The following is a 144,179-nucleotide window of genomic DNA, read 5'->3' on the forward strand; positions in this document are numbered from 1 at the left end:
ATACGACTCTTGTATTCTATTTAACCTCTAAAATATCAAGAAAATATTTCTTGATGATTCGGCCTTTTCCAAGGTATTCTAGTAATTTGACAAATCAAGATCGTGCCATCACAATTTCCTTCCTAGAACATTAACAATGTTCATTCCGAAATTCATATCTGTGAATTCTGGACCATTACAAGCGGTGCTTAATCGCAAGAAGAAGAAACGAAAGGACAAAACTCCGAAATAGAAATTGGGGTATAAATTGCAGCAAATAAAAGAGAGCATTAACTGTGAATGATAATGATTATAGTAGACAGAAGCAGAGACTTTGAAATATAAGGGAACATATAAATCCCAACGACAAACCAGAAATTATAAACCATATATATCGATGCATATAGCAATATAAAGACACGGGAGAACTAGAAACACTATAAACCCAAGAGTATAGTAGAAGTAAATAGATTCTTCCGGCGGTAGATGAAAAAGAAGAATGACCGATATGAAAGTTAGAAGTATATCGAGAATCAGAACTGGATGGAGCATATTAATGAATACTTTAAAATATGAGTTGATGGGGAAAGAATAGAAGGTGATGAAACATGACTAGGAACTTAGAAATCAACAGATTTAACTCACACAATGGCGGAATAAGTGAATCAACCCTCTAGTGAATAGGTTAAGTTTTTTTGATTAATTTAGTCAAACCACAACTAAATCAAGTGTGATTAGATCAACACCTAGAGCTATTATTCACCACCTGGGTGATTTGGACTGAGAGAGAATCGGAGGAGCTCACTAGATCTGAGTGTGTGTAACAAATGAGAGGCTTAACCTAAAATGAAGAACATAAGACTTTATATACCCCTGCTGTTGACTCACCCATACGATTCATTCATCACACGTACGAGTTGGCTTCATCAGCCGTACGGGTGATCACTCACTCGTGTCTTCTCATTTAGGTTGTAATTGTGACTTAGCTCAGCATCAACCGTGCGTATGAGCCTGTCAGCCGTACTAGTGAGGCTTCACTCGTACGTCTGACTAAGTCTAACATAGTCAAACATCTAAATCTCGTTCCTGCAGTTCCTGTAACCACATACAAACACGGATAGGATAATAACGAGCAATCATGGTGGCCTGTAAATTGTTGTACCTGCAATGGACGTGGGTAGATGTCTAGGGACTTGCATAAAATGCATCAACAGAAGGTGTGAGTTGTAAGGAAATGAAGGAGGTGAATTTATAAGAAAATCTCCGACAGAACAATTAAAATGGACGATCGCATTTAAAGCAGATCCTAATTCCCTTGATTACCAGAGAGTCAAATCTTATTAAGAAGATTTTCTTCAAATCCCTTGAAATCTGGGAATCAATCATATCTACGTCAAATGATAAGATAAATCTACACTTACTCATTTCACTCTTCTATGTTAGCTTCATTCGTACTCTTCATATAAATGGATTGTTTATCCAAATTATTCGCTGATGATAAAACTCTAATTTTCAGCCCATATGCATCATGAAAACATATTTATTATCATTCACGACCTTTCCACTCAAATTTCGGGATGAAATTTCTTTAACGGGTAGGTACTGTGACAACCCGGAAATTTCCAACCAAATTTAAACTTTAATCTTTATATGTTTTCGACACGATAAGCAATATTTGTTAAGTTAAATTTCAAGAATTTTAAACTATGTTCATACATTCATTCAACCTCGACCAAGTTCTAACGATTCACGAACCATTAAACGAATATGATTATATATGTATATGTGTATATATATTATAACTTGAAACGTAAACAAAATATTATATTAAATACTTTATATGATTATATCTGTTTCAAAATGTTTATCAATGGAATTAGAAGATAAGATCAAATGATTGAATTATCATATATATTGAATTATGATTACAAGTCTCTGTTGAAAGGCCCACGTTGATTTGAGAAATCTTTCCATTTTAATAATATTCAGAAAATGGTAAAGTGATTTATAAATAAGAACAAATTGTCAATCATTGAGAACTAGACAAAGGATAGTGGAAGATTGAATCTCATAAAGACTCGATTGATCTATTTAGTTTCAAACGTACAAAAACGTTTTCAGTTTAAAAAGAACTTTATTATTAAAACGTATATAACTTTTATAAATATCTAGAACCACTTTTGACAACTCATTACTTAACTAGTATGATAAAGATAACGGTATTTATATTTTATTTTATTAAATATATATAACGATTTAAATTAATATTATATATATTTATACGCGTATTATACGTACATAGTTTTATACTTTTACTATACTTAAACTTTACCTTTACTTTATTTTTACTTTATTTTAACTTTAATAATTCACTTTAATAATTCATACTTTAATAATTCACTTTAATAATTCATACTTTAATAATTCACTTTAATAATTCATACTTTAATAATTCACTTTAATAATTCAAAAATCTATTATAAATAGAATTCAATAGGTTTCATTATTTCATAGAAACTTGAAAATATTTTTCTCTAAACTCTCTCAATCGATTTACATATATATATTTACTCCGTATTATTTCAAGATATTATTAGTATACATAAAATATTACGACGGAGTGCTGTCTGAGTGGTTTCGAAATTGTTTTTCGAGTAGGATAGGATTAAGGAAATTATGGGTTATAGCTATGGAGGTGATTGAGTATGGTTCATGGGTATGCTCGTGAGGTCAATATAGTGTTTATCATTTCCGTTGCGTCTACGTACCTTTCCTACAATATTGAATCTCAATATTGATACGTGAGTACTCATAATTTAACTTTTACATACTAATAGTGTATCCCTGACTAATGCTCTAGTATTTAGGATTATGCATGCTTGTACTTTTGATATTGCCCTTAGACATGTTAGGTTGAATCTTGAATTAGTTACACTTGCAGTTGAGATAAGGTATAAGATATGCATGTCCTTGGAAAGCTAGCGAAAAATTAAGAACTTTTCCTTTAGATATAGAATGGTTTCGATGAACGGATTAGAAGTTATAATCAATTGAATTTTCGATATTTTTATTAAAAATGATTATTATTATTATTATTATTGTCGTTTTTATCGTCGTTCTAGTTTTATCTTATTATTATCATTATTATTATCTTTATCAATAAAAGGGATTTATCATTAAAAATTGTTATTTTTTTTTATTATTATTACTATCGTTATTATCGTTAAAGTTATAATTAGTATTATTATTATTATCCAATTATTATTATTATTATTATTATTATTATTATTATTAGTATTATCATCATCATTATTAATATATATATCATTATTTAAAAATGGTTATTGTTATTGTTATTATTATTATTACTATATTATCATTAAGATGATTATTAGTATTATCGTTAATAATATTATAGTAACTATCATTATTAATATTAGTGTAATTAAAACAAATATTTGTAACACCTAATTATTTTGATTACTATTATTATCATTATTATGAACACGATATAAAAGACAATTAAAAGCTATTAAACGAAACGATTAGGAAATAATGAGTAAGAGTATCATGATGAAATTAAAATATTATAAGATATTGATTTAGATAAAATTATCGTTCTTATTATTTTTATCATTACTATTATTATTAAAAGTATCGTTAGTATTAAAACTATCATTTTAACAAAAATTATCATTTTAATAGAAATGTCATTGTTACTATAAAATATCATTATTATTATTATTTTAAATAGAATTATTATTTTAAAGATAATATTAAAAATTATCGTAAATATTAAAGTTATCATAATTAGAATTATCGTTTTATCATAATGTCATCCTTGTAATTATAAATATTGATATTTTTATAATAATAATTATTATTACAAAATAATACAACTTTTACTTACTATCATTATAGATATTATTTTATCAGATAAATATGTGATACAAACATATTTTACTAAGTCTAATAACTTACTTTAATAATACCTATCATATTATCTTTATGATATTAAATGAACCCTATAAATTTTATTACTTAATATATATAAAAGTATATTTTATTATATAAATTTAATATAAAATTTTATTTATTAATAAATAAATTATATTATTTACTCTAATAAATCTTTTAAAAATATTTAAAAATATAAAACGACGATATTTAAACTATATATTAATCATGTATAGATTTTTAGAAATTATTTTGAGTCAAATTTACTTTTGTTGACTTTTGCATATTAGTCTCGAGCATTAGGATTGTGGTACACTATGACTTGACCTAATTTGTTAGATAAATATTGACCAACACATAAATATATATAATTAATTTAGGTTCGTGAATCCGAGGCCAACCTTGCACTTGTTCAATGACGTTATATATATTTTTACTACGAAATACAGTATGGTGAGTTTCATTTGCCTTTTTACCCTTTATATTTTTGGGACTGAGAATACATGCGCTTTTATAAATGTTTGACGAAATAGACACAAGTAATTGAAACTACATTCTATGGTTGAATTATCGAAATCGAATATGCCCCTTTTTTATTAAAGTGGTAATCTAAGAATTAGAGAACATACACCCTAATTGACACGAATCCTAAAGATAGATCTATTGGGCCTAACAAACCCCATCCAAAGTACCGGATGCTTTAGTACTTCGAAATTTATATCATGTCTGAAAGATGATCCCGGAATGATAGGGGATATTCTTATATGTATCTAGTTAATGTCAGTTACCAGGTGTTCACCATATGAATGATTATTTTTGTCTCTATGCATGGGACGTATATTTATGAGAACTGGAAATGAAATTCTTGTGGTCTATTAAAATGATGGAAATAAATGATTATGATAAACTAATGAACTCACCAACCTTTTGGTTGACACTTTAAAGCATGTTTATTCTCAGGTGTTAAAGAAATCTTCCGCTGTGCATTTGCTCATTTTAAAGATATTACTTGGAGTCTTTCATAGCATATTTCGAAGAACGTTGCATTCGAGTCATTGAGTTCATCAAAGATTATTATTAAATCAATTTATAGTTGGATAGTGGATATTATGAAATGGTATGCATGCCTGTCAATTTTCGATGTAAAGAAAGTTTGTCTTTTAAAAACGAATGCAATGTTTGTAAAATGTATCATATAGAGGTCAAATACCTCGCAATGTAATCAACTATTGTGATTCGTTTATAATGTATATGAACGGGTCCTTTCATGAGGCATCACAATATATCACAAAATCATCATTCCCTTCAGGTAATGACAATATAGGTGCCGTAGTTAACTTTTTCTTTAACAATTGAAACGCTTTCTCTTGTTCATCTTTCCATTCAAATTTCTTCCCTTTATGCGTTAATGCATTCAAGGGTTTTGCTATTCTGGAAAAGTCTTGGATGAACCTTCTGTAGTAACCAGCTAGTCCTAAAAATTGACGTATGTGTTTTAGAGTTTTTGAGGTTTCCCACTTTTCAACGGTTTCAATCTTTGCTGGATCCACCTGAATATCTTCTTTGTTCACTATATGACCGAGGAATTGAACTTCTTCCAACCAAAATGCACACTTTGAAAACTTAGTGTACAGGTTTTCTTTTCTCAGCAACTCTAGCACTTTTCTCAAATGTTCTTCGTGCTCTTGATCATTCTTCGAGTAAATAAGTATGTCATCGATAAAAACAATGACAAACTTGTCAAGATATGGCCCACACACTCGGTTCATGCGGTCCATGAACACAGCTGGTGTGTTAATCAATCCAAACGGCATAACCATAAACTCGTAATGACCGTAACGCGTCCTAAAAGCAGTCTTTGGAATATCATCCTCCTTCACCCGCATTTGATGATATCCAGAACGTAAATCAATCTTCGAATAAACAGACGAGCCTTGTAGTTGATCAAATAAGTTTTCGATTCTCGGTAGTGGGTAGCGGTTCTTGATGGTAAGTTTGTTCAACTCTCGGTAGTCGATACACAACCTAAATGTACCATCTTTCTTCTTGACAAACAAAACAGGAGCTCCCCATGGTGATGTGCTTGGTCGAATGAAACCACGCTCTAAAAGTTCCTGTAACTGACTTTGTAATTCTTTCATTTCGCTGGGTGCGAGTCTGTATGGAGCATGAGCTATTGGTGCAGCTCCTGGTACAAGGTCTATTTGAAATTCAACGGATCGATGTGGGGGTAATCCCAGTAATTCTTTCAGAAATACATCGGGAAATTCTTTTGCGACGAGAACATCACTGATGTTCTTTTCTTCAGGTTTAACTTCCTTGATGTGTGCTAGAATAACGTAACAACCTTTTCTTATTAGTTTTTGCACCTTCAAACTACTAATAAGATTTAATTTCGCGTTGTTCTTTTCTCCGTACACCATTAAAGGTTTTCCTTTTTCACGCATAATGCGAATCGCATTTTTGTAACAAACGACCTCTGCTCTCACATTTTTCAACCAGTCCATGCCAATTATTACATCAAAACTTCCTAACTCGACTGGTATTAAATCAATTTTAAACGTTTCATCCCCCAGTTTAATTTCTCTCTTCCGACATATATTATCTGCTGAAATTAATTTACCGTTTGCTAATTCGAGTAAAAATTTACTATCCAAAGGCGTCAATGGGCAACTTAATTTACCACAAAATTCTCTACTCATATAGCTTCTATCCGCACCCGAATCAAATAAAACATAAGCAGATTTATCATCAATAAGAAACGTACCCGTAACAAGCTCCGGGTCTTCCTGTGCTTCTGCCACATTAATATTGAAAACTCTTCCACGGCCCTGCCCATTAGTATTCCCATGATTCGGGCAATTTCTAATAAGGTGGCCCGGTTTTCCACATTTATAACAAACAGCGTTGGTATTACTTGCTCCGACACTATTCGTTTCGGCATTACTTGTTCCGACATTATTTATTCCTTTAGTTCTGTTAAACTTTGGTCCGTAGACCTCACACTTTGTCGCGCTATGACCATTTCTTTTACACCTGTTGCAAAATGTCGTGCAAAACCCCTGATGATTTTCTTCACACCTATGACATGGCAGTTTTTGGTTTTTGTTGCCGTTGTTGTTATTGAGGTTGTTGTTGGGATTGTTATTGTTGTTGAAACGGTTGTTGTAGTTGTTGTTGTTGGGATGTTTATTGTAGTTATTATTAGGATTGTGGTTATTGTTGTGATTGTTGTTGCGGTTGTTGGGATAGTTGCTGCGATTGTGGTTGTAATTGTTGTTGTTGTTGTTGTTGTTGTACTGGTGACTCTTGTCACCGTTTTCCCCCCACTTCCTCTTGAGTTGTTTCATGTTGGCTTCTTCGGCTGCCTGCTCTTTAATTCTTCCCTCAATCTGATTTATGAGTTTATGAGCCATTCGACTTGCCTTCTGTATAGAAGCGGGCTCGTGTGAACTCACATCTTCTTGAATCCTTACTGGTAACCCTTTTACAAACGCGTCAATCTTCTCTTCTTCATCTTCGAATGCTCCCGGACACAATAGGCACAACTCTGTGAATCGTCGTTCATATATGGTAACATCGAACCCTTGTGTTCGTAACTCTCTAAGTTCTGCCTTGAGTTTATTGACTTCGTTTCTAGGACGGTACTGCTCGTTCATCAATTACTTGAATGCCGACCACGGTAGTGCGTAAGCAGCATTTTGTCCTACCTGTTCAAGATAGGTGTTCCACCACGTTAACGCAGTACCTGTGAAGGTATGCGTAGCGTACTTAACTTTGTCTTCTTCAGTACACTTACTTATGGCAAACACCGATTCGACTTTCTCGGTCCACCATTTCAATCCAATTGGTCCTTCGGTTCCATCAAATTCCAAAGGTTTGCAGGCAGTAAATTCTTTGTAGGAGCATCCTACACGATTTCTTACACCGTTAGCTGCATTGCTAGATTCAGAGTTATTGTTAGTATGTAGCGCAACCTGTACTGCGGCTATGTTTGCAGCAAGAAAGGTACGAAATTCCTCTTCGCTCATATTCATGGTGTGTCGAGTAGTAGGTGCCATTTCCTTCAAAATAGCCAACTGAATCGAGTTAATCATACAGAATATTAAGAGTAGTCAATAGTATTTCGTAGCATAATATGAACTCATTTATAAAAGCTTTTTTTCATATTAGCGTTTTATAAGTTTAAATTCGGGTACTACCTACCCGTTAAGTTCATACTTAGTAGCTAATATACAATTCAACTACTACAATTCCATATGAAAAACTGATTATAATAATATATCACATACAAATATTCTTCAAACTTACAACTTCGCTATATTACATATAACATGAAATATAGTACACTATAATACAGGACAGTTTTGAAGATAAATCTAATTAATACGCAAGTTGTTCAGCAAAGAAAATAAAGACACGTAATTCATAAGTCCAGAAACAAGTCATGCATTCTGGTTTTACTAAGACGACTTCCCATCCTTGGTCTTGTGGAAAATAACCGTTATGACCATTGGCTAGGCAGCATATTGTAATGTCGTCAAAAGGACGAGGGTTTCGTAATGTCAAACAGCCCCGTAATAATCTAAAAACCTTGTTTCTCACCCCAACTACTGAATCCGTCACTTGTGAGAAGGTTTTATTTAAAAGTTGCAATCCGATGTTCTTTTTCTCACTTTGGTAAGAAGCGAACATCACTAACCCGTAAGCATAACATGCTTCTTTATGTTGCATGTTAGAAGCTCTTTCTAATTCACGAAATCCTATGTTGGGATATGTTGAGTCAAAATAGGTTCTTAACCCATAGCGTAAAATTGCATTTGGGTTCCCCGCATTTAATGCTTTAAAGAAAACATGGCGTAACTTACGGTCTCCCCAATGTGATATACCCCACCTATCAAAGGAAAGCCTTTTATAAACTAAGACATTTCTGGAAAGTCTTTCAAATGTTTGACAAGTTAATTTCGCCATAACTAAATGTGCTGATGAATTCTGACCGACTCTAGACAAGATTTCCTCAATCATATCCTCTGGTAGGTCTTCTAAAATATTCGGTTGTCTACCCTTAACGTCCATTTTGTTTTTTATACTGTAAAATAGACAAGGATTAGATTCGTAATAACAAACAATACAAGCAATTTTTACATAGAACATAAAAGTACAAGTACACTACAATACATATAATACACAACATGATTACAACCCTCTAATCTGAATCACTGGTTTCTTCTTCTTCGGACTTGGTTCGTTTTCCTAATTTTTTAGGAATATATGGTGTTCCTCTAATATGAGCCGTCGTTTTCCATAATGGTTTAGAAAAACCTGGTGGTTTAGAGGTTCCTGGATCATTATTACATTTTAGGAAATACGGATGTTGCCGATACATATAAAGTTCATCGGGGTTGGAATCGGGTTTCTCTATTTTTATACCTTTTCCCTTATTATTTTCTTTCGCTTTATTAAATTGGGTCGAGGTAATTTCTATAACATCATCGAAATCCTCATCGGGATCCGATTCATCGGAAAATTGGTAATCTTCCCAATATTTTGCTTCCTCGGCGGAAACACCATTGACCATTATTAACTTTGGTCCGTTGGTTGAGGATTTTCTTTTATTTAATCGATTTACTATAGGTATCGATATTTCTTCCTCCGGAACCTCTTCTTCTTCAGATTCCTCCTCTTACGATTCCTCCTCTTCTGGTTCCTCTTCTTCCGGTTCCTCCTCTTCCGGTTCCTCTTCGGGAATTTGTGAATCTTCCCAAAATATATTCGACTCTTCATTATTATTAGGTGAATCAATGGGATTTGTACTAGAGGTAGACATCTATCACACAATATCAAACACGTTAAGAGATTAATATATCACATAATATTTACATGTTAATAATATATAGTTTCCAACAAAAAAATGTTAAGCAATCGTTCTTGAAGAAAAACACGGTCGAAGTCCAGACTCACTAATGCATCCTAACAAACTCAGTAAGACACACTAATGCAATTTTCTGGTTATCTAAGACCAATGCTCTGATACCAACTGAAATGCCCCGTTCATATTGATTATAAATGTTCCATATTAATTGATTTCGTCGCGAGGTTTTGACCTCTATATGAGACGTTTTTCAAAGACTGCACTCATTTAAAACAACCATAACCTTTATTTTATCGATAAAGGTTTAAAAAGCATTACGTAGATTATCAAGTAATGATAATCTAAAATATACCGTTTACACACGACCATTACATAATGGTTTACAATAAGAATATATTACATCAAAAATAAGTTTCTTGAATACAGTTTTAACATAATATCATACAAGCATGGACTCCAAATCTTGTTCTTATTTTAGTATGCAACAGTGGAAACTCTTAATAATCACCTGAGAATAAACATGCTTAAAATGTCAACAAAAATGTTGGTGAGTTATAGGTTTAACCTATATATTATCAAATCATAATAATAGACCACAAGATTTCATATTTCAATATACATCCCATACATAGAGATAAAAAATCATTCATATGGTGAACACCTGATAACTGACATTAACAAGATGCATATAAGAATATCCCCTATCATTCCGGGAAATCCTTCGGACATGATAAAAACGAATTCGAAGTACTAAAGCATCCGGTACTTTGGATGGGGTTCGTTAGGCCCAATAGATCTATCTTTAGGATTCGCGTCAATTAGTAGATCGATATACTAATTCTTAGGTTACCCATATAATGTAGTTTCAATTACTTGTGTCTATTTCGTAAAACATTTATAAAACTGCATGTATTCTCATACCAAAATATTAGATTTTAAAAGTGGGACTATAACTCACTTTCACAGATTTTTTACTTCGTCGGGAAGTAAGACTTGGCCACTGGTCGATTCACGAACCTATAACAAATATGTACATATATATCAAAGTATGTTCAAAATATATTTACAACATTTTTAATACGTTTTACTGTTTTAAATATATTAAGTCAGATGTCCTCGTTAGTAACCTACAACTAGTTGTCCAGAGTTAGATGTACAGAAATAAATCGATATATATTATCTTGAATCAATTCACGACCCAGTGTATACACGTCTCAGGCTAGATCACAACTCAAAGTATATATATTTTTGGAATCAACCTCAACCCTGTATAGCTAACTCCAACATTACTGCATATAGAGTGTCTATGGTTGTTCCAAATAATATATATACATGGGTCGATATGATATGTCAAAACATTTGCATACGTGTCTATGGTATCCCAAGATTATATAATATATTAGAATACATGTATAATACAATATAAGTTAGCTAGGATATGATTTGTATAGAATTGTTACAATATTTCCCGTGGCTACAACAATCAAAAAATATCCAATCTTGTTTTACCCATAACTTCTTCGTTTTAAATCCGATTTGACTGAATCAAATTGCTATGGTTTTATATTGAAATATATTTTATGAATCTAAACATAAAAAGTATAGGTTTATAGTCAGAAATATAAGTTACAAGTTATTTTGTAAAGGTAGTCATTTCAGTCGAAAGAACGACGTCTAGATGACCATTTTGGAAAACATACTTCCACTTTGAGTTTAACCATGATTTTTGGATATAGTTTCATGTTCATAAGAAAAATCATTTTCCCAGAAGAACAACTTTTAAATCAATGTTTATCATAGTTTTTAATTAACTAACCCAAAACAGTCCGTGGTGTTACTACGACGGCGTATATCTGGTTTTACGGTGTTTTTCGTGTTTTCCGATTTTAAATCATTAAGTTAGCATATCATATAGATATAGAACATATATTTAGTTGATTTTAAAAGTCAAGTTAGAAGGATTAACTTTTGTTTGCGAACAAGTTTAGAATTAACTAAACTATGTTCTGGTGATTACATGTTCAAATCTTCGAATAAGATAGTTTTATATGTATGAATCGAATGATGTTATGAATATCATTACTACCTCAAGTTTAGTAGGTAAACCTACTGGAAGTTACAAGAAATGATCTAGCTTCAAAGGATCTTGGATGGCTTGAAAGTTCTTGAAGTAGAATCATGACATGAAAACAAGTTCAAGTAAGATTATCACTCGAATTAAGATAGTTATAGTTATAGGAATTGAATCAAAGTTTGTATATGAGTATTACCTTGATTTAGAATGATATCCTACTGTAAAAAACAAGGATTTCTTGAGGTTGGATTGTAACGACCCTGGTTTTTCCAACGTTATTTATTAATAATTATTATTATTAATACGTGTGATTAATCGAATGTATGTTATTACATTTACATGTTGCTTTAATTGCCCGTACTTGAACTTTAAATGCCCGAAACGTCTTTGTGACACCCGGAACTTGCACGAATAATATTTTAAGATATTATTTACATTCATGATTAATTTTATTAATCATTTTAATTAACTAATGTGATAGGTTAATTACTTGGGCTTTATTTGGTTTAACTTGGGATTTATTGAACTTGGGCTTTAATTAATGAAATGGACTCATGACTTGGGCTCCCAAGCCTACCCTACACTTATTAATGGGCATTTAGCCCAACCCTTGCAACTTGTAAGTATTAGTTTCATGTTAACTAGCTAGTTTTATTCATTAGGAATCTTGTTACTCACTATCCCCATGCACACCCATCTAAGATCCAACTTTAAGCCTCTTTACATACAATTATCCAACAAACCAAAACCTCCTCCTTGACCCACCTGCTGGCCGTCGGCCTAGTGTGCCCATATGGGGTGTTTTGGTTTCCATTTTTCATTCACAACTTACTTGCATTTCCCTCTCAAATACACACACACAAACTTGCTTCATTCTCTCTCAAATTCTCTCTTGTTCTTGTAAGTTAACTTGAAGTTTTTCTTCTTCTTTTTCCTTGTGAAAACCGTGGCCTTCATCATCAAAATCATCATCATCTTTTGTTGTTTGTTACTTAATCTTGTTGTAGTTTAATTACTTGTAGATTACTAAGTTGTTTACTTACTTACTTACTTGTCTTTCTTTACATGTTTCAAGAATCAACTCTTTAGTTTGATTCTTCACTTATATCTTGTATTTATCAAGAACATCCAAGAACATAATCTATCTAGTTATGTTCTACATATTTTGTTTCAAAAGATTTAAAGTTTATAATCTTTATAATTGTTACTTGTGTTCTTGTTTGTTGTATGTTACTAGAATACCACCTTCATGGTTGGTTTAGGCTTATCATTCATTTTCTTTATTTCTTATTGTTAGTTGCTTACTACACATTTGAACAAGGACATGAAACCAACAAGAGCTTACACTTTGGTGCAAGTATCATGGATCCAACACTTGGTTGTGATCTTTCTTAGTGTTCATGAACTTGTTCATAAACTTACATGTAACCTTGGTCATGATTACTAGTTAATCTTGATCTTATATTTCTTGGATCTAACTTGTTAGTTCAAGAACAACACTTTAAACTCTCTAACTTGTGTTGATTTGACTTAAGAACTATAGATCTAAACTTTTGAGTCTTGAATCTTCAAGATCTAATTAAGAACTATGTTCTACAAGCTAAAGATCTTGCTTACTTAAGTTCAATTCAAGTTTGTAACTTATTATTGTTTTAAAGTTCATGTGTGTGCTAGATCTAAGACTTTGATGAAACCTTGGTTCATCAAACATTATACAACTCTTAAGTGAGTTGATCTACATGTCTTAGACTCACACTTGTGTTGCTAGTGTCAAAACTTAGTTAGAATTACTTTCATTGTTCATGTGTGTGTAGATCTAGGACTTGATGTAACTTTGGTTCATCAAATTCATGTCTTAGACTTGCACTAAGGTTATGATGGACAAATCTTGGTTAAAATGATGTATACACATCCATGAGTTGTACACTTGAAGCTATACGCATCAAGAATGAGAACCGTGATGAACATCAAGCACCGAGACAACCGGAACTCTCCAAAACCCACTGTTCTGTCCAAAACCTACTGACCTGATGCTTCTGGAACAGGCCAGTAGACCTGGGCTGTTCTAACCTTGATTTTTAGATAGAACTTTTCGAGTAGATAACTTTTCATATAGGACTCGTCTTAATCCGAGTTACGGTTTAGGATTTATGGCCCTCCGATCGTTACCATGTCCTTTAACGTTGTGCAGAAATTTCTGACCTACTCGCACTTAGACCGTCGCCACGGTCAAACCAAGACGAGTTTGCTTCTGTAAATTTTACCACACTTAAGGGACTCATAGACGGAGCCATGACCACTGGTCTCACCTTAATTCAGTAAGGGTAGAGGCCGTGGTGACTGACCGAAGTCAGCCTTTGTTTTAAACGACTTTCATAAACGAGTCTTACTTGTTACCTTTTTGTTTAATGATGATTGATGATGACCCTTATGACCTTAATTACGTACTTGTAAACCTTTTGAGACGACTTATTGACTTAGTGCTATTTGACTTAGGTTGAGGACGTTTGGACCGTTACTTGCACACCACTTTCCGACTACTACCTTACCATTACTACTAATCATTGTGAGTTATAGCATTCCCTTTTTACTTTAACTTATTTTGGGAACTGAGAATACATGCGGATTTTATGTTTTACATACTAGGCACGAGTACTTAAACTTTATATATGTGTGGGTTATATAACGGCAGAAACATTCCCTTTAGCTCGGTAACGTTTAATCATTGGTTTTTGAACCGTGAACGCGAATCTTAGATATGGATCCATAGGGTTTGACATCCCCACTCGGGCTAGTAGCGCTAGCATTTAACGAGTGTTTAATACTTCGAGGTTATACGCACTTGCCAAGTGCACTTTAAGGGGGTACATTAAACGTTAAGTTAGTTACCGGGTGCCCACGGTTAAGCATATACTTTTACATACTTTTGAAACGCTCGTTGTAGCACTGAAATCTCGTGGCCTACTTACATTACTGTTATACTTAAACTATAGCTCACCAACCTTTGTGTTGACCTTTTTAAGCATGTATTTTCTCAGGTGCTTGAAGTCGCTTCCGCTATCTTACTAGTCGTGCTGTAGAACCCGCTGCCTAGAGTTGTTATCGCATGACTACTTATGTTGCATTCAAACTTTTTACTTATGAACTTATGTTATGTAACGACCATTATGGTCACGTACACTTATTTAATGCTTCTACTTAGCGAAGCATACTTTTGATTTGTAAAACAATTGACGTATGTTATGGCGTCACTTTTATTTATGAATGTAAACTCTGTTTTGAAAACGCATATAGTACTTAACCTTGTAATGATCCTGTTGTTGATGGTCCGTACATGATGATTTAGTACGGGGCGTCACATTTGGTATCAGAGCATTGGTTGTAGGGAATTAGGATGCATTAGTGAGTCTAAGACCGACCAGAGTAGGATTCACTAATAGGGCTAATCTACAACTTGTTAGTTTACTTGTTTCCGCTAAACTTACTGCATGCTGCTGCTTACTGTTACTGCTATATGCCGTATGCTACTACGTGATTTCACTACTGCATGCTATTACTTGCTTTCGATTGCATGCTAGTTTCGTACGATTACTGATATTGCCATGCTACTTATTGTTATACATGATTTAAACTGTTGGCCTATTATTTGCTTGCTTTATGACATACTGACATGGAAAATTTATTTTTCCTTGTTCAGATGTCGGACGTTCCACCTACTGACATCCCGAGCGGCTCAGGCCCCGTTGTTCCACCCACTGCTGCACCTGTTGCTGCTGCTGCTGCTGCCGACATTCCGGCCCCGACACCCACTGGCGACCCCGGCGCCTCTAGTTCTGGAGCTAGCTCTAGTGTGCCTATCCCGGCGTCTTCTTCCAGACCCCCGAGGCAACTGGCTCGCATTGGTGGCATGGAGATCCCCGCGGAGTTCGGGGAAGGTCCCTTCCGTAATCACTGGCGCACACCTTGCCGACGCACTGCCGACGGCCGCTTAGCCGTGATTACGCCAGGCCGACACCGACAGATGTTGGCCGCTTTCGGATACGTTGAGCCACCCGCGCCACCACCGCATGATTCAGACGACGGTTCTTCCACCGATGCTTCTTCAGACGACACCTCATCTGACGACTCCAGTGATGAGGAGGATCCCGCTGACCGACCGATTCAGGCACCTTCTACCCCGCCGAAGAAGCGGTATCGCTTCGCTGGCATAATTCCTGGTCGTACTGTCACTGACGCTTATGGTCGGCGTCGTAGGATCACTGCTCGTAAACGGCTGGTGCCGTACCCCGCCGACCCACAGATATTACCGTCTCCACCCAGAGCCGGACCATCCACTTCAGCACCACCGGCTCCACCTGCACCGCCAGCACCACCTGCCCCACCATCTTCCTCTAATGAGGAAATGAGGCGGGAGATTGAGATTCTCCAGACTCGAGTTACTGAGCTCGGGGAGCAGTTGGCTCATGTTTTGGACATTTTGTACCCACCATCGCCGTAGGACTTTGTACTAGATTCTGTATTGTAATCTCTTTTGTAATTTCATATTTCACTTATGTAATGTACGAACTTATTGTAACGTATGAACTTATTATCATTAATGAATGAAATTTGTGTTGCTTACTTCTTGCGCAAGTGTTCTATTTACGTTATCATCTCATGGTTTTGTGGTACTTATATCTGCTTGCGTTGTTTAATCAACACGTGTTGTGCTGTTTTCATGTTGGTTGTTATATAATGTACTATTATTATTTGCATAATAGGATTTTGACTTGAGTCAAAATGTTTGTATAGAACATCATGGCCAACGGGAGATCTATCCCCACCGCGGCACAAATTGAGGAAATGATTAACGAGCGAGTCGCTGCTGCACTAGCTGAAAGACAACCCCAAGCTCCACCACCACCGCCTGTCAATCCACCTGTCGTCCGAGATGGGTGTACTTACAAGGAATTTCAAAGCTGCAAGCCACACTACTTCAATGGCACTGAGGGACCCGTCGGTCTCACCAGATGGTTCGAAAAGTTGGAATCGGTATTCAGGGTTAGCAATTGTTCTGAGGCTAACAAAACGAAATTTGCATCTTGCACACTTTCTGATGGCGCGCTTACATGGTGGAATACCATGGCCCAAGCGCAAGGAATTGATGAGGCGTATGCTACGCCTTGGGAAGAATTTAAATGTGCTATGATCGAGGAATACTGTCCGAGAACCGAGATTCAAAAGATGGAAATCGAATTTATGCAATTGAAAACCGTAGGGAACGACCTTAACAGCTACAACCGTAGGTTTTTGGAATTGGCTCTTATGTGTCCAACCATGGTCACCCCCGAATTTAAGCGTTTGGAGAAATACTTCTCGGGACTTCCTAAGTCCATCAAGGGTAATGTTACCTCATCCAAGCCACCAAGCGTTCCCGAAGCAATGCGCATGGCGCATACTCTCTTGAATCAAATCATCCTGGACGAGCCGGAGAAGGCTAAGTTTGAAACTGGTAGTGGTGAAAAGAGGAAATGGGACAACAACCACAACAACAACAGGGGTAGGAACTATGATCAAAACCCGACAAAGCGACATGAAGGGTTTAGGCAAAACAACAACATGCACAACAACAACACCAACCCCAACAACAACAACCGCACCAATCCGAACTACAAAGGAACCTTACCACAATGCAATAGGTGCTACAAGCACCACACTGGGTATTGCAATGTTATCTGTGAGAAGTGCCAACGATCTGGACATGTTGGCAAGGATTGCAAGGTTACCACTTTGAATGTGAAGCCAAACCACAACAACAATGGGCCTAAGAAGTGTTATGAATGTGGAAAGACGGGCCATTTCAGAAACGAGTGTCCTAACAAGAGTAAGGATGGCGGACCACCACGTGCTAGAGCCTTCAATGTTAATGCAAGGGACGCTCGCGACAACCCCGACTTGGTGACAGGTATATTCAAGATCAACAATCTTTTAGCTTCTGTCCTATTTGATACTGGTGCCGATAGGAGCTATGTGTGTAGACATTTTTGTGATAAGTTAGATTGGTCGTTAGTTCCTTTGAAGGAAAGTATGCTTGTCGAGGTCGCCAATGGAAAACTTGAAAAGGTTGACCATATTAGTCGTGGAGCTATTATCAACATAGCTGGTGCAGATTTCGAAATTGACTTGATACCTATCAAACTGGGAAGTTTTGACGTGATCGTCGGTATGGATTGGTTGAGCAAGATAAAGGCCGATGTTATCTGTGGAGATAAAGCACTTCGCATACCACAAGGAGATGGCGAACCACTGGTTATCTATGGAGAGAGATGTACCTTGAAGTTGAACCTCATTAGTTGCGTGAAAGCGCAAAAGATTATGAAGAAGGGACGCTTTGATGTCCTAGCACATGTGAAAGCGGTAGAAACTGAGGTGAAGAACGTGAACGACGTTCGAATTGTGAATGAATTTTCTGATGTCTTCCCAGAGGAATTGCCTGGATTACCGCCGCAGAGAGCAGTAGAGTTTCAGATTGACTTAGTGCCAGGAGCTGCACCTGTAGCTCGCGCACCTTATAGACTCGCACCTTCCGAGATGCAAGAATTACAGAGTCAACTACAAGAGCTATTAGATCGAGGGTTTATCCAACCAAGCTTCTCGCCTTGGGGCGCACCTGTGTTGTTTGTAAAGAAGAAGGATGGATCCTTTCGTATGTGTATCGACTACCGTGAACTCAACAAATTGACTATCAAGAATCGATATCCTCTTCCACGAATTGATGATCTTTTTGATCAACTACAAGGATCGAGCGTTTATTCAAAGATCGATTTGCGATCCGGATATCACCAGCTGAGGGTGAAGGAAAGTGACGTGATGAAAACTGCATTCAGGACCCGTTATGGTCATTATGAGTTCCTCGTGATGCCATTCGGTTTGACAAATGCCCCTGCCGTGTTCATGGATCTCATGAATCATGTCTGCAAGCCTTACTTGGATAAGTTTGTTATCGTCTTCATAGATGATATCCTCATCTACTCTAAGAGCGAAGAAGAACATGAGCAACACCTTCGGCTAGTGCTTGAACTCTTAAGACAAGAGCAACTTTACGCCAAATTCTCCAAGTGCGAATTTTGGTTGAAGGAAGTACAGTTTTTGGGTCATGTTGTGAGCGACCAGGGTATCAAAGTTGATCCCGCCAAGATTGAAGCCATCAGCAAGTGGGAGACCCCCACTACTCCAACGCATATTCGCCAATTTCAAGGTCTCGCCAGTTATTATCGAAGGTTTATCGAAGGATTTTCTCTGATTGCGCGTCCTTTGACCGCACTGACTCACAAGGGCAAGAAGTTCATTTGGGAACCCACACACGAATCAGCATTCCAAACTTTGAAGAAGAAGTTAACCTCCGCACCTATCCTATCACTTCCTGAAGGCAGTGACGACTTTGTTGTTTATTGCGATGCATCGAAGAGTGGTTTTGGTTGTGTACTGATGCAACGATCAAAGGTTATTGCCTATGCCTCCCGCCAATTGAAGATTCACGAGCGGAACTACACTACACATGATCTTGAACTTGGAGCCGTTGTCTTTGCACTCAAATTGTGGAGACATTATTTGTATGGAACTAAGAGCACTATCTTCACCGATCACAAGAGTCTCCAGCACATCTTCGATCAGAAGCAATTGAATATGAGACAGCGTCGATGGATCGAGACGCTCAACGACTACGATTGTGAACTCCGTTATCACCCTGGAAAGGCCAATGTTGTAGCTGACGCTTTAAGCCGAAAGGAGAGGACGGCACCTCTCCGTGTTAGGGCTCTGAACATCACCATCCATTCGAACCTCAACAACCAGATCAGAGTAGCTCAAGTTGAGGCTCTCAAGGAGGAGAACATATCTCACGAGCATTTGAACATACTTGTCTCTCGATTCGAGGTTAGAGAGTCTGGACTCCGATGTTATGCCGGAAGAATTTGGGTACCTTACTATGGAGATCTACGAAGCCTGATACTTGATGAAGCACACAAATCGAGATATTCGATTCACCCCGGTGCAGGTAAGATGTACCACGACCTTAAAGAACAGTATTGGTGGCCGAATCTTAAGAAGGACGTTGCGACTTATGTTGGTAAGTGTTTGACTTACTCGAAGGTTAAAGCCGAACATCAGAGACCTTCTGGGTTACTTCAACAGCCGGAAATCCCACAATGGAAGTGGGAAAGGATCACAATGGATTTCATTACTAAGCTGCCGAAGACGGTGGGCGGATGCGATACTATTTGGGTTATTGTTGACCGCCTCACCAAATCTGCACACTTCCTAGCGATGAAGGAAACTGATACAATGGAAAGACTTGCTCAGCTGTACATCAAAGAGGTTGTATCTCGTCATGGTGTACCTTTATCAATCATCTCCGATCGCGATCCCCGTTTTGCTTCCAGATTTTGGCGTTCTTTGCAAGAAGCCATGGGAACTCGTCTTGACATGAGTACTGCTTATCATCCTCAGACTGACGGGCAAAGTGAACGAACGATTCAGACCTTGGAGGACATGTTGCGTGCATGTGTCATTGATTTTGGAAAGGCCTGGGAAAGGCATTTGCCACTCGCCGAATTCTCGTACAACAACAGTTATCACTCAAGCATTAATGCTGCACCTTTTGAAGCATTGTATGGTCGTAAGTGCCGATCTCCTATTTGTTGGGCCGAAGTAGGCGAAAAGCAAATCACCGGACCCGAGGTAGTTCACGAAACCACGGAGAAGATTGCTCAGATCCAAGCTAGACTTAAGACTGCCCGTGATCGCCAAAAGAGCTATGCCGATCTTAAACGGAAAGACTTTGAATTTAATGTTGGTGATCGTGTAATGTTGAAGGTTGCACCTTGGAAAGGTGTGATCCGTTTTGGAAAACGTGGAAAGTTGAACCCACGATACATTGGTCCATTCGAGATCTTGGAACGTGTTGGACCAGTTGCATACCGTTTGGATCTACCAGCACAATTGAGCTCAGTTCATCCTACCTTCCATGTGTCAAACTTGAAGAAGTGTCTTGCTGCACCCGAACTCATCATACCATTGGAAGAACTTACTATTGATGACAAACTCCACTTTGTGGAGGAACCTGTTGAGATTATGGATCGTGAGATCAAAACTTTGAAACGCAACAAGATTCCGATTGTACGAGTACGATGGAATGCCAAACGAGGACCTGAGTTTACTTGGGAATGAGAGGATCAAATGATGCGGAAATATCCTCATCTTTTCCCGACTCCTCCATCTACTTCAGCTTAAATTTCGGGACGAAATTTTCTTTAACAGGTGGGTAATGTAACGACCCTGGTTTTTCCAACGTTATTTATTAATAATTATTATTATTAATACGTGTGATTAATCGAATGTATGTTATTACATTTACATGTTGCTTTAATTGCCCGTACTTGAACTTTAAATGCCCGAAACGTCTTTGTGACACCCGGAACTTGCACGAATAATATTTTAAGATATTATTTACATTCATGATTAATTTTATTAATCATTTTAATTAACTAATGTGATAGGTTAATTACTTGGGCTTTATTTGGTTTAACTTGGGATTTATTGAACTTGGGCTTTAATTAATGAAATGGACTCATGACTTGGGCTCCCAAGCCCACCCTACACTTATTAATGGGCATTTAGCCCAACCCTTGCAACTTGTAAGTATTAGTTTCATGTTAACTAGCTAGTTTTATTCATTAGGAATCTTGTTACTCACTATCCCCATGCACACCCATCTAAGATCCAACTTTAAGCCTCTTTACATACAATTATCCAACAAACCAAAACCTCCCCCTTGACCCACCTGCTGGCCGTCGGACTAGTGTGCCCATATGGGGTGTTTTGGTTTCCATTTTTCATTCACAACTTACTTGCATTTCCCTCTCAAATACACACACACAAACTTGCTTCATTCTCTCTCAAATTCTCTCTTGTTCTTGTAAGTTAACTTGAAGTTTTTCTTCTTCTTTTTCCTTGTGAAAACCGTGGCCTTCATCATCAAAATCATCATCATCTTTTGTTGTTTGTTACTTAATCTTGTTGTAGTTTAATTACTTGTAGATTACTAAGTTGTTTACTTACTTACTTACTTGTCTTTCTTTACATGTTTCAAGAATCAACTCTTTAGTTTGATTCTTCACTTATATCTTGTATTTATCAAGAACATCCAAGAACATAATCTATCTAGTTATGTTCTACATATTTTGTTTCAAAAGATTTAAAGTTTATAATCTTTATAATTGTTACTTGTGTTCTTGTTTGTTGTATGTTACTAGAATACCACCTTCATGGTTGGTTTAGGCTTATCATTCATTTTCTTTATTTCTTATTGTTAGTTGCTTACTACACATTTGAACAAGGACATGAAACCAACAAGAGCTTACACTTTGGTGCAAGTATCATGGATCCAACACTTGGTTGTGATCTTTCTTAGTGTTCATGAACTTGTTCATAAACTTACATGTAACCTTGGTCATGATTACTAGTTAATCTTGATCTTATATTTCTTGGATCTAACTTGTTAGTTCAAGAACAACACTTTAAACTCTCTAACTTGTGTTGATTTGACTTAAGAACTATAGATCTAAACTTTTGAGTCTTGAATCTTCAAGATCTAATTAAGAACTATGTTCTACAAGCTAAAGATCTTGCTTACTTAAGTTCAATTCAAGTTTGTAACTTATTATTGTTTTAAAGTTCATGTGTGTGCTAGATCTAAGACTTTGATGAAACCTTGGTTCATCAAACATTATACAACTCTTAAGTGAGTTGATCTACATGTCTTAGACTCACACTTGTGTTGCTAGTGTCAAAACTTAGTTAGAATTACTTTCATTGTTCATGTGTGTGTAGATCTAGGACTTGATGTAACTTTGGTTCATCAAATTCATGTCTTAGACTTGCACTAAGGTTATGATGGACAAATCTTGGTTAAAATGATGTATACACATCCATGAGTTGTACACTTGAAGCTATACGCATCAAGAATGAGAACCGTGATGAACATCAAGCACCGAGACAACCGGAACTCTCCAAAACCCACTGTTCTGTCCAAAACCTACTGACCTGATGCTTCTGGAACAGTCCAGTAGACCTGGGCTGTTCTAACCTTAATTTTTAGATAGAACTTTTCGAGTAGATAACTTTTCATATAGGACTCGTCTTAATCCGAGTTACGGTTTAGGATTTATGGCCCTCCGATCGTTACCATGTCCTTTAACGTTGTGCAGAAATTTCTGACCTACTCGCACTTAGACCGTCGCCACGGTCAAACCAAGACGAGTTTGCTTCTGTAAATTTTACCACACTTAAGGGACTCATAGACGGAGCCATGACCACTGGTCTCACCTTAATTCAGTAAGGGTAGAGGCCGTGGTGACTGACCGAAGTCAGCCTTTGTTTTAAACGACTTTCATAAACGAGTCTTACTTGTTACCTTTTTGTTTAATGATGATTGATGATGACCCTTATGACCTTAATTACGTACTTGTAAACCTTTTGAGACGACTTATTGACTTAGTGCTATTTGACTTAGGTTGAGGACGTTTGGACCGTTACTTGCACACCACTTTCCGACTACTACCTTACCATTACTACTAATCATTGTGAGTTATAGCATTCCCTTTTTACTTTAACTTATTTTGTTAACTGAGAATACATGCGGATTTTATGTTTTACATACTAGGCACGAGTACTTAAACTTTATATATGTGTGGGTTATATAACGGCAGAAACATTCCCTTTAGCTCGGTAACGTTTAATCATTGGTTTTTGAACCGTGAACGCGAATCTTAGATATGGATCCATAGGGTTTGACATCCCCACTCGGGCTAGTAGCGCTAGCATTTAACGAGTGTTTAATACTTCGAGGTTATACGCACTTGCCAAGTGCACTTTAAGGGGGTACATTAAACGTTAAGTTAGTTACCGGGTGCCCACGGTTAAGCATATACTTTTACATACTTTTGAAACGCTCGTTGTAGCACTGAAATCTCGTGGCCTACTTACATTACTGTTATACTTAAACTATAGCTCACCAACCTTTGTGTTGACCTTTTTAAGCATGTATTTTCTCAGGTGCTTGAAGTCGCTTCCGCTATCTTACTAGTCGTGCTGTAGAACCCGCTGCCTAGAGTTGTTATCGCATGACTACTTATGTTGCATTCAAACTTTTTACTTATGAACTTATGTTATGTAACGACCATTATGGTCACGTACACTTATTTAATGCTTCTACTTAGCGAAGCATACTTTTGATTTGTAAAACAATTGACGTATGTTATGGCGTCACTTTTATTTATGAATGTAAACTCTGTTTTGAAAACGCATATAGTACTTAACCTTGTAATGATCCTGTTGTTGATGGTCCGTACATGATGATTTAGTACGGGGCGTCACATGGATGATCACTTTACAAGATTGAAAGTGAGCTAGTAAACTTGGAAGTATTCTTGATTTTATGAAACTAGAACTTGTAGAATTTATGAAGAAAACTTAGAACTTGAAGATGGAACTTGAGATAGATCAATTAGATGAAGAAAATTGAATAATGAAAGTGTTTGTAGGTATTTTTGGTCGTTGGTATATGGATTAGATATAAAGGATATGTAATTTTGTTTTCATGTAAATAAGTCATGAATGATTACTAATATTTTTGTAATTTTATGAGATATTTCATGCTAGTTGCCAAATGATGGTTCCTACATGTGTTAGGTGACTCACATGGGCTGCTAAGAGCTGATAATTGGAGTGTATATACCAATAGTACATACATTTAGAAGCTGTGTATTGTACGAGTACGAATACGGGTGCATACGAGTAGAATTGTTGATGAAACTGAAAGAGGATGTAATTGTAAGCATTTTTGTTAAGTAGAAGTATTTTGATAAGTGTCTTGAAGTCTTTCAAAAGTGTATGAATACATATTAAAACACTACATGTATATACATTTTAACTGAGTCCTTAAGTCATCGTTAGTCGTTACATGTATATGTTGTTTTGAAACCTTTAGGTTAACGATCTTGTTAAATGTTGTTAACCCATTGTTTATTATATCTAAAGAGATGTTAAATTATTACATTATCATGATATTATGATATATTAATATATCTTAGTATGATATATATACAGTTAAATGTTGTTACAACGATAATCATTACATATATGTCTCGTTTCGAAATTCTTAAGTTAGTAGTCTTGTTTTACATATGTAGTTCATTGTTAATATACATAATGACATGTTTACTTATCATTTATCATGATTAAACATTGTGTAACAATATCTTAATATGATTCATATGTAATTAGCAAGACGTTGTTATAACGATAATCGTTATATATATCGTTTCGAGTTTCTTAATTCAATAAACACAATTTTATGTATATAACTCATTGTTAAAATACCTAATGAGATACTTACTTATCATAATATCATGTTAATTATATATATAATCATATATATGTCATCATATAGTTTTTACAAGTTTTAATGTTCGTGAATCACCGGTCAACTTGGGTGGTCAATTGTCTATATGAAACCTATTTCAATTAATCAAGTCTTAACAAGTTTGATTGCTTAACATGTTGGAAACACTTAATCATGTAAATATCAATTTTATTTAATATATATAAACATGGAAAAGTTCGAGTCACTACATCTAGACTAAACAGCAGAAATCTCTAACTTAATTAAAAATATTTTAACTGCTGACTTGAAAAATGAAAGTGGAGTTAAAGGCACAATCTTTACTCCCAAGCTGACTGGTTTTAAAACTAGTGTTAAGAAGAGTAGCAACACATACTCTTCTAACCAGGCACTTCCACATTTTTCTAAAATGAACATCATGCAATATCCTCTGCTGACAGTACAACCAGCAGAGAACATAACTGACCCCCAAAGCAGTCTTGAGCTGGTTCCTCATCGTGTTGAATCAGCTCAGGCCACTGCACGGCCTATATGTTACTTGGATCATGCTAAGAGTCTCACTCCTACATCATTACCAGCCAGAACTCTTACATTATCTGGGTCAACATGTGTTGCCAATGAGTCAGCAGAGTCACAGCTGTACTTACAGACACCTAACTCTGTCTTAATCGAAGGGCTGATTAAATCACCAGTTTGTCCCCAGAGACCAACAACAGATGCAATTGTTGAGTCAAATTTATTTGGTTCTACAGTTGTTAACATAAAATGTTCTTTTGTTTCAGTTCTTAGCAGGGTAGATGAACAGGCATAGAGGGAGAAAGAAAAGGATGTTATTATTTCTACTGATGAGCTCTCCGTTTCTGCTACTGGTGTTGGTGCTACTGATTTGTCTACTGGTGGTACTGATACTCGTACTGTTGCTTCTACTACTGCTGGCTCTACTAGAGACAATGTGGCTGCTGGTTCCACTATTCTTACTGATAATGAGGAGTTAGCTACTGCTGATATTTCTGCTACTCCTCCTACTGTCTCTAGTATTGCTGCTTCAACCACTGATTCTGGAGTGGTTGAGAAGATGATAATGGAACCTCCTCCAGTACTTGAAAAGGTCATTGGTAATATTGTTAAGGAGGTTCTTGATGTTGATATTTCTAGTACTACCACTGTTACTTCTCCAACTGCTTCTATTGAGGAGATTATCACAGGTAGTGACCAAGATGACGTGGTGCTTACTGATGAGCTTATTGCAGCAAATGCTGCTTATTCTGCACATGTCACTGGTTCTACGGAACCTACTATGGATGCTGGTACCTCTGCTACTGCCACCACTGATTCTTCTCAGGCTACTACTTCTGTTGAGAAGAAACCATATGTGTGCCAGGTACCAGATCCTGATGAAGTTGTACCTAACTTCATCTATAGGGGAGCATCATCACTCCCAGGGTTGCCTTGCTGGTGGATCAGCTGACTATTGATCCCCAAAGTGCTATAGTCTCAGCCAACAAATTACCAGAAGAGGAGCTGACTGAGCTATTATCTCAGCTGGATCGACCAGTAAGAGAAGAGATATATGAGAGGTTGGCTACGCTACAACAAGTTAATGAGCAGCCATACTATCACTACTTTGGTATGGCTCCAGCTGCTTCTCCATGGCCTGGTACATGGAGGCCTCTCAAGTTCATCATAGATCCTGCTACTAGTAAATGTGTTATGCAAAATGTCCCTGATTTGCCAGTACCTTCTGATTCATCAGCTTCTTCCTCATCATCTTCTTCATCTGATGGTGATGCTGATAAAGGTACTGGTAAGGGCGGACCAGTCACTCATGATAATGTGACTGGTTCCAAAGACAAACCAGTGGAACTAACTGATGATGCTGATAATGATGCTGACAAGAATACCAGTGGTTCTAAACCTTCGGGTGAAGGTAAAAATGATGGTGATCATGGTGATGAGTCAAATTCTAACCTTCCACCTCCACCACCCCACGGAGGTACTTCTATGTTAGCTGCTAGTGATCGCCCCTTAACCAGCAGTTTTAATGCTGATGAGGTGGCTGCCATCTCCACTTTAGCTGTCTATAAGACGTTAGCCAAAGTTACACCAGATCTACAAAGCACCATTCGCTCAGCTATTGTTGATAGAATGACTGAAGACATACGTAGAGCTGGAGAGGTTACCACGTCTACCATTGAAAACCAGCTCAAACAAGTGTATGTTTTTGCTGATCTAGCGATGGAAGCTATTGTCAAACAATTTGAAGAAGAGGAGGATCTCAAAAGGCGAATCATCTCTCATAATGAATATGCTGATCATATTGCCCGTCTTCAAACTGATCTTGATGCTGCTAATCGAAGAAATCTTTTTCTTAATAAAGAGAATCGGGTATTGACAGAGAGGTTGGATTCGCAGGAACATTAAATGGCTAATATGGTTCCTGTCTCTGCTTATCTTCAATTGGTGGAGACTATGCAACAAATGGCTGCCCTACAAGAAGATGTTAGGGCCACTGTTAATCAAATGGCCATGGGTGATGCAAGAAATGAAGTTAGAGCTTCAAATCTGTGTCTTCGACAATATGGTGTAGATCCTGGTGCCCATCTTTTTCCTGCTGATGCTGACTGGAACAACTTTGCATTTTCAGTTCCTGAGTCAGATAGTGACCTTGATGCACAGGTTTCCCCTGATCACCCTTCTGCCCCTGCTGATGACAAAAAGGGGGAGAAGAAGTCTAAAAAGAAGTCCAAAAATAGAAAACAATCTGAGGGGGAGCATGAGCATAAAAAGGCTCCTAAACAGCAAAGGAGAGATGGTGATGATGATGGTACTGGTACTGGTCAAGGTGCTGGCACTAAGCCCAGCAACGCTCATACTGAAGCTGGTGTACAGGCAGCTGGTGAATCTCAACCCAGTGTGTCTGCCACATCAGTGGATGATATTGGTTCTGGCAGTAAGCCCAGTGATGTTTTTGAGCTGGCTGTTGCTGAATCTTTTGTTGTCTCTCAGATGATTGAAAGGAAAATCAAAAGAAAACTGGAGAGACATCAGAAGAGACATCAAGATTTAAACGATGCCTTTAATGCCAAATGGGAGGCTTATGTTGCTCGTAAACAGCACAGAATTGAACATAGAAGAAGCCTGGACCCAGAAAAGTTGGATATTAATGATGATCTACTCAGCATTAAAAAGTACAAAAGAGATGCTCGTAAAAGAAATGCTAAGTTCATGGTTAAGTATGACAATAAAAGGGCAAAGCTGTATGCTGAGCGAGCAGACAGGATCAAACGAATGACTCCTGAAGAAATGAAAGACTATCTGCAATCTACTGGGTCAGGAGGAGTAAGAGCTGACGTGTTCATGAAATGGCTAGATGCAATGTTAGAAACTAGCTCATCTTCTCGACCAGCATCTTCTGCTCAGCCAGCTACACAACAACAGCCAGCAGAAATAACAGACCTTGATGTTGATGATGTTAAGGGGGAGCACCTTGCTATTGTTTCCTACTTGCCTCCACAAGAACCAGTATTAACACAAGAACCATCAGCTGAACCCATGTTAATCGACAAACAAAGGGTGAAATCTGCTCCTAGGGACAACCAGCCCCTAAGGAAAGGACCCCTATTTGAGGCAGCTGATGAAGATACTGTGACGGTTGTGCCAGCTGATACTAATCAGTCAGCTGGTACTGAAGACACAGCAAGGAGTGCTGTGATAGAAGACCCAACCAGTAGTGTGCTGCTGGGTGAAACAAGTGTTGAAGACCCAACCAAGGGGGCTGAGCTGGGTGTTAAACAAGATACTGATACTGTTGATCCTGCCGATTTTACAGTCTGGGGCAGAGGAGATCATCTGTTTGTTCAATCACCTATCTCTCCCCGGACTCTTGCTTACTTTAACAGAACATATGATGAACGTATTAATCAGTTTTCAGTGAGTTCTTTAGGCATATCAGAATCAATCATGTATCCTCCATCTTCCCCAAAACTACATGATAAACACACAACTTGGGAAGATGATTTAGTTGCCCGTGGTGAGCCAGATCTAAGAAGGATGAATCCAGATAAAAGAGAGGCTTACAGGCTGGAGATCACTGTACCTGAATTGCTTGAGCAAAGACAAGCAGCTATTTCTGAAAGGATACGCCAAGTTAGATTGCTGGATCATCCTCTTGATCAGCTATTCTATATCACTGCTTTAACCTATGGCATTGAAATTGGCGTGTATCTAAATAACAGTGGTCAAAGGCTACATACTGATGAAGAGAAAGCTCAATTTCATGAGGCTCGACAACTGGGTATGGATCTAAGGTAGTATCGTGATGCCCTTAGAACTGATGAGGGAAGGAAAATGATTGAAATAGCAATGTCCCTGAATATTAGTGTCGATGATTATATTTTGGGCTTAGAAGTTGAAAGGCAAAGAAGGGAGGATGCTGATGCTGAATATGCTGAAAGGGTAAGGCTTCAGGAAGTAGAAGCTAAATTGGCTGCTGATAGAAAGCAAGAGGCTGAGTCCCTTAAGCTAGCCAAAGCTATTGTTAAGGAACAAGATAAAGCTCTTGATGAACTGGAAGCTGCTGAGAAAGCACCTGCTACTGCTCCTATAGAAACTGAACGAACAATTGAGCTATCTGATCACTATTATAGGAGCAAGTATGGTGATGTACTGACCAAGAGATTAAATCCCAGCAAGATCATCAAAGTGCACAGAGGCACAAAAAGAGCATTCAGTATCAGCAGAGAAGATAATATTCAAGAGAGGGTAGACTACACTGATTTGAGAACCTTTGGATTCAGTGAATGGATGGAGATATTGGAGTACTTCATTTGTAAGGCTGAAAATGGTATTAAAAAGACATTGAAGCCAGAACTCCAAGAACTCTTCAATAAAGCAACAAAATTTGGGAATGCACCAGTAGTAAACATAGAAGAAGTTCTTTCTCAAAAGCCTAAAAGAAAGAAATCTACCGGTGAAGGCCCGCACAGAAGAGATCCCATCATTCTACCTCCTCATATTCCAGTTTATGACCCTGCTGAGCTGCCTTATTTGTTTCCTGAAGCCTGGTATGCCTTGAAAGTGAAAGAAGAAGAGCTATCTGGTGATGAACTAGAAAAAGATAAAGATAAAGACAGATAGCCTTCTAGTGCTCAAATCGTATCTTTTGTTACTTCATTTTTCATTATGATGTTTTGTAATTACTATATATACTCTGTTGTAATGAAAATGAAATGAGTTTATCTTCAAAATCATATCAATTTATAAGATATAGATAACTCGACAAAAGATCCCAAAAACAAACATAAAGGGGACAAATTTACTGCCTATTTTTTATTAGGTCCCTCAGTACTGGCTTTAGTATTTTCTCTAAATGTCATAAGTTTTGTCATCATCAAATAGGGGGAGATTGTTGAGTCCCCAAAATAATTAAGGATTTAATTATGACAAAACTGTAATTTATTTGCACTAAAATGTTATGTGCAGCCAGCACAAGTTTGTTTATGTATAGACAGCAAATATTGCTATGTCAAGTGTTTTGGTATGCTGCCTAGTCTACCAGCACAAGGTAGAGTGTATTCTTCGAATCAGCACATGATGAGTACTCAGCAATTCAAGAATATCAAGTGACTTAGCACAAGAAGAACCAGTAAATCTCGTAAGCAGCATGCAACACAAGACATCCATGCTCCATTACAAGCATGGTGGTTTCCCGAATGGTCTACATCAAGTGTACTATTCAACAGAAGTCAAAGACAACGTTGAATAGGAAAGGACACGTGTCAGCAGCTGACAAGTGACCTTACAAGACCACGTGGGAATGCAGAAGTTTAACGCATGTGCAGACATGTGTTATACTTTGTCAACATCTAGGGAACACAACATTCTATTTGTTTAAACAAATAGTGGTGCCAAACCGAATTGGGGTGTTCCTGCAAATAGCTATCAAAGAGGAAAGAGGAGAGCACGCTCTCTGATGCAGTTGTCCCCACAAGTACAGACATCCTATGTACCAGTGGATAATAGAACCATTACACGATTAATAGGACTACTATAAATTGTTGTATCCACTATTGTAACAACTAGTGGTGTGGGTTTTGTTATTTAGAGTCCAAAACGTGTAATAGCTTTAAGTTTATCCTCATAGCTATACTTAGGTAAATCTGTATCAACCAACTATCATTCCGCCAAGGATAGTTGTAATTCTTTGTGATTTAATCAATAAATAATAACAGTTGAAAAATTACCTTTGACTCTATTTAAATTACATGCTTGAATATTAAACTGGGTTTAATTGGTTTGTTAATTAAAAGAAATTGTATTCACCCCCCCTACAATACTCCTGTTGTTTATCAAGGGACCAACACCTGCCCACATACTCCAAAATACTATGGAATATTCGACCAAATACATTAGTCAACCCGTTCAATAATTCGATGTTGGACTTTGGTTTGCAATCCATTAAACCTCCCCTCAAACCTAAGTTCAACTAGGCCTTACCTCCAATGATTGTCCATATCTAACCTATTTTAGTACCTGCCGCAACCTCGGAACACAACCTGACTGGGACCACATCAAGTCTACTTATGGTACAAGGCTCCAAGATCAACTCATCTACTGAGGATGCACAACCGCGTGTGCCAACCAAGGGGTTAAGCCAACCGTTGACATGCTGCAAATGTCACGTTGCGCTATCCACACATCCATACTACAACCCTTCGAGTATCCAACCTTCCACGATAACTCCCACTTTCGATTTGTCCCAGTGTTTGCTACCTTACCGCTAAAACTAGAGAGAAACCACCTTTTAAGCACACATTTGTTTCTACCTCATATCCGATGTATGACTTTTGTTTGCACCATAACAAACCTCCCCTCAAACCCAAATCCATATGGGCCTCCCTTCCAACGATAGTTCGGACTCAACCTTTACCGCCGCCAAACGGAACTCTCATGTTCTATGTGTGCAAACCAATGAGATTTCGATACAAGGCTTCAGGATCAACTCAACGTTACCAAGAGAACGCACGCGCGCTAAGAGGTGCGCACACGACGCCGTCCATCACATCCGGAATATATTTTGGCTCCCGTAACAAAGCTACATCTCAGAAAAAATCACAGCCTTTATCGCCCGAAGATTCGCAAAACAAATCGTCTCGCCACTCGCAACATCAAAACCGGAACTCTCTCATAAAACTGCCGCAACTTTAAAAAAAATCGTATCTCAAGATCCAATTGTCCGATCATCACCAAAATTTTACCACTATTAGATAATTACCTCTAAAACATACAGTCCAAGTCTCAAGTCGATCCAATGGTAGACGAACCCTCTATGAATTTTCTCTTACAGCAGCCCTAAACCCGAACGACTGCAACTTCGAAAAAACATAACTCAAGATCTAACGGTCCGATCACTATCAAATTTTGACCACGACTAGATCTACGAGTCTAAAATCTACAATAAACTTTTCAAGGCGATCCGACGGTTAACGAACCCGTAGCAATTTTTCTCCTCCAACAGCTCCGAAACAAAATAGGTTAAACCTGAACGGTAGCAGCTTCGAAAAACTATATCTCGAGATCTAACGATTCGCTCTTCCTAAAATTTTTACAGCTACTGGATCTATGACTCCAGCACCTTCGATAAGAATTTCAAGCCGATCCAACGGCTAACGAACCCGCAGTAATTTTTCTTCTCCAGCTGCACTGTAGAATCCGAATTTTGAAAAATTCATCATTCCCTCGAACGGGACCGCAAGGAATGATAACTTAGATCCGATACCCGGATCTTCCCGAAAATCTCTTCTTTGTCTTCAGCAACAAATTTTCAATATCTCGACACAAGTTGCAAGACACACAACCCTGTCGCTTAATCTAACCTTGATGAACACCCGAATCATCAAACATATCGAATATCTTACTTTCAAATCGCCATCGTGCCCGTCTTCGAACCTTGAAGCTCTGATACCACTTGTTAGGAATTCGGTAGGCACTAACAAGACATGTGATTCATGCTAATCACCAAACTCACAACGACAAACGATTTAGCTAAAGCAAGAACGATAAATAAAGTACAAATGCATAAACGACACAAGGTATTTAACGTGGTTATATCCCAACTCCAAAACGCAGAGAAGGGTTTACTCCACGGGCGCAAACTAGAGATTTTCTTATATTATTGTGTACACATTACAATGAGGCTAGGGGTTACAATTTATACGAAGAGTTAAACTTGTCAACCAAGTTAAACTTGTCCTTCAAGCAAAAGACATTCCATATATCTATTACTTGCTCCATACTCCATTTCTACTAGAAGATTTAATTAAGGCAACAAGATCTCTACGACTTGTTCACCAAGTCAAGCTCCCTACTACTTGTTCCTTTGATCAAATTCTTCACACCTTCAACAATCTGACTCGTCTACGCCAACGTTGTATTCCTATGGTTCCATTTTTTTTAGAGTTATGAGGTGAACATGATTGCGTTTTTATGTTTGAAAATGGTAAAAAGAGTGTTGCTTGTTGTAATGGTGATACTAACTGATCATAGGGCACTCTTTTTGAAAAGATAAAATATGGTCATAAAAATCTGAAAAAATGTCGAAAAAGTAGAAAATGTCAAAAAATATTATCCTGTAAATGTGATCTTATCTAGTAACTGCGCACCAAGCAACACGCACCGTGCGTGGTGTGTGTACGAGTTGCCTGGTTTTTTGGAGCGTAACCGGTAATACGAATCAAAGATCAAGACACTGCACTCACGCACAGTCAACACGCAACGTGCGTGATGTATGGTTAGAGAATATTTGAACAATTTGAAATTTTAAAGACATCGTTAAACACTTCAAAATTTGAGAACATTTCTATTTCTACTAATATCATTGTCAAGCATATAGTTTGCTTCATTAAGTACCAAAGCCCAATAAATACATAAAATTTATCCAAAATGGGCCGGCCCACAGTTATCGAAAACAAAAGCCTTCGAACCTCATATAATCCAACAGCAAACTATAAACCCTAGATTATTTCATATTCATCATCGCCTGAAAAAGATTAGGTTTTCGAGAACATCGATCACCGCCGAATTTCAAAAATGAGCAACAAGGTTTCGTTAAATATACTCATACATTTCAATTTTATTATTTATGAATTAAGTAAATCTCATTGTTTTGTATCTTTTTTTTTTTTTTTTTAATTTTTTGTGTTTGCAGTTTCATCAGTTTCAGGTCGTAGGAAGAGCTTTACCAACCGAAACAGATGAGCATCCTAAGATCTATCGTATGAAGCTTTGGGCTACAAATGAAGTCCGTGCTAAAAGCAAGTTCTGGTATGTATCATTGCTGACGTCAGTTTTGTGTATGATTTGATTATTTGATTTATAATGTTACAAATTATCAGGTATTTTTTGAGGAAGCTGAAGAAGGTTAAGAAGAGTAACGGTCAGATGCTTGCTATTAACGAGGTAGTATATATTTATGATCGTGCTTGCAGATTCATATTATTGTCACTGTTGTTGTAAATTGCAGATATTTATAAATGTTAATCGTTGCTTTTGAGAACAAATTACTAATAACTTATTAGAATTTGATATGAATGCTTTTTAGTAATCTGTGTATTTGGATTCCTGATAACTGTGACTAAAGAAATAAAATTCTCGGTGTGTGAGGAGTGTTTTAGCTAGGCCAATGGACTGAAAGTTTAATTTAAGTTTTATCTACACAATATTACAATATATTATATATTATATTATATTAAAACATTATATCAGCATAATTTAAAACTAACCTATTTTGTACATTTTGTCTTGGAATTTTCTTAAGTATTTTGAGAAAATTTGATAGGCAGATTGAGAAGCTGTTTTGATACCTTAATGACCTTGAGTTGTTTGGAATGAATACACATATGTTAATTGTTATCAAGGGCTGGTATTTGACAGTTTTTTACTATTCGATTCTGAAATGAATAAAATTTAATTGTTTATCATAAGATAAAGTTGTTGATAAGTTCTTTCTTGCTGATAAGTTGTCCTTTCAATTGTTATGTTAATGCTGCAACTATTTAGATTTGTATCTATAATAACTATTTTTTGAGAGTTTTTTTTTTTTTTTTTTTTTTTTTTTTTTTTTTTTTTTGGTCGTTTGTAGATTTTTGAGAAGAACCCGACAACAATTAAGAACTATGGCATTTGGTTGAGGTACCAATCTAGGACTGGGTATCACAACATGTACAAGGAGTACAGAGATACAACTTTGAACGGGTCAATCGAGCAGATGTACACTGAGATGGCTTCTCGACACAGGGTCCGTCACCACTGCATCCAGGTCATCAAGACTGCAACCATTCCAGCAAAGCTTTGCAAGAGAGAGTCTACAAAACAGTTCCATAACTCTAAGATCAAGTTCCCGTTGGTGTTCAAGAAAGTTAGACCCCCTACTAGAAAGCTCAAGACCACATACAAGGCTTCAAGGCCTAATCTGTTTGTTTGAGTTACGCTTTTTGGCGGTATTACTCTTTTATTTATCGAACTTGTTGCATGTTATTTACATATTTTGGATTTCTAGTTGTTTTTAATGGAGGCTGGTTTTGTTGCTTTGAGAACCTAACCGTAGTGTGGTCATCCTTTCGTCACAATATAAATATCGGGTCTGTATGTCATTGGCTTGATCCTTGATGTATGCTTATCCTTTTGGTAACAATCGTATATTAGCCTCAAAGCTGAATAACCGTTTTATAGCGTATTCCAATAATCCATCGGTTATTTTGCCAAGATGTGGTAAAACCATGACTATATTAACGAAGAAATTTTTGATGATATACAAAAATAACTAAATCGAGTAGTTTCAGTAGCTGTAGGTAAGTTGTATCAGGCGTCGAATGCAGAGAATGCCACCACAGAATTGTGTCCCCCATATCCGAATGAATTTGAAATTGCTGCACATATTTGAATCAGTGAAACAAAGAAAACTATTAAGAAGATGGATGTAGTAAAATCGCTAGTAACTCACCAACGTTGATTTCGTGTTGTTGCTTTTGGTTTGCAACTGTGTCGAATTCAACAGCTGGTTCTAGGTTCTAAAAGCACAAAAACATACAACATGCCACATTAGAAACCACATACAGGTTGAACAGATAGAAGTGTCAAACTAAAATGTTAGACCAAATATGACACAAAAGTTTATTATATCGTTAATCCAAGTCTTTTAATGATTAGACGAAAACTTTAAGAAACTATCAATCCATTTGACCCATTTTGACTCCGTGATAAAACATAACCCAACCCATACAATAGTAATATAAGTCAAATAGCCACCTGTATAAAGTGTACAAGTTTTTTTTTTTTTTACGAGGAACCCCACTATGGGCCAGAGCACATTGGCCCCCCCACCGCAGGTAAACCCCGGGTAAACGGCAAGCCAGCCCTCCACCGCTACCAGGTAAGGCATTCTCCAGTTTGGTCATTAAATGCGGGCACCCCTTAGGATTGAACCCGAGACCTCCCCTTCACTGAAAGTGCTGGTGGCCACCCAGGCTAGGCCTGGATGGTTAAAGTGTACAAGTTACATAAGGAGAATGTGACACATACAAATTGATTTATGGTAGGATGCAGCCATCCTGTTTGAATGGCTTTGATAATAGCGATCGCTTCCAGACCTCCACTAGCACCGAGGCAATGTCCGATCATAGACTGAAATTAAAAACTGTATTACTCATGCTGACAATATGGATATGTGAAGAATGTAATGCAAAAAAAAAAACACCTTAGTTGAGTTTATTTTGATCCCTGCAGTGCTTTTGAATACATTCTTTATAGCCTTTATCTCGACCAAATCATCAGCCATTCTTGAAGTTGCGTGTGCGTTTATGTAGTTTACCTAGTAAAAAGATATGGTCATATTTTTGTTCACATAATGTAACCTGAGGCGATTCCACTTGAATACCCGTGGGGGCATGGCCGCATGGGGTCCGGCGACACCACTGGTTTGAAAATTCTTTTCACAAAGTACAAAGATTGTGTAGTACATTATTAAATTTAACTATCGGAGCCAATATATTTTTGGATGTATAGTTTTTTTGAAGGTAAATAATCACTTAAGTACACTTAAAATTTATAGTAGCTTTGAAAAAAAAAATTCGGGACCCCGTGGAGTTTTTATCATGGATTCGCCACTGAATGTAACACATAACTATTATAATCAGATTTAGATTTCACATAATTAAATTTTATATACCTCCTCTACGGACACACCCGCATCCACAAGACTGCTTTCAATACAAGAAGAAACACCGAGCCCATCTGATCGCGTGTCCGTCATATGATAAGCATCACACGTTATAGCCCCTCCTAAATATTCGGCAATTATAGGTGCATCTCTTTTCATTGCATGTTCCAAGCTCTCCATCACCTTCATAAAAATACACATTTCCTCATGCTCGAAAGAAATCACAAAACAGAACGATAAAACAAATTCAAGAAAATGGTACCTACCAGTATTCCAGCACCTTCACCCATGACGAACCCATCTCTATCTTTGTCCCATGGCCTAGAAGCTGTTTGCGGATCATCGTTTCTTTGAGACAGGGCTCCACACGCCACAACCACCAAAACCGATAGGAACAATCGCAGCTTCAGTACCACCAACAATCATCATATCAGCTTCCCCTCTTCGAATATGATTTGCGACAGCATAAAAGCAATAATTGGAAGAAGCACATGCAGTTGCGATAGCGTAATTTGGTCCCAAAAATCCAAGATCAATCGCAAGCAAAGCTGAACTCATGTTATGTTGGACAGGGTCCAAATTGTTGACAAACATTTATGTTGTCAAATTGAATTTTTCATGTTGTTAGCAAAGTCAAATTTGCTAGTTACATTTACATGGAAATTTCAAAGAGAAGAAAAAGTTTGATTTTTTCATTGGAAAAATAAGGTGGCTATAACTTATTTATTTGTTTTCACATGGAGGTAGGAGTGGACAAAGTAAAATTGTCTTAGGACTTTGGTTGATATTTGTCCAAGTTCCATGCATGCATGAATATGCTCAAGTATATATATGTGATATTGCAAAGGATAGAAAGAACATCCACAAAAAAATAAGATCACAAAGAGAAAGAAAAACATAGTTGATAGGTTTATCAACGGAGTGTGTTTATTTGTGAGGTCGAGAGTTTATTCTTGTAAGGATTGTAAAAGAGTGTACGGGAAACTTAGATTTTATACTAAAATCTAAGGGGCTTGGGTTTGGGTTTAACTCATAGTGTACTTTTTCTTGTATCGGGTTCTTTTATATTATAAGAATAAAGGAAACTCTTGGGGTGGACGTAGGCAGGGTTTTGCCGAACCACGTTAAATCGTCGTGTTATCAGTTACTTTATTTGCTTTCTATTATTTCTCGCAAGTTTGTCACAAACAAATTATATCCTCACTTCCGCTAGTGTGGGTGCGCTAGGCAAATTGTCACAACAAGTGGTATCAGAGCGTATCCAGGTTTATCGGATAGTTTTTGGTTTGAGATGGCGGGAAATAGCGGTATGCAGTTTAAGGTGGAGCCATTTGATGGAACTGGGAATTTCACCTTGTGGCAAGCAAGGGTGAAGGATGTCCTGGTTCAGCAGGGCTTGGCAAAGCCGTTAAAGGGTAAAAAGGACGGCAAGCCAGAAAAGATGACGGATGACGATTGGAATGACATTGAGGAAAGATGTGTCAGTACCATTCGCCTTTCCATGAGTGATAAGATCATTAATAATGTCAGTGGCGAGACGACCGCGACAGGGTTGTGGGTGGCCCTCGAGAAGTTATATATAGGGAAGAATATGACCACAAAGCTAAACTTGAAGCGTGATCTTTATCGGTTGAAAATGGAGGATGGCGGGAATATCATTGAACACATGAACGTGTTTAATGGTCTGGTGGATCAACTTGCAAAAGTTGAGGTTAATATTGAGGAAGAAGATAAGGCTCTTATTCTTCTTACCTCTCTTCCCAATTCGTATAATACTTTGGTTACTACTGTTCTTTACGGAAAGGCTACTGTAAAGATGGAGGAGGTAGTACCGGCACTTTTATCTCAGGATAAGAGACAAAGATCTGATGGCCGTTATGAGCATGAGTTTGCTATGGTTGGTCATGGAAAGGGAAAGTTTTCCGAAAAGAGATCTGGTAATAAAAGTAGGTTCAGATCAAGAGACGGTGTGAAGGGTGTCCAGTGCTTCAAATGTCAAGAGTGGGGTCATTACAAGAAGGATTGTCCACTCTGGAAGAATGGTGAAGATAAATTTGGGGGTTCATCAGCTGCAATAGCAGTTAATGAGTCGGTTAATTTAGGAGATGTTCTCACAGTCTCCAAAGGTTCTACTTCTGCTCAAGATGAATGGATTTTAGACTCTGGTTGTACGATGCATGTGTGTTCCAAGAAAACTTATTTTGATAAGCTAATATTAAAGAAGGCGGGGGTGCTGACTTTAGGTGATGGTTCAACATGTGATGTTGAGGGTGTTGGCATGGTGAAAATAAAAATGTTCCGCGGAGCTGCTTACACTCTTGGTGGCGTGGCGTACGCACCAAGGATGTGCAAAAATCTAATTTCCTTAAGCCAGTTAGATTCTCAAGGATACGGCTATTTGGCCGTAGGTGGTGTAGTGACCCGAACTTTTCCATGTTTATATATATTAATTGAGATTGATATTTACATGATTAAATGTTTCCAACATGTTAAGCAATCAAAATTGTTAAGACTTGATTAAATGAAATATGTTTCATATAGACAATTGACCACCCAAGTTGACCGGTGATTCACGAACGTTAAAACTTGTAAAAACTATATGATGACATATATATGGATATATATATAGTTAAAATGATACTATGATAAGTAAACATATCATTAAGTATATTAACAATGAACTACATATGTAAAAACAAGACTACTAACTTAATGATTTTTAAACGAGACATATATGTAACGATTATCGTTGTAAAGACATTTAATGTATATATATCATATTAAGAGATATTCGTACATGATAATATCATGATAATATAATAATTTAAAATCTCATTTGATATTATAAACATTGGGTTAACAACATTTAACAAGATCGTTAACCTAAAGGTTTCAAAACAACACTTACATGTAACGACTAACGATGACTTAACGACTCAGTTAAAATGTATATACATGTAGTGTTTTAATATGTATTTATACACTTTTGAATGACTTCAATACACTTATCAAAATACTTCTACTTAACAAAAATGCTTACAATTACATCCTCGTTCAGTTTCATCAACAATTCTACTCGTATGCAACCGTATTCGTACTCGTACAATACACAGCTCTTAGATGTATGTACTATTGGTATATACACTCCAATGACCAGCTCTTAGCAGCCCATGTGAGTCACCTAACACATGTGGGAACCATCATTTGGCAACTAGCATGAAATATCTCATAAAATTACAAAAATATGAGTAATCATTCATGACTTATTTACATGAAAACAAAATTACATATCCTTTATATCTAATCCATACACCAACGACCAAAAACACCTACAAACACTTTCATTCTTAAATTTTCCTCATCTAATTGATCTCTCTCAAGTTCTATCTTCAAGTTCTAAGTGTTCTTCATAAATTCTACAAGTTCTAGTTACATAAAATCAAGAATACTTTCAAGTTTGCTAGCTCACTTCCAATCTTGTAAGGCGATCATCCAACCTCAAGAAATCTTTGTTTCTTACAGTAGGTTATTATTCTAATACAAGGTAATAATCATATTCAAACTTTGGTTCAATTTCTATAACTATAACAATCTTATTTCAAGTGATGATCTTACTTGAACTTGTTTTCGTGTCATGATTCTGCTTCAAGAACTTCGAGCCATCCAAGGATCCGTTGAAGCTAGATCCATTTTTCTATTTTCCAGTAGGTTTATCCAAGGAACTTAAGGTAGTAATGATGTTCATAACATCATTCGATTCATACATATAAAGCTATCTTATTCGAAGGTTTAAACTTGTAATCACTAGAACATAGTTTAGTTAATTCTAAACTTGTTCGCAAACAAAAGTTAATCCTTCTAACTTGACTTTTAAAATCAACTAAACACATGTTCTATATCTATATGATATGCTAACTTAATGATTTAAAACCTGGAAACACGAAAAACACCGTAAAACTGGATTTACGCCGTCGTAGTAACACCGCGGGCTGTTTTGGGTTAGTTAATTTAAAACTATGATAAACTTTGATTTAAAAGTTGTTATTCTGAGAAAATGATTTTTATTATGAACATGAAACTATATCGAAAATTTATGGTTAAACTCAAAGTGGAAGTATGTTTTCTAAAATGGTCATCTAGACGTCGTTCTTTCGACTGAAATGACTACCTTTACAAAAACGACTTGTAACTTATTTTTCCGACTATAAACCTATACTTTTTCTGTTTAGATTCATAAAATAGAGTTCAATATGAAACCATAGCAATTTGATTCACTCAAAAAGGATTTAAAATGAAGAAGTTATGGGTAAAACAAGATTGGATAATTTTTCTCATTTTAGCTACGTGAAAATTGGTAACAAATCTATTCCAACCATAACTTAATCAACTTGTATTGTATATTATGTAATCTTGAGATACCATAGACACGTATACAATGTTTCGACCTATCATGTCGACACATCTTTATATATTTCGGAACAACCATAGACACTCTATATGTGAATGTTGGAGTTAGCTATACAGGGTTGAGGTTGATTCCAAAAAATATATAGTTTGAGTTGTGATCAATACTGAGATACGTATACACTGGGTCGTGGATTGATTCAAGATAATATTTATCGATTTATTTCTGTACATCTAACTGTGGACAACTAGTTGTAGGTTACTAACGAGGACAGCTGACTTAATAAACTTAAAACATCAAAATATATTAAAAGTGTTGTAAATATATTTTGAACATACTTTGATATATATGTATATATTGTTATAGGTTCGTGAATCAACCAGTGGCCAAGTCTTACTTCCCGACGAAGTAAAAATCTGTGAAAGTGAGTTATAGTCCCACTTTTAAAATCTAATATTTTTGGGATGAGAATACATGCAGGTTTTATAAATGATTTACAAAATAGACACAAGTACGTGAAACTACATTCTATGGTTGAATTATCGAAATCGAATATGCCCCTTTTTATTAAGTCTGGTAATCTAAGAATTAGGGAACAGACACCCTAATTGACGCGAATCATAAAGATAGATCTATTGGGCCTAACAAACCCCATCCAAAGTACCGGATGCTTTAGTACTTCGAAATTTATATCATATCCGAAGGGTGTCCCGGAATGATGGGGATATTCTTATATATGCATCTTGTTAATGTCGATTACCAGGTGTTCACCATATGAATGACTTTTATCTCTATGTATGGAATGTGTATTGAAATATGAAATCTTGTGGTCTATTATTATGATTTGATATATATATAGGTTAAACCTATAACTCACCAACATTTTTGTTGACGTTTTAAGCATGTTTATTCTCAGGTGATTATTAAGAGCTTCCGCTGTCGCATACTTAAATAAGGACGAGATTTGGAGTCCATGCTTGTATGATATTGTGTAAAAACTGCATTCAAGAAACTTATTTTGTTGTAACATATTTGTATTGTAAACCATTATGTAATGGTCGTGTGTAAACAGGATATTTTAGATTATCATTATTTGATAATCTACGTAAAGCTTTTTAAACCTTTATTGATGAAATAAAGGTTATGGTTTGTTTTAAAATGAATGCAGTCTTTGAAAAACGTCTCATATAGAGGTCAAAACCTCGCAACGAAATCAATTAATATGGAACGTTTTTAATCAATAAGAACGGGACATTTCAGTTGGTATCCGAGCGTTGGTCTTAGAGAACCAGAATTTTGCATTAGTGTGTCTTATCGAGTTTGTTAGGATGCATTAGTGAGTCTGGACTTCGACCTTGTTTACTTGAAAAATGATTGCTTAACAAATTTTGTTGGAAACTATATATTTTTCACATGTGAATATTATGTGATATATTAATCTCTTAACGCGTTTGATATTATGTGATAGATGTCTACCTCTAGAACAAGTCCCATTGACTCACCTAATAATAATGAAGAGTCAAATGTAAATTGGAATGATTCGCGGACAGATTCACAAGTTCCCGAAGAGGAACCGGAAGAAGAGTCGGAACCGGAAGAAGAATCGGAACCGGAAGAAGAATTGGAACCGGATGAAGAAATAGAATCGGTGGGGGAAATAATAAAACGGTTAAGTAAAAGAAAATCCTCAACCAACCGACCAAGGTTAATTATGGTCAATGGTGTTTCCGCCAAGGAAGCAAAATATTGGGAGGATTACCAATTCTCCGATGAATCGGATTCCGACGAGAATTCCGATGATGTTATAGAAATTACCCCAACAGAATTTAAAAAGGCAAAAGAAAATAATAAGGGAAAGGGCATAAAAATAGAGAAATCTAATTCCAACCCCGATGAACTTTATATGTATCGTCAACCCCCGAAGTCCTTAAGTTGTAACAATGACCCGGGAACCTCTAAACCACCAGGTTTTTCTAAACCAATGTGGAAAATTACGGCTCGTATTAGGGGAACATCATATATCCCTAGAAACTTGGCAAAACGAACCAAAACCGAAGAAGAAGAAACAAGCGAGTCGGAATAAGATAGTTGTATTCGTGTGGTGTAATATATGTAATATAGTGTGCTTATGCTTTATGATATATGTAAAAATTGCTTGTATTAATAAGTATTTTTTTTTTATGAATCTAACTCTTGTCTATTTTACAGTATAAAAACACAAAATGGATAGACAACCTAATATTTTAAGAGACCTACCCGGAGACATGATTGATGAAATCTTGTCTAGAGTCGGTCAGCATTCTTCGGCACAACTATTTAAGGCGAGATCAGTTTGTAAGACATTCGAAGAACGTTCCAAGAATGCCTTGGTTTATAAAAGGCTTTCGTTCGAAAGATGGGGGATATCACATTGGGAAATCCATAAGTTACGATGTGTTTACTTTGACGCATATATTGCGGGGAACCCAAATGCTATTTTACGCAATGGGTTAAGAAATTATTTTGACTCAATATATCCGAATATTGGACTTCGTGATTTAGAAAAAGCGGCTAACATGCAACATAAAGAAGCATGTTATGCTTACGGATTAGTAATGTTCGCTTCTCACAAAAGTGAGAACAAGAACATCGGGCTACAACTATTAAACAAAACGTTCCCACAAGTGACGGAGTCGGTAATTGGGGTAAGAAATGAGGTTTTTAGATTGTTACGGGACTGTTGGACATTACGTAACCCTCGTCCCTTTGACGACGTTACAACACGCTGTCTTATCAACGGCCATAACGGTTATGTTCCACAAGACCAAGGATGGGAAGTAGTCCTAGTAAAACCAGAATGCATGACTTGTTTCTGAACGTATGAATTACGTGTCTTTATTGCCTTTGCTGAACGACTTGTGTACTAGCTAGAATTATCTTCACAACTATCTTGTATCAAAGTTATTGTGTGCTATATTTCATGCTTTATGTAAAATAAGCGGTATTGTAAGTTTGTAAAATATTGTATAAAAGTTTGAACGCGAAATATTATTATAATCAGTTTTTCATATAAGAATTGTAGTAGTTGAATTGTATATTAGCTACTAAGTATGAACTTAACGGGTAGGTACTACCCGAATTTAAACTTATAAAACGCTAATATGAAGAAAAAGCTTTTATAAATGAGTTCATATTATGCTACGAAATACTATTAACTACTCTTAATATTCTATATGATTAACTTGTTCCATTTGACTATTTTGAAGGAAATGGCACCGACTACTCGACACACCGTGAATATGAATGAAGAGGAATTCCGTACTTTTCTAGCTTCAAACATAGCCGCAGTACAAGCTGCGCTACATACCAACAATAACCTTGGATCTAGCAGTACAGGAAATCGTGTAGGATGCACCTACAAAGAATTCACTGCCTGCAAACCTTTGGAATTTGATGGAACCAAAGGACCGAACGGATTGAAACGGTGGACCGAGAAGGTCGAATCGGTGTTTGCCATAAGTAAGTGTACTGAAGAGGACAAAGTAAAGTACGCTACGCATACCTTCACAGGTTCTGCGTTAACATGGTGGAATACCTATCTAGAGCAAGTGGGACAAGACGATGCGTACGCACTACCGTGGTCAGCATTCAAGCACTTGATGAACGAGAAGTACCGTCCCAGAACCGAGGTCAATAAGCTCAAGACAGAACTTAGAGGGTTACGAACCCAAGGATTTGATATTACCACGTACGAAAGACGATTCACAGAATTGTGCCTATTGTGTCCGGGAGCATTCGAAGATGAGGAAGAGAAGATCGACGCGTTTGTGAAAGGATTACCGGAAAGAATCCAAGAAGATATAAGTTCACACAAGCCCGCCTCCATACAACAGGCATGTAGAATGGCTCACAAACTAGTGAACCGGATTGAAGAAAGAATTAAAGAATAGACTGCTGAAGAGGCCAATGTGAAGCAAGTCAAAAGAAAGTGGGAGGAAAACGGTGATAAGAATCACCAATACAACAACAGCAGCAATTACAACAATAATCTCAACAATTATCCCAGCAATCGCAACATCAATCGCAACTACAACAAACGGCCCAACAATAACAACAACAACAACAACAACAACAGCAACAGCAGCAACTACAACAATCATCCCAACAACAATAATAACCGCAACAACAACAACAATCAGAAGCAGCTATGCCAAAGGTGTGAAAAGTATCACTCGGGGTTCTGCACCAAATTTTGCAACAAGTGTAAAAGAAATGGTCATAGCGCGGCGAAGTGTGAGGTCTACGGACCAGGGGTTAATAGAACGAAAGGAACAAATGGTGTCGGAACGAGTAATGGCGGAGCAAGTAGTGTCGGAGCAAGTTATGCCAATGTAGTTTGTTATAAATGTGGAAAACCGGGCCACATTATTAGAAATTGCCCGAACCAGGAGAACACGAATGGACAAGGCCGCGGAAGAGTTTTCAATATTAATGCGGCAGAGGCACAGGAAGACCCAGAGCTTGTTACGAGTACGTTTCTTATTGACAATAAATCTGCTTACGTTTTATTTGATTCGGGTGCGGATAGAAGCTATATGAGTAGAGATTTTTGTGCTAAATTAAGTTGTCCATTGACGCCTTTGGATAGTAAATTTTTACTCGAATTAGCAAATGGTAAATTAATTTCAGCAGATAATATATGTCGGAATCGAGAAATTAAACTGGTTAGCGAAACATTTAAGATTGATTTGATACCAGTAGAGTTAGGGAGTTTTGATGTGATAATCGGTATGGACTGGTTGAAAGAAGTGAAAGCAGAGATCATTTGTTACAAAAATGCAATTCGCATTATACGAGAAAAAGGAAAACCCTTAATGGTGTACGGAGAAAAGGGCAACACGAAGCTACATATTGTTAGTAATTTGAAGGCACAAAAACTAATAAGAAAAGGTTGCTATGCTGTTCTAGCACACGTCGAGAAAGTACAAACTGAAGAAAAGAGCATCAATGATGTTCCCATTGCAAAAGAATTTCCCGATGTATTTCCGAAAGAATTACCGGGATTACCCCCACATCGATCCGTTGAATTTCAAATAGATCTTGTACCAGGAGCTGCACCAATAGATCGTGCTCCTTACAGACTCGCACCCAGCGAGATGAAAGAACTGCAAAGCCAATTACAAGAACTTTTAGAGCGTGGTTTCATTCGACCAAGCACATCACCGTGGGGAGCTCCTGTTTTGTTTGTCAAGAAGAAAGATTGTACATTCAGGTTGTGTATCGACTACCGAGAGTTGAACAAACTTACCATCAAGAACTGCTACCCACTACCGAGAATCGATGACTTATTTGATCAACTACAAGGCTCGTCTGTTTATTCAAAGATTGACTTACGTTTCGGGTATCATCAAATGCGGGTGAAAGAAGATGATATTCCAAAGACTGCTTTCAGAACACGTTACGGTCATTACGAGTTTATGGTCATGCCGTTTGGTTTAACTAATGCACCAGCTGTGTTCATGGACCTTATGAACGGAGTGTGTGGATCATACCTTGACAAGTTTGTCATTGTTTTCATTGATGACATACTTATTTACTCAAAGAATGACCAAGAACACGGTGAACATTTGAGAAAGGTGTTAGAAGTATTGAGGAAGGAAGAATTGTACGCTAAGTTTTCAAAGTGTGCATTTTGGTTGGAAGAAGTTCAATTCCTCGGTCACATAGTGAACAAAGAAGGTATTAAGGTGGATCCGGCAAAGATAGAAACTGTTGAAAAGTGAGAAACCCCAAAAACTCCGAAACACATACGCCAGTTTTTAGGACTAGCTGGTTACTATAGAAGGTTCATCCAAGACTTTTCCAGAATAGCAAAACCCTTGACTGCATTAACGCATAAAGGGAAGAAATTTGAATGGAATGATGAACAAGAGAAAGCGTTTCAGTTATTGAAGAAAAAGCTAACTACGGCACCTATATTGTCATTGCCTGAAGGGAATGATGATTTTGTGATTTATTGTGACGCATCAAAGCAAGGTCTCGGTTGTGTATTAATGCAACGAACGAAGGTGATTGCTTATGCGTCTAGACAATTGAAGATTCACGAACAAAATTATACGACGCATGATTTGGAATTAGGAGCGGTTGTTTTTGCATTAAAGACTTGGAGGCACTACTTATATGGGGTCAAAAGTATTATATATACCGACCACAAAAGTCTTCAACACATATTTAATCAGAAACAACTGAATATGAGGCAGCGTAGGTGGATTGAATTATTGAATGATTACGACTTTGAGATTCGTTACCACCCGGGGAAGGCAAATGTGGTAGCCGATGCCTTGAGCAGGAAGGACAGAGAACCCATTCGAGTAAAATCTATGAATATAATGATTCATAATAACCTTACTACTCAAATAAAGGAGGCGCAACAAGGAGTTTTAAAAGAGGGAAATTTAAAGAATGAAATACCCAAAGGATCGGAGAAGCATCTTAATATTCGGGAAGACGGAACCCGGTATAGGGCTGAAAGGATTTGGGTACCAAAATTTGGAGATATGAGAGAAATGGTACTTAGAGAAGCTCATAAAACCAGATACTCAATACATCCTGGAACGGGGAAGATGTACAAGGATCTCAAGAAACATTTTTGGTGGCCGGGTATGAAAGCCGATGTTGCTAAATACGTAGGAGAATGTTTGACGTGTTCTAAGGTCAAAGCTGAGCATCAGAAACCATCAGGTCTACTTCAACAACCCGAAATTCCAGAATGGAAATGGGAAAACATTACCATGGATTTCATCACTAAATTGCCAAGGACTGCAAGTGGTTTTGATACTATTTGGGTAATAGTTGATCGTCTCACCAAATCAACACACTTCCTACCAATAAGAGAAGATGACAAGATGGAGAAGTTAGCACGACTGTATTTGAAGGAAGTCGTCTCCAGACATGGAATACCAATCTCTATTATCTCTGATAGGGATGGCAGATTTATTTCAAGATTCTGGCAGACATTACAGCAAGCATTAGGAACTCGTCTAGACATGAGTACTACCTATCATCCACAAACTGATGGGCAGAGCGAAAGGACGATACAAACGCTTGAAGACATGCTACGAGCATGTGTTATTGATTTCGGAAACAGTTGGGATCGACATCTACCGTTAGCAGAATTTTCCTACAACAACAGCTACCATTCAAGCATTGAGATGGCACCGTTTGAAGCACTTTATGGTAGAAAGTGCAGGTCTCGAATTTGTTGGAGTGAAGTGGGGGATAGACAGATTACGGGTTCGGAGATTATACAAGAAACTACCGAGAAGATCATCCAAATTCAACAACGGTTGAAAACCGCCCAAAGTCGAAAAAAGAGCTACGCTGACATTAAAAGAAAAGATATAGAATTTGAAATTGAAGAGATGGTTATGCTTAAAGTTGCACCTTGGAAAGGCGTTGTTCGATTTGGTAAACGAGGGAAATTAAATCCAAGGTATATTGGACCATTCAAGATTATTGATCGTGTCGGACCAGTAGCTTACCGACTTGAGTTACCTCAACAACTCACGGCTGTACATAACACTTTCCACGTCTCGAATTTGAAGAAATGTTTTGCTAAAGAAGATCTCACTATTCCGTTAGATGAAATCCAAATCAACGAAAAACTTCAATTCATCGAAGAACCCGTCGAAATAATGGATCGTGAGGTTAAAAGACTTAAGCAAAATAAGATACCAATTGTTAAGGTTCGATGGAATGCTCGTAGAGGACCCGAGTTCACCTGGGAGCGTGAAGATCAGATGAAGAAGAAATACCCGCATCTATTTCCATAAGATTCGTCAACACCTTCAACAGCTTAAAATTTCGGGACGAAATTTATTTAACGGGTAGGTACTGTAGTGACCCGAACTTTTCCATGTTTATATATATATTAATTGAGATTGATATTTACATGATTAAATGTTTCCAACATGTTAAGCAATCAAAATTGTTAAGACTTGATTAATTGAAATATGTTTCATATAGACAATTGACCACCCAAGTTGACCGGTGATTCACGAACGTTAAAACTTGTAAAAACTATATGATGACATATATATGGATATATATATATATATATATATAGTTAACATGATACTATGATAATTAAACATATCATTAAGTATATTAACAATGAACTACATATGTAAAAACAAGACTACTAACTTAATGATTTTTAAACGAGACATATATGTAACGATTATCGTTGTAAAGACATTTAATGTATATATATATCATATTAAGAGATATTCGTACATGATAATATCATGATAATATAATAATTTAAAATCTCATTTGATATTATAACCATTGGGTTAACAACATTTAACAAGATCGTTAACCTAAAGGTTTCAAAACAACACTTACATGTAACGACTAACGATGACTTAACGACTCAGTTAAAATGTATATACATGTAGTGTTTTAATATGTATTTATACACTTTTGAAAGACTTCAATACACTTATCAAAATACTTCTACTTAACAAAAATGCTTACAATTACATCCTCGTTCAGTTTCATCAACAATTCTACTCGTATGCAACCGTATTCATACTCGTACAATACACAGCTCTTAGATGTATGTACTATTGGTATATACACTCTAATGATCAGCTCTTAGCAGCCCATGTGAGTCACCTAACACAAGTGGGAACCATCATTTGGCAACTAGCATGAAATATCTCATAAAATTACAAAAATATGAGTAATCATTCATGACTTATTTACATGAAAACAAAATTACATATCCTTTATATCTAATCCATACACCAACGACCAAAAACACCTACAAACACTTTCATTCTTCAATTTTCCTCATCTAATTTATCTCTCTCAAGTTCTATCTTCAAGTTCTAAGTGTTCTTCATAAATTCTACAAGTTCTAGTTACATAAAATCAAGAATACTTTCAAGTTTGCTAGCTCACTTCCAATCTTGTAAGGTGATCATCCAACCTCAAGAAATCTTTGTTTCTTACAGTAGGTTATCATTCTAATACAAGGTAATAATCATATTCAAACTTTGGTTCAATTTCTATAACTATAACAATCTTATTTCAAGTGATGATCTTACTTGAACTTGTTTTCGTGTCATGATTCTGCTTCAAGAACTTCGAGCCATCCAAGGATCCGTTGAAGCTAGATCCATTTTTCTCTTTTCCAGTAGGTTTATCCAAGAAATTTAAGGTAGTAATGATGTTCATAACATCATTCGATTCATACATATAAAGCTATCTTATTCGAAGGTTTAAACTTGTAATCACTAGAACATAGTTTAGTTAATTCTAAACTTGTTCGCAAACAAAAGTTAATCCTTCTAACTTGACTTTTAAAATCAACTAAACACATGTTCTATATCTATATGATATGCTAACTTAATGATTTAAAAACTGGAAACACGAAAAACACCGTAAAACTGGATTTACGCCGTCGTAGTAACACCGCGGGCTGTTTTGGGTTAGTTAATTAAAAACTATGATAAAATTTGATTTAAAAGTTGTTATTCTGAGAAAATGATTTTTATTATGAACATGAAACTATATCCAAAAATTATGGTTAAACTCAAAGTGGAAGTATGTTTTCTAAAATGGTCATCTAGACGTCGTTCTTTCGACTGAAATGACTACCTTTACAAAAACAACTTGTAACTTATTTTTCCGACTATAAACCTATACTTTTTCTGTTTAGATTCATAAAATAGAGTTCAATATGAAACCATAGCAATTTGATTCACTCAAAAAGGATTTAAAATGAAGAAGTTATGGGTAAAACAAGATTGGATAATTTTTCTCATTTTAGCTACGTGAAAATTGGTAACAAATCTATTCCAACCATAACTTAATCAACTTGTATTGTATATTATGTAATCTTGAGATACCATAGACACGTATACAATGTTTCGACCTATCATGTCGACACATCTATATATATTTCGGAACAACCATAGACACTCTATATGTGAATGTTGGAGTTAGCTATACAGGGTTGAGGTTGATTCCAAAAAATATATAGTTTGAGTTGTGATCAATACTGAGATACGTATACACTGGGTCGTGGATTGATTCAAGATAATATTTATCGATTTATTTCTGTACATCTAACTGTGGACAACTAGTTGTAGGTTACTAACGAGGACAGCTGACTTAATAAACTTAAAACATCAAAATATATTAAAAGTGTTGTAAATATATTTTGAACATACTTTGATATATATGTATATATTGTTATAGGTTCGTGAATCAACCAGTGGCCAAGTCTTACTTCCCGACGAAGTAAAAATCTGTGAAAGTGAGTTATAGTCCCACTTTTAAAATCTAATATTTTTGGGATGAGAATACATGCAGGTTTTATAAATGATTTACAAAATAGACACAAGTACGTGAAACTACATTCTATGGTTGAATTATCGAAATCGAATATGCCCCTTTTTATTAAGTCTGATAATCTAAGAATTAGGGAACAGACACCCTAATTGACGCGAATCCTAAAGATAGATCTATTGGGCCTAACAAACCCCATCCAAAGTACCGGATGCTTTAGTACTTCGAAATTTATATCATATCCGAAGGGTGTCCCGGAATGATGGGGATATTCTTATATATGCATCTTGTTAATGTCGGTTACCAGGTGTTCACCATATGAATGACTTTTATCTCTATGTATGGGATGTGTATTGAAATATGAAATCTTGTGGTCTATTATTATGATTTGATATATATATAGGTTAAACCTATAACTCACCAACATTTTTGTTGACGTTTTAAGCATGTTTATTCTCAGGTGATTATTAAGAGCTTCCGCTGTCGCATACTTAAATAAGGACGAGATTTGGAGTCCATGCTTGTATGATATTGTGTAAAAACTGCATTCAAGAAACTTATTTTGTTGTAACATATTTGTATTGTAAACCATTATGTAATGGTCGTGTGTAAACAGGATATTTTAGATTATCATTATTTGATAATCTACGTAAAGCTTTTTAAACCTTTATTGATGAAATAAAGGTTATGGTTTGTTTTAAAATGAATGCAGTCTTTGAAAAACGTCTCATATAGAGGTCAAAACCTCGCAACGAAATCAATTAATATGGAACGTTTTTAACCAATAAGAACGGGACATTTCAGGTGGAGTTATGAAAATCACATGTGGCAGAAAGGTCCTGATGAAGGGAGAGAAGTATGAGGGTTTATATCGTCTGGTGGCGAGTACCAAATATACTCGTGTCTCGAAGGTTTGGAAAGTGTGCACACGAGAAATTGATCGGGAACATGTGACGACATGTTCGATCGAGTTAGATGATGGTGAGAAGAAAAATCCTACTATGGGAGAGGTGATTCGAGACTCCTCTCCGGAGTCAACCATGTAAGTTGACAGAGTTAGCTGCACATGATTATTGGCCGTTTTATTTGAATCGGGGTTCAGGACCGAGGTGATTCAAGGTGTGTGCAGCGGTGATAAGGAGGCCAATGGTGAAAGTACTAGGTGATAGTATTTTCGGTGACGAAGAAGATAAATGTTCGTCAAGGTAGAGATTGTTGGACAGAGTCCAAATTGTTGACAAACATTTATGTTGTCAAATTGAATTTTTCATGTTGTTAGCAAAGTCAAATTTGCTAGTTACATTTACATGGAAATTTCAAAGAGAAGAAAAAGTTTGATTTTTGCATTGGAAAAATAAGGTGGCTATGACTTATTTATTTGTTTTCACATGGAGCTAGGAGTGGACAAAGTAAAATTGTCTTAGGACTTTGGTTGATATTTGTCCAAGTTCCATGCATGCATGAATATGCTCAAGTATATATTTGTGATATTGCAAAGGAGAGAAAGAACATCCACAAAAAAAAAAATAAGATCACAAAGAGAAAGAAAAACATAGTTGATAGGTTTATCAACGGAGTGTGTTTATTTGTGAGGTCGAGAGTTTATTCTTGTAAGGATTGTAAAAGAGTGTACGGGAAACTTAGATTTTATACTAAAATCTAAGGGGCTTGGGTTTGGGTTTAATTCAGAGTGTACTTTTTCTTGTATCGGGTTCTTTTATATTATAAGAATAAAGGAAACTCTTGGGGTGGACGTAGGCAGGGTTTTGCCGAACCACATTAAATCGTCGTGTTATCAGTTACTTTATTTGCTTTCTATTATTTCTCGCAAGTTTGTCTCAAACAAATTATATCCTCGCTTTCGCTAGTGTGGGTGCGCTAGGCAAATTGTCACAACATGTTATTTATGGAAAAAGGAATAAAATAAGGAGTAACTTGTTTGTATTTCTTATGAATTAAGTTTTCGTTTCCATCCAAAAATACAGTAATTCCTCCCAGTCCTGTTCCAATGAGCACACCAGCACGCTCTTTATCAATCTGCATATCCACATATATGTGTTATTCATAATTAATTCAGAACGCTTTGTGTCTTTTCATTCTAACAGTAAGAACAACAATATGGTTACCAAAAAAACTTTACCCTATTAATCTATCAGTAATTTGCATACACCTATATGCATATCATACGGTATAACCAATACTAATCGTCTTCAATGTCAAAAAAAAAAAAAAAAAAAAAAAAAAAAAAAAAAAAATACTGATTGAAGTTATCCTGAAATTCACATTCATCAAGAAAAACCAAATCAAAAATAAAATTTTGAAAAAGCCCAAATATTTCACACTACTATACTAGCATGTATATAGGGGAAAGATTTATGTATGCAGCTAACATGTAATGTTAGGTGCCATTATGCTAAGCAGGGGGCTCATTGTCAATACATAACAAAGCTAAGAGTTGAAAATGATACTAATATATAAAATATAAAATCAAATAAAAAAGACAAAATATGACGATGGTCCCTCTATGATTTGCACATGAATCACCGGTGGTCCCTATGGTTTGTTTTTTTTCCCGTAAGGATGGTCTTTGTGGTTTGCACAACAGGGACCGCCGGTGATTCAAGTGCAAACTACAAAGACCATTCTTGACGTAAAAAGTACAAGGACCACGAGTGTAATGCGATACAAACCACATGTTCCATCCTTGATATATTGTCAATAAAAAAATAAGAAAAATAAAGCTACCTAATTTGATCTCTGATTGGTCATTACATAAATGATGAAACATGAACATCCATAATGTATTAAAGTCAGCTCAAAACTGTTGGTGATTTTAGTGTCATCTAACATTCATTTTAGTGAATTGAGATTTACTTGAATGCAGGGGTTAACTAGCTATACTTAACAACGGGTTCGGAGAGTGTGGATTACACGCCCGTAAGAGTTGACTACTAACTGTCGCCCAAAATGTGGGGGTCAAGGGGGCTGCCCCCTTGCGGGGTCCGAGGGGCAGCGCCCCTGTTCCCGCCCAAATGAAAGGTTACAACCTTTCAAACATTAACTGCCTAAAACTGTTTTGTTAAATACGTTTTTGGCTTTTCTCTGCATTCATTCTAACACATACAGAAACACACACGGATTCCTTAATTCGTGATTTTGATTTCTTCTTGTCTGGAAACAAAATCGTTCTTGTCTTATTCCAATTAGGATTTCACGTTAACCCGAGGCTTGTGAGAGACGAAATACTTTAATTAGGAAAGTGTTTTACGATTCAGGAACCAATCCGATTATCTGTTTTCATACCTGATTTCTTACAAAAACCTAACTCTAAAGTCCAAAAGGAGAGTGATTAATCTATAAATCTGATGAGTCAAATACTTAGTCCGACTTTTGAAAATCTGACTAAGTGTTGAAATCCAGATTTTTCTACACTTCAGAATAGGTAGTGTGGAATATACATATTTGATATTGTACAAATAAAAATATGATGATGTAAAAATCATCCGGTAAAAAAACATGCAACTCTAAAATAGTTTATTTAACGAAACCAAATTTTATAAATCTAAAACATGAACAAAAGATATAAAGTTTCAACCTTTGCATTTTTATCACCACCAAGATCAGCACTTTCAAGAGCTTTTTTACCAGCAACCATACTATACCGTATAGTATCATCAAGTCTTTTATCATATTTCACATCAGTATACCCTTCTGTTTTAAACCCACGAATCTGTCCACCTATTCGGATCGGAAACTTGGAATCGAATTTATCAATCAACCCGATTCCACTTTCCCCTGCTAACAGTTTCTCATAGTACGTATCAACATCGTTTCCAAATACAGATACCAGACCCATACCCGTAATCACAACCCGTTTTTTGGGGTACATTTCCCGTTTCGGGGCAGGCACCACAGACATTGTTATGGTGTATATACGATGGGATTTGACATTGATGGGAGATGATGAATTGGGTCGGAGTCGGAACTGGTCAAATAGGCAGACATGAATTCGGGTTTGGATTAAGGTTTGAGCATGCATGGTTGGTTATGATTAGTGATTGATGCTAAAATTGTTGCTAGTGTGTTTTATCTGTATGAAACTATAAACGATAAATAAACAAGGGAAAAAAGGCTGTGAGTGAGTTTAAATGTGTTTGAGGTACTGTGCAATGGATTTGACTATTTTGTAATCAAATTAAATTCAAAATGAGGCCACGTAGAAAGTCCTAAATAATATACTCAATCTTGTTAGCAAGATAATACAAATACGATATCAATCTTACAACAACAAACATATCCATCTTAAGGATAACATAATTGATAATATAGTGACAACAACTTTATTGATCGCTTATAAGATAGTAAGTTTAGTGATAAAATCATTTGTAGGATCGTATAGTCGAGGGTAGAATCTTATTGTAAGGATCAAAGATTTGATTGTATATTAGGGCCTGCAGGGGTGCCCGACTTAAAAAATGTAAGTATTTGCACCGATTATAGGATCAAAATTCAATGAGATCGTATACAATTTGAACCGTACTTTGTAAATATTATTTTATTTCGAAAAGGATGGCTATTTATATCCATTGAAATCACTATATATGAGGTCATATCTATAAATTACTAGTGTCTTATACAATTTTAATTTGGAGTAGTATTTTATTTTAAAAAAAAATATTAATGAGTTCAAAGAACCACATGATGGTACATACATTCGCAGCTTGCACATGATCATTCATTTATTTTCGTAATTTACGTTTGATTATTGGTTTTCCATCATAATCTACACTTGATAGCCCCCAATGTTATACTCTATATTTTTGGTTCGCCCCTCGAAAATTAAAGTTTAAGTTTCTTCACTAATCTTGCGATAATAGGATTGTTTATAAGATTGTTCTAAAGAAGAATGTTCATTGATAAGATCTCGATTTATTAAACTTTGAGTAACATAAAATAAGAATAAAAAAAATCATTCATGCAACCGCTTGGGACGCTTTTAACCAAAAGGGATAGAATGTTTGATATTGATGTATCTTTTAGAAAATTTATACGATTAGAATGGTAAGAAGTAAGAAAAATTTACACTAGGCTTACAAGTATACACATGTTTACTTTGGTCTGATATCGAGTTATTGACATTTTTTTTTTTTTTTTTTTTTTGGGTAAGCGAGTAAATCCTTCTATGAACGAGTACATTGGCTCCCCCATAGAAGGTAAGACCTCGGGTAATCAAGCCCCCCGAGCACGAGACCTGGTACCGGGTGAATTGCGCATTACGTGCACCCTCTAGTCACACTCCCTTTTTGAACAATTTGGCATAGCTAGGAATTGATCCCGGGTGATGTGCTTCATTGGGCAACTCGGTGGCCACTCAGGCAAGCCTGCACGATTAAATGCATTTGAATAAAAATTTAGAAGGGTTATTGACTTGATCATTAAAAATTTAGAAGTTGGTTGCTATTCTCATTTTGATGATTGGTAATTTAATCGATATGATCGATTTCCATTTTGGTTGACTCCTTTATTGTGGACAAGTAGAACCCCTACCCACCCTCGGAGACAATTATTTTAAAGGTAGAGATATCAATAATCACTAGATCAATTGGATATTAATCTAGAATCACAACTTTTGGTGGCAGAGGAAAAAATCAGACACGAAATAACTTGATTAAAACACCTAAATAAGAAAAAACTTGAACATGATCCTTTCACGTATACTCAAAGACGTTTATTGTGAGCTGTAAAATTCATAATTATCTTGTGATTACATAGAGATTACTCGACTTTTATAAAGGCCCGATCCAATTAATCCAAAAAGGTCAACCTTAGGTAAACCCTCGGTAAACGAGGATTAATCAGTCACCATAAATCGGAGATTAATCTGATCAATCAGAATTAATAGGTAAAAATGAAATTTAGTCAAACTTAATCAAAATCTAATTGATTTGTCAATTACTCTCCATAAATTCCCAATTGAAAACACTCCGATTAGCATGTTTTGCGACCTTGATTTTGAGTAGTCAACAGTCACCCACTTCATTCCAATAGTTTTTTTTTCACCTCGCTTCAAGGTCCCGATCGCTTGATATTTTTTAACCTTCGTTACCGTTTAGACATAATATATAAATGATTCCAACTTGAAATTAGGCAACCTTTGACTTACTAAACTTTTTTTTCTACTCCCTATTTCAAACTTTAATAGCTAGTTTATACATTTTGGTCGTGTTGTTATGGTTGTGTTTTAAGTGACTGCTTAATTCAAAATGATTCAAACGCTACAAATTAATCACACGTGAATAATTTTTCACCGTTTTCTAAATCAAAATTAAAAAAAAGAAATTTTAATTATTCGCTTCTCAAAATCTATCTAAATCGTTGCACAAATAATGTCCTTCCTTATCTTATGATAATGATAAAGCAGCCCCTCCAAACAGTGTCCTTATCTTAGGATAAAACAGCCAAATTATCCTATCCTCTAAAACTCTTACTTTCAACCCAACCGAAAAAAAAATGAGTTCTTCAATCTGTACACCAAGTTCACTCCTTTCTTATACCCATTTGAAACCCATTCCCATTCCCAAATCCAATTCCATTGGGGTTCACCTTCCCAAACGCCCTTCTTCTTTCATTCCAAAAGCTTCCATATCTAAGGAAACAGTTTTGAAATCATTCAATGAAAGGAGAGCACTTAAGGTTATAAACACTGCCACTTTATCTATTGTCTGTTGGTTATAATGTTTTACAAAACTTTATAGTTTGATATGTCGTTTTGCAGATCATTTCTGGGTTGCAAAATTTTAACAAAGATAACGTTGCTTCTGTTGTTACTGCTGCTGATAAGGTTGCTTTTTACAATTTTACCCTTTGTCACATGGGGTGTATATAAGTATATAATTGTGAAATTGAGTAATTTTTCATTTGATCTTATATTAACCAAAAATTTCAAATTTAGATACAAAACAAATGGTAACGCAATAAAATGAATCATTAAGACCAGGGGCGGTTTTATTTAGGGGCAAGCGGGGGCAGCCGCCCCCAGTGGATTTGCAATTTTCAGTGTAAAAATTTTGGATTTTTCGACTTTGCCCGGGTGGATTTTTTTTTCGCCCTAAAACCTTCAGATTTTGCCCCAAAACCTTCAGATTTTGCCCAAAAATTTTCAAATTTTACCTCAAAACCTTCAAATTTTGCGCACAAACCTTCAAATTTTGCCTCAAAACTTCCATAATTTGCCTAAAAACCTCCATTTTTTGCCCCAAAACCTCCATATTTTTCTCAAAAAACTTGCTACTGTTTTAATTTTTTTTTTTGTGCCCAAAGTGAAAAAAAATCCTGGTACCGCCACTGATTAAGACTAGTAATGTATTTTATAGACGAATATTGAATAGTAGTCTTAGTTGTAGTTACACTAGCTTTAAACGAGTAAACGGATAAGGTTTTTTTCTTTTCAGGCTACCCGGATAAGGAGAGTATTTTAACTTAGATTTACGCGAACTAACCAAGTTATCTCGTGACCAATTCTGACCAATTTGATCACCCTAATATATGTTTGATATCAGAGCTATCTTGAGATGGTTGTAGTATTCTGTAGCTAGAAAAATGTGTTTATTGTAATATGATTACCAAAACGAACATCCAAACACCTCAACTCCCTTGTCAAAATGCAGAATGGACATTCATTTTGGTCACTAACAATGAAGACGACCTTAAGACGCTTATACATCTATATAATCTTAACAGGGTGGAGCGACGCATGTGGATATAGCATGTGACCCGGAGTTGGTCAAACTAGTCATGAGTTTGACCCGTCTCCCGGTAAGTTCACACCAAAAATTCCCTCCCAAAAAAAGAACTAAAACTCATATATTTTGTATCTTTTTTTTTATTGCGCAGGTTTGTGTCTCATCAGTAGATCCATATGCTTTTCTTGCTGCTGTAGAAGCTGGAGCTTCAATGGTTTTCTTCTCCAACTGTTTGATATTTTAAATCTTTTATGCCGTTGCAAAAACGGAACGGACGTAATGAATAAATTCCTAGCAATGCATTTGTGATTATTAATTAATGAAATGTTAATGCAGGTAGAGATTGGAAACTATGATTCATTTTATGATGCGGGCGTAGTTTTTTCACCTGAACAGGTTTGTAAATGTATATTTACAAGATAAGGTTGTATCATTTGGTTATAAAACTGCATACGTTTATCTGCAGATACTGAATTTAACGAAAGAGACCCGAAGAATTCTTCCATTCGTGCCGTTATCTGTCACTGTACCTCACACACTAAGCCTTCCTGATCAAGTAATATTATGTGTCCATTTTAAACGATTACAGTCGAATCGTTTGTTTGTTGTAATGATAGTGAAATTGAATTTACAGGCTAAACTTGCAGAGCTTTTGGAACACGAAGGTGTTGATATTATTCAGACTGAAGGTGGAAAATGCTCAAATCCTTCTAAATCCGGTGTTCTTGGTTTAATTGAAAAGGTAACAAAGATACAACACACGCACATGAGTAGAGGTGGCAAAATGGGCGGGGTGGGGAAATGGGTAAAAAGTCAAAATGGGCGAGTTTATGGTACATCATGAAATGGGCTGGTTTGGGTTGGGATGACATGACGTACTTCAGTACAAAAGAATTTACGATTCAAAAGTATGCTTACAAGTTAAACTTTGCGCTACTTTTGACTCATATGACCCGTGCGCTACTTTTTACCCATATGACTCGTGCGCTACTTCTGACCCATATGACCCATTTCTTCGTAAGAAACTAACTTTTATTTAACCAGTAACCCGTTCAAGTTAAAGCAGAGCCCAAACATGACTTGTGAAAACAATATCTACGGGTTTTCTGATTCGTTATCTTTGATTATAACAAAACTTAGGCGAGCCCAACTCTAGCAGCAGCATATTCGATCTCACGGGCGGTCAAAATCCCGGTCATGTGTGCATCTGGATTAAGTGCGGTTACAGCACCAATGGCCATTACTGCAGGGGCTGCAGGAGTGGTAAGTCAAATTTTTGAATGTTTTTCTGGCAAAGTTTGAAAACTATGTATCTATTTTCAAATTCTAACTATTTTTATTGCATATTTTTATACTACTAGGGTGTGGGGTCAGCAATCAACAAGCTGAACGATGTGGTTGCGATGATCGCTGAAGTCAGAAGCATTGCTGATTCATTAGGGTTGTCTGTCAATACAGGAAGTGAACTAGAAAACAGAGCTTTGAGACTGTAGACAGTTTGTTTAGTTTGGTTTGACATGAATAAATAGGTGCAACTATTGTCCATTTAGAAGATGGATGGATGGATGGATATGTTGTTTTGACTTTTGACTTTCAAAAGTCAAAATTGAATCATGTATCCTTCAACTTCAGCTAGCATCTTATGAATCCAATTAGATTTTAAAACTCTAATAATGCTACCTTAAATATGATATCCATATATTAATAGATGTTTTATCTATGTTCATTTAAATTACTTCCACCACAAAATAAAGCATTTGGTTTCGTATAATCAAAATTTATTTAATTAAAACTGAAAACAAAATTATAGAAACTTATTTTCATACGAAAAAGAAAAAAAAAAACTACGATAAGTATATACAGAGTATCATGTAACTACTAATTAGATTCTTGTTTTTACATCGTTTCAATGAAACATACACACAAACACTTCTTCTCGTCTCTAAAACAAGTAGAAAAACGGTTAAAACTAGACGACGGAAATCCACCATCACCACCGCCACAAACCACCGAAACACCACCAACAGAATCCATCATCACCTCCCCAATTTACTTTCAAAACCACCATACAAACACCTCATCATCCAACCACAATGACTCAATCTCACAACCTCCACACGAATTCCTCTCTTACGATAACGATGATATAAACACCTCACCATCAAACCCTAACAAAATCCCTAATCAATTAAATAATAATAATAATTCAGAAACCACCACCGTTAACGAGGTTGAATCGATGATTCAGCTGCTAGGGTTAGCTGATTTGGACGGAAAAGGACTTGAAATAAATAGTTTTTGTGATGATGAGTTCTATGACAAGATTGTGAAAGTTAAAGGGGTTAAGTGTAAAAAGGAAGTTGAGAGATTAGATGGATGGATCAAGTATTTTTCGAATAGTGGTGGTGTAGAGCCGTTAAGATTAGCACATCTGCTTTTGGCTAAAGCTGCATTTGTGAATGTTTGTAGTGGTAGTGGTGATGGCGATCGAGTTGAGTTCCCATCGACCGTTGATGAGTTTCTACGATGCGATCCACCTTCTGATTAGTGAGTTAATGTATGAAATGTGTTTCTTTCATGTGATGAGTTGTACGATAATATACCATATTGACCATGTTATAAACATTTCTCTTGATTCTTTTATTAAAATCCGTTGTCCTGAGGGTATTTTGAGAGAGTGCAACATAAGCTATTGAATACGACTTGAAATTTTGAAAGAACCCAAACATAAGAAAACCATCTATACATGTTTGTATTCCCCGTTTCCCCATTTCTTTTGTATTCTGTTGAGGGCGTTTTCCTTCGGAAAACAACCTCGTTTCTATATGAGTTTTAGTTATTTTGCTGGGGAAAAAAAAAAAATTTATACATGTTTGTTTTGTTTTTGGTCCAACTAGAGCGAAGAACTTACAAGTGAATTTTTTTTTCTCCTTTGGCACAAATATTCCCGGTCAAAACCTTTTTCTTACGTAGTATTTATAATGATAACTTTTTAGTTGTATTATCTTTTTACATATATTAAAAAGTTAAGCGTTTAAAATATTCATTTTCGATGATAGTCTTCCTCTAATGTCTCCAAGCCGACTATATCAGCATCGATAGGGGACCATTACTCGTAGTCAAGGGCGGATCCATATGGGATCCAGTGGTACCACTGGAATATGTTGTGAAAAGCGACACCGAATTATAGCAAACCGCTAGTAATACTCGAAATAATGACAATAAAGGAACACCAAGATTTAACGTGGAAAACCCCAATAGGGTAAAAACCACGGGCAAGGAAAGAAACGTTTCACTAATAAGAAAAATAGGAATTACACTTTCTCTCTAATTACAAGGATAAGTATCAATCTTTATATCTCTTGTAATTAGGAGATTAATACTCACAACTCTCTATTTATCTACTAGAATACAAGATTGAAGAATGAATATGGGATGTATAAATGAGCTTACATGTTGCTCTATTTATACTAATTCAAGATGGCTAAATGGTAAATATTTAGTAGACAATTTGGTAGGTATAGTATGCCAAGTTTTACCAAGTCTTATACCACAATATACATGTGTGTATTTGACCATAGAATTCACCAACCAAGCCTCCATATTTGACAATCTCCCACTTGAAGATTCGATTGAAGCTCAATCAATCTTCACACGATAATTCTTCCTTGCCAATGATGTTGCTTACGTCTCTGCTAGGCCGCATGAGGAACGGCACCAAATAAACTTGTCACGGTTGATTGACTTTGTTAGAAAATCGGCCACATTGTCGTCAGTATGAATTTTCTGCACATCCACGGTTCCTTCTTCCACTTTCTCACGAACGAAGTGATACTGAACTCGTATATGCTTTGTTTTCGAATGAAATGCCGGATTCCTTGCAAGATGCAAGGCACTCTGGTTGTCACAAAATAAAGTGATATTCTTCTGTTTGTGCCCGAGTTCCTCCAACAACATCTTCAACCATACTGCCTTTTTAGAAGCTTGAGTAGCTGCTACATATTCTGCTTCTGTTGTTGACGTTGCCACAACTGACTGCAGTTTTGAAACCCAGCTTACTGTTCCACCACAAAGTTTGAAAACATATGCAGTGGTAGATTTACTTTTATCGATATCACCTGCATAATCTGAATCAACATACCCTTTGACAATAAATTCCGGTTCCCCATAACATAATGCAACATCTAAGGTTCCCTTGATGTATTTAAGGATCCTCTTTACCGCATTCCAATGCTCTTTACCAGGATTCGCCATGTACCGAATAACTACTCCCACTGCATGTGCAATGTCTGGTCTTGTACATATCATTGCGAACATTAAACTTCCCACTGCCGATGCATACGGTACGCGAGACATCTCCTTCCTCTCGTATTCACTGCTATGACACATAACGGAGGATAACTTGAGATTAGTAGGAAGTGGGGTTGAGATTGGCTTACTATCTTGCATATTGAAGCGCTGCAAGACTTTCTTCAAATAATTCTTTTGAGAAAGCCAAACCTTCCTATTATCTCTGTCTCGGTGAATTTGCATTCCTAGAATCTTGTTTGCGGCACCCAAGTCTTTCATTTCAAACTCCCTAGCCAATTGAGCCTTCAGCTTATTAATACGATCTTTATTGGGGCCTGCAACCAACATGTCGTCTACATATAACAGCAAAATAACAAAATCATTGTCCCCAAACCTCTTGAAATATGCACAAGGGTCTGCATAAAGTCTGTTATATTCAAGGCTCATTATGAAAGAATCAAATCTCTTGTACCAACATCTCGGCGCCTGTTTGAGACCATACAGAGATTTCTTTAACCTGTAAACCAAGTTCTTTTTTTCTTGTAGTTCAAAACCTTCTGGTTGAAGCATATAAATTTCTTCTTCAAGATTTCCATGAAGAAATGCAGTTTTCACATCTAGCTGCTCTAGATGCAAATCAAATGTAGCACACATCGCTATAACTACTCGAATTGTTGTAAGTCGAACCACAGGAGAAAATATTTCATTAAAGTCCGTACCTTCTTTTTGAGCATATCCTTTAACCACCAGTCTTGCACGATACCGCTCCACTTGATCATCGCCATTTCGCTTGATCTTATACACCCATTTATTTCCAATAGGTTTTCTACCTTTTGGCAATGGCACAAGTTCCCATGTTTTATTTTTATGAAGAGCTTCAATTTCTTCCTGCATAGCTGTCATCCACTGAGATGCATCTGAATGATTTAGTGCCTCGCGAAGAGTTGTTGGCTCTCCTTCCTCTGTTAGAAGACAATATGCAACATTGCTTTCCATAATATAATCTGAGTGCCACCCTGGACGTTTCCTTTCCCGATTAGAAATACGAGTCGCTGGAGCTTCATCAACGACTACTTGATTTTCATCGTGCTCTGGTACTGCTTCAGAAGAATCTTTATGAAATTCATTACCCACCTGTATCGGTATAGTTTCTTTTGAAGTGCTAACATCTTCAAGATCTTTGTCTTCTGTAAAGACAACATCTCTGCTGATGACTACTTTGTGGGCAGTGGGGTCCCACAAGCGATACCCCTTAACTCCATCAGCATACCCCAAGAACAAACACTTTCTGGACTTCGGATCCAACTTTATCGTTTTTTGAGAATTGTACAATGCGTACACAGGACTTCCAAATACATGAAGGTCAGAATAATTAACTGGTTTTCCAGTCCACATTTCCATCGGTGATTTCAACTCAATTGCAGTTGATGGTGACCGATTTATCACGTAACAGGCAGTACTTACTGCTTCTGCCCAGAAGGATTTTCCCAAGCTTGCAGTTGCCAACATCGCCCTTGTTCTATCTAACAAGGTTCTGTTCATCCGCTCTGCCACTCCGTTTTGTTGAGGAGTGTATGCTGTCGTGAACTGCCTTTTGATACCTTCTTGTTTGCAAAACCTATCAAATTCATCACCAGTGTATTCTCCTCCATTATCTGTCCTCAAACACTTGATCTTTTTACCAGGTTCAAGTTCAACTCGCGCTTTGTAAACTTTGAAAACTTCAAACACATCCGCCTTTCTCTTGATTGGGTACACCCAACATCTCCTAGTGTAATCATCAATAAATGATACAAAATACTTTGCTCCTCCTAGGGATTGAACTGGTGCTTGCCACACATCAGAGTGAACCAATTCTAGAATCAATTTACTTCTAGAATTTGATGTGTTAAACTTCAGGCGATGCTGCTTGCTGATTACACAATGCTCACAGAAAGGTAGCGATACCTTTATAAGACCAGGAATAAGATTTCTTTCCACAAGAATCTTCATACCTTGTTCAGACATGTGTCCAAGCTTTTGATGCCATGTCATAGCAACTTTATCACTTGAACTATTCGAAGCAACAGATGCTTCCGATTCCTGTACCGTCTCGCCTTTAAGAATGTATAAATTAGCACCCACCTTTTCTCCTTTCATAAGTACAACCGCGCCTTTCTTGATTATCATAATCTTCTCATGTATCACCATCTTACAACCAAGATCATCCAATTGTCCTAAAGACAATAAGTTCTTCTTCAAACCCTCCACGTGTCGCACACCTTGAATAGTACGAACTGTACCATCATGCATCTTCAGAATGATATCTCCAATTCCAATGATCTTTAGTTTATGATCATTACAACTGTATACAGATCCTCCTGAGATACATTCATATTGTTTGAACCATTCTCTTCTAGGGGTCATGTGAAAAGTAGCTCCCGAGTCAAATAACCAGACATCAACAAATGTCTTTCTGCATTCATTTGCTACCACTGCCTCACTAACCAAAGCAGTCCCATTATCTGAAGTGCTTGCAATGTTTCCTTGAGGATTTGAGTTATTTAAACTTCGACAATCCTTCTTCAGGTGACCTTTCTTGCCACAATTGTAGCATGTATAGGTCTTCTTCTTTTTAGACTTCGGTTTACCATGAGTGTGACTCCCACTTGAGCCACGTTCCGTTGATCTGCCTCCTGACACCAATAAGGCCTCTACTTGTCGTGAACCGGCCTGTTTGTCCTCCTTGTCATTGCGCCGATTTTCTTCTTCTAGAATAGCAGCCGCAACTTCATCATAGACTAGATACTCCAAGAGAACATTATTGGTTAAGTTAATAATGAGTTGATCATACGAGTCAGGTAGACTCTGAAGTAAAAGTTCAGCACGTTCTTTTGGCTCTATATTGCAACTTAATGAAGCAAGTTGAGAAAATAGAGTATTCAAAGAATTAATGTGCTCATTTGTAGCGACCCCGACAAATCGTCAAGTGACGGCGTCGGCTACGTGGGTCCCATTACCTGATTATAAGTCTTTAAGATAACGTTTGACCAAAATATGTCGCCTTCATTTCAAAATAGGGATTGTTTCAAAGTTTACAAGAATTGTTCAACCAAAAGTTAAGTTACAACGTTATAGATACGATTGAAATCTAGGCGACACGGTTTAAAGTAAAGTCAAAAGACGCTCCATGAAAAGCATGTATACTCGACATCCAATGCAAGTATCAAATAATGAGCGGAAGCATGTATCACATATCGTGCAAGACCTGAGAAAAACATAGAAATCTGTCAACGAAAAACGTTGGTGAAATCATAGGTTTAGTAAGTAAATTGTATTGAACCACAAGGTTCTTTAAGAATTGCTCAACCAGAATCATTCACATTCCAAAATAGTATTTGTATCACGAGCACCCAATTATCAAGGCTTAACCGAATCTTCCCTCTGAATTTTGAATTTAGTGTTAGAACTTACACTATACATTGTTGAAATTATATTTCATTCACTAACGGTAGCGAACCGTCTGAATGAGGGTTTGTTAAACCCGTATGGCCACACAACATAATTACACGCTTACACTTACACCCTGCAAGTGGAACTAATGATAATTGGATTGAGGACTTTTGTTCAAACTCGTATGCATCTTTGTATTCGTATTTGTTCACAATGTAAAAGCATGAAAAGTAAATAAGTATGAAATGTATGTGTTTCTCAGCCCACGATGTAAAGAATAAAAGTGATTGAAAAAGTGGGACTATGATCTCACCTTGAGTGCAAGAGTTAATAAAGTACTTCACAAAGTAACGTATGCATGAAAGTTGCTTAGTCTTGACCTAAACAAGTAAGTTGTATCAATTAACCGGTTACGACACAAGGTCGGGTGAAATGTGTTCAATTAGTCCTATGGCTCGTTACGACTCGATTAAGTATAGCATGTGAATCACGTTGTCAAGTTTCATACAAGAAACAAGTATAAAAGCATGTTAGAACGATTGCATAAAAGTTTGGTTAAGTTTGACTAAAAGTCAAACTTGGTCAAAGTCAACGAAAAGTCAACGCGTTCGGGTCGGGTCCCGAACTATTTTTCTATGCTAAATATTCATATACAAGTATATTAAAACAAGTTTCATGTGAATCGGGGGTCGGTAGCTAGTCAAACATTTCGCGTGAAATGTGACAAAGTGAGCAGAATCTGGCCAGGCCAATCCGCGCGCCGCGCGGGGATGGGGCGCGCCGCGCCACCATCTGGGCAGAGATTTCTGGTCAGTTTTCAAAGTATGCACGAACCAAACATCAAACATTCACCATTTATGATCCGCAAACAACCAAAACATGTATCTTATATCCTTGGAAAGGTATTTTGACGAGCAATACAACTAACCACATATCACCAAACAAAAACATCAATTACAATAACCGAAAACTCGTCAATTGATCAAGAAAGGTTTATTTTCAAAGTTTCAAGTTCGTAAAACGTATTTTATGATTCGGGAATCCAATTTACACATACGATATGCCGTTTCGAAGGTAATGAAGCATACATTACTACTAAACACTAACAATTAACATTTCATGGCATTCAAGCATCAAAAGTTCATGTCAAGAACTATCAAACCCTAGTCAAACATCACAAAATCATTAATCGGGTTTTTGAAGTTTTCTTAATCAACATATGCATCAAAACGAAGCTAGTGATACTAGTAACACAATTAAAACATGAACTTTAACAATCAAACAACATTTAATCTTCCAAAATGCAAGATTAAGCAAACCCATTTCAAATGTTCAAACTAGTTACTCAAAACAACAAATCGAGCAAGTAAATCATATATTCATGCTAGACACGAGCCATAGACACTAACTAACACCATTTCAAATCAAAAAAACACGAATTTAGAGAAATCTAGAGTTTTAGAAATGTTACCCAAACGAGATGAAGTTGGTATCAAATTGTAGAGGATGAAGAGAGGATTCCAAATATGTAATCGGATTTGTTGTGAGCTTCCAAGATTGAATTTAGATGATGAATGAATGGAATGGGTTTGTGTGTGTGTTCTTGAGATGGAGAGAAGAGGGATGAGGGAGATGATGGAATGGATGAAATGGGTTGACTAGTTGACCTAGTCAACTAGTTTGCCCATTTGGCAACTCCGGTCCCTCGAGTTTCAAAGCGGGTGCGGGATTTAACCGATCGAATATTTTTAAAACGCAAGTTAACGAGAGATGTTATAATTAAATGACGGAATTATTATGAACGTTAGTCAACGGAAACTACGAATTTAAATAACGAAAGGTATTATTTAAAAGAAAAAGACGGTGTTAAAAATAAATTTAACGGAAAAACGCGGGATGTTACATTATCCACAACTCAAAAGAAATTTCGTCCCGAAATTTAGTTGGAAGTAGTAGTCGATATCTCTTACTCGAGACTTTACGTTGTCAATGCTATGAATAAGTGAAAGTACGTTCTTGAGGGTTCTCATGAATTTGGATAGTCAGGGTTTTACGTTGCATTAAGGTTCGGTTTTTTTTTACGATCCCCAGTTTCAACTGGTTTTCCTATGAAGAGAAGTTTGTCATCGATAGTTGATGTATCCAGCAGGATTGCACGTTCCTGTTCCGCAGGACACGTTTCTAAGTTTGTTACACGAAATGTAGGGTAAACGGAAACTTAATTGAGTCGGAAGTTCTAAACGGTAGGGAGCGGTTCCAATACGCCCCAAGGTTTCAAAAGGGTTAACATGTCGCGGGTTTAACTTTCCCTGATTCCCGAAACGGATTACACCCTTCCAAGGTGCGGGTTCTCAATATTACGCGGTTACACACTGGGATTTGTGAGGTTCTCCTCTAAGTTTGGTATAACTCTTCTGGCGACAATGGGTTGTCTCGAGCCCTTCTCGGACTTGAACGATCTCAATTGTTGTTTCTTGATGGAGTTCAGATTTCGGTGGTTGATGCTTTGGTTAAATGAACAGGGGTATGACATTAGCGGTCATATAAGGTTTCGAAAAGTGCGCGTGAACACACGAGTGGTAACTACTGTTGTAAGAGTGATCTACTAAAGGTGACAATACGAGTTTGTGAGATGTCTTTCCAAGACGTAAATCGTTCGTTTGCTCGGTTCGTCAGTTTGTGGGTGGTACGCGGTACTCATGTCTAAGCAGGTTCCCAAGGTTTCTTGTAAAACTAGAAGTGAAACGAGTATTTCGATACAGAATAATTGACAAAGATACACCGTGTTGGAAAAGAATCTCTTAAGATACGTTTGAACAAGTTAGTTAGGGTTCGAAAAATGTTCGTTAGGACTATTCACCCTCGTGGCGAATACTTATGTAATATGAGGAGTTTCTCTATCCATGGAGAAATGTTACAAGGAGTTTCTTTAAACGGAAATGCGAACGGTAAAGATAGTAGTGAAATGAGGACTTAGAATAGGATGAGTTTACATCTCGAGGTTGCTATAACGTGCCTCTAGTTGTCAAAAGTTGAAGTCTGAAAGAGAAACGAGGTAGTACACGTAGTTGTATAGTTCGGGGTTGAATAATAGTTGACCGATTATCAGAAACACAAGGGCGTTAAGTCAAAGAAAAGTGAAGTATCGTTGGATTGTGTGTTATCTTAAATTCCAGTAATATCAGACGGTGACGGTGAAATAACAGAGGTATGTAGTGTGGTACGTGATGACGAGAAGATTGATCGGATCCACAATTTAGTATTCGAATTCTTCGTGTAAAATAACGAATTTTAGTTATGTTGATTTTTGAGTCGAGAGAGTATGTCTTTCGGCGTCCAAGTAGAAATATTTCCATATTTGAGTCCCACCTGGTGCTATACGAATTAAGCTAGCAAGGTTGGTGTGAATAATCACGTTCAAGATTCGGGCACGTAGAGGTTTATAGTTTTTCCTTAGTGAGTTAACGAGTTTAAAAGTCGGGTAACACGAGAAAAGTCAGAAATGAATCTTCGGTAATAACAGACGAGATCTAAGATTTTACGAATACAAGTCTGAGTGGGGAGAGTTTCCTGATTACATGTGGCTTGATTTCGAGATTGATTGTAATGCCTTGACCATTAACATTATGGTCTAGAAAATTGGACTTCGTTCAACAGAAATTCTCACTCGGAGAATTTGGTATAAAGTTGCTCTTTTCTCAAAAGTTCGAGCGTAAGATGGTGATGTTGTTCGTTTTCCTTCTTTACTTAAATAAGTTAAGACGTCATCTATAAATACGATAACAGATTTGTCTAGATAAGTTGCATACGTGATTTAGGAGGTTCATGAATACGGACGGAGTCCTAAATAAATCAAACGGTACTAAGAGAGATTTACAACTAACGTTGCGAGTTCGGAAATGGCTTAGGAGACATCGTCTCACTTAACCCCCAATTGATGATAACCGGAACGGAGGTCGTTTTGGAATACACACGGGATTCATGCAAGAAATCATGAGGTCATGGATGCGAGGGAGAGGGTATCGGTTTCCAACCGAAAATTACTCAGTTCACAATAATCTATACAAGATGATGGGGAAACAAATTTTTTTTTTTTAACGAATAGGTTTCGAGCTCCCTAGTTCTATAGGTGTCAAGTCAAAAGTCTTAACGTATATCCTCCAATAAAATTTATAGGCACACAATATTTTCCGTTGGTCACTTAAATCGTCTAAGTAGTATCTAGGGGAAAAAGTGGAATGTAAAGAGCACGAGTCAAAGACTTGTTTATAAAACGTCTAACGGTAACCGAATCGAATAAACATGAAACGTGAGAATTTCGAGAAGAAACATACCCGTGACTAGTCCATCGTCGTCTCGGGCATCCTAGGCGTTGATGTTGAAAGTTTAACGGCGTGCGTTGGGGTTGATTTTCTTATTTGGGCACGCACTCCTAAAATGACCCGGTTGGCCACATTCAAAACAAACACCCGTCTTGGGTGCATTGTGCTCCTTTTGAGCGACGGGAGCGGTATTCCTACAATCGTAGGCTACATGGCCACTTCTTTGACACTTCAAGAAAAATGGTTTACCACATTCGCCTAAATGATGTTTGTAGCACTCGTTACAATACGGTAGGTGTCCGGTATAACCTTTCTTGCCGTTGGGGATGAAGGGCTTCTTGGCGGGGTTGTTGTAATTGCTTGATTGGGGGGCTTCCCATTTTCTTTTGTTGTCACCCGACTTATCCTCGGCTTTAGGTGCCGGCACTTCAATCTCGTCCACTGTTTCAATCAATTGACGGGCCATATTCAAAGCTTCTTGGTGGTTAGCGGGTTTGGATGACATTACTCCTTGTTTGATGCTCTTGGGGAGACCATCCATGTAAAGTTCAACCCTTAAGGATTCGGGGTTCACAAGATTTGGGCACATCAAAGCAAGTTCGGAGAATCGTTGATTATAGGCCTTAAGGTCGTTCCCGACCGCTTTCAGAGCTCTTAGTTCTTGTTCGAGCCTTCGGGTTTCTTCGCGAGGAAAATATTCGGTGATCATCTTTCCTCTTAAGTCGGTCCAAGAGAGAGCGTGGGCTTCGTGGATACCCACCGATTGTATATACGAATTCCACCATGTGAGAGCGATACCGGCGAAGGTGTGAGTGGAATATCTAACCTTGTCTTGGTCTCGACAACCGCTTATGCTAAAGACGGCTTCCGTTTGCTCAAACCATCGGGTGAGCACAACCGGTCCCCCGGTTCCATCGAAAGTGTGAGGTTTGCACCCTATGAAATTCTTATAGGAGCATCCTTCGTTGGAATTTCCGGCTCCATTGTTGTTGTTATGATGATTGTTGTTATTGTTGTTGTTGGAGGAGTGACCGGCCATGGCCGCATCCACGGCAGTGGCTATCATACGTTGGAGGGCTTGTTCGGGAGTTTCGGGAGGAGCGCGTCGACGAGCCATCGTTCCTTCATGACACAAGAATATCGTTGGTTAGTATTTTCAACAATACTAACCGGAGTATGGATTAAGGATAGAGAGAAAATTTTCCTTGACTCGCCCTAAATTCTTTATGTCATAATGTCGGAACGTCCATGTGAATCACCGTAATATAATCCCGGAAATTATATTACCCTGATTCTCATGTGCATTTAGCATTACTTCATAAAGTCAAGGTGGCGCATCAACAAAATTTATCAACGTAAGATCAAGATCGAATACGAGTTAGATATGATAGAAGAGTTCGAGTATAAATGCACAAATAGTCAAGTAATTCCTACTTCAGTCTATATGCCGGTTGTAGTCTAGATTCACCTATGTACCTTATGACTCGGGGTGGACACAAATGAACTCTAAATCCCTACAACCAAGGCTCTGATACCACCTGTAGCGACCCCGACAAATCGTCAAGTGACGGCGTCGGCTACGTGGGTCCCATTACCTGATTATAAGTCTTTAAGATAACGTTTGACCAAAATATGTCGCCTTCATTTCAAAATAGGGATTGTTTCAAAGTTTACAAGAATTGTTCAACCAAAAGTTAAGTTACAACGTTATAGATACGATTGAAATCTAGGCGACACGGTTTAAAGTAAAGTCAAAAGACGCTCCATGAAAAGCATGTATACTCGACATCCAATGCAAGTATCAAATAATGAGCGGAAGCATGTATCACATATCGTGCAAGACCTGAGAAAAACATAGAAATCTGTCAACGAAAAATGTTGGTGAAATCATAGGTTTAGTAAGTAAATTGTATTGAACCACAAGGTTCTTTAAGAATTGCTCAACCAGAATCATTCACATTCCAAAATAGTATTTGTATCACGAGCACCCAATTATCAAGGCTTAACCGAATCTTCCCTCTGAATTTTGAATTTAGTGTTAGAACTTACACTATACATTGTTGAAATTATATTTCATTCACTAACGGTAGCGAACCGTCTGAATGAGGGTTTGTTAAACCCGTATGGCCACACAACATAATTACACGCTTACACTTACACCCTGCAAGTGGAACTAATGATAATTGGATTGAGGACTTTTGTTCAAACTCGTATGCATCTTTGTATTCGTATTTGTTCACAATGTAAAAGCATGAAAAGTAAATAAGTATGAAATGTATGTGTTTCTCAGCCCACGATGTAAAGAATAAAAGTGATTGAAAAAGTGGGACTATGATCTCACCTTGAGTGCAAGAGTTAATAAAGTACTTCACAAAGTAACGTATGCATGAAAGTTGCTTAGCCTTGACCTAAACAAGTAAGTTGTATCAATTAACCGGTTACGACACAAGGTCGGGTGAAATGTGTTCAATTAGTCCTATGGCTCGTTACGACTCGATTAAGTATAGCATGTGAATCACGTTGTCAAGTTTCATACAAGAAACAAGTATAAAAGCATGTTAGAACGATTGCATAAAAGTTTGGTTAAGTTTGACTAAAAGTCAAACTTGGTCAAAGTCAACGAAAAGTCAACGCGTTCGGGTCGGGTCCCGAACTATTTTTCTATGCTAAATATTCATATACAAGTATATTAAAACAAGTTTCATGTGAATCGGGGGTCGGTAGCTAGTCAAACATTTCGCGTGAAATGTGACAAAGTCAGAATCTGGCCAGGCCAATCCGCGCGCCGCGCGGGGATGGGGCGCGCCGCGCCACCATCTGGGCAGAGATTTCTGGTCAGTTTTCAAAGTATGCACGAACCAAACATCAAACATTCACCATTTATGATCCGCAAACAACCAAAACATGTATCTTATATCCTTGGAAAGGTATTTTGACGAGCAATACAACTAACCACATATCACCAAACAAAAACATCAATTACAATAACCGAAAACTCGTCAATTGATCAAGAAAGGTTTATTTTCAAAGTTTCAAGTTCGTAAAACGTATTTTATGATTCGGGAATCCAATTTACACATACGATATGCCGTTTCGAAGGTAATGAAGCATACATTACTACTAAACACTAACAATTAACATTTCATGGCATTCAAGCATCAAAAGTTCATGTCAAGAACTATCAAACCCTAGTCAAACATCACAAAATCATTAATCGGGTTTTTGAAGTTTTCTTAATCAACATATGCATCAAAACGAAGCTAGTGATACTAGTAACACAATTAAAACATGAACTTTAACAATCAAACAACATTTAATCTTCCAAAATGCAAGATTAAGCAAACCCATTTCAAATGTTCAAACTAGTTACTCAAAACAACAAATCGAGCAAGTAAATCATATATTCATGCTAGACACGAGCCATAGACACTAACTAACACCATTTCAAATCAAAAAAACACGAATTTAGAGAAATCTAGAGTTTTAGAAATGTTACCCAAACGAGATGAAGTTGGTATCAAATTGTAGAGGATGAAGAGAGGATTCCAAATATGTAATCGGATTTGTTGTGAGCTTCCAAGATTGAATTTAGATGATGAATGAATGGAATGGGTTTGTGTGTGTGTTCTTGAGATGGAGAGAAGAGGGATGAGGGAGATGATGGAATGGATGAAATGGGTTGACTAGTTGACCTAGTCAACTAGTTTGCCCATTTGGCAACTCCGGTCCCTCGAGTTTCAAAGCGGGTGCGGGATTTAACCGATCGAATATTTTTAAAACGCAAGTTAACGAGAGATGTTATAATTAAATGACGGAATTATTATGAACGTTAGTCAACGGAAACTACGAATTTAAATAACGAAAGGTATTATTTAAAAGAAAAAGACGGTGTTAAAAATAAATTTAACGGAAAAACGCGGGATGTTACATCATTAACTGAAGTAGATTCATTCATGCGTAGCGCATAAAGTTTCCTCTTAAGGAATATCTTGTTGTGGAGTGATTTGGTCTCGTACAATTTTACGAGGTGATCCCAAATCTCTTTCGCAGTCTTCTTTTCTTCAATGCTAGACAAAACGCCATCTGCTAGTGCCAGATGAAGATTTGCGATAGCCTGGCCGTCCATCTCTTCCCATTTTTCATCAGTGACTTCGGCGGAACGTCCACTGATGGCCGCCAAACACTTATCCTTTCTCAGGATAGCTTTCATCTTTAGTTTCCATAACGAGAAGTTACTCCCGTTGAACTTTTCAATTTCAAATTTCGTAGACATTGCTATAATTACAATCTTCTTTTCGACAATACTATTTTTCTTGAAATAACACCCAAGGACTTTTACCGAGTGAAAATAATCTTACTTATTTTCTGATGTGGACGATCCACTCTCGTGGCAACCACAGAGCATACGATAAATAGATTAATACACACTAGATATTAGACCTTAGCTCTTGATACCACTTGTTGTGGAGAGCGACACCGAATTATAGCAAACCGCTAGTAATACTCGAAATAATGACAATAAAGGAACACCAAGATTTAACGTGGAAAACCCAATAGGGTAAAAATCACGGGCAAGGAAAGAAACGTTTCACTAATAAGAAAAATAGGAATTACACTTTCTCTCTAATTACAAGGATAAGTATCAATCTTTATATCTCTTGTAATTAGGAGATTAATACTCACAACTCTCTATTTATCTACTAGAATACAAGATTGAAGAATGAATATGGGATGTATAAATGAGCTTACATGTTGCTCTATTTATACTAATTCAAGATGGCTAAATGGTAAATATTTAGTAGACAATTTGGTAGGTATAGTATGCCAAGTTTTACCAAGTCTTATACCACAATATACATGTGTGCATTTGACCATAGAATTCACCAACCAAGCCTCCATATTTGACAGAATATGCGATGCAGTTGAAAATTTTTGGGATACCACTTGATAGTGTATTTTTTTGTGAGTGACACCACTGGATAGTATAATTTTTTTGAGCTTTTAACTAGTGACAAGTGACTACTACCTAGATCCGCCACTGCTCGTAGTAGCATATTCTCTTTAAATCCTTTTGTTTTGTTTTTTTATTATGCTTGTTTATCCTTTCTAATTTACTAGTTTATTAGTAATATATAATTTATGATATGATATGATTATACATCTTTCTTGAAGAATTTATGCTCTTTAAAAAGTGAAAATTATTGGTGAACATGTTCTAGTAGCCTATACCCAAATCCATTAAGAATTTAAACTTTCATATAAGTGTTTCATGAATCAATATTTTACTAGAAACTTGATTTTTTCCTACACCAAACATCAACTAAACTAGTTCACAAATTAAGGTTCATGGATGATGAGAAGGTCGAACCATCAGACAGTTTCACAAGTAACACGTCGAACAAGCACAAAGATCATTCTTCAGGCAACCGAGTAGCGGTAAGGAAGTATCGTGAGAAGAAAAAAGCGCAAAACGCTTACTTAGAGAAAGAAGTTAAAAAACTACGTCTTGTAAACCGAGGATTGATTAGAAAATTGGAGTTTCAGGCTGCTCTTGAAGCAGAGGCTGTACGGCTTAAAAGTTTGTTGTTCGATTTGAAACTACGGATTAATAAAGAGATGAGCTTTCACCATTGCAACCCTCATGACTAAACGGTGCAATCTACCGATTATTATCAAGATGTTTTGATACGCAAATAGTACCTGGTCTTTGGCATATAAAATACTTTGATACTTTGTTTTTAGTATGTAAAATTGATTTAGTTATGAGGCTGTTTACTTTAATTTTGTATCAAGTGTTGTTCCCTTATGCTTTGTTTGGAAGGTGTCTCCAACAGTCCATTTTCCTTTTTTCAGATTAAGTGACAACAAAGAAACACTTAACTAAGAGCTGTACAGAAACGAATCATTAAGTGGAAAATAAACAGGCCATATCTCTGTTTCCATAACAAATGCTGAAAATATGTATAGCATAACAACTAGATATATTGTTGTCACGTGTTACCTGATGATATATGAAGATTCTTAAGTAAAACTGTGATGTTTTGAAGTTCGATTTGATCTCACATGACCTGGAACGCCTTTTAAGCTCGGTGATCTTTGCGAAAATCCACCACGACCATTAACATTCCAAACCTGACTACTGCTAGCATCACTATTGATAGAAGAAATAGGGGACAAAAGTTTTTGTTTATATGGAGAATTGGTTGCAGACCATGTTTCTGCACTTATTGGTCTTAGTCGAGGTGAGCTCAAGGATCGTGATCTTGCTTTTGCAGATTGTGTTGCAGCCATGTAAGTCGGGCACACAGGTGAGTCCATCGTTGAAATGGAATGTTCGTCTCCAATAGATCGTTGTTTCCTGTGACGGGTTGTTCTTGGAAGATAAGATGAAGTGTTTTTTTCTTTTAGATTTCGTAGCTTGACTTTTTGACTTTCGAATTCTTCTTTGGTTCTTATATTTTGTAGATCGTCTCGTTTAGCCAATTCGGTATCCACCCAATGTTCTAGCCAGTACCTCCATTTTCCGTTAACCTTGCTTTGTTCAGATTCTGAAGACAACTGGGAATAAAACAAGAATCAGAGGAGGAAAGGCCTAGCTCTAAAGGCCAAACTGATGAGTCAAATTTTGGGGTGACCAGGAAAAGAGACGTAAACGGTCATGGGATAACCCAGTTAGGCCGCATACTTCTGAGTAACAAACTCCTCTCCGGGTAGCCTGAACCGGGAAAATCAGGGGTGCGCGTATTGCGGGAAAAACTAAAGAACCAAAACGATCATGAGGAACCGAATCAAATCCCGAACCGAACCGAGCTATTTCGGTATGGTCCGGTCCTCGGTCCACATTTTGCCAGATTTTTGGTCTTCTGTTCGGACCGGACCGAACCCAAAAATAACCGAACCGAACTAAACTGTACCCAAAATATATGTTCCGGTTCTCGTTCCGACTTTCTGCTTCAAATTGGGACTCGGGACAGAACCGAACCGAGCTAGTTTGATCCGATTCTGTAGCATGCATACCACTAGGGAAAACCTTATCCGTTTACCTATTATACCGATCTTAGAAGTTAAAACTTAGTGTTTGACCTCAAAAATATGCAAAGTATACACTTACTCTGTGGTTCAAAGCATACTCTTTGATTCTTTCCCTCTTCATAGCTGCTTCTCTTTTGTTGTACAACATTGCATTCTCTTCTTCCTTTGTTAAAATGGTGTCATCCCATCTCTTTTGACTGTTCATATCAATCTGTATATTCTTGCATATTTGTTAACAATCAAACTTTATTAATGAGAGCCAAAAAGGTAGGAAGATAAATTCTAACATTCACTATGCAACAGAGCAAACCTTTATATCGCTTCGTCTTTTTTCTAGAAAATTGTTATGAGAAGTGAAGAGTGCCACCTGAACTCTCTTCGCACACGCTTGTGATTGAATATTCACAACGGATTGTAAATATTTTAGAGTTGTGACTGCTTGGCGCCGAACTAAATGACCACGAATTATAGCTTGTAACCTTACTAGTCCCTTCAATGCCCTTAAAGCTTTTCTTGCCTACAACAACAGGCAAAACCCATTATTTTGACTTTTTAAGTCCTACATTTGACTTTTATCATGGCTTTACTATAAACTCCTAACTCTTTTCTATGCTTGATCAATATCTAATCATAATTTTTCTTTTGATATATATACATACTACAAAGAATTATACAAAAACAAAAGCTTGAAAATTAATGACTTTGAACTTGAAATTCAAAAGCTACATTCGTAGCAAATAAAAGAGGCCAAGTGTTAGAATTGTTGTAGTTTTAGTTTAGATTAATTAGTAGTTGATTAATATTGATTTAAATTTATGAGGGGATGTTTAGTAAAAGAAATATGAAGACTTGGTATTTAGAAAGTTTGAATCTTTATTGAGAATTGTTGATTTGTTTGTGTGTTGAGTACATTTGATTTGAAATACATCTTGGCCTATTTATAGGCTTCAAATGTCGGTGATCAACTCCCTCTAGTAAGTTCTACATATTCTCCTATCTTCTAGTTAATACTTCTTAAGTATCTAATATTTACTAGCTAATTCTAGTTTCTTCTAATTAATAATCTACTAACTATATTTAATTAATTCTAGAATAAACTAGAAAAACATTACTATTTTGACACTCCTCCTTAATGTTTTTCGGTATTACTCCGAGCATGTTGCGTAAGAATTCGAACTTTGATCTTGGTAGTGCTTTAGTGAAAATATCTGCAATTTGCTCTTCAGTCTTGCAATATTTTAATTCAATCTCTTTCTTAGCGGTGACTTCTCGTAAGAAGTGATATTTGATATCAATGTGTTTTGTTCTTCCATGAAACACATGATTCTTTGCCATTGCAATTGCAGACTTGTTGTCGCATAATATTTGAGTAGCTTCATCTTGTTTTTCGCCCATGTCTTCAAGTATTCTTCTTAGCCATTTAGCTTGATTAGCTGAGTTAGCGGCTGCGACGTACTCGGCTTCGGCTGATGATTGTGCCACAGTTTCTTGTTTCTTTGATGTCCATGAGAATACACCAGATCCAAGTGTGAATGCGTATCCGGAAGTACTTCTCATGTCATCCACCGATCCGGCCCAATCACTATCTGTGTATCCCTGAAGCTTCGAGTCTATAGTGGGCTTGTACCATATTCCGTAGTCCATGGTACCTTGCAAGTATCTTAATATTCTTTTAGAAGCTCCGTAATGTATTTGAGTAGGGTTTTTCATGTACCTGGATAGTAGACTCGTTGCGTACATTATGTCAGGTCTTGTTGCTGTTAGATAAAGTAGGCTTCCAATGAGACTTCTGAATCTTGAAGCGTCTGCTTTCTCAGATCCATCTTCTTGTCTCATCTTCTCATTGGCAACTAATGGTGTGGCGCCGGTTTTGCAACCGTATAGTTTAAATTTCTTCAGGAGATTTTCTGTGTATTTCTTTTGACATATGAAGATGCCTTCATTTTCTTGACTAATTTTGATGCCAAGAAAATAACGCATCAAACCAAGGTCACTCATCTCGAACGTTTTCATCATGTCTTTTTTAAACTCTTGTATCATTCTCTCGTTGTTTCCCGTATATATAAGATCATCGACATACAAGGAAATAATGAGAGTGTCAGAGTTACCTTGGGTTTTAATGTAGAGTGTGGGCTCACTTTGACTCCTCCTGAATCCTGAACTTGTGAAGTAGCTATCAATGCGGCTATACCAAGCATGTGGTGCTTGTTTAAGTCCATATAAGGCTTTCTTCAACTTTAGAACTTGATCTTCCTTTCCTTTCTGGATGAACCCTTGTGGTTGCTCTACGTATATTTTTTCTTCGAGAAATCCATTTAGAAAGGCAGATTTCACATCTAGTTGGTGAATCTTCCACCTTCGTTGAGCTGCTAGTGCCACAAGTGCTCTTATAGTATCCAGTCGTGCTACAGGTGCGAAAGTTTCGGTGTAGTCGACTCCAGGCTGTTGCGAGTAGCCTTTAGCTACTAGCCTTGCTTTGTGTTTTTGTATAGAACCATCAGGGTTGAGCTTTGTTTTGTAAACCCACTTAACTCCAATGATTTCTTTATTTTCTGGAGGACCAACTAACTCCCATGTGTTGTTTTTCTCGATCATTCTGATTTCTTCGTTCATAGCAGCCACCCACTTTTCATCTTTGGCTGCAACTTCATAGCTTTCGGGTTCTATAGTTGTGAAGTTGCAAGTCTCATATACCTCTGTTAACTTTTTAACTCTTCCAGGTGTTGACTCTGGACTTGACTCGTCTTGTACCATAGGTATTGTTGCAGATGGAGAAGTTGGCGTAGTAGGGCTCGTTTCTCCAGTACTTTCATGACTAGGATGCTCCGTTTGTAGTGGTTGTTGAGCTGGAGTTTCTATAGATATCCGTGGCAGATATGTTTGTTTTTTAACTTTGTCCTTCTCCCAGTTCCAAGAAGCGTCTTCATCAAACTCCACGTCTCGGCTAATCACGATGTTATTAGTCTTTAAGTTGTAGACTCGGTAACCTTTTGATTGTGTGCTATAGCCCAAGAATATTCATTTTTTCTGATTTTTCTTGGAGCTTGTGACGTTTCTCCTTAGGAACATGGATGTAGCAAATACTCCCAAATACTCGCAGATGTTTCGACGACGGTTTCCTTCCACTCCATGCCTCTATTGGAGTCTTGTTTTCTACGGCTTTTGTGGGACATCGATTTAGTATATATACAGCCGTGTATACAGCTTCAGCCCAAAAACTGTTTGGAAGGCCTTTTTCATGTATCATCGTTTTGGCCATTTCCATTACAGTTCTATTTTTGCGTTCAGAGACGCCATTTTGCTCAGGAGCGTAACCAACAGTGAGTTGGCGTTTAACTCCTTCATTTTCGCAAAATTTATTGAATTGTGTAGAGGTGTATTCTTTTCCTCTATCACTCCTTAGTGTTTTTATATAATGGCCACTAGTCTTTTCTACGTAATTTTTGAATTTCTTGAATATCGTGAAGACTTCTGATTTTTCACGCATGAAATAAACCCACGTCATTCTAGAATAATCATCGATGAAGAGAATAAAGTATCTGTTTTGGTTAAGAAACGGGGTCCTCATTGGTCCACATACATCAGTGTGCACCAACTCTAGTATACCTTTCGCTCTCCAAGCTTTGTCACGAGGGAAAGTTTTCGATGTTGCTTGCCCATCATACAGCTTTCACACGTGTCAGTGATCTCTTCTATGTTAGGCAAGTCTTTCATCATATTCTTCTGTTGGAGGATTTTTAGTGCGTGAAAGTTAAAGTGGCCAAATCTTCGATGCCATAGCCATGATTCTTCAACTTGAACTTTCATGGCTGTGTCTTGGATATACTGCCAACGAAGCGGAAAGTTGCGGTTCTCCATTGGCACTTCGCCTATTAATTTATAGTTATTTTTCTTGTCTCGTATAACACATGTTTTATCTTCGAAGAGTAAAGAGTATCCGTGCTCCATCATTTGTCCAACACTTAGCAAGTTACTTGCAAGGCTTGGTACTAAAAGAACGTCATTAACAGATCAAGTGACGTTATTAGTTTGAACAGTTATCGTACCTTTGCCTTTAGTGTCAACAAGCGCTCCATTCCCTAGTTTGACGCGGGACTTTACGGAGGTGTTGATACTATCAAATAACTTTTCATCTCCTGTCATGTGGTTGCTGCACCCACTGTCGATCAACCAAGTATCGTCCCTCTGTTTATTTGCGACATGGCAGGCATAGAATAACTGATTTTTGTTCTCCGGTATATCTTCACTTTCTTCCGTGAAGTTCGCTCGATGATTTTGTTTTAAACGGCAATCTTTTTCTAGATGCCCAAATCTTTTACAGTTATTGCATTGTGGCTTTCCTTTATGAAAACAATCTTTTTCCAAGTGGTTTGTCCTTTTGCAAATACCACATGGAGGGTAGCTTTTTCTTTTTTGATCGGACCCGGTTCTGGGTTTATCTCCTCCTCTCGAATTTTCTTCAAGATTTCTTTTTCCCCCATTGTTTGATTTTTGAGACCGTAATTTGAGTTTAGACTGAAAGGCACTTTCAAGTGAGTTTTCACTACGCCGACTCAGTCTAGCCTCATATGCTTCAAGAGAGCCAATTAATTCTGGTACCGACAGAGTCTCGATGTCTTTCGACTCTTCGATAGCAGTAATGACATGATCGTATTTTTCGATCATACTGATAAGTATCTTTTCTACGATCCTTTTGTCAGTTATATTATCTCCATAGGCTCTCATTTGATTTACTATTTCTTTGATTCTAGAATAGTAATCTTTTACGGTCTCGGTCTCTTTCATGTTTAAATTTTCAAAATCTCGTCTTAGAGTTAGTAGTTTTACGGATCTCACCTTGACATTTCCTTGAAATTCTTCTTGAAGGATCTTCCACGCCTCCTTGGCTGACGTAGCTCCCATGATTCGTGGAAAGATAGACGGTGTCAAGGCTTGTTGAATATAGCCTAGCGCAGCAGCATTTCTTACAACATTTTTGTTGTATTTTTCCTGTTCTTCCGCGGACAGAGTTTCGACGTCTTTTGGAGTTGTAAACCCGACTTCGACAATATCCCACAAGCTTTGTGCTTGAAAATATGTCTTCATTCGGGTACTCCAAAAATCATAGTTGTCGCCATCAAAGACGGGGACGGGAATATTATATGCACCAACGGTAGTCATGGTGTACTCGAACAAACACCCAACACGGCTCTTGATATCACTTGTTAGAATTGTTGTAGTTTTAGCTTAGATTAATTAGTAGTTGATTAATATTGATTTAAATTTATGAGGGGATGTTTAGTAAAAGAAATATGAAGACTTGGTATTTAGAAAGTTTGAATCTTTATTGAGAATTGTTGATTTGTTTGTGTGTTGAGTACATTTGATTTGAAATACATCTTGGCCTATTTATAGGCTTCAAAAGTCGGTGATCAACTCCCTCTAGTAATTTCTACATATTCTCATATCTTCTAGTTAATACTTCTTAAGTATCTAATATTTACTAGCTAATTCTAGTTTCTTCTAATTAATAATCTACTAACTATATTTAATTAATTCTAGAATAAACTAGAAAAACATTACTATAAAGGTTCAAAATTTATAGCATCCGCCAAATATATACTAAATGTACTTAAGTTCTTAATCATAAAATTGCCTAGTATCAAATCTGTGGAGTCTGGACCATTTCGAATCAAAAAAGTAATAATTTAAAAATGAAAAACATAAACTTCTTACAAAGATGATGTATATGACAGAAAAAGTAAAACATTTATACCAGAAGTCCCCGAAACGCGGTTTGAATCGTGGTTGCTGCATTATTTTCCCTTTCATTGTCACTTTCGAATGATGATGAAGATTGAATATTACTACATGATACTTGTTTATGTTCATCAACTTCTTGATCCACATGAACACTTTCTGGTTTCACCTTTTTTTCTGCTGATTTTGGTCTCTCTATAATTGCTGATTGTGAGGTTAATCTCTTCAGTTTATGCCTCCCAAATACCCATCTCCTCTTTTTATCCTGTTATTAGGTACAACAATCTCACAACAAAATAGATCAAATAAAGTTTACATAGCATAAACTCATACTTATATACCTTATTTTGACATGTCTCTGTAATGAAGAACCTCTTGATAAAACCGAGCCATCTTCTTTTTGCCATTTGCAATCATCAGATTTTGACAAGGGAGTTTACATAGCACCAGTGATGATTCTAAAAGTGAGCAAATTTATATTAAAAAAGAGTCTTTGATTGGGTAGATTTGATCACAAATTTCTAGAATTTTTAAAATACATTAAAGATCAATTGGGGTTATTGGGATTTGGGATGTACTTCAAATGATGATGCAGTTTTTTTTAATGGGGTGGAATTCACTGCAGGAGAAGTGTAGGATATCAAATGAAGAATGTTTGCCAGAAACCTATGTTAGTTATATATTCACTGAATTGGACACTTCTACCGAGTGGTTGATATGTGACAGGTTGGGTAACAGGTCAAAACAAGCTCACACTAAAGTGAGTTAATGCTTTAAATGTGGGTCAATATGGGTCGAGTGTAGTTGGGTCGAATTTCCATCATGCCTTTTTTATCACTAACAATAATATATTTCTTTTAGAAAGTTAACTCACACATCTCAATAGAGTTCACCTCTGGACTTAAACCCATAACTGGTTAGACGATCTCCAGTCCCACTTGATCCATTCATCCATTTACCTTTAAGTAAAATATTATATATTACTGTGACCTAAATAAGTACTTCCCCGTACCAAATATAATTGTCCTATTTTGACTTTTCAAAATCTTTAATTCTCATCTTTGACTTTCAATATCCTTGTTTGTGTTATATTATAATTGATAAAAAGTATATGAATGGATTGAGTTTTAAATGTACATTTTTATTGATATAACTTTCTTCAACTATTATTTAATATAAATAAAGATATTTAAAGTTAAAGTTGAAAACTGAAAACTGAAGATATTGAAATGTTCAAACCGGACAATTATTTTGGGACACATGGTATTAGTGAGATACACCAAATTGACCTATTTTTACAATTATATAAGTCAAAGTATCAACTTCTACTTTTATGGTTTTATACTTGTATTCTTCGAATTTTGTCATATTTTTTGTTTGAGAGTGTTCTTAAATGCAAGTTTTATGGGTCTGATATGATACATTACATGTGGCTTCTACCAAATTAGGATTAGGATAAGAGAATTATAAGAAAAGGTAAAGGTAGAATTGGTATGATGGCATGATGCACCGAAAAGAAAAGCTAAAGTGCGCTAGTTCAGAATTTGGAAACATGATAAATTTGACACAATTAAGTAGACCTCTTTTTTACTAATTGAATCAAAAACATGATAATAGTAAGCACATGATTAATGTATGAACCATGAATACACACATGCACATGCATGGGACACACAAATGTACTCGATCTTTATTTACTTTTTTTTACTTTTTTTTTTTTTTTTTTTGAAATTTATATACAAATCTAGTGTTAGTATTAGCATGTGGTTCATAATTAGTTTCTGAGATCATGCCATATAATAAGATATACAAGTTTAAGAAGGTACATTTGACTTAATAAAATGAGATGATTTACCATACTCTAAGAGAGTGTATTTTCCAAATAGATTTTGCATTTACAAAATGTTGTTTTGAAAAAGTAAAGTCTCAACCGTTGGAACTAATCGATTCATTGTGTCTCACATCGAAAAGTGATAGAAACAAATGTGCATATATAAGCTTATGAGAACCTCCCTCTATCACCATTTGGTTTTAGAAAAATGTGGAACTCATGAGCTTAGATGTTGTACATGGTGGTGGACCTTAATCGATCCTACAAATGGTTTCAGAGCCTGGTTATAGCCCAGATGTGTGGACGGTGCAGAATGGTAACGGAGGTTCAAACATAGATGATTGTGGATGTGGCCGGGGAAGAGGTCGGGGGTCCGGTGAGTCGAGATGGTATTGAACCCGTCCGTGGAAGTAGCGTGGAATGAATCGATTAAGGGGGTGAAAACAAATATAGGGGGTGATTGTTGGAGCTAATCGATCAATTGTGTCCCACATCGTAAAGTGATAGAAACAAATGTGCATATATAAGTTTATGGGAACCTCCCTCTATCAACAATTATTTTTAGAGAAATGTGGAACTCATGAGCTTATATGTTGTACATGGTGGTGGACCTTAAACGATCCTACATTCAAAACAACATTATTTTCTCTCTAACAAAACACAAAAACGCAGCTAATCATTTGCTGACTATTAACTTTTTGACAACGAAATAATATGATAATCAAATGTTCATATATAAGTTTATGAGAACCTCCCTCTATCACCAATTGATTTTAGAGAAATGTGGAATTATATGTTGTATATGGTAGTGGACCTTAAACGATCCTACATTCAAAACAACATTATTTTCTCTCTAACAAAACGCAAAAACGCAGCTAATCATTTGCTGACTATTAACTTTTTGACAACGAAATGATATGATAATCTTTATATATTGCAATTCCAGTCACCCCCTAAGTGGCGCGGTCTCAGTATATAAAGATGAATAACAAAAAGGACTGATAACTGGTTTGGCCCGACTAAAATGAACCGGACCCAAAATGAAAAACAAATTTAAAATTTTTTAGACCCGATTAGATGGTGGGTTGGAGATGAGAACATACATAGTTTGCTGTTAAAAATTAAACTACACATGGGTTTAGGAGACAAAAGCTGAAATAGCAAAAAGGAATGGTGGTGGAGGGCAGAACACTTGTGAATTATGGCTTCTTTCTCTAGTTGATGGGTCCATTACATATTTACATGTTCAGATGTTTATGTGTTTACATGACACCTATCTTTAACACTTGCATATAACTAACTTGCATTCTTGTTTATGTGTTTACATGACACTTATCTTTAACACTTGCATATAACTAACTTGCATTCTCATATTTTATTAAGGATTAAAGTCATAAATAAGTCATATACTTTCAGTTTTGTTCCAATGTAAGTTATATACCTCAAAAAATACCAATATAGGTTATATACTCTTAAAATTTGTATCGATGTACACAAATTTAACAAGTTACCTGTTGAACCAGTAAAATGGTTAAAGCCAAAAATAGGCTACAAACTTACACAAATGTACCGATGTCGCCCACAAACTCATTTCCGTCTTACTGTCGCCTACAAATTTATAAAAATGTGCTAATATAAACAAAATAATTTTTTTAACCGTCAACCAAAATGGTTGATTACGTGGCTTCTAAGTAGTCATGACACGCCGGTGATACATCGAAACAGAAACTGAAAGTATAAGAGCGACATCGTAACACAACTGAAAGTATATGGACGACATCGGGACATATAAAATGAATAAAAAAATTAAATAATTAACTTTACCGGTTCAGCAGGTAACTAGTAACGAAGTGTTAACATCAGCACTTTTTTTTATAAGTTTGTAGGCGACAATAGGACGGAAATGGGTTTGTGGGTGACATCGGTACATTTGTGTAAGTTTGTAGCCTATTTTTGCCTTTAACCCTTTAAATATTAACATTTTTTTTTGCATTTTATATAGCTACAAATAGGTCATATACTTTCAGTTTTGTTCCGATGTAGGCTATATACTTTCAGTTTTGTTCCGATGTAGGCTATATACTTTCAGTTTTGTTCCGATGTATCACCAATGTCATTCTCTACGTAGTATGCCACATCATCGTTTAGTTATTTATCCGGTTAATAAGTTTTGTTCGTTCATATTAATACACTTTATGAAAGTATATAGCCCACATTGGTATTTTTCTGGGTATATAGCCTACATTGGGACAAAAATGAAAGTATATGGCCTATTTTGTGACGACCCGGAAAATTCCGACCAAATTTAAACTTAATCTTTATATGATTTCGATACGATAAGCAAAGTCTATTAAATTGATTTTCAAAATTTTGAACTATTACATGTATACATTTAACTTCGACCATTTTCGACGATTCACGAACCTTTAATTATAAATAGATACGTATATATATATATATATATATATATATATATATATATATATATATATATATATATATATTAATTTGAAATATTATATGTTGCTCTTATTAACAGTAATTATGTAAAATAAAATAAAAATGATATTATGATAATTATTATTTAAAAACATATCTATGTATATAAATAAAGTATATTAAATATATATATTTTGTGATTTCGAATCTATTTAGTAAACGACTGTTACACTCAATTGCCATTCGATGGATATTACATGAGTAAAATACGAACTAATATTATTTTAAAAATAAACGGTGATCTTAAAATGAGTAATATAAATTTATAGGCTTATTCAATATGTATTTAGGAACTATTTGTTAAGTTTTAAATATTTTTATATTTTACCTGAGATCGGGGGTGGACAGTGAGTTAAATTATATTTAAAATTTTTTAAATAATTAATGATTGAATTTTATACCATAATGACCAAAATAAATAAATATGTTTAATATAAAAATTTGGGATTTTTTCGAATACTTTTATCCGCTACTGATTAACAATGGTGCACGATACACAGTCCGTGAAAACTGTCGGTAGAAATATCTTCGGCTGCTAACTGATTGCTTCTATTTCATTATTGATTACTATTTGTTACTGTGCATTGTGTGACTTTTAATTCATTATTATATTATTTATTATTATTAATATTATAATTATATGAATTTATATATATATATATATATATATATATATATATATATATATGTTTGTATGTATGCAGAGAAATGGGGAATATATCCACATCACAATTGTTTGTTTCTTTATTACTGCCATATTCGAATACTCCACGTTTACTTTCTGTAATTTTCTGTTTTCAATCAACATCATATTCAATTATCTAATTCTATAAACATACATTCACACTTACATATGCATGAGAACTCAAAAAAAAAAAAAAAAAAAAAAAAAAAAAAAAAACCAAACACCCATTCATAATCCCTGCTTCTTCTTCATGAAACCCACTTCGGTCACCTTTAAAACCGACACCACTCTACAACCACACCATCGACCAATCCACCATATACAACCATGAAAATCACCATGTAACCACCACCTTAATCACCATAACCATACCACCTTCACCTTCCACTTCTCCCTCTCATTCTCTCTTTCTAATATTTCTGTTAGATCGAACCCACTTCTTCTTCTATATAATCTGTTTACGTTAAAGACCCACAAAGATCACTGCAAACTACCACAAACCCATTAATTTTATATTCGAAAACCTCCAACTGTAACCACCTCAATTGCACCCTTCTCTCTCTACTCTCTCTATTGTTTTCTGTTTCGTGAACTCACCCAAACTGCTGTACATTATTATTTTCTGTCGATATCATCATCATAAAATCCTAATCATCTAAACCGCCACCACAGGAACAAACACCACCATAAGCCGTTGCCATTATTTTTTTTCCTTCGAACTGCAGTTAACTACAGCTATTGTTTTTCTGATCGAAACAGATTTTGCAGACAGCTACGTTTTATTTTCTATTTTGTTTCGATGACTAAAACTTCACCTTCAATCACACAACCATAAACTAAACCACCATCGATCTCTCTATCCTATTTACGTTTAAAGAACATCACAAAACCATCGTGTTATTGTTGCTGCTATTTAATCGTACTAAACTGCTACAGCTGCAATTTCGTTCTTGTTGCTGTTTTAAACAATGATAAAAGTGGTTTATGATGATAGGATCTATGATGAACGGTTATAATGATAATAATATAGAAAGTGATATCAAAGATAAAGATAGTAATGATAAGGATGATAATGATTGATGATGAATATAGTAGATGATGACAAGGTAATGATGTAGCTGTTAGATAGTTTGATTGAACCGTAAACCCTTTAGTCAATTTCCTCTTATAAGATCAATGAGACCCATGGATTTCTAAGTGGGCTCCCATTTGTATCTAGACTTGATTAAACCATGTTATGTTTTGGGGCCGAGTTCTATTGTTTTCTGTTGGGCCTAGAAGATAAAAATGATGAGGAAATTGCCTGGTTGATTCATTTTCTTTTTAATAAGATGAGACAGGATGAAAAGGATTAAATAGAAATAATATGGGTATATAATCAGAAAAACAGGAACATAGGAATGGTTAAGGAGTGGTTTGGGTTAGCGGGAGGTCGCTGGTTCGAGTCCCGTTTCGGGCATTTATTTTTACAAGCTAGCTTTTAAGGTAGTTTTCATTTTCAAATTTATTATTATTATTTTTATTATTATTATTATTATTAGTCTTATAAGTATTATTAATATATCAAATGAAGATTTTTTATATAAAAATATATTTATGACATAAAACCTAACCATATTAATACTTTTGTAATAAATGTTAATTATCTATATAAAGATAAATATATCTAATTAAGTTATTAATAAAACACATGACATAAAATAAAAAATAAAATCACTAATAATATATATATATATATATATATATATATATATATATATATATATATATATATATATATATATATATATTTGTTCGATTACCATTACATGTATTAATATACATGATTGAATAATAGGTTCGTGAATTCGAGGCCAACCCTGCATTGTTCAGTATCGTCGTATGAATATTTTTACTATAAAATATTGTAGAGTGAGTTTCATTACTCCCTTTTTAAATGCTTTTGCAATATATATTTTTGGGACTGAGAATACATGCGCTTTTATAAATGTTTTACGAAATAGACACAAGTAATCGAAACTACATTATATGGTTGAATGATCGAAGCCGAATATGCCCCTTTTACTTGGTAGCCTAAGAATTAGTAAACCGATCTACTAATTGACGCGAATCCTAAAGATAGATCTATTGGGCCTAACAAACCCTATCCGTTGTAGCGGATGCTTTAGTACTTCGATGTTGTTTTATCATGTCCGATGGATGTCCCGAAATGATAGGGGATATTCTTATATGCATCTTGTTAATGTCGGTTACCAGGTGTTCAATCCATATGAATGATTATTTTTGTCTCTAAGCATGAGACGTATATTTATGAGAAATGGAAATGAAAATCTTGTGGTCTATTAAAAATGATGGAAATGAATATTTATGTTAAACTAATGAACTCACCAATCTTTTGGTTGACACTTGAAAGCATGTTTATTCTCAGGTATTAAAGAAATCTTTCGCTGTGCATTTGCTCATTTTAGAGATATTACTTGGAGTCATTCATGACATATTTCAAAAGACGTTGCATTCGAGTTGTTGAGTTCATCAAGATTATTATTAAGTCAATTATAGTTGGATATATTATGAAATGGTATGCATGCCGTCAACTTTCGATGTAATGAAAGTTTGTCTTTTAAAGACGAATTCAATGTTTGTAAAATGTATCATATAGAGGTCAAGTACCTCGCGATGTAATCATATGTTATTGTATTCGTCCTTATGGATTAGGACGGGTCGCTTCATGTGGTATCAGAGCGGTGGTCTTAGCGAACCAGGTCTTGCATTAGTGTGTCTAACTGATAGTTGTTAAGATGCATTAGTGAGTCTGGACTTCGACCGTGTTTGCATGTCAAAAGTTTTGCTTATCATTTCTAGTCGGAAATCATCTGCTTATTATCCTTAAAGTCTAGACACGTCTTACTGCCTCTATTGCATAGATAGTGTACAGATAAATCCATATCCTAGCGTATCTATTATTGTTACCTTTACCTGACAGTTTCCGTAGATTCCTCCGTAACTTATGGGATTTTAGTATTATATATGCATATGTAAATTATGTATTGCAGGGTACTAATCTACATCCTATAATCTATTTCTTATTGAAAATCCTTCATCTGATCGTATGAGATGAATCCCTCAACCAGTTCAAATTCCGATAGCTATTCCGATATGGAGTTTCACCTAAGCTCCGAAAGCAGTGTCACCAGAATGAATCAACCAATCATCCATCCCCAATTCATCTGATGAGTTCGCAGTCGACTTAACCAATGGAAACGAGAAGAAGACGATACTTTCCATCAACCAAATTCACCTTTTGGCGAAGAACCTAAAGCACTTACCGGCGAACCTGTCCAAAACACCATTTTCTCTCTCATTTTCAGAGTATCTCTATATTTTATCTAAAATTCTAAACCATATTCATCCGCTAGTTACGACCGACAATCATCCTGGAGTAATGGAAGAAGTCAACGAGCTTCTGGCTCAAGTAATAAATTTGGAGAATATGGTGCAAAAATTACCAGCTTCAGCAACAACATCAACACCGGTACCACCAACAACCCAAGTTTCAACATCACACACCTCAACATCACAATCTATACCCCAAGCATAATCTTTGTTCTACATGGCGATTATGTAATCTTTAATGAGTTTAATATTATATTGACTCATTAAATCCATGATTACATCTGAAGAAAATATATATGTATATATATTTTCATAAAGATTGTAATTAAAAATTCTTTTGTACAAACTGTTAAGGGTGAAAATATTTTAACGGGTAGGTAATACCCGAGAAATATTTAGATTTCACTTTAATAAGTTATACTGTACATTCTTCGAATCTGATTCAACATTCATTTACTATCCTACTTACATCCAAAGATATACGTATCCGTTCACTGCAGAATAACCATTTTCATTCAATTTCATATTTGGATTTTGATCTATCAGAATCCAACAAGTGGCATAATGAAGAAAACATTGGACAAAATAAAATTTGTTAGAAACAAACAAATTAATTATGAGAAATTTAGTTAAGAATCCACGCTAACTATTCCTAGCTAACTGTTCCTAGCTAACTGTTAATACCTTATTACATTTATTTATCGCAATTTAATTATCGCAATTTAAATTCTCGCAATTTTATTTATTGTCATTTAATTTCTGTTATTTATTTTACGCACTTTAAATATCGGGACACGTATACAAGGTTTTGACATATCATATCGACGCATCTATATATATTATTTGGAATAACCATAGACACTCTATATGCAGTAATGACCGAGTTAGCTATACAGGGTTGAGGTTGATTCCAAATAATATATATACTTTGAGTTGTGATCGAGTCTGAGACATGTACACAGGTCACGATACGTATTAATTAATTCGAATATTATATATTAAACTATATATGAATTATTAGACTGTTAACTGTGAACTATCGACTGTGGACTGCCAACATTGGACAATTAAAATGAATTAAAATATTGATTATAACATATGAAACTAAACAATTCTTCAAGTTTGCCACTTGATTTCATCTTAAACCTCATTTGTATCTTGACGATTACAATCTGCGTACAAATCTTTCATGATTCCTAAAAATACCTCAATCGAGAGGATGAACCAACCGCACTTCAACTACAGAATAAAAGATTGATACATATAGTTATGCACCTGAAAACACTCGGAACATGAGTAAACGTTTAACACATATTTGTGCTAGCTCCTTTGGTGTTGTTATTCTCGAAAATCACTTTACAATACCTTTCCAAATTAGCCAATTTTGTCACAGCTCCAGCAGATCAATTTCGACTTTTCAGTCGGACTAGCCTTATTATAACCTTGATATATATGTTGTCTTTTCGCCTTCGCTACCGGGGAACTGTTTATATCCCACCACATTAGCAGTAAACTTATCAGCAACTTCATTGATCTTTAGCTTTCTGAAAAGTTATTATATCCATTGAAACCCCATTATCTACTCATCTGCATCTTGTAACGATAATTGCCATACTAATTATCGAGAATCAGCAATCAGTATTTCGAATCTCACAGCGTTTTACTTCAACAGTTATATGTATACTTATAGCCTCTATCTCTTAAATTTATAACCTTCCATTCTGAAATTTTGAAAAGCACCCAGCCTACGAATCAATACATTGAACTTTGAAAAAGCTGAATAAAGCAGCAGAAACTGTAGACAACCGTAAACGACCTTAATCGTCGGAAGTTTGATGATAAAGAATAGTATGTTGGAAAAGCTCAGAAAAGTTGGAACTGGAAAACGGATTGAGCTAATCACGAAGGAGACCAAGGACAAATACAAGGACCATACCCTATATTCAAAGAATCCAGGTAATTCTGGATCCGATGAAACCTTCAACGAATATCTTGCTCCGTACTCATGTTAAAATCTTGCGGAAAATCTTTCTTCATCAACCATCGAAGTTAGAAATTCCAAAATATCATCATAAATATCTTCGATATTTCTGAAGATATTTTCATAAATATTCCCGTCCAAAATTATTTATCTCTTCATGTTATCTATACTACATCATAAAGGAAACTACATTAGTTTCTAAACATCTTTAAAATTCGAGTTTGAATTATGAATGATTTTGAAGTAGTGTTGGGAACTGAAGCATGAGTTAGTATAATATAATGACACTTGATCAACGTGATTATATTACAATAAGTCATGCCAATTTTCTAATGGAACATGACGATTCACAGACCATAACGTCATCATGTGCCATGTTACACGACTCTTACATTCTACCTAATCTCCAAACAAATCAAGAACATATTTTCTTGATAGTTCTATCTTTTCTCTTGAATTCTGGTAATTTAACTAATCAAGATCATGCTATTACAATTTCTCTCTTAGAACATTTGCCATGTTCATTCGAAACTCAATATCTACGAATTCTGGACCATTAATCGCTTGACTTAAAGTCGGGAAAAGAAAACCAAATAAATAGAACTCCAAAATGTAAAGGAAACGAAGAAGGTGAATTTATAGTAAAATATCAGACAGAGGAATCAAGACAGATTATCGCATTTAACCAAAAAGGATCCTAATTTCCTTAATTACCGAAGAATCAAATCTTGTCACGAAGATTTTTTTTCTTTTCAAATCCCTTGAACTCCAGAAATCAACCATAACTACGTCAAAGGATATGACGAAACATTATTTTACTCATTTCGTTCTTTTATGATAGCTTCACTCGTACCCTTCGAATAATCAAATCGTTTTATCTTCATTACTCAATAATGATAAAACTCTATTTATCAACTTATATTCGTCATGAAAACATTTTTATTATTAGCCATGACCACCTCACTCAAATTTCGGGACGAAATTTCTTTAACGGGTAGGTACTGTGACCACCCGGAAAATTCCGACCAAAGTTAAACTTAATCTTTATATGATTTCGATACGATAAGCAAAGTCTATTAAATCGAGTTTCAAAATTTTGAACTATTACATGTATACATTTAACATCGACCATTTCTGACGATTCAGAACCTTTAATTATAGATAGATACGTGTGTATATATATATATATATATATTAATTTGAAATATTATATGTTGCTCTTATTAACAGTAATTATGTAAAATAAAATAAAAATGATATTATGATAATTATTATTTAAAAACATATCTATGTATATAAATAAAGTATATTAAATATATATTTTGTGATTTCGAATCTATTTAGTAAACGACTGTTACACTCAATTGCCATTCGATGGATATTACATGAGTAAAATACGAACTAATATTATGTTAAAAATAAACGGCGATCTTAAAATGAGTAATATAAATTTATAGGCTTATTCAATATGTATTTAGGAACTATTTGTTAAGTTTTAAATATTTTTATATTTTACCTGAGATTGGGGGTGGACAGTGAGTTAAATTCTATTTAAAATTTTTTAAATAATTAATGATTGAATTTTATACCATAATGACCAAAATAAATAAATATGTTTAATATAAAAATTTGGGATTTTTCCGAATACTTTTATCCGCTACTGATTAACAATGGTGCACGATACACAGTCCGTGAAAGCTGTCGGTAGAAATATCTTCGGCTGCTAACTGATTGCTTCTATTTCATTATTGATTACTATTTGTTGCTGTGCATTGTGTGACTTTTAATTCATTATTATATTATTTATTATTATTAATATTATAATTATATGAATTTATATATATATATATATATATATATATATATATATATATATATATATATATATATATATATATATATATATATATATATATATATATATATATATGTTTGTATGTATGCAGAGAAATGGGGAATATATCCACATCACAATTGTTTGTTTCTTTATTACTGCCATATTCGAATACCCCATGTTTACTTTCTGTAATTTTCTGTTTTCAATCAACATCATCTTCAATTATCTAATTCTATAAACATACATTCACACTTACATATGCATGAGAACTCAAAAAAAAAAAAAAAAAAAAAAACCAAACACCCATTCATAATCCCTGCTTCTTCTTCATGAAACCCACTTCGGTCACCTTTAAAACCGACACCACTCTACAACCACACCATCGACCAATCCACCATATACAACCATGAAAATCACCATGTAACCACCACCTTAATCACCATAACCATACCACCTTCACCTTCCACTTCTCCCTCTCATTCTCTCTTTCTAATATTTCTGTTAGTTCGAACCCACTTCTTCTTCTATATAATCTGTTTACGTTAAATACATACAAAGATCACTGCAAACTACCACAAACCCATTAATTTTATATTCGAAAACCTCCAACTGTAACCACCTCAATTGCACCCTTCTCTCTCTACTCTCTCTATTGTTTTCTGTTTCGTGAACTCACCCAAACTGCTGTACATTATTATTTTCTGTCGATATCATCATCATACAATCCTAATCATCTAAACCACCACCACAGGAACAAACACCACCATAAGCCGTTGCCATTATTTTTTTTCCTTCGAACTGCAGTTAACTACAACTATTGTTTTTCTGATCGAAACAGATTTTGCAGACAGCTACATTTTGTTTTCTATTTTGTTTCGATGACTAAACCTTCACCTTCAATCACACAACCATAAACTAAACCACCATCGATCTCTCTCTCCTGTTTACGTTTAAATAACATCACAAAACCATCGTGTTATTGTTGCTGCTATTTAATCGTACTAAACTGCTACATCTGCAATTTCGTTCTTGTTGCTGTTTTAAACAATGATAAAAGTGGTTTATGATGATAGGATCTATGATGAACGGTTATAATGATAATAATATAGAAAGTGATATCAAAGATAAAGATAGTAATGATAAGGATAATAATGATTGATGATGAATATAGTGGATGATGACAAGGTAATGATGTAGCTGTTAGATAGTTTGATTAAACCGTAAACCCTTTAGTCGATTTCCTCTTAGAAGATCAATGAGACCCATGGATTTCTAAGTGGGCTCCCATTTGTATCTAGACTTGATTAAACCATGTTATGTTTTGGGGCCGAGTTCTATTGTTTTCTGTTGGGCCTAGAAGATAAAAATGATGAGGAAATTGCCTGGTCGATTCATTTTCTTTTTAACAAGATGAGACAGGATGATAAGGATTAAATAGAAATAATACGGGTATATTGATGTTTCGCGAGGTGTATACGAAATAGCTATTAAATTTTTCAGGAAATACTATTAAATACGATACAATTTTACACAAGATATTTATTTATTTAGAGAATGGATATACTTAAACCTTGCTACAACACTTATAGGCAGTGTACCTAATCGTACAGTAGTGTAGTTTTTAGTAAGTCCGGTTCGTTCCACAGGGAATCTTTTTAAACAAAGCTTAACGCTATATTAGTTTACTTTTATAAAAATACAAATATATATATAAGTAATATTATTATTATAAAGGGGGGTTTTTACCGTTTAATGACCGGTTTGTCGATTTTAAAACTTTAGTCGCAGTTAAAACCAAATGTAAAATATTAAAAATAAATACAAGACTTAAATTAAAGCATAAAGTAAATAACGATAATGAAATTGCGAATAATAAAAATGCGATAAAATAAACTTGCGATAATTAAAAAGTACAATAATTAAAAATGCAATTAAATACAATAACAATAAAAATGCGATAATTAGAAGTGCAATTAAATATAAAATAAAGGAAATTAAATATGAAATAAAAGAATTATGCTTATTTAAACTTCCGTAATCATGATGTTTGACGTGTTCATTTTAAGCCCATGGGTTAATTGTCCTTTGTCCTGGATTATTTAATATGTCCATACGGATTTGTCCATAATAGTCCATCAGTCATAAATATAAAGAGCGAAAGCCTTCGTCAAATTATTCTTATTCCCGAAGTCAAATATTCCAACTAATTGGGGATTCGAATTGTAACAAGGTTTTAATACTTTGTTAATGAATACACCAGGTTATCGACTGCGTGTAAACCAAGGTTTTACTACTTTGTTAACAATTACACCAATTACCCTTGAATGTAATTCACCCCTGTTTCAACAAGTCTATTAACTATTAATCCAGTTCCGTATCCGGTAAAATGAATAATTATTGGTATTTATAGATATCCCGCCCACCGTACCCAGTCAAGCGTATGTGGTTATATATAAATACGTCGAATTATAAGTTTGTATATTAAATTAACAAGGTATTGTTTAGTTAATATAAAACCCATTAATAGCCCATAGTCTAATTTCCACAAGTGTCGTTCTTTTGTCCAAACCCCAATTATGGTACAAAGCCCAATTACCCAATTTTAGTAATTAGCCCAACATCATGATTACTTCGGATTAAATAAGCATAATAATAACTTAGCTACGAGACATTAATATAAAAAGGTTGAACATAACTTACAATGATTAAAAATAGCGTAGCGTTACACGGACAGAATTTCGACTTACACCCTTACAACATTCACTAACATACCCTTATTATTAGAATTATAATTAAAATTAAAATATAAATTATAAATATATATATATATATATATATATATATATATATATATATATATATATTTTACGATATAGATAGAGAGATGGATGGATATATTGTAATTTTTGCGATCAGAATTCGTTTGCTTTTATAGGGATTTTGAAACTTTGAGGCTCCGCGACTCGCGGCATTTTTGGCCTTCAAACTCCGCGAGTCGCGGAGTTTGTAAATACAGCTCAGTCCCTTTTGGAGTCTTTCTTGCCGACGGTTTTAAATATTAATATAATATATATATAATTTTTAAGAATTATTTATATATTATATTATATTTATGTGCATAGTTGACTTGTAATTTTTAGTCCGTTGCGTCGAGCGTTGAGAGTTGACTCATGTCCCGGTTCCGGATTTTTGAACGTCCTTGCGTACAATTTAATATCTTGTACTTTGCGTTTTGAATCTTGTACTTTTGTAATTTCGAGACGTTTCTTTATCAATAATTGGAACCTCTTTGATTGTATTTTGTACTTTTGAGCTTTTTGGTCGTTTGCGTCTTCAATTCGTCGAATCTGTCTTTTGTCTTCACCTTTTAATATTTAAACGAATATCACTTGTAAATAGAACATTTGCAACTAAAAGCTTGTCTTTCTTGGGGAATAATGCTATGAAATATATGTTCATTTTTAGCATTATCAAATATTCCCACACTTGAGCGTTGCTTGTCCTCAAGCAACATAGTCTTGAAATACTAGAATCACTTTTTTATTCTTCACACTTTGTACATCAGTGATTTCTTTACGGCGGTATAAACAATGGTAGTAACGATATGGTTTACAGTCCCACATGACTATAAAAATTTAGATCCATTAAGGAAATTGGATCTTTATGAAAACATTTGATCTTTTAAAAATTAAATCTAGTTTTTACCCTAGATAAGTTTTCCGGAATAACCCTTCACCGGTGTTTGCAAAATATTTTTGTGGGTTGTGTGGGTTTCAGATTTGAAAATTTTAGCTCAAAACTTATGGTTTTGTGTCACCCACTTGCTAACCTTGTATTAGGAAAGCAACACGTCCAGTTTACTTGTCCCGTATATTACCTTTCGGTAAACTACCGTCCGGTTGTGAAGGAAAGCGTTGAACAAGCAACTGTTAAGGCAATGTCTAATGACATGTATTTGATTATGGTCTATAACGTGTCGGACGCAATTACTATCCTTGGTAGGAGCAATAGTAAAGCTCACCCTTATGATTTTTCGGTCTGGCACAAGGTCCTGTCTTTGACCATGCTATGCAACCACCGTTCTTACGGTTGACACCCGATTTAGTTCAGGTGACCTAATGAATTCCAGGTGAATTCCTAGGATTTTACGTTCAATGGTAATGAACGCATTGAAAATAGGGTTTTCAGAAAACAAATCGGTTTGTAATTTTGATCAAAATATTTTCTCGTTCAAGCTCGAGTTTAGATATCATTGAATTCCATGAGTTTGAATTCTCAATCTTTAAGGTCAATCTCTAGGATTGAGTAATATCAGGCTTAAAAGCTGATTTTTGATCTTTTAAGGACATTATCCTTTCTGGGGATCTGATTTATTAGTCTTATCCAGCTAATTTGCATGGTGCCCCCCATTGTACGAGATAAATCCTTCTCATGGTTAGGATAAATCTGACCACTTGGCGACCCTGTTTAATGCTGAGGTCCGTGGATTTCCTGCTGATTTTAGTGATGACTTTTCTAGATTTTTCGTCAACCTACAGCTGGTCTGGACGACAACTTCATGACCTAAATCAAGAAGCGCGTGTCTTTTTCGGAAGACTTTACTTCCTTTTAATGATGGAATTGATTCATCGTGTAGATCCATCTTTCTTACAGTAAATCAGGTAAAACTTTTTAGTTTAGTCCAAAGCAAAAGTATTTTCAGTTATTTGTACAAAAAAAATGTGATATATGTTTTGAATATCTTGGTAAATTTTCCCACACTTGGCTTTTATTTTCCTTTTATCGTCCTCTATTCCATTTTAAATGAATTTTAACATTTTGATTTGTTTCTCAATTTATGTCCTTTCTGAGGTAACAATAATTTCGGTGTTAAAACCTAGTTTTATCGTTCATAAACATGATTTTGAGTTCATTTAATTGAAAATTTTGTAAAATTTTACTAGAATTGGGTAGTCAGTATATAAGACTAGGGCTGTTCTTTATTATCAGAGAGCACTAGATTCTAATACAACTACTGCTTTACTAGTATTTTTAATGGTAACCCAGTGTTTAAAGTAAAAATTTTAAAATCCGAAAGAATTTAACCCCTTCCCACACTTAAGATCTTGCAATGCCCTCATTTGCAAGAAATCAGTAACAATTTAAATTATTGAGGGTGATTTGTGTGAAAATGATTAAATTTTTACCAAAGTTTCCAAATATATTGGCGTTTGTTTGATGAATGATAAATGGTGCACATCATTTGTTCATTCCGTCTTGTTGTTATTTCACATATATTTTGCATCTTGTCGTCAAAATTAGTTGCTTTTGCTGAACTTAATGCCAGTCTTTGAAAATGCGTTGTTTTACCCTGTTGTGTACATAAGATAAACTGCAAACATATATACATATTTTTGAAGTTTGGTATATTGCCCCACATTCAAAAATTATTAAAATCTAAGAATAAAAGTTAGAAAATTATAAAAACTATTACAATATTAACATAAGTATTAAACGTATCAACATTACAAATTACAAAATAAATAAAACTAAGTAGACTAAGGATGATACTGATACCAATAGGGGTTCCAGGCACAACCATAGGTGCTATAGAATGCTTCGGCAGGGTTATACGTAGGATACGGTGGCTGCATCTCTATAGACCAGGGAGGGAATATGGGTTTTGGTGTAGGAATATAGTTTCTACATATATGTTGGCAATGAGCTATGATTTGGTTCTGATGAACTTGCCAATCTTCAAATGCTCTCTGTCTAGCATTTTCGTACTCCTGTGAAGCTATAAACCTTTGCATTTCTTGCATCTCATTTCCCCCTCCTACATTACCTTGCTGTTGGTTTCTCTCAACCTGTGGATGTCTACCATGGTATTGTACTGCGGCGTTATTTCGCCTCTTCAAAACTTTCGCACCATGGTATACATTTAAACCTATAGTATCGCGGAGTTCTGGTTCTTCGACTAATAATCCCCCCGACTTATATCCACACCGAGATATTCAGCAATCAAAGTAATAAAAATACCACCTCCTATTATGCTATGCGGTCTCATCCCCCTAACCATAGCTGATAAATAATAACCCACACAATACGGTATACTTACAGCGCTTTGTGGGTCTCGAATACACATATGGTAAAACAAATCCTGTTCATTTACCTTTTCCTTGTTCTTACCCCTTTGTGTAATCGAATTAGCTAAAAACCTATGAATTACTCTTAATTCAGCTCTATCTATATCCAAATAAGAGTAATTTCCCCCTTTGAAACGGTGATGGCTTGTCATTTGACTCCACACACCGTGTGTATCAAAATTTTCATCTATCTTTCTACCATTTAGTATCAACCCTCTACAATCGGCAGATGCTAACTCCTCAGGCGTATATATACGTAAAGCCTGAGCCATGTCTAGTAAAGACATGTGACGCATCGAACCTCCTAACAAAAATCTAATAAAAGATCGATCGGTTAAACTAGCTACCCGATCATTCAACTCTATACTACACAACAATTCTTCACACCATACTTTATATACAGGTCTACGCATGGTGAATAAACGTACCCAGTCATTAAAAGTAGAATTACCATACCTCTGTACAAGTAATTCCCTAATTGGCCCGGCCAATTCTACAGCTTCTAAGGGTCCCCATTCTATGACCCTCGGTACCTCAACAACCTTAGAATGAAGAGTATGCAAACCCCTTTGGTATTTTGGATAATCTATCCAAAGTCTGTCAAATCTCAGGTTCGGGTGCAACTCTTCCAAGTGCATATCAGAAAAGGTCATGACTGGATGAGGTATATCCTGCTTGTAGTAGTTATCCACCTCCTGTTGTTCCGCATTCTCAGTAGGAGCATTGCGAGCTTGGGATGAAGATTCACCCCTTTCAGTCTGCAAAACACATCAAACACAATTTTTGTGCATCCAAATATGCATTAGTGTCAGCAAAATCATCAATCAAAATAATTACAATGACATGATTAATTTATATCAAACTTAAGCTCATTTTCACATTTTTATCAAATCTACACTTTTTCAAATAAGCATATACGAAAATGTTCGCCAAGTTCATAAGCATTCAACTCAAATAACATGTCAAAATAATCATTACTAGCAATTAAACAGGTTTCAAATGGCATTATCTTTCAAAAATCAAGTTCATGAATTTTAGACTTGAAAAAGTCCACTTTAATTCTCAAAATCATGTTTAGGCTCAAAGTTTGGATCATTTAACTACCTAGACATGTTACACTACTTAATTCACCAACAATTCATGACAAAAATCGGCCATAACCTGTTTATATCAAAAAGCCCCAAATTTGCTCAAGAACACAAACCCTAGATTACTCTAAATTTGAAGTTTAAGGCTTCTAATCATGTTAAATAGCATCAATCTAGGTTATACAAGCATAATACATAAACAATTTAAGCCTAATTACACTAAAAAGCATCAAAATCAAATTGGGAAAAAAAATTGCTCTAGAACACTAATTTTTGAATTAAATGGTGTTTAGGTGTAGAAATTTACCGTTTTTCTTGAGTAATTCCTTGATAGCATCCTTCTCAACATGATTTTAGTAAAAAATTTGGTGATTAACGGTTAAAAATTGTGATTTTGGGGTGTATTTTTCGGGTTTTTCGTGCAGTATATTCGCAGTTTGTTTGAGTTTGTGGTGTGCAACTGAGTTGTTCTGCGTTTTTATTTTTTTCTGATTTTCGGTCCTCCCGCGACTCGCGGTGAATTACCCTTCAAACTCCGCGAGTCGCGGAGTTTGCTTTTTTTTTTATATATATATATCTTATACTAATTAAAACAATTAAGTAATTAATTTTAAATTTTTTTTTCCCTTGTTATTTAGGACGAGGTCGTTTCGGATCGATGTCCTAGTCCGTCCTTCGACAAAATTTTAAAATTTGTCTTTTTGTAGCGATTGTTTTAAAAGCTAAGATTTTTGGTTTTTTAATGTTTTTGGCATACCTTAATTCAATAAGATTAAAAATAATGATAATAAAAGTTCTCGTCCCTCCCTTGGGTAAAGCAATTTCGGTTCAAAGACCTAGTCTTCAACTTACGACGAATTTTAAAAATCATATTTTTAACTTAATGAGATAAAGTAAATTTTTGTTTTTAAATTCACACAACTTAAATATAAAATTCAAAATTAATATTAAAAATTCACACCAAACTTACAATTTAAAATGCATAAAATTAAAAATTCATATTTTAAAAATTAAAAATTTACACCAAACTTAATTTAAAAATTCATATTATAAATTCACACCAAGCTTATATTAATTTTTCAAATATTTACAATTTTACAAATATTGTTTTTACAAAGTTTGCAATATTAATTTAAGATTTATATATTAATTTTAAAAACATGGTAAAAATAAAATTAAAAATCTTTTTGGCTTTTTATCCCACTTTAATCAATCAAATATTATCAAAAATATGCGCCCCTCTTTTCGGTAAAGTAATTTCGGTTCCAAGACCTAATTTAACTCATTGCGAATTTTTGAAATATTTTGGGTTGATTGATTAAAGATATTTATACCTTAAGAATAAACGTTAAATTTCGCAGTGATGTAATAAATTTTTGAATGATATCAATAATTTTGGTCGCCAAACCTAATTTTATTCAATACCAATTTAATACTTTATAGCGAACAAATTAGCGTTTATTATCAAAAGGTTAAAAATAAAAAAAAATAAAATAAAAACTGTACAGACTTACCCGTGAAATAGATTTCTTAGTTATATGATCTATCCCATTCATAAGATAGTCGGTTTAATTGGTTTTCCATGGCTACATAGGTGTAACCTCGAGCATTTAGTGTCTTTTCTTCTAAACATATGAACGGTCCGTCTCTGCATAAAGTAACAAATTCGGTATTTGAATAGGTTTGATTATTTGAACATTTACCTCCATGTGACCATTTTCCGCATTTGTGACATCTTTCTAGGTGTCGTGCTCTTCTTTTCGCTGCGGATTTTGATTTTCCTTTACCAAATTGTAACTTATTATCTTCGCATCTGGATTCTTTTCTAACTCCGTCCATTCTTTCTCTGATTACTGATACTATTTCACTCGGAAGTGTGTCATTATTACGTTTAGTGATCAAAGCGTGTAGCATTAGACCATGGTTTAGTTCACAGGCAGTCTTCATTTCCTAAAAAAAAAAATAAAAATTCAGAATGGGGGGAGAAGACTAGTTCTTTAGGGTCTGCTAGGGAAAGACCATTCGGGTTCCATTTTCGAGAACTACACGAAAACAGACAATCTAACTCTAACAGAAATTCATAAACCTTTAAAGACTTGATTCTCCCCACACTTAGTTAGCTGTGGTATCGAAATTGTGATTAACTTCATTGTCAACTTCCATCGGACCATGTATATAATGTTTAACTCTGTGACCATTAACTTTAAATTCAATCCCATTTGAATTTATTAATTCTATCGTTCCGTATGGGAAAACTCTTTTGACTATGAATGGTCCAGACCATCTTGATTTCAATTTTCCAGGAAATAGCTTGAATCGTGAATTGAAAAGAAGAACTATGTCTCCTTCTTTAAATTCTTTTAAACTTCTGATTCTTTTATCATGCCATTTCTTCGTTCTTTCCTTATAGATTAACGAATTATCGTATGCTTCATGTCTTAATTCTTCTAATTTGTTTAGTTGACTTAATCGTAGACGTCCGGCTTCATGTAAATCAAGATTACATGTCTTCAAAGCCCAAAATGCTTTGTGTTCAATTTCTACTGGAAGATGATATGCTTTTCCATAAACAAGTCTAAAAGGTGTGGTTCCAATTGGAGTTTTGTAGGCTGTTCTAAAAGCCCAGAGTGCATCCTTCAATTTAATGGACCATTCCTTCGGATTTGATCCTACGGTTTTCTCTAGAATACGTTTTAAAGCTCGGTTTGTATTTTCAACTTGTCCACTTGTTTGTGGATGATATGCGGTGGAGATTTTATGAGTTACTCCATATCTTTTAAGAACTTTCTCAAGTTGATTATTACAGAAATGAGTACCTCGATCACTTATTAAAGCTTTCGGTGTTCCAAACCTTGCAAAAAGATGTTTTAAAAAATTGACTACAACTCGTGCATCATTAGTTGGGAGAGCTTGTGCTTTCGCCCATTTAGATACATAATCAATGGCTACGAGTATATATAGATTATTATGAGATTTTGGAAATGGACCCATAAAGTCAATACCCCAAATGTCAAATACTTCACATACTTGGATGACATTTTGTGGCATTTCATCACGTTGACTTATTTTTCCGGCCCTTTGACAAGCATCACAGGATTTGCAAAGAAGGTGTGCGTCTTTGTAAATTGTAGGCCAATAGAATCCAGCATCATAAACTTTTCTTGCTGTTAGTTGAGGCCCATAATGCTCTCCTGTTGGTCCTGTGTGACAATGGTTTAATATTTTACTAGCTTCATCTCCAAATACACATCGGCGTATTATTCCATCGGGACAACTTTTAAACAGATGCGGATCTTCCCAGAAATAGTGTTTTATATCACTGAAGAATTTCTTTCGTCTTTGGTACGATAATCCTTTTTCAAGGAATCCACAAACTAAGTAGTTTGCATAGTCTGCAAACCATGGAATTTCTTTATAATCTATCTTCAATAGATATTCATCAGGAAAGTTGTCTTGTATGGCCGATTCATTTAGAACTTCTAACTCAGGATTTTCAAGACGAGAAAGATGATCAGCGGCGAGATTTTCTGCTCCTCTTTTATCCCAGATTTCAATATCAAACTCTTGTAAGAGTAAGATCCAACGGATTAATCTTGGTTTAGCATCTTGTTTTGAAAATAGGTATCTAAGAGCAGAATGGTCGGTATAGACCACCGTTTTTGCTAGAACGAGATATGATCGAAATTTGTCAAAAGCAAAGACAATAGCAAGGAGTTCTTTTTCAGTAGTTGTATAGTTCGTTTGTGCTCCTTGTAACGTCTTACTAGCATAATATATAGGTTGAAATCGTTTTTCAATCCTTTGTCCTAAAACGGCTCCCATTGCAAAATCACTTGCATCGCACATTAGTTTAAATGGTAGATTCCAATTTGGTGTTATCATGATCGGTGCATTAGTGAGTTTCTCTTTAAGAATATTAAAAGATTTGATACACTCATCTGAAAAGATGAATGGAGCATCCTTTTCTAGGAGTTTATTCATAGGAGTGGCAATTTTAGAAAAATCTTTTATGAAACGTCGGTAAAAACCGGCATGCCCTAGAAAACTCCTAACTCCTCTAACATTGGTGGGATGTGGAAGTTTAGAAATTACATCTACTTTAGCTCTATCCACTTCAATTCCTTCTTTTGAAATTTTATGTCCAAGAACGATGCCTTCTTTAACCATGAAATGGCATTTCTCCCAATTAAGTACTAGATTTGATTTTTCGCATCTAATTAGCATTCGTTCAAGATTAACTAGACATGATTCAAATGTATCACCGAAGACTGAAAAGTCATCCATGAAAACTTCCATGCATTCTTCTATCATGTCGTGAAAAATCGCCATCATACACCTTTGAAAGGTTGCAGGGGCGTTGCAAAGTCCAAATGGCATGCGTTTGTAAGCAAAAGTACCATAAGGGCACGTGAATGTGGTTTTCTCTTGATCTTCGGGTGCTATTGGAATTTGAAAATATCCGGAAAATCCATCTAGAAAACAATAGTAACTATTTCCGGCTAATCTTTCCAACATTTGATCTATGAAAGGTAAGGGAAAGTGATCTTTTCTGGTGGCATCATTTAATTTTCTATAATCAATACATACACGCCATCCTGTTACAGTCCTAGTAGGAATAAGCTCATTTTTCTCATTTGTAATGACAGTCATGCCACCCTTCTTAGGAACGCATTGAACTGGGCTTACCCATGGACTATCAGAGATTGGATAAATTAGACCTGCATCTAGCAGTTTAATAATCTCTTTCTTAACTACATCTTGCATATTAGGATTTAGTCTTCGTTGGCGTTGCACATACGTTTTATGACCTTCTTCCATAAGGATTTTATGTGTGCAATACGAAGGACTTATTCCTTTAATATCATGAATCTTCCATGCAATGGCTGGTTTATGAGCTTTCAACACATAAATGAGTTGTGATTTCTCATTTTCAGTAAGAGAAGACGATATTATTACAGGTAATTCAGATTCACCATGTAAATAAGCGTATTCCAAATGGTTTGGAAGTGGCTTTAACTCTAATTTCAGAGGTTCTTCTATCGATGATTTATATCGATATCTGTCTTCTTCTTTTAGCATTTGAATTTCTTCTGTTGTTGGTTCATATCCATTAGCTATAAGTGTAGCTAACATTTCAGCTTCATCAATTGGTTCATTACCTTCTCCTAAAGAACATTCTCCTGTTCCTTGTAATTCTGGAAATTCTTATAATAATTCTGCATGTGCATCTATAGTTTGAATATAATAACATGTATCATCTGCAGATTGTGGTTGTTGCATTGCTCTATCAACTGAAAAGGTAACACTCTCATCCTCTATACTTAGGGTCAGTTTCTTACCGAACACGTCTATCATTGCTTTAGCCGTGTTTAAGAATGGTCTTCCTAATATGAGAGGAACTTGAGAATCTTCTTCCATGTCCAGAACAACAAAATCTACTGGAAATACTAAAGTACCAACTTTAACTAGCATGTTCTCCATTATCCCTCTAGGATATTTTATTGATCTATCGGCTAGTTGTATGCTTATTCTGGTTGGTTTCAATTCTCCAAGGTCTAGTTTAGCGTATAGTGAATACGGCATTAGATTTATACTAGCACCTAAGTCTGCCAATGCTTCTATTGAACTAAGACTACCCAGAAAACATGGAATTGTGAAACTTCCTGGATCAGATAATTTTTTCGGTATCTTATTCAACAGTACTGCTGAACAATTAGCATTCATGGTAACAGCCGAGAGTTCTTCCATTTTCTTTCTATTTGAGATTAGATCTTTTAAGAATTTAGCATATCTAGGCATTCCTGAAATCACATCAATGAAAGGAAGATTTACATTTATCTGTTTAAACATATCCAAGAATTTGGATTGCTCGATTTCAAGTTTCTCTTTCTTCATTTTACTCGGATAAGGAAGTGGTGGTTGGTATGGTTTAACATAAGGTTTAGCCTTAACTGTGTTATCTTCATTAACCTTTTCAACTACCGGTTCTTTTTCCTTATCTTGATCAGTTTGTGGTTCTTGTGGAGTAGGAATAGCTTCATCAGAAGTTACAGGTATTTCAGGTGATTTAAGTGTTGTACCACTTCTTGTGGTAATGACTTTAGCTGTTTCATTCCGGGGGTTAGCATTTGTATCACTAGGTAGACTTCCCGGTTTTCTTTCACCTATTAACCTTGCTAGAAGCTTGTTGATTTCCAGATTTTGAATAGAAGCTTGTTGATTTCTAAATGCTTGAGCATTTTGTTCATTGGTTTGTTTCTGAGATGTGAAAAACTGCGTTTGAGTTTCAACTAGCTTCGTCATCATATCTTCTAAATTCGGCTTTTTATCATCGGTTTGTTGTGGTGGTTTGTTCTGAAAATTAGGTCTTTGCTGATTGTAATTATTATTGGATACTTGTTGATTGCTAGGACCTTGTTGGTTGTTGTATGGAATATTTCGGTTATAATTCTGGTTTTGATTGTAAATCGGTCTTGGCGGTTGATAATTATTCTGATAATTATTTCCAGGCCTTTGGTTTATGTATGAAATATTCTCTCTTTGTTCCATTGTTAATTCAATACTGAGACAATCTTTTGTCAAATGTGGTCCTCCACACTGCTCACAACTAATTCGTATTGAGTGAATATCTTTAGTCATCTTTTCCATTCGTCTCTCCACAGCATCTATCTTTGCGGAAATGGAATCTAAGTCATGGCTAGAATCGGCTCTAGCTGCTTTAGATGATCTAACGATATCTTTTTCTTGGTGCCACTCATGTGAGTGGGAAGCAGTGTTATCAATAATTTTGTAAGCATCAGTTTCGGTTTTCTTCATAATAGAACCACCAGCTGCTATATCTATGTCTTTCCTTGTAGTGATGTCGCATCCTTGGTAGAATATTTGTACTATTTGACAGGTGTCTAAACCATGTTGCGGACATCCTCTTAATAACTTTCCATATCTTGTCCACGCCTCATATAGAGTTTCATTCGGTTTCTGTGTAAACGTAACAATTTCTGCTTGAAGTCTTACGGCTTTAGATGCAGGAAAGAATTGTTTAAGAAAATTTTCAACTAAAACATCCCATGTATCGATCGCCCCTTCAGGTAACGATTCCAACCAATCTTTGGCTTCTCCCTTTAAAGTCCAGAGAAATAACATGAGATATATCTGTTCATCCTCCACTTCTCTTATTTTAAATAGTGTGCAGATCCTATTAAAGGTACGTAGATGTTCATTTGGATCTTCCTTCGGCGCACCACTAAATTGGCATTGATTAGTCACCATGTGTAATGACCCGCACTTTTTCGATCATTCTATACTTGTAAGATTAATATTTACATAAATTAAACCTTACCAACATGATAAGCAATCCAAATTGTTGAGATTTATGTTTTTGAAAAGAGTTTTACACAACGTTTGACCGTCTAGTTTGACCGATGATATCACGAACTATATAACATATGATAATTATACGTTTGTGTATATATATGTATATATACATATTTAACATGATCTAAGAATGTTTTAATATCTCATTTTGTATTAATAACAATAAGTTATATGTATATTTTGAAACTACTAACTTAAGTTTTCAAAACGATAACCATACGCAACGTTATTTGACTTAAATACTTATGACCTATAATGTTTATACATATATCGTATAAGTAATGAATTTAATCACTTTTAAGAACTTAAATACATAAAACCATATAAGTGTATTCACAAAAGATAGCTATATTTGAATCCTCATTCCATTTTTCACAAAATTTCTATACGTATATCTAGAGTATATGTACTCGTATCATACGCAGCTTCTAGATGTATTTACTATTGGTATATACCAATAAAAATCTGCTCCTTAGCAGCCTTAAATGATTAAGAAACATGTGGAACCAACCATTTGTCAAGTAGCATGAATTATTTAGCAAGAAAACAAAGTTAGGTATCTTTTTTTTCCTTTATAACCTAAAAACGTTTTTATGCATGCACACCATTTCTTCACCCCATTTTCTCATACTTACACTTCCATTTCTCTCTCAAAATACTCTTAACTTCATACTTGATCATCTCCAAGCATTTTCTCCATCATTTAGCTTCAAAAACAACACTTAAATCTCATAAGAAAACCTTACAAAAACACTTCAAGAAATCCTTCCAAGAACACAAACTTACTTCCAATCTTTCATCCAATTCCATCACCCTTTTGGTTCTAGGTTCTTACTCCTCTTTTACAGAAACCTTGTCCAAGGAACTTGAGGTAGTATCTATGTTCATAACCTTATTCGATTCATATATATATAGCTATCATATTTTGTGGTATACAATTTTAACAACAAGAACATAGTTTGAATGTTTTCAAACTTGTTTGCAAACTAAATAGATCCTTCTAACTTAACTTTTAAAATACTTCAAGACCTATAATATAACTTAAATATATGCTAATTTAACAAGGTATAACTTGGTTTTTCAAAGAACACCTTAAAAACTGTTTTTACGACGTCAGAGTGTAACCGGGGGCTGTTTTGGGTTGGATAATTAAAAACCATCTTAAACTTTGAATTGAAGGTTTATGTTCTGGAAAAATGATTTTTACTATGAATATGGTAACACATAAAAATTTCATGATTTAATTCAAAGTATAAGTATTTTTAGAAAAATAATCATTTAAGGTTGTTTACATGATGGAAAATGATTAACTTCATAAGTTTCACCAAAGTTTGACCTATGACCTGTGATTTCGAATACAAACTAAGGTATTTACAGTTCATAGTCTTAAAGAGGGACTCGATCCAAGGAAGTGGCAAGTTGAATCAACGAAAACGGAGTTGTAACGAAGAAACTATGACCGAAACAAAATTGGCTATCCAAGACTAGTTTAACTTCGGGATTAATTGGAGAAAATTAAAATAAATCACATCTTTTTAAGATAACATGATATTTTATATATATGTACTCATAATTCAATTTTATATGGTTCAGGATCACCCGTAAACAACACGAGAAGATTAATCATAAGATCCCATGTTTGTACGCAACACGTCATTTGACAACACCGGTACTTTATGTACGCAACACGTCATTTGACAACACTGGTACCGTGGGCCAAGATTAATCTCGACCAATACATATACGTTGGGGGTTTTATTTATTTCGTTGGGGGTTTATTAAACATCTAAATATGAACCATTAAAATTGAATTACTAACAACGAACTGCTAACTACGGACTAAGGAATTATAAAAAGTATTAAAAGTATAACAAGTATATATATGTGACGTTGTTTAAAAAGAAAAGGTATTGATATATTATATATGGATAGGTTCGTGATATCAACCGGGAGACCAAGTCAAAATATATATATCTTCAAGACGAAAGTGAGTATATAGTCCCACTTTTAAACTCTAAATATTTCGGGATGAGAATACATGTATTTTATGTTTTACGTTATGGACACAAGTAACTGAAAAATATATTCTACGTTGAGTTGTACCACTGGCATACTTCCCTGTAGCTTGGTAACTAATATTTACAGCGGTATTGTAAACGCGAATCCTGTTGATAGATCTATCGGGCTTGACAACCCCAACCGGACTGGACGACCAGTATTCAACGGTTGCACAGTACTTCGTTTCGTGACTACACTTGGTACAGTGTAGTAAGATTTCATATTAAAGGGAATATGCGACGTGATTAATTGTTAAGTATGGTTACCAAGTGCTCAATCACTTAGAATATTTTTATTAAACTGTTTATATACGAAATCTTGTGGTCTATATATATATTGCTGCCGGCACTAAACCTATATCTCACCAACTTTATGTTGACGTTTTAAACATGTTTATTCTCAGGTGATAATTAGAAGTTTCCGCTGCATTATGTTGAATTTGAGCAGGATCTTGCGTACGCATATTTGTGTCAAAAATAAGACTGCATATTCAAGAACTTGTGTTGTAAAATATGCTAGAAATCGTGTTGTTATCATCATTTGTAAAGTTTGTAAGTCGAAGATTATCGCTAAACGATAATCATCTTTATTTCGTCCAAAGCTTGTATCAAAAATAAGAATCATGGTTTGTAATGTATAATATATGCAGTTTTTCTTTTAAAAATGTCGCATATAGAGGTCAATACCTCGCAATGAAATCATACGTTATCTAACACGTTCTTACGGTTAAGGACGGGTTATGACATGTGGTATCAGAGCGGTGGTCTTAGCGAACCAGGTTTGCATTAGTGTGTCTAACTGATAAGTCGTTAGGATACATTAGTAAGTCTGGACTTTGACCGGGTCTGATTTAAAAACCATTGCTTATCATTGTTGGTTAAAATTTATATGTAAATATTATGTAGTACTAATGGGTTAGTTGTTGTGTGATAGATGTCGGGCTCAAAACTTGTTATCACATTCAGCGACTCCGAACCAGAATCTTCAGATGGTGTTCCAGTCATTAACCTATCCGATGACGAAAATAATATCTTTGGGGAAGACTCACAAATTCCGGATGAACCGACTATAGAGAACCCGGAAAGTGAACCCGAGGAGGAAAGTGAACCCGAGGAGGAAAGTGAACCCGAGGAAGAAATACAGGAAATTACAAAAGAAGAGTTCGAACTAGGAAAGAAACGAAAGGCTAATGAATTAGAAAATTCAAATCCTGAGTTTAATAAGGATGATGTAGCACCAACTCCACTAGACACTACCACCCCTATTCCCGCTATTCCTATTCGTTCTATCCCGGCATCCAGTTCTTCAGTCCCACAGCCAAAATATAGGCAGACAGCCAGGATAAGCGTTAAGCGATTCTTTGAACCTAAACGTCCTAGAAAATAGACCAAACGATGCGCTGCCGTATTAAACCATGGGATCATATAATGTTTTGTATAATATTATTAGTGTGGTTTGCTTAATGTTCGATGTAAGATAAGCATATGTAAAATAGTGAAGTGTGAAATGCAATAATTTTCCATGGTTAAGTATTATTTAGATGGTAGTAATTGATTCTGTACTAAGCTATTAAGTATGGACATTAACGGGTAGGTACTACCCTAGATATAATTATAAAACGCTAATAAGAAGAAAAGGCTTTTATAATAATACCTGGTTCATATTATTAATAAGCTATAATGTACTGTAAATATACACTACATCTATAATATTCCATGTGAATAATTATTTTCTTTTCATTCTTATAGAAGAATATGGCGCGATTGAACCGAATGACGGAACAAGAAATCCAGGAACTCATCAATCAGCGAGTGAACGACAGAATGTTATGGGTCGAGGCTGCAAGAGGTGCTGCAGTTAACCCAAATCCTCGTGTGGGGTGCACTTACAAAACTTTTCAAGCTTGCAAGCCCTCATCATTCAGTGGAACAGAAGGACCGATCGGTTTAACCCGGTGGATAGAAAAGATGGAAACTGTGTTCAAAATCAGTGGTTGTGTTGAAAAGGACATGACCAAATACGCATCGTGCACTTTACAAGATAGTGCACTCACGTGGTGGAAAAATTATGTGAAGGCTGTAGGAGGAGATGTAGCTTATGATACTCCGTGGGAAGAATTCAAAACAATGTTAATCAATGAATATTGTCCAAGGAACGAGGTTAGGAAGTTGGAAGATGAGTTACGAAGTCTGAAGGTTATTGGTACTGAAATCACCAACTACAATCAGCGATTCATGGAATTAGTTTTGCTATGTCCTGAATTGGTTCCAACCGAAGAACGGAAGATTGAAATGTACAAAGATGGTTTGCCCAAAAAGGTCAAGGCAAATGTTACAGCATCGAAACCTAAGACAATTCATGAAGCTATAACCATGGCAAACGAGCTAATGGATCAGGTCATCATGGATAAGAAAGTATCCAATACTGATGTGAAGGTATCAGGTAACAAAAGAAAGTGGAATGGAAATTATGATCGAGGTAACCAACAACAATCTTTTAAGAAACAAGAAAACACGCAAGGTGCGGGTAGTGGTTTAAGCTTTGGTTATAAAGGACAAAATCCTTTATGCAACCGATGCCACAAACATCACTCTGGTTACTGTAATGTGGTATGCAACAAATGTAATCGAAAGGGTCATCTTGCTGAAGATTGTAGGGCTCTCGTTACAAATACAAATGGTACCAAGACTCCTGCCACCAATGCAAATAGAACTGCTTTGGCTACCATTACTTGTTTTGGGTGTGGAAAACAAGGTCACTATAAGAGCCAGTGCCCGAATCCAGAGAAGAATATCGGACCTGCACGTGGGAGAGCATTTGTTATTAATACTAGAGAGGCATGTGAAGACCCGGAGCTTGTTACGGGTACGTTTACCATTAATAACTTATCCGCATCTATTATATTTGATACTGGTGCTGATAGAAGTTACGTGTGTAGAGACTTTCACGCTAAATTGAATTGTTCATCATTACCTCTCGATGCTAAGTACATGATTGAGTTAGCTAATGGTAAACTAATTAAAGCCGATAAAATTTGTCGTGATTGTAAAATAAATTTAGCCGGAGAAACGTTTAAAATTGACTTGATACCCGTAGAATTAGGAAGTTTTGATGTAATAGTCGGCATGGACTGGATGTCCAAAATAGGAGCTGAAGTTGTGTGCGCCAAGAAGGCAATTCGCATTCCTCGTAAGGATAAAACGCCAGTAATGATTTATGGAGAGAAGGGTAACTCAAAGCTAAAACTCATTAGTTATTTGAAAGCTCAAAAGTGCTTGATGAAAGGGTGCTATGCTATCTTAGCACATGTTAATAAAGTCGAAACAAAGGAAAAAGTGAAGAGCATCAATGACGTGCCTGTGGCAAGAGATTTTCCTGAAGTCTTTCCGGAAAAGTTGCCGGGATTACCTCCATTTAGATCTGTAGAATTTCAAATAGATTTAGTACCAGGAGCTGCACCAGTGGCTCGTGCTCCATATAGACTTGCACCGTCCGAGTTAAAAGAACTTCAGAGTCAGTTAAAAGAATTACTGGATCATGGATTCATACGACAAAGTACTTCACCGTGGGGAGCTCCGATTCTATTTGTTAAAAAGAAAGATGGATCTTTTAGGATGTGTATAGATTATCGTGAATTAAATAAGTTAACTATCAAGAATCGGTATCCACTACCGAGAATTGACGACTTATTTGATCAACTCCAAGGATCATGTGTGTACTCAAAAATTGACTTAAGGTCGGGCTATCATCAATTACGTGTCAAAGAAGAGGACATTCCGAAAACTGCTTTTCGGACACGTTATGGTCATTACGAATTTTTGGTCATGCCGTTTGGGTTGACAAATGCGCCAGCTGTATTCATGGACCTCATGAATCGAGTTTGTAGTCCATATCTAGATAAGTTTGTTATCGTTTTCATTGATGATATTCTTATCTATTCCAAGAGTGAGCAAGAGCATGAGCAGCATTTAAGGTTGATATTAGAGTTGTTAAGAAAAGAACAGCTATATGCTAAATTTTCTAAATGTGCTTTCTGGTTGAAAGAAGTGCAATTTCTTGGCCACGTTGTTAGTAGCAAAGGAATTCAGGTTGATCCAGCAAAAATTGAAGCCATTGAAAAATGGGAGACTCCTAAGACACCAACGCAGATACGCCAATTTTTGGGTTTAGCCGGTTATTATAGAAGGTTTATTCAAGATTTTTCCCGAATAGCTAAGCCGTTGACAGCGTTAACGCAAAAAGGGAAGAAATATGAATGGACTTCTGAGCAGGAGAGTGCATTTCAATTACTAAAGAAGAAGTTAACTACGGCGCCTATTTTATCGTTACCAGAAGGGAACGATGATTTTGAAATATATTGTGACGCTTCGCGACAAGGTTTTGGTTGCGTTCTTATGCAACGAAAGAAAGTTATTGCATACGCATCCCGACAATTGAAGATTCACGAGCGGAATTATACGACGCATGATCTAGAACTGGGAGCAGTCGTGTTTGCATTGAAGATATGGAGACACTACTTGTATGGGGTTAAATGCACTGTGTTTACTGATCATAAAAGCCTTCAACATATTTTTGATCAGAAACAGCTGAACATGAGACAACGTAGGTGGGTCGAGTTAATAAACGACTATGATTGTGAAATTCGTTATCATCCCGGGAAGGCGAACGTGGTGGCCGATGCTTTAAGCAGAAAGGAACGAGAACCAATTCGAGTACGAGCGATGAACATAAAAATTCGCATGAATCTCAACTCACAAATCAAAGAAGTTCAACGAGAAGCACTTACTAAAGAAAATATAGGAAATGAAATAATGAAGAAGTATGAGAAGCAACTCGTTATGCGGGAAGATGGAATTCGATATTTTGCAAATCGTATTTGGGTACCGAAGTTGGGTGGATTAAGGAAGTTGATATTAAATGAGGCACATAAGACAAGATACTCGATACATCCTGGAGTTGGAAAGATGTATCAAGATCTTAAGACGCATTATTGGTGGCCTAACTTAAAGACAGACGTTGCAACATATGTTGGGGAGTGTTTAACTTGTTCCAAGGTCAAAGCAGAACACCAGAAGCCGTCAGGGTTACTTCAACAACCAGAAATCCCAGAATGGAAATGGGATGGTATTACCATGGATTTCATCACGAAGTTACCAAAGACTGCCTGGGGATACGACACCATTTGGGTGATTGTTGATCGTCTCACCAAGTCTGCACATTTCTTGCCTATAAAGGAAACGGATAGAATGGAGAAACAATTACGATTGTATATAAAGGAAGTTGTTTCAAGGCATGGAATACCTATTTCCATTATATCCGATCGTGATAGTAGATTTACATCAAAGTTCTGGCAATCACTACAGGAGGCCCTAGGAACTCGTTTGGATATGAGTACCGCGTATCATCCGCAAACCGACGGGCAGAGTGAAAGAACGATTCAGACTCTTGAAGACATGCTCAGGGCATGTGTGATCGATTTTGGAAACGGATGGGATAAATATCTACCATTAGCAGAATTCTCCTATAATAATAGTTATCATGCGAGCATTAAAGCTGCGCCATTCGAAGCATTGTACGGAAGGAAGTGTAGATCTCCTATTTGCTGGAATGAAGTAGGAGATCGACAATTAACTGGTCCCGAGATCATACACGAAACGACTGAGAAGATAGTACAAATCAAGGAGAGATTGAAAACAGCCCGTAGTCGCCAAAAGAGCTACGCCGATGTTCGAAGGAAACCATTAGAGTTTCAGATCGGTGACATGGTTATGTTAAAGGTGTCACCGTGGAAAGGTGTAATACGCTTCGGAAAAAGGGGTAAACTGAACCCAAGATATGTAGGCCCGTTCAAGATTATCGAACGCATTGGACCGGTAGCTTATCGACTCGAGTTACCACAACAACTCGCCGGAGTACATAATACATTTCACGTCTCAAACCTTAAGAAGTGTCTTGCAAAGGAAGATCTCACCATTCCTCTTGAAGAAATCCATGTCGACGAGAAACTACAATTCATCGAAGAACCAATCGAAATCATGGACCGTAAAGTTAAACAGCTCAAGCAGAGCAACATACCGATCGTTAAGGTTCGTTGGAATGCTCGAAGGGGTCCCGAGTTTACTTGGGAACGAGAGGATCAAATGAAACAAAAGTATCCACACTTGTTTCCCGATGACGCAAAATAGGTACAATTTTAAAATTTCGGGACGAAATTTATTTAACGGGTAGGTACTGTAATGACCCGCACTTTTTCGATCATTCTATACTTGTAAGATTAATATTTACATAAATTAAACCTTACCAACATGATAAGCAATCCAAATTGTTGAGATTTATGTTTTTGAAAAGAGTTTTACACAACGTTTGACCGTCTAGTTTGACCGATGATATCACGAACTATATAACATATGATAATTATACGTTTGTGTATATATATGTATATATACATATTTAACATGATCTAAGAATGTTTTAATATCTCATTTTGTATTAATAACAATAAGTTATATGTATATTTTGAAACTACTAACTTAAGTTTTCAAAACGATAACCATACGCAACGTTATTTGACTTAAATACTTATGACCTATAATGTTTATACATATATCGTATAAGTAATGAATTTAATCACTTTTAAGAACTTAAATACATAAAACCATATAAGTGTATTCACAAAAGATAGCTATATTTGAATCCTCATTCCATTTTTCACAAAATTTCTATACGTATATCTAGAGTATATGTACTCGTATCATACGCAGCTTCTAGATGTATTTACTATTGGTATATACCAATAAAAATCTGCTCCTTAGCAGCCTTAAATGATTAAGAAACATGTGGAACCAACCATTTGTCAAGTAGCATGAATTATTTAGCAAGAAAACAAAGTTAGGTATCTTTTTTTTCCTTTATAACCTAAAAACGTTTTTATGCATGCACACCATTTCTTCACCCCATTTTCTCATACTTACACTTCCATTTCTCTCTCAAAATACTCTTAACTTCATACTTGATCATCTCCAAGCATTTTCTCCATCATTTAGCTTCAAAAACAACACTTAAATCTCATAAGAAAACCTTACAAAAACACTTCAAGAAATCCTTCCAAGAACACAAACTTACTTCCAATCTTTCATCCAATTCCATCACCCTTTTGGTTCTAGGTTCTTACTCCTCTTTTACAGAAACCTTGTCCAAGGAACTTGAGGTAGTATCTATGTTCATAACCTTATTCGATTCATATATATATAGCTATCATATTTTGTGGTATACAATTTTAACAACATGAACATAGTTTGAATGTTTTCAAACTTGTTTGCAAACTAAATAGATCCTTCTAACTTAACTTTTAAAATACTTCAAGACCTATAATATAACTTAAATATATGCTAATTTAACAAGGTATAACTTGGTTTTTCAAAGAACACCTTAAAAACTATTTTTACGACGTCAGAGTGTAACCGGGGGCTGTTTTGGGTTGGATAATTAAAAACCATCTTAAACTTTGAATTGAAGGTTTATGTTCTGGAAAAATGATTTTTACTATGAATATGGTAACACATAAAAATTTCATGATTTAATTCAAAGTATAAGTATTTTTAGAAAAATAATCATTTAAGGTTGTTTACATGATGGAAAATGATTAACTTCATAAGTTTCACCAAAGTTTGACCTATGACCTGTGATTTCAAATACAAACTAAGGTATTTACAGTTCATAGTATTAAAGAGGGACTCGATCCAAGGAAGTGGCAAGTTGAATCAACGAAAACGGAGTTGTAACGAAGAAACTATGACCGAAACAAAATTGGCTATCCAAGACTAGTTTAACTTCGGGATTAATTGGAGAAAATTAAAATAAATCACATCTTTTTAAGATAACATGATATTTTATATATATGTACTCATAATTCAATTTTATATGGTTCAGGATCACCCGTAAACAACACGAGAAGATTAATCATAAGATCCCATGTTTGTACGCAACACGTCATTTGACAACACCGGTACTTTATGTACGCAACACGTCATTTGACAACACCGGTACCGTGGGTCAAGATTAATCTCGACCAATACATATACGTTGGGGGTTTTATTTATTTCGTTGGGGGTTTATTAAACATCTAAATATGAACCATTAAAATTGAATTACTAACAACGAACTGCTAACTACGGACTAAGGAATTATAAAAAGTATTAAAAGTATAACAAGTATATATATGTGACGTTGTTTAAAAAGAAAAGGTATTGATATATTATATATGGATAGGTTCGTGATATCAACCGGGAGACCAAGTCAAAATATATATATCTTCAAGACGAAAGTGAGTATATAGTCCCACTTTTAAACTCTAAATATTTCGGGATGAGAATACATGTATTTTATGTTTTACGTTATGGACACAAGTAACTGAAAAATATATTCTACGTTGAGTTGTACCACTGGCATACTTCCCTGTAGCTTGGTAACTAATATTTACAGCGGTATTGTAAACGCGAATCCTGTTGATAGATCTATCGGGCTTGACAACCCCAACCGGACTGGACGACCAGTATTCAACGGTTGCACAGTACTTCGTTTCGTGACTACACTTGGTACAGTGTAGTAAGATTTCATATTAAAGGGAATATGCGACGTGATTAATTGTTAAGTATGGTTACCAAGTGCTCAATCACTTAGAATATTTTTATTAAACTGTTTATATACGAAATCTTGTGGTCTATATATATATTGCTGCCGGCACTAAACCTATATCTCACCAACTTTATGTTGACGTTTTAAACATGTTTATTCTCAGGTGATAATTAGAAGTTTCCGCTGCATTATGTTGAATTTGAGCAGGATCTTGCGTACGCATATTTGTGTCAAAAATAAGACTGCATATCCAAGAACTTGTGTTGTAAAATATGCTAGAAATCGTGTTGTTATCATCATTTGTAAAGTTTGTAAGTCGAAGATTATCGCTAAACGATAATCATCTTTATTTCGTCCAAAGCTTGTATCAAAAATAAGAATCATGGTTTGTAATGTATAATATATGCAGTTTTTCTTTTAAAAATGTCGCATATAGAGGTCAATACCTCGCAATGAAATCATACATTATCTAACACGTTCTTACGGTTAAGGACGGGTTATGACACCATGTGTAGAATTTGTCCTTTGATTTCATAATCTGGCGCATTAATGTCTGGATGAGTTATTGCGTGACCTTGCCCAGTGCGTTTAGCTCTCATTCGGTCTTCCATACTTAAAGGTTCCAGATTCTCCATAATTGAATTTGTTGAATCGGAATCACTAGAGGATTCTGATTTAATGGTTCGTTCCTCAACAATCTCTGTTTGAATGATTGGTGGTTCCAGAGGAAAGTTTAGTGGTTCAGGATCTACGAATCGTTCCTGAATATTCTCCGGATTCTCAATTGTGAGGTCGGGTTCAAAAAATGGATTATCGGAAATTTGTACTGGAGTACTTGGTCGACTGGATGACGATTCTAAAGAAAAATCAACGGTGGTAATATTTGCTAAATGTCTTGATCTAGTTACAGGTGGTGGACGTACAAAAGGTGGTGAATGTCTTGCTCGGTGCATTCACTGAATATCCTATTAGTTTTTAAAAGGAAAGAAAAATTATAATAAGTTATCCAATCAATAGACTTTTTTGATTTTGCCCACGTTTCGAATAGCCAAAAGATGCAGCAGAGGGGCAGGATTCGTTTGGTCTCAATATAATTGAGGACTGTTTGGCTCCAATAACCCGATCCACGTACAAATCCAACTATTACTACGAACCAGAAAATTTTGATGTCTATTAATTTAACCACTTAAAATAAATTTTCGTAATTTTAAGAAAATTAGATAAGAAGTAGAATAAAAATCTATGTCCTAAAACTAGAAAAGCGAGAAATAAGAAAGAAAAAGAGTTCGTCTGAAAAAGGTTGAAAAAGAAAAATGGTTGAAAAATAAAAGGTGACGGAAAAATAAAAGAAACTTATAAAACTTAAAAATACTTGACTAACCTAACCTTATTACTACAACTAACTTAAAATTATAATCGCAAATTGAGATTACTAATTGGAATGATAATTGATACATAGGTAAAAGTCGTCTAAAAATATTAAAGCTTACAGGAAAACCAAATCCCAAATGGAAATAACTTAAAAAGAAACTAAAACTTAAAAAGGCGTCACAAAATTCTAAAGTACCTAAATCTTAGTCTAAAGAAAAAGCACTTAAGGGATTCTACGGCAAAGACTAAAAATCTAGAAGTAAAAATAACTATGGCAAAAACTAAGTTCAAAACTAAATATGAGCTAAAAATACAAAAGTTACGCTAAAACAATTAAAAAGGGACAAAATATAAAAATATACAAAAAGTTGTAAAAAAATACAATTTTTATAAAAATATTATTTTTATATTATTTATTTAATAAAACTACTAATTTTACAATTTAATTAAACTAATTAAACAAAATATTAATAAAAACTAAAATAAATAAAAAGTAAAACTTAAAATAAAATTAATTATAATAATAATAATTAATTAGGGTTTATAATAATAATTAATTAATAATTACCCCGTAATTAATTGCAGTTAGGGTTTCTGTCGGCGTGTCAGGTTATCTCCGCGAGTTGCGGTATTTAAGGCAGTAAACCCCGCGAGTCGCGGGGTTCCAAAATTCAACTCTGGCACAGTTTAAATCGACGCGTTTTTCTTTTTATTTTATTTTTATTTTTATGTTTTATAATTTTCTGTTTTATAATCTAAAAGTTATATATAATAAAAACTTATATTTTTACAAACTAAAGATACTTTATAAAACTTAAATATTTAACAAAATCTTAAAAATATTTATATTTATATTTTTGTTTTTCTTTTTATATTTTCGAATATTTAAAACTTATTTTTATAAAAACGAAATTTAATAAAAGTAAACTAAAAATCTTTTTTTTATATATTATATTAGCGTTGCGCTTCCGGCGTTTAAGAGTTCCCCGGCAGCGGCGCCAAAAATACTTGATGTTTCGCGAGGTGTATACGAAATAGCTATTAAATTTTTCAGGAAATACTATTAAATACGATACAATTTTACGCAAGATATTTATTTATTTAGAGAATGGATATACTTAAACCTTGCTACAACACTTATAGGCAGTGTACCTAATCGTACAGTAGTGTAGTTTTTTGTAAGTCCGGTTCGTTCCACAGGGAATCTTTTTAAACAAAGCTTAACGCTATATTAGTTTACTTTTATAAAAATACAAATATATATATAAGTAATATTATTATTATAAAGGGGGGTTTTTACCGTTTAATGACCGGTTTGTCGATTTTAAAACTTTAGTCGCAGTTAAAACCAAATGTAAAATATTAAAAATAAATACAAGACTTAAATTAAAGCATAAAGTAAATAACGATAATGAAATTGCGAATAATAAAAGTGCGATAAAATAAACTTGCGATAATTAAAAAGTACAATAATTAAAAATGCAATTAAATACAATAACAATAAAAATGCGATAATTAGAAGTGCAATTAAATATAAAATAAAGGAAATTAAATATGAAATAAAAGAATTATGCTTATTTAAACTTCCGTAATCATGATGTTTGACGTGTTCATTTTAAGCCCATGGGTTAATTGTCCTTTGTCCTGGATTATTTAATATGTCTATAAGGATTTGTCCATAATAGTCCATCAGTCATAAATATAAAGAGCGAAAGCCTTCGTCAAATTATTCTTATTCCCGAAGTCAAATATTCCAACTAATTGGGGATTCGAATTGTAACAAGGTTTTAATACTTTGTTTAATGAATACACCAGGTTATCGACTGCGTGTAAACCAAGGTTTTACTACTTTGTTAACAATTACACCAATTACCTTTGAATGTAATTCACCCCTGTTTCAACAAGTCTATTAACTATTAATCCAGTTCCGTATCCGGTAAAATGAATAATTATTGGTATTTATAGATATCCCGCCCACCGTACCCAGTCAAGCGTATGTGGTTATATATAAATACGTCGAATTATAAGTTTGTATATTAAATTAACAAGGTATTGTTTAGTTAATATAAAACCCATTAATAGCCCATAGTCTAATTTCCACAAGTGTCGTTCTTTTGTCCAAACCCCAATTATGGTACAAAGCCCAATTACCCAATTTTAGTAATTAGCCCAACATCATGATTACTTCGGATTAAATAAGCATAATAATAACTTAGCTACGAGACATTAATATAAAAAGGTTGAACATAACTTACAATGATTAAAAATAGCGTAGCGTTACACGGACAGAATTTCGACTTACACCCTTACAACATTCGCTAACATACCCTTATTATTAGAATTATAATTAAAATTAAAATATAAATTATAAATATATATATATATTTTACGATATAGATAGAGAGATGGATGGATATATTGTAATTTTTACGATCAGAATTCGTTTGCTTTTATAGGGATTTTGAAACTTTGGGGCTCCGCGACTCGCGGCATTTTTGGCCTTCAAACTCCGCGAGTCGCGGAGTTTGTAAATACAGCTCAGTCCCTTTTGGAGTCTTTCTTGCCGACGGTTTTAAATATTAATATAATATATATATAATTTTTAAGAATTATTTATATATTATATTATATTTATGTGCATAGTTGACTTGTAATTTTTAGTCCGTTGCGTCGAGCGTTGAGAGTTGACTCATGTCCCGGTTCCGGATTTTCGAACGTCCTTGCGTACAATTTAATATCTTGTACTTTGCGTTTTGAATCTTGTACTTTTGTAATTTCGAGACGTTTCTTTATCAATAATTGGAACCTCTTTGATTGTATTTTGTACTTTTGAGCTTTTTGGTCGTTTGCGTCTTCAATTCGTCGAATCTGTCTTTTGTCTTCACCTTTTAATATTTAAACGAATATCACTTGTAAATAGAACATTTGCAACTAAAAGCTTGTCTTTCTTGGGGAATAATGCTATGAAATATATGTTCGTTTTTAGCATTATCATATATAATCAGAAAAACAGGAACAGAGGAATGGTTAAGGAGTGGTTTGGGTTAGCGGGAGGTCGCTGGTTCGAGTCCCGTTTCGGGCATTTATTTTTACAAGCTAGCTTTTAAGGTAGTTTTCATTTTCAAATTTATTATTATTATTTTTATTATTATTATTAGTCTTATAAGTATTATTAATATATCAAATGAAGATTTTTTATATAAAAATATATTTATGACATAAAACCTAACCATATTAATACTTTTGTAATAAATGTTAATTATCAATATAAAGATAAATATATCTAATTAAGTTATTAATAAAACACATGACATAAAATAAAAAATAAAATCACTAATATTATATATATATATATATATATATATATATATATATATATATATATATATATATATATATATATATATATATATATATATATATATTTGTTCGATTACCATTACATGTATTAATATACATGATTGAATAATAGGTTTGTGATTTCGAGGCCAACCCTGCATTGTTCAGTATCATCGTATGAATATTTTTACTACAAAATATTGTAGAGTGAGTTTCATTACTCCCTTTTTAAATGCTTTTACAATATATTTTTTTGGGACTGAGAATACATGCGCTTTTATAAATGTTTTACGAAATAGACACAAGTAATCGAAACTACATTATATGGTTGAATGATCGAAGCCGAATATGCCCCTTTTACTTGGTAGCCTAAGAATTAGTAAACTGATCTACTAATTGACGCGAATCCTAAAGATAGATCTATTGGGCCTAACAAACCCTATCCGTTGTAGCGGATGCTTTAGTACTTCGATGTTGTTTTATCATGTCCGATGGATGTCCCGGAATGATAGGGGATATTCTTATATGCATCTTGTTAATGTCGGTTACCAGGTGTTCAATCCATATGAATGATTATTTTTGTCTCTAAGCATGAGACGTATATTTATGAGAAATGGAAATGAAAATCTTGTGGTCTATTAAAAATGATGGAAATGAATATTTATGATAAACTAATGAACTCACCAATCTTTTGGTTGACACTTGAAAGCATGTTTATTCTCAGGTATTAAAGAAATCTTTCGCTGTGCATTTGCTCATTTTAGAGATATTACTTGGAGTCATTCATGACATATTTCAAAAGACGTTGCATTCGAGTTGTTGAGTTCATCAAGATTATTATTAAGTCAATTATAGTTGGATATATTATGAAATGGTATGCATGCCGTCAACTTTCGATGTAATGAAAGTTTGTCTTTTAAAGACGAATGCAATGTTTGTAAAATGTATCATATAGAGGTCAAGTACCTCGCGATGTAATCATATGTTATTGTATTCGTCCTTATGGATTAGGACGGGTCGCTTCATGTGGTATCAGAGCGGTGGTCTTAGCGAACCAGGTCTTGCATTAGTGTGTCTAACTGATAGTTGTTAAGATGCATTAGTGAGTCTGGACTTCGACCGTGTTTGCATGTCAAAAGTTTTGCTTATCATTTCTAGTCGGAAATCATCTGATTATGATCCTTAAAGTCTAGACACGTCTTACTACCTCTATTGCATAGATAGTGTATAGATAAATCCATATCTTAGCGTATCTATTATTGTTACCTTTACCTGACAGTTTCTGTAGATTCCTCTGTAACTTATGGGATTTTAGTATTATATATGCATATGTAAATTATGTATTGCAGGGTACTAATCTACATCCTATAATCTATTTCTTATTGAAAATCCTTCATCTGATCATATGAGATAAATCCCTCAACCAGTTCGAATTCCGATAGCTATTCCGATATGGAGTTTCACCTAAGCTCCGAAAGCAGTGTCACCAGAATGAATCAACCAATCATCCATCCCCAATTCATCTGATGAGTTCGCAGTCGACTTAACCAATGGAAATGAGAAGAAGACGATACTTTCCATCAACCAAATTCACCTTTTGGCGAAGATCCTAAAGCACTTACCGGCGAACCTGTCCAAAACACCATTTTCTCTCTCATTTTCAGAGTATCTCTATATTTTATCTAAAATTCTAAACCTTATTCATCCGCTCATTACGACCGACAATCATCCTGGAGTAATGGAAGAAGTCAACGAGCTTCGCGCTCAAGTAATAAATTTGGAGAATATGGTGCAAAAATTACCAGCTTCAGCAACAACATCAACACCGGTACCACCAACAACCCAAGTTTCAACATCACACACCTCAACATCACAATCTATACCCCAAGCATAATCTTTGTTCTACATGGCGATTATGTAATCTCTAATGAGTTTAATATTATATTGACTCATTAAATCCATGATTACATCTGAAGAAAATATATATGTATATATATTTTCATAAAGATTGTAATTAAAAATTCTTTTGTACAAACTGTTAAGGGTGAAAATATTTTAACGGGTAGGTAATACCCGAGAAATATTTAGATTTCACTTTAATAAGTTATACTGTACATTCTTCGAATCTGATTCAACATTCATTTACTATCCTACTTACATCCAAAGATATACATATCCGTTCACTGCAGAATAACCATTTTCATTCAATTTCATATTTGGATTTTGATCTATCAGAATCCAACAAGTGGCATAATGAAGAAAACATTGGACAAAATAAAATTTGTTAGAAACAAACAAATTAATTATGAGAAATTTAGTTAAGAATCCACGCTAACTATTCCTAGCTAACTGTTCCTAGCTAACTGTTAATACCTTATTACATTTATTTATCGCAATTTAATTATCGCAATTTAAATTCTCGCAATTTTATTTATTGTCATTTAATTTCTGTTATTTATTTTACGCATTTTAAATATCGGGACACGTATACAAGGTTTTGACATATCATATCGACGCATCTATATATATTATTTGGAATAACCATAGACACTCTATATGCAGTAATGACCGAGTTAGCTATACAGGGTTGAGGTTGATTCTAAATAATATATATACTGATGATGTAGCGTGAGGGTACAAAATAGTATTATTTTTAATACAAAATACTACAAAATATGACACAAGTTTTATTAATTTACGGATGGGATATACCTAAACCTTGCTACAACACTATAGGCAGTGTACCTAATCGTAGAGTAGTGTAGTTTTTAGTAAGTCCGGTTCGTTCCACAGGGAGCTGGTGATACTTACTATATTTTTAACTATATTTATACAAAATATATATAATTATATAAGTAGTAATATTATTATAAAAGGGGGGTTTTACCGTTTAATGACCGGTTTGTCGATTCTATATTTTAAGCGTAAAGATAAATGACGATAATTAAAGTGCGTAAAATAATGACAATAAATAAAATGACAGTAAATAAAATTGCGAGTAATAAAATGACAGTAAATAAAGATACGATGAGAAATATAATAAAAGAATTATGCTTATTTAAACTTCCGTAATCATGATGTTTGACGTGTTGATTTTAATTTATTACCATGGGTTAATTGTCCTTTGTCCTGGTTTATTTGATACATCTATCTGGTTTTTATCCATAATAGTCCATCGGTCATAAATATAAAGTGCGAGTATCCTCGTCAAATTACCCTTATACCCGAAGTCAAATATTCCAACTGATTAAGGATTTAAACTGTGACGCAGTTATCACTTCTGTCAACAATTACACCAGTTATCACTGTATGTAATCCACCCCTGTTTTGATTAGATATGAATATTAATTTACCCACTTGATCAGTTTGAATAATCAATTACCCAACCCAATTGATTAATTAAATGATTATAACAGATTCCATATGAACGTCACTAAATAGGACAACCATAATCATTATTAATTATTAGGTTAATTAATTTGAAGATAGGTTCGACAGACTCCAATGAGTTGTCACTCAATTAGACAATACCCCCCATCTATTAATAGTCAATAGTTCAATTTCCACAAGTGTCGGTCTTTTGCCCAAACCTTAATTATGGTCCAAAGTTCAATAACCCCTTCTTAATATTTTAGCCCAACATCACGATTACTTCGGCTCAAATAAGCATAATAATAACTTAGTTACGATACATTAATTTAAAAAGGAAGAACATAGCTTACAGTGGTGATTAATCGCGTAGCGTTACACGGGCAGAGTTTCGACTTTAAAACCCGTAAAATATTTCTTACAATAACCCAATTATTATTAAACTTAAATTAAACTTAATATTATAAATATAAATATATATATTCTTACAGAGGGAAAGAAAGAAAAATGAAGTGAAGGTGTTTTTTTTCATTACTACGTGAATTCCATTTTATAGGCAAATGTTGATTTGAAATTTTCACTTATGACCCCTTAACTATGCTCAATTAACAACTTTTTATTATTTATTATTATTCTTATTATGAATTATTTAAATATTATATTATATTATATTCTTGTGCATAGTTGACTTGTACTTTCAGCTCCGTTGCGTCGAGCGTTGATAGTTGGCTCGGGTACCGGTTCCGGATTTTCGAACGTCCTTTCGTATAATTTAATATCTTGTACTTTGCGTTTTGTAACTTGTACTCTTGTCATTTTTAGACGTTTCTCATCAATAAATTGAACCTTTTGAATTGTATCTTGTACATTTGAGCTTTTTGGACGTTTTGGTCTTTCAAATCTTCGTTTTTGTCTTTAAATCTTCATTTTCGAGCGATTTGCGTCTTTCGTCTTCGCACTTATTTATTTAACTATTACAACTAAAAATAAGGAAATTACATTTAAAAACTTTACATATTGGAACGATATTGCTACTAAATATATGTTCATTTGGAGCACTATCAAATATCCCCACACTTGAGCGTTGCTTGTCCTCAAGCAATACAGAACTTGAAATAAAAACATACATGAATCACTTTTTTATTCATCACATTTTGTACATCAGTGATTTTGATATAGCGGTATAAACAATGACAGTAATGATGGTTAAAGGTGGGTGTGTCATCCACAGTTGCCTTGGGTTTAGGTCAACGACACTTGCAATCAAATAGCCAATTTACTTTCGGTTTCCAAAGCAAAGTGCACATTTGAAAGGCGGTTTACAGTCCCACATGACTATGAAAATGTAGATCCTTAAGGAAATTGGATCTTTATGAAAACATTTGATCTTTTTGAAAATTTAATCTAGCTTTTACCCTAGATAAGTTTTCCGGAATAACCCTTCACCGGTGTTTGCAAAATATTTTTTTTGTGGGTTGTGTGGGTTTCAGATTTGAAAATTTTAGCTCAACACTTGTGGTTTTGTGTTACCCACTTGCTAACCTTGTATTAGGAAAGCAACACGTCCAGTTTACTTGTCCCGTATATTACCTTTCGGCAAACTACCGTCCGGTTGTAAAGGAAAGCGATGAACAAGAAACTGTTAAGGCAATGTCTAATGATAAGCATATGATTATGGTCTTAAAACGTGTCGGATGCTAGTACTATCCTTTGTAGGAGCAATAGTAAAGATCATCCTATGATTTTTCGGTCTGGCACAAGGTCCTGTCTCCGACCATGCTATGCAACCACCGTTCTTACGGTTGACACCCGATTTGGTTTAGGTGACCTAATGAATTCCAGGTGAATTCCTAGGATTTTACGTTCAATGGTAATGAACGCATTGAAAATGGATTTTCAGAAAACAAATCGGTTTGTATTTTTGATCAAAATATTTTCTCGTTCAAGTTCGAGTTTAAAAATGATGAGGAAATTGCCTGGTCGATTCATTTTCTTTTTAACAAGATGAGACAGGATGAAAAGGATTAAATAGAAATAATACGGGTATATAATCAGAAAAACAGGAACAGAGGAATGGTTAAGGAGTGGTTTGGGTTAGCGGGAGGTCGCTGGTTCGAGTCCCGTTTCGGGCATTTATTTTTACAAGCTAGCTTGTAAGGTAGTTTTCATTTTCAAATTTATTATTATTATTTTTATTATTATTATTAGTCTTATAAGTATTATTAATATATCAAATGAAGATTTTTTATTTAAAAATATATTTATGACATAAAACCTAACCATATTAATACTTTTGTAATAAATGTTAATTATCTATATAAAGATAAATATATCTAATTAAGTTATTAATAAAACACATGACATAAAATAACAATTAAAATCACTAATAATATATATATTTGTTCGATTACCATTACATGTATTAATATACATGATTGAATAATAGGTTCATGAATCCGAGGCTAACCCTGCATTGTTCAGTATCGTCGTACTACAAAATATTGTAGAGTGAGTTTCATTCTTTTTAAATGCTTTTGCAATATATATTTTTGGGACTGAGAATACATGCACTTTTATAAATGTTTTACGAAATAGACACAAGTAATCAAAACTACATTATATGGTTGAATGATCGAAGTCGAATATGCCCCTTTTGCTTGGTAGCCTAAGAATTAGTAAACCGATCTACTAATTGACGCGAATCCTAAAGATAGATCTATTGGGCCTAACAAACCCCATCCGTTGTAGCGGATGCTTTAGTACTTCGATGTTGTTTTATCATGTTCGATGGATGTCCCGGAATGATAGGGGATATTCTTATATGCATCTTGTTAATGTCGGTTACCAGGTGTTCAATCCATATGAATGATTATTTTTGTCTCTATGCATGGGACGTATATTTATGAGAAATGGAAATGAAAATCTTGTGGTCTATTAAAAATGATGGAAATAAATATTTATGATAAACTATTGAACTCACCAACCTTTTAGTTGACACTTGAAAGCATGTTTATTCTCAGGTATTAAAGAAATCTTCCGCTGTGCATTTGCTCATTTTAGAGATATTACTTGGAGTTATTCATGACATATTTCAAAAGACGTTGCATTCGAGTTATTGAGTTTATCAAGATTATTATTAAGTCAATTATAGTTGGATATATTATGAAATAGTATGCATGCCGTCAACTTTCGATGTAATGAAAGTTTGTCTTTTAAAAACGAATGCAATGTTTGTAAAATGTATCATATAGAGGTCAAGTACCTCGCGATGTAATCATATGTTATTGTATTCGTCCTTATGGATTAGGACTGGTCGCTTCATATTTATGGCTTTAACCCTTTTATTAACTATATACTTTTGCTAAAATTATTTTTAATATGAATATGAACTAGTTGGGCGACCTGGCTTTGCGCCGGTTCTTCACCCTTGATTAACATTAATTACATAGCTAATTATTGAGAAAGTAACTGTTTATCATTTTTTGTTTTATTTTTCTTTTTGTCGAGGAAAGACCCAAAATAATTATGTGATTGATTTGTAATAAGCGTGAAAGTAATTATTCATCATTTTTTGTTTTAGTTTTCGTCTTGTCGAGAGAAAAGACCCAATTGCTCAATCAATAAAGTGAGACGTACATCAATGATTGGTATAAACCATGGGCGGTTTTATGTAGCGGCAAGGGGGCGCTCGCTCCCCAGTGGATTTGCAATTTTCAGTGTAAAAATTTCAAATTTTTTGAATTAATCCCCAGTGAATTTTTTTGCCCCAAAACTTACATATTTTTCCCTAAAAACATTCAAATGTTGTCCAAAAACATCCAAATTTTGCCCAAAAACCTTCAAATTTTGTCGAAAAAGCTTCATATTTTGCCCAAAAACCTCCATATTTTGGCCAAAAAATTGCTACATTTTAAAAAAAAAATCGCCCCCGGTGGAAAAAAAACATGCTTCCGCCACTGGTAAACTATTTAATAAAATAGGAAAAACTATATATATATATATATATATATATATATATATATATATATATATATATATATATATATATATATATGTGACGATCGCTCCAAATCCATATGGACGAACACGTCATTCATTGATTTCATTGCGAGGTATTTGACCTCTATGTGATACATTTTGTAACATTGTATTCGTTTGAAAAGGTATTTCATAAATGAATATATAAATTCCAGGTTTTTAACATCTGATGATTCCTACGTATAGACAATCACCATTTAAATGGTTTACAATAATACATCTGTTGACAATACAGTCAAAATAAGATACATGGTAATGGTTTGGTGAATGCAAGTTTCTTGTATATAGCATGTATGGCTCCAAGCACATATCTTGTATCACGTATAAGCAAACAGCGGAAGACTTCTAGAAACCTGAGAATAAACATGCTTCAAGTGTCAACACAAAGGTTGGTGAGTTCATAGTTTTAATATTACACATAATCCGTATATCAATGTGGATTACAAAAGTTCAGTTGTTTTATTCAAAATGTTTATCAATAGGTTTTACATAAAAGGTGGATCACAAGATTTCAGTTGTTTCATCCGAAACGTTTATCAATCGGTTCTACAAAATTGAGCACCCTGGTAACTAAACTTTAACGTTTATATAATTTGTACCCTTTGTATAATCATCTTAATAATACACGCAAACCAACGTGTACGCTTCTCAAATAGCATACGTCCGTTAAAAGGCTAGTGCTCTAGCTCGGACGGGGATGTCAAGCCCTATGGATCCATATACTACTACTCGCGCCCACCAGTTCTTATAACTGGCAGTTACTAGTTACCAAAGCTAAGGGATTTTCGGTTCAAACTCAGTGTAGAATTTAGTATGTACTTGTATCCATTGCGTTTAAAATAAAGTGCATGTATTCTCAGCCCAAAAGTATATATTGCAAAAGCAATTAAAAAGGGATCAATGAAACTCACGCATATAAATATTGTATATCGGTTAATAAAGCATTTGCATGTATTCTCAGCCCAAAAATGTAGAGAGTAAAAGGGATCTTATGAAACTCACACAAAATCAGTTTTAGTATTTGTATCCATTTAGTAAAACAGTTTATAAAACTGCGCATGTATTCTCATCCCAAAAATATATGTAAAAAGGGATTAAATGAACTCACAGTTTAATATTGATATACAATATTGCAGGAAAGCACGTAGACGCATCGGAGATGATAAACACGCGGTTTGATTCACAAAAATACCCCCGAATATTACCCATAATTTCCTTGGCAATAACCCATATTTTCCTTAGCTCTAGCTCGCTCGGAAACTCGTTTTGAAAATTACTTGGACAGCACTCCGTCGTAATATTTTTTTGTACATTATTATTTTTGTATCGCAAAAATAATAACACTAATAATAATAAAAAATAATAAGATTAATAATAATCTTATTAATAATAATAATAATAATAATAATAATAAATAATAAATAATATTACGGAGTATATATATATTTGTGTATGTGTGTGATTTAAATCGAGCGAAAACACTGAAATTTATAGATGTGGCCTGAAATCTGGAGTCATGCGACTCGCATGGAAATGGCCTTCTGGCCATGCGACTCGCATGAGGACCAGGGACAGCTCACATTGTTTTGGCTCCTAGCTTGTCGACATAATATAAAATAAATATAAATATATAAATAATTAATATAATTATTTATATATTATATTTTATTCTTGTGCATAGTAGACTAGATATTTTTGGTCCGTTGCGTCGGGCGTTTCTTCTTGACTCGGGTCCTGGTTCCGGATTTTCAGACGTCCTTGCGTACTATTTTATATCGTGTACTTTGCGTTCCGCAACTTGTACTCTTGTCATTTTTAGACGTTCTTCATCAATAATTTGAACCTTTTTAATTGTATCTTGTACATTTGAGCATTTTGGACCTTTCCGTCTTCAATTCTTCGTTTTCGCCTTTTGTCTTCGCACTTATTAAATATAAACGAATATTACTTGAATATGGAACTATTACAACTAAAATCCTGTCTTTCTTGGGGGATAATGCTATGAAATATATGTTCCTTTTTAGCCTTATCAATAGCCTTAAATTATCCCTTAATTATATCACTCAAAGTGTATCTTAAACTTTCGAGTGTTTTGGTCATTTACTTCTATAAATCATCGTCTCGCTATTTGTTAAAATACATTTTTATAATAGCGTTTTACTGTAGCAAAGTTACTGTAGCAAGCTCAAATTTTACTGTAGCAATTCACTGTAGCAAAGTCAATTTCACTGTAGCAAATAGTGATTTTCGAAAACACTGTAGCATTTTGAGTAATGTGGCAATTTGAAAACACTGTAACAAATTAGTGTTTAACTGGTTCATCTTAAACGCTTTAGTTAACTTATCTAAATATCAATTGAATCAATAAACGAATGTTACTATCGTTTATTATATATATGTATATATCTTTTTAATATACATAAATCAGTTTTTAAATACACATTGGAAGTTATTTATAAATAAATTTCAATAATAAATATTTCAACTTATCATATACATTCAAATAGATATTTAAACCAATAAGTTTAATGTACGGTATCAAACAATTAATACATTGTTACCTTTTCATGTTATAGTATATATGTATCTATTTACATATAATTGTTCGCGAATCGTCGAAAACAACCGAAGGGTATTTAAATATATAAAAGTAATTCAAAAATTTTGAGATTCAGTTTTACAGACTTTGCTTATCGTGTCGGAAATGTTAATCATACAAAGATTAAGTTTAAATTTAGTCGAAATTTCTGGGTCATCACAGTACCTACCCGTTAAAGAAATTTCGTCCCGAAATTTGAGTGAGGTCGTCATGGCTAACAATAAAAATGTTTTCATGACGAATATGAGTTGATAAATAGAATTTTATCATCGTTGAATAATACGGATAAAACAATCCTATTACTCGAAGCGTATGAGAGAAGTTATCGTAATAGAGTGAAATGGAAAATAGAGATTCATTTTATCTCTTGACGTAGTAACGATTGATTTCCGGAATTCAAGGAAATTAAACGAAAATCTTTGAAATATATAAAAGATTTGATTCACCGGGATTTAAGAAAATTAGGATCCACTTTAATTAAATGCGGTAACCTGCCCTGGCTACTTTGTCCGGTATTTCCATTATAAATTGACTTCTTCCATTTCATAATATTCACCACCCTTAAAACTTTCTTCCCCAATTAATACATTCAAAAAAAATTGTGAAAATGCTCAATCCAGTTCTGGTTCTTGACCTAATATTGACGTTTGCCACAATCATCCTTCTTTTCCAGCTCCCACCAGAAGAATCTGTATATTTCTATTATGCTCTAGGGATTGTTGTATTTATCATTCTCCCGTGTCTTTATATTGCTATACGCATTGATATACACGGTTTGTAATTTCAGGTTTGTTATCGGGCTTATATCTCCCCTTATATTTCAATGTCCCTACTTCTGTCTTCTATAATCATTGTCATTCACAGTTAATACTTTCTCCTATTTGCTGCGATTTATACTCCAATTTCTATTTCGGAGCTTTGTCCCTTCGTTTCTTCTTCTTGCGATTAGGCATCTCTTGTAATGGTCCAGAATTCGTAGGTATGGAGTTTTGGATGAACATAGTTAATGTTCCGAGAAGGTAATCGTAATCGTACGATCTTGATTTGTCAAATTACCAGAATATCCGGAAAAGACCGAATCATCAAGAAAAATATTTTCTTGATATGTTTAGAGGTTAAATAGAATAAAAGAGTTATGTAACATTGTTCATGATGAGGGTGTGATCTGTGAACCTTTATCACGTTCCATTAGAAACTCAGCATGACTTACTGTAATATAATCACGTTGATCAAGTGTCATTATATTATACTAATTCATGCTTCAGTTCCCAACACTACTTCAAAACATTCAAATTTTAAACTTGAAGGTTTCAGAATTTAGAAACTAAAATAGTTTCTTTTATGATGTAATACAGATAGCGCGAAGAGATGAATGATTTCAGATAAGAATGCTTATGAAAATATCTTCAGAAATATCGAGGATATTTATAATAAAAGATACGATGATATCTTAGAATTTCTAATATCGAAGAATGATGAAGAAAATTTGTTCGTAACGGATTTTGAGTTTGTAGCAAGGTATTCGTTAATGACTTCAGCAGATACTGAATCATTTGTATTCTTTGAAGGCAGGTTTAGTCTTTGTGATTTATCCACAGCCCTCCTTCATACTTTGCTCAATCCGTTTTCCAGTTTCAAACCTTCTCTTTTTCTCAGCTTTACCACCATACTATTCTTTATCATCAAACTTTTGATTGTTAAGGTTGTTTACAGTTTTTGCTGCTTCATCGGCATTGTTCCAATTTCAGAGAACTAGTTTCATAGTTTGGGGTGTTTTTCGGAAACTTCACATTCGAAGTATGTAATTCGAGGAGGTAGACGTTATATGTACACATATAACTGTTGGCGTAGACGTGCTGCAAGATTTCAAAATACTGATTGCATATTCCCGATAGTTGGAACGGCAACTATTGTTACAAGATGTGGATGAGTACATGATAGGGTTTCAATGTATATATAGTGATTTCCGGAGAGATTCAAATAGCAGAGTGACGGAGTCGCTGGTACATTTACTGCTAATATGGTGGAACATAAAAGGTTCCCCAGTAACAAAAACGTATATGCCAAAGTTATAAGTCTGAAAGGTCGTCGTTGACTAGTTGAATGGGTGATAATGCTGGATACTTTTAAAAAGGAATTGCAAGGTTATTTTCAGTAATAATAATGCCGAAGGATTTATCACAGATACGTGTTAAAGTTTTACTTAGGTTTCGAGAGCTTTCCAGATATATGATTATAAGTACAAATCTTTCTTCTCGTAGATATCGTGTAGTTGGTTTGTCTTCTCGTTTGTTCATTAGTTGAAGTGTTTCCAAGAATTTCGATGGGTTTGAATGCAAAATGTAATCATATGATGTTCTAGTACTGTTCTGAATTCAAAGCATGGTTTTCGAAGCATGGTTTTGAAAGATGTAGGAATCTAAGAGTGATGTTTTTCGTTTAATCTTGACTTGGATTCTGATCTATCGAAATCAGAATATGAAATTGAATGAAAATGGTTATTCTGCGATGAACAGATACGTATATCTATAGGTTTGAGCAGTATAGTTAATGATTGCTGAATCAGAATTGAAGAATGTATAGTGTAACATATTAATGTGGAATTTATATATTTCTAGGGTATTACCTACCCGTTAAAATATTCTCATCATTAACAGTTTGTACAAAAGGATTTTCAATTACAATCTTTATGAAAATATATGTATGTATATTTCCTTCAGATGTAATATAGATTTAATGAGTTATTAAACTCATTTGATTTTCGGTTGGAACTAGAAACGAATAATCTCTTCTATATTAAAGATTACATAATCGTCACAGGATATTTCTCCAATGAAGTTATGAATTAATACTTCATCGTTTATGGTTATTAGTATTCTTCGGTGCCTACGGTGCGTATGAGGTTGATACTCGTGGGACAGATTATGAGGTTAAGGTTTACGGTGCGGATGTTGTTGTTGGTGGTACTGGTACTGTTGTTGGTTGTGCTGCTGGTTCTGGTGGTGCTACCGGTGCTGCCTGTGATGCCTGCAAATTGTGCATCATATTCTCCAAAGCCACAACTCGAGCGCGAAGCTCGTTAACTTCTTCTATTATTCCGGGATGATTGGCGGTTGGTACGAGTGGATGAATAAAGTTTAAAATTCTAGTTATCATATAATCGTTGCGAAATATCCTGGAAATTAGGGTAAAGATAGTGTTTCGAACGGGTTCGCCGGTAAGTGCCTCAGGTTCCTCACCAAGAGGTGAATTCGGTTGGTGGAAAGGATAACCTTCCTCTTGTCTCCATTGATTAAGTTGATTACGAACCCATCCCCAATTCATCCAGAATTGGTGATGACTGATTGGTTGATTCATTCCGGTTACACTGCTTTCGGAACTCAGGTGGAAATTCATATCGGAATCCGAAGAACTCGAATTACTTGCAGAATTCATCTTACACGGTTAGATAAATAATTTTCGATGTGAAATGATTTTCGGATATCGGATGATATTTTAATTACATAGAATACCTTTATATAGTACAAAGGATCCGTAAATTATGGAGAAACTTTCGGAAACTGTCAAGTAAAGGTAACAGTAACAGATACGCTAAGATATTCATTTTGTCTATACACTAGTCATGCAATCCATGCAATAAGGTGTGTCTAGACTACAAATGATAAGCAGGTAATTTTCCACACAAGGAATGATAAGCAGGTAATTTCTAACAAAAAAATTATAAGCAACAACTTTTATCATGCAGACATGGTCGAAGTCCAGACTCACTAATGTATCCTAACAATAACCGGTTAGACACACTAATGCAAATTCTAGTTCGCTAAGACCAACGCTCTGATACCAACTGTGACGATCGCTCCAAATCCATATGGACGAACACGTCATTCATTGATTTCATTGCGAGGTATTTGACCTCTATGTGATACATTTTGTAACATTGTATTCGTTTGAAAAGGTATTTCATAAATGAATATATAAATTCCAGGTTTTTAACATCTGATGATTCCTACGTATAGACAATCACCATTTAAATGGTTTACAATAATACATCTGTTGACAATACAGTCAAAATAAGATACATGGTAATGGTTTGGTGAATGCAAGTTTCTTGTATATAGCATGTATGACTCCAAGCACATATCTTGTATCACGTATAAGCAAACAGCGGAAGACTTCTAGAAACCTGAGAATAAACATGCTTCAAGTGTCAACACAAAGGTTGGTGAGTTCATAGTTTTAATATTACACATAATTCGTATATCAATGTGGATTACAAAAGTTCAGTTGTTTTATTCAAAACGTTTATCAATAGGTTTTACATAAAAGGTGGATCACAAGATTTCAGTTGTTTCATCCGAAACGTTTATCAATCGGTTCTACAAAATTGAGCACCCTGGTAACTAAACTTTAACGTTTATATAATTTGTACCCTTTGTATAATCATCTTAATAATACACGCAAACCAACGTGTACGCTTCTCAAATAGCATACGTCCGTTAAAAGGCTAGTGCTCTAGCTCGGACGGGCATGTCAAGCCCTATGGATCCATATACTACTACTCGCGCCCACCAGTTCTTATAACTGGCAGTTACTAGTTACCAAAGCTAAGGGATTTTCGGTTCAAACTCAGTGTAGAATTTAGTATGTACTTGTATCCATTGCGTTTAAAATAAAGTGCATGTATTCTCAGCCCAAAAGTATATATTGCAAAAGCAATTAAAAAGGGATCAATGAAACTCACGCATATAAATATTGTATATCGGTTAATAAAGCATTTGCATGTATTCTCAGCCCAAAAATGTAGAGAGTAAAAGGGATCTTATGAAACTCACACAAAATCAGTTTTAGTATTTGTATCCATTTAGTAAAACAGTTTATAAAACTGCGCATGTATTCTCATCCCAAAAATATATGTAAAAAGGGATCAAATGAACTCACAGTTTAATATTGATATACAATATTGCAGGAAAGCACGTAGACGCATCGGAGATGATAAACACGAGGTTTGATTCAAAAAAATACCCCCGAACATTACCCATAATTTCCTTGGCAATAACCCATATTTTCCTTAGCTCTAGCTCGCTCGGAAACTCGTTTTGAAAATTACTTGGACAGCACTCCGTCGTAATATTTTTTTGTACATTATTATTTTTGTATCGCAAAAATAATAACACTAATAATAATAAAAAAATAATAAGATTAATAATAATCTTATTATTAATAATAATAATAATAATAATAATAATAATAATAATAATAATAAATAATAAATAATATTACGGAGTATATATATATTTGTGTATGTGTGTGATTTAAATCGAGCGAAAACACTGAAATTTATAGATGTGGCCTGAAATCTGGAGTCATGCGACTCGCATGGAAATGGCCTTCTGGTCATGCGACTCGCATGAGGACCAGGGACAGCTCACATTGTTTTGGCTCCTAGCTTGTCGACATAATATAAAATAAATATAAATATATAAATAATTAATATAATTATTTATATATTATATTTTATTCTTATGCATAGTAGACTAGATATTTTTGGTCCGTTGCGTCGGGCGTTTCTTCTTGACTCGGGTCCCGGTTCCGGATTTTCAGACGTCCTTGCGTACTATTTTATATCGTGTACTTTGCGTTCCGCAACTTGTACTCTTGTCATTTTTAGACGTTCTTCATCAATAATTTGAACCTTTTTAATTGTATCTTGTACATTTGAGCATTTTGGACCTTTCCGTCTTCAATTCTTCGTTTTCGCCTTTTGTCTTCGCACTTATTAAATATAAACGAATATTACTTGAATATGGAACAATTACAACTAAAATCCTGTCTTTCTTGGGGGATAATGCTATGAAATATATGTTCCTTTTTAGCCTTATCAATAGCCTTAAATTATCCCTTAATTATATCACTCAAAGTGTATCTTAAACTTTCGAGTGTTTTGGTCATTTACTTCTATAAATCATCGTCTCGCTATTTGTTAAAATACATTTTTATAATAGCGTTTTACTGTAGCAAAGTTACTGTAGCAAGCTCAAATTTTACTGTAGCAATTCACTGTAGCAAAGTCAATTTCACTGTAGCAAATAGTGATTTTCGAAAACACTGTAGCATTTTGAGTAATGTGGCAATTTGAAAACACTGTAACAAATTAGTGTTTAACTGGTTCATCTTAACGCTTTAGTTAACTTATCTAAATATCAATTGAATCAATAAACGAATGTTACTATCGTTTATTATATATATGTATATATCTTTTTAATATACATAAATCAGTTTTTAAATACACATTGGAAGTTATTTATAAATAAATTTTAATAATAAATATTTCAACTTATCATATACATTCAAATTAATATTTAAACCAATAAGTTTAATGTACGGTATCAAACAATTAATACATTGTTACCTTTTCATGTTATAGTATATATGTATCTATTTACATATAATTGTTCGCGAATCGTCGAAAACAACCGAAGGGTATTTAAATATATAAAAGTAATTCAAAAATTTTGAGATTCAGTTTTACAGACTTTGCTTATCGTGTCGGAAATGTTAATCATACAAATATTAAGTTTAAATTTAGTCGAAATTTCTGGGTCATCACAATATATATATATATATATATATATATATATATATATATATATATATATATAAAATAACAATAGAACAGTTATTAAAAAATGAGATAGTGGTTAATTTGTAATAAGGAAAAAAGTTAAACAATAATAAATTAGAAAATTATGTGATTGAGTTAATAATAATAATAGTGAATAGTTATTAGATAGTGTGGTGGATTTATATGAATGAGATGTTTTATGGTTAAATAAGAAAATGTGAAAAGTTTGTGGTAAGTTTAAAAAACTATAAAGTTAAGTGTTATAAAGAGTGTGTGTGAATTGTAAATAATAAAAAGTTTGTGATAAATTTGTGAAGTCTATGAAGTTCACTATTCACTTTCCCTATGTTTTTTTTAGATATATAGAATAATATATTGAATTTTAGATTTGTTGATTACAACTCTTAGATTTGTTGATATGTCTTTAAGAAGTAGACGCACCAAGGTCGTTTCCGAGAATTTAAGTACTTCAACCGAGGCGAAAAAAAGCTCTTGGACC

The 144,179-nt window shown here is 35.0% G+C and overlaps 3 protein-coding genes and 1 pseudogene across 4 annotated transcripts; 2 read left to right on the forward strand and 2 right to left on the reverse strand.

Moving 5' to 3' along the window:
• Positions 1-34,342: 34,342 nt before the first annotated feature.
• LOC139897104 (large ribosomal subunit protein eL20y-like) lies at positions 34,343-35,972 on the forward strand. The gene is made up of 4 exons (XM_071879758.1): positions 34,343-34,422; positions 34,529-34,644; positions 34,716-34,779; positions 35,462-35,972. Exons 1-4 carry the CDS (start codon positions 34,411-34,413, stop codon positions 35,801-35,803), a joined length of 534 nt encoding a protein of 177 aa, XP_071735859.1. The 5' UTR covers positions 34,343-34,410; the 3' UTR covers positions 35,804-35,972.
• A 208-nt stretch (positions 35,973-36,180) lies between these two features.
• Positions 36,181-56,319, reverse strand: LOC139900695 (3-oxoacyl-[acyl-carrier-protein] synthase I, chloroplastic-like; annotated as a pseudogene).
• Positions 56,320-58,717: 2,398 nt separating this feature from the next.
• On the forward strand, positions 58,718-61,742 carry LOC139897105 (uncharacterized protein ycf23-like). The gene is made up of 9 exons (XM_071879759.1): positions 58,718-58,973; positions 59,056-59,121; positions 60,021-60,095; positions 60,174-60,236; positions 60,359-60,418; positions 60,489-60,578; positions 60,657-60,764; positions 61,163-61,285; positions 61,384-61,742. The coding sequence occupies exons 1-9, from the start codon at positions 58,791-58,793 to the stop codon at positions 61,513-61,515; spliced, it is 900 nt and encodes a 299-aa protein (XP_071735860.1). The 5' UTR covers positions 58,718-58,790; the 3' UTR covers positions 61,516-61,742.
• Positions 61,743-77,982: 16,240 nt separating this feature from the next.
• On the reverse strand, positions 77,983-85,430 carry LOC139897106 (protein IQ-DOMAIN 11-like). 2 transcript variants are annotated; one of them, XM_071879760.1, is made up of 5 exons: positions 85,179-85,430; positions 84,854-85,102; positions 79,409-79,615; positions 79,178-79,318; positions 77,983-78,624 (listed from the first exon to the last, which is right to left on the reverse strand). In XM_071879760.1, exons 1-5 carry the CDS (start codon positions 85,242-85,244, stop codon positions 78,088-78,090), a joined length of 1,200 nt encoding a protein of 399 aa, XP_071735861.1. In that variant the 5' UTR covers positions 85,245-85,430; the 3' UTR covers positions 77,983-78,087. The 2 variants fall into 2 exon arrangements, with proteins under 2 accessions (XP_071735861.1, XP_071735862.1); XM_071879761.1 differs by having other exon boundaries at positions 79,178-79,309; positions 85,179-85,427.
• Positions 85,431-144,179: the final 58,749 nt, after the last annotated feature.

The sequence above is a fragment of the Rutidosis leptorrhynchoides genome, chromosome 3 (assembly GCF_046630445.1).
Source record: "Rutidosis leptorrhynchoides isolate AG116_Rl617_1_P2 chromosome 3, CSIRO_AGI_Rlap_v1, whole genome shotgun sequence".
Taxonomy (NCBI): Eukaryota; Viridiplantae; Streptophyta; class Magnoliopsida; order Asterales; family Asteraceae; genus Rutidosis; species Rutidosis leptorrhynchoides.

Excerpts from the sequence above, each read along its gene's own strand:
- LOC139897104 (XM_071879758.1), top strand. Across the intron at positions 34,645-34,715 it reads CGTGCTAAAAGCAAGTTCTG|GTATTTTTTGAGGAAGCTGA; the intron begins GTATGTATCATT and ends ACAAATTATCAG. Across the intron at positions 34,780-35,461 it reads AGATGCTTGCTATTAACGAG|ATTTTTGAGAAGAACCCGAC; the intron begins GTAGTATATATT and ends GGTCGTTTGTAG.
- LOC139897105 (XM_071879759.1), top strand. The coding sequence starts at position 58,791 with ATGAGTTCTTCAATCTGTACACCAAGTTCACTCCTTTCTTATACCCAT. Across the intron at positions 58,974-59,055 it reads ATGAAAGGAGAGCACTTAAG|ATCATTTCTGGGTTGCAAAA; the intron begins GTTATAAACACT and ends GTCGTTTTGCAG. Across the intron at positions 60,419-60,488 it reads TAGTTTTTTCACCTGAACAG|ATACTGAATTTAACGAAAGA; the intron begins GTTTGTAAATGT and ends GTTTATCTGCAG.
- LOC139897106 (XM_071879760.1), bottom strand. The coding sequence starts at position 85,244 with ATGGCAAAAAGAAGATGGCTCGGTTTTATCAAGAGGTTCTTCATTACA. Across the intron at positions 79,616-84,853 it reads CCGCGTTTCGGGGACTTCTG|GCAAGAAAAGCTTTAAGGGC; the intron begins GTATAAATGTTT and ends CTGTTGTTGTAG. Across the intron at positions 79,319-79,408 it reads AAAGACGAAGCGATATAAAG|AATATACAGATTGATATGAA; the intron begins GTTTGCTCTGTT and ends CAAATATGCAAG.